Here is a 144179-nt window from a genome sequence, read left to right on the forward strand (position 1 = left end):
CCAAGCCATGGATGGAGCAAGCCCAAGAGCCATCTAAAGAAAAATGGATTCACCTTGCATGCCCAAAACACGGTGATGAGTCAAAGGCCAAAAATCCTAGGTATCCCAAGATCCATGCTCAACTTATGTATGTTAGGAAGGGTATGTCAAGCCAAGGAAATGTACCCATTTGTATCTATCTAAACAAAGGGATTACATCAAGAAGACTTGAGCACAAAAAAGTGACAAGCATCCACAAAGAGAATGAAGAACAAAAACATGAAGACAAAGAATACCAAGGACAACAAAAAGAACACCATGAAGGCCAACAAAGAATACCAAAAAATCAAAGATTGGAGCAAGAGACCAAGAAGAACACAACCATCAAAAAGAAGATGAAAAATTTGTTGCTATTATTGATGACAAAGAACTTCCCATTAGTGGATCTTTATTTCCCTCAGTGGATTTTAAATCTCCCTTAGTGGATCTCCTTTTTCCCATAAAGGATTGTGTTTCCCTTAGTGGATCTAGAAAAACTCTTACCAAGATGTAAAGTTTCAAGACTTAACTTGACTAGGCTGCCCATGAGCTAGTCTCTCGGGCCATGTCATCATGTAGGGGGGGCAAAAGCCAACAAGGGTAGGAACTCATCATTTGAGGGGGGTGTTGAAAGAGAGAACAAATGATGTGTTGAAGACATGAAAAATGTTATATGCTCCAAAGAGAAAGGGTTAGAATCCCATAAGCACAGTGAGAAGAGAGGAACCATCCAACAGCTATATAAGCATGTACTTGGCTCTATTTTCAATGTAAGGTGCCATCATTTTGTGCACTCAAGATTGTGTTTATGAGTCCAAGTTAATCTATCTTGGAACCTAATTCACTTGAGTTACAATCCTTTATCTCAGTCATGTTTTATGTGTATAACCTCCGCCCGCCATAGCTAGCATAGCTCTAGATCCGTGTTTGTCAACAAGCTCAACATGAGCTCGTGAACTCCAAGCATAGTCCTGAAATGTTGAAGCTTCTTAGCTCCCAAAGCCTTGGTGAAAATGTCAGCAGCTTGATCCTTTGTGCTAACATGAACCAAGTCAATATCACCTACTATCAGAACTCACTCTTGAATGAAATGATAATGGATCTCTATGTGTTTGGTCCATGCATGATACACTATGTTACTAGTCAATTGAATGTGACTAAAGTTATCACAATAAGTGATAACCTTGATGTCCACCTGCATCCCCAAATCACGAAGTAGCTTGTGTAACCAAGCTACCTCACATGCTGCAATTGTAGCACCTCTTTACTCTACCTCTATACTAGACAAGGCAACTGTTGGTTGTTCCTTGCTACTCCAAGTAACAGCAGCACTCCCAAGGGAAAACATAAAACCACTAGTATGCCTCCTATCTAAAATAATACCAACCCAATTTGCATTTGTGTGACCATGCAAGTCCAATGGTACACCTGCACCATAGAGTAAGACATAATTCAATGTGGACTTGGCATAGCGCAATATGTGACGCATTGCATCCAAATGTGGCTTCCATGGAAGTTGCATAATCTAACTCTCCAAACCAACTATATAGTTTAGGTCTGGCCTATTGATCGTTAAATAGATAAGACTACCCATAATCTTTTGATACATAGTAATATTTTGAATCAAGTCAATCTCATGTGCACTAAGCTTAGCATTAACATTCCAATGATATAGAAATAGGCTTGCAATCAGCCATACCATACTTCTTCAACATATCCAATGCATATTGCCTATGTGATAACCATATACCATCTGGAGTCCTAATTATCTCTATGCCAAGAAAATAGTGTAGCTCTCCCAAATCCTTCATCTTTTCAAATTCAATCTTGAGGAGACCCTTCACATGGTCAATCTCTCTCTCACTATCACCCACAATGATCAAAACATCCACACATATAGTAATGACCACAATACTTACATTACTCTCACATACATAGAGTGAGTGCTGATCCTGTGCTCTGCAAAATCCAATGCTGGCAAGGTATTTTGCAATCCTATTATGCCATGCCCTAGGTGCCGGCTTTAGCCTATACAAGTCCTTACGAAGCCTGCATAAATAATTTGGATGATGCTCACCCACATAACCAAGTGGTTGTTCCACATAAACTTCCTCTTGCAACTCCCCCTCCAAGAAGGCATTCTTAACATCCATTTGATACATGATCCAACCTTTTAATGCAACCACTACTATGACTACCCTTATAGTGACCATTTTAGCCACTAGAGCAAAAGTCTCCTCATAATCATTACCATGAGTTTGGACATACCCTTTGGCAACCAGTCATGTCTTATAGCATTCAATAGATCCATCTAACTTTGACCTTGTAAATCATTTTGTAGCCAATAGCTTTCATGCCTTCAAGTAAAGGCACCAACTCCCATGTGTCATTATCCATAAGTGTAGCTATTTCTTCATCTATAACATGATCCCAATACTCATTATCTAGTGCATCCTTAAAACAAGTGGGTTCCACATCCAGCACAACCTTAGCCATGTATGCATATAGTAATGAGCAACATAGCTATCATATGCCAATCGCTGCATTGGATTTCTTACTCTACTTCACCTGTGTGGACCTGGATCACTACGAAGTGCTTTAGCATCCTCTAGTGCTTTCCCTACACCAAGTGTTTTAACAGAAGGAATCCCAAACTCCTCATCTAAGCTCTACTCAAAGCCATATAAATCAGTATCAACATGAGAGAAACTTGGTGATACATTTGTCATAATAAGCGAGTCCCCAACTTTCTCTTTACCTTTTCTTGGCATCTATGATGTACTTAGTGGAGTAACCTGTGACCTCAATTTGCCACTCCAAGGTCTATCAACAGAACCATGACTAGGAGACTCTTGCGATCCACTCAATGTCTATGATTGTTAACCTATTTTCTACATAGATACACTCTCATGCTCATCAACTGCAACTGCATTCTGCACATTAATGTACTAGCTACTCATTTTATAAAAATCAACATCCTTTCTAACTTTCAGCTCACGTGTAATAGGGTTATACCATCTATATCCATTTTGCTCAAGAGAATATCCAATAAATCCACATTTTTCTATTGTGGAATTTAATTTATTACACAAATCATGAGGAATATGCACATAAGTAATATATCAAAATACTTTTAGATGGGATAGATTTGGCTTTCTGCCTATTAACTTCTCTTTGGGTGTATCATACCATGTACCTCATCAATGGGTGTCATATCCATAATGTACACAATAGTAGCAAATTGCTTCAGCCCAATAGTAATGAGATAAGTTTCTTTCTGACATCAATGCACGAGCCACCTCTACGATAAGCATGTTTTTTTGCTTAGCAACTCCATTTTGCTCTACAGAGTAATATGCAACCCTTTCTCCTTCTCAACCAAAGTCTTACAACTTTTAAAGTGAGTGAACACTTCACATTTCTCACATATAAAGTAAGCCCATACTTTGCAAGTATGATTATAAATGAAGGAAACATAATGCTTACAACCACTCAAAGTTGCAACATTTGTAGGATCCCACACATTAGAATGTATCAATTCTAGTGGCTCCGTGCATACACGCTTTTCATGTGGAAACACATGCCTTGCTGCTTGCTTTCTAAATTGACATGCTTCACATACTTTATACATCCCATCAACTCTAAATTTACGCAAGCCATCCACAATCTATTTTGAGTGCATGTCTTTTAGTCGCTACACATTTACATGACCAATTCTTTTATGCCAAATTTCAATATCAGCCACCACCACAACACCTAAACCTTGTGCAAACATGGCAGCATCTATTTCACGTAGACTTACATCAAGAGTAAACAATCTACCAATACATTTCCCTTTTATAATCAACTTGCAATCATTTTTTAGATCTTCTACATAACAACCATCATATGTGAACCGAACCTACAATCCTTGTTCTACCATCTAACCAATAAAAACCAAATTTTTTGTAATATTTGGTACATGCAGCACATTAGCCAAGTATTTAGTTTTGCCATCCTCCATACTCAAAGGAATATTTCCAATATGAGTAATAGGGTGAGTTGTGTCATCCCCTATCTCCACATAGCCTAGAGACTCTAGATTGTGCAACTCTCTAAACCACTCTCCATGAGAAGTCATGTGGTTAGAAGCACTTGAATATATATAACATACATAATTCTTTGACGAACCATCAGCAGCCATGGTATTCATAAAGTGCTACATAACAAACATCTATTCACTTCTATCATCATTGTTTGTGTTGCTAGATGCATAATTGTCTTGTTGCTTTTTTCCATTTCTAATCTCAGCCTTCTTTTTGAAGAAATTTTAGAAATGTGGCCTTTTTACTACAATTCTAGCACTCTCTGCTCTATCACCAATTTTTTTTTACTTATTAGAATTTGCAACTTACCCTCTTTGACTCCCCCTTCCTCGAGATTGTTGTCGTCTATTTTGCTGCATATCATAACCTTGATGACAATGATCACCTTGGTCTCTAACCCACAACATCTACCTTTACTAGTAGAATAAAACACCTATTTAGACTTGTTCTTGCTTTGAGAAGAAGAGGAATCCAAGTCAAGGTTCTTCTCCTTAAGCATCAGCATAGAAATTAAGTTTGCAAAATCAATGATATCATCACTTATATTCATAGATGACTTGAAGCTCTTGTATTCATCTCTAAGTCCATCTATGCATGCACACATAATATCATCATCATCAACTATCACACTGATAGATCCAAGATATTTTATAATACTCTTGGCCTTCAGGGCATAATCATTAATGGATAGGTTCCCTCTTTTCACTTGGTTCAACTTTGACTTAATATGTAGCTTTTTGGCCTTTATGTTTACTTCAAACAACCTTGTCAAATTCTTCCATGCAATAGCGGGGGTTTCAAATTCCTGTAAATAGTCCATCATGCTATCTGTGACATTGACAGATAGCCAATACATGACTTTACTATGTGTCATCTCCCAATATTTCTTAGCCTTTACCTATTCTGCACTAGCATTTCATGCAGGAACTTCAAGTGCTACTACCATGCCTCTTTCATTGTAATTCCAAACACATTTGCTCTTCAAGAAATTTGTCGTCCTAAACTTCCCTGAAGGATAATTTTTCTTATCAAGGTTCTTGTTGACAATCTAGTTAAAGTTGTCAAACATTTTAACACAATAGAAAACCTAGCAAAAAAGTTTAATCTACGAGCAAGCTAATACCAGGTGCACCACAACTAAACATGCAGCCTTTTTCACTGATTGCATAGTAATAACTGCAATCTACAATTTTTATGTAGATGCCTTTTGTGTCTGCAACCCAACAAACATTTAAAACTTTAGAGATTCAAAATTTGTAACCTCTAAATGGCAGACACAGTCGGAACAATAGTATACCCAAAAACTATTGTCAAGACCACCATCCAGAACAGAAGAAAAATGATTGTAGATGCAAAAAATCACAGCGAGTAAGCCCAAGAGGGCTTATCTGCAATATATACACGCTGCTCTTTGTGCTCACTAAGTTTCACTACAATTGAAGATTACACCCCTAGCAGCCTCAACAGCTTCCTACAGTTATAACCTAAGGCAATCGAGCAAGGTGGAAGAGCATCTTACCCGTTGCTTGCTTGCTTGCTTGCTTTTGTGCTCCAATGCTTTCACCTCAGCCTTCAATTGAGCTCCATGCAATAGTGGGATAGCTCTAATACCATGAAAACAAATAAGAGGGGAGAGATATGAAAAACCTAAGAGCACACACAAAAGAAATGGAGACTTGAGAACACATAGAGATAAGGATGAAATCTTCATCTTCTTCTTTCTTCTTCTTCCACACAAAAGAGCTAAGTCTACAGCATGATAAAAGACTAATATGAAATTACCACAACGTATGTACACATGGTCACTAGGTGTGAATCCGCTAATGAAAGAAGAGGTGGCACAATAAGTGTGCCATCACTAAGGGTGGACTATGTGGGTATATTCTAGTTGTAGAATCATTAGTGTATCCTCATGTCGATCACCTAATATGCTAGTGAATAATATCCTGCCACATCACCAAGGCACATAGTGGATGCCAGGTCATGTAGAGCTCGACATCTCAACACATGAAGGGGTAACCAACATGTTTAGTGAATACCACATCTCTACTTTTAACAAAATTATTTGTGGAGGGTTGGTATAAGAAATACCCCTTAGTTTCTACATTGTGACCAATGAAACTGCATCTAATAGCCTTCTCTTGCAACTTATGTCTTTGTGGTTGTGACACCAAGGCATATGCCAAACAACCAAATATATGAATGTGTGACACCACTAGTTTCTGGCCATTCTAAGCCTCATAAGGTGTAATTCAACCAATGCTTTAGTAGGCCTATGATTAAGCACATATATTGCACACATAATGTTCCATCTCCATCAAATTTTGATTCTTTCTTTAGCCACATTGTTTTGTTAAGGTGTGTCAAGTGTAGTACATTGATTTCTAATACCCCTTTCAACCAAAAAGGAGTTAAACTCACATGACATGTACCTCCCCCCTCAATTTATGCAAGGTGTAATCAACTTGCATCCACTGCCATTTTCAACTAAGGTCAACAAGAGATTAAAGCATACAAACACTTCTGATTTATGCCTCAAAGCATATTCCCTATAATGAGAAGTCATGTCATCAATGAAGATGACAAACTACAGGTATCCTTCAATGGATTAGACATGCATGGGTCCATAAAACATCACTATGTACAAGTTGTATTTTTTTATTAGTACACATATATTCACTTTTAGGACATGAAGCACAATGCATTTTGCCAAGTACACAACTCTCACATAGCATAGTATTTGTTTTCAATGGAGGGAGATCAAGCATCATGTTTTTGCTTCCCAAGGGAAGAAAGATACCATAATTAAGATGACCAAATCGAGCATACCATAACTAAGTACCATCCATAATAGTGGCGTCAACTTGTAATGCACCCTTTGAATCTCTCCTCTTGTATAAATCAAGTTGATATAGGCCATTGTACAAAGTGCTAATGAAGCAGGACATCCCCATTACTATAGCCATAGGCACTATCGATTCATGTGGAATTTCACCACAAAACCAAAGCATGCAATGGTTGAAATTGAAATAAAGTTTTTCTTTATGCTAGGGACATATAAAACCTTTTCAAGCATGATAGTTATCGCATCTAATGCAACAAAGGGAATCCATCCCAGTGCCTCAGATTGCATACAAAGCATTATTTGCACATACAACCTAACCCCCCTTTTGTACATTTTTAAAGGATACATAAACAATTCATGAACGAATATGATGTGTTGGAGGCACCACTATCATAGTAGCATGTATTGTTGTTTTCAACCATTGATAATCCATGTGCATAAAAAGAAGGATCTTATGAATAATGAACAAAAAAAGCATAAGACATACCAATGTTCTAACTTGCTAAATGTGTTATTGCATCATTTACGCTTGTTGGATTTTCAACAATAGTCATGCATTATTGCTTAGTTTTTTCACTTACAATTCTCTTTCTACATTCCTCAATAATATGCCTCTTTTTCTTACAATAATTTCATCTCTTTTTCTTAGCATCCTCATCCTTGGTAATTGAATAGTCTATGGAAGAAGTTGATTTGCCTTTGCCCTTTGAGTTTGATGGCTACCATGACTTCCCTTTGTTGATGTGGCTAGATACAAATGCCTAAATTTTCATATTTATGTTAAATCAATCCATATGCGATTGCTCTTCTTGCAATAACAATGCACCAATGCATTAAATGTGTATGCATCGGTATCTCCTTTTGCAAGCAAGCAAAGTGTAGTGGTGAAACTATGATAAGGCTTAGGTAGGCAAGCCAAGATTGTAGAAACAAGAGAAGCATAAAAAAATAATCCCATCAATATTTACAAGCTTCTCCATTGTGTTCTTGATGCATTATCATGCAAATGTTTTGTTTAGTGATGAAACCCTCTAACCATGACACATTCTAGGGTATTTAATGTATAATGCACTATTTAGTGCTTTAATAAATAATGTATTCCCAAGTGCTTGGGTTCATATGTGATTAGCTAGTTGTTCGATATGCAAAAACAAATGTAGTCATGAGTTGATGAAGATGATGCTTTTGATTATAATGTTGATGAGTATGTCATGTAATGTGACCCAAGGTTCTATGGGAGGACATTTAGGTGAGGAATGCTTGTATGGACAAAGAAGGGAGTGAAAACTAGGTTGACATGTGCAGCTCAATAAAGGAGTTTGAAGTTCTATATGTAGTTCTTGCATGTTTGTTATGTAGAAATTTTACTGATGGTGTTTAGACATGCATCGTGTTTCGAAGAGAAGTATGTTTGTAGATAAGTTTTTGCATTGTTTAAATACATGGAGGATGTCAAAAGTAGAATATGTATGCATATGTATTTTGAGTCATGGATCGTGATTTTGAATGTTCACATTTCTTTTGGTCGTAGGCACCATGGCCAAGTGGGGATAAGATATCTAGGTAGGGTGAGGTTGTTGCAAGCAAGTTGTCTGTCCTGAACATTGTTGTTCTTTCAACTAGACAGTCATTATTCTGCAATATGATGCATGCGAACTCGTGATCAACTCTTTGGAATGCCTACTTGGCTTGACTACAATTTTGAGCAACAAGTAACATATTTCATTCTTGTGATCTACTTGAAGCATTGGGTTGAATGGAGAGCTTTCATGATGAAGCTCTATAATCCTTTCAATGGATTACCTATTGAGGATGCAAAGCCCTGTCCTTGGATGTGGATGTTTTGCTATAGTCTTGTACTTCTGGATCAATGGATTATGTAGCATGTTGAAAGCAAACACATCCGCAATATCGGATGTAGTCAAGTCAATTCTAGTAGATGGCTACGAAAGTGATCCATCATTCCAAGAGACTAGAGGGTTATTGAGAATAGATCGACGGTCCAAGGTTCTGTTCGTAATCACTCTTGTCGTTTTGCAGACCGAGATGGATGTATCAATGATACTCAATAGTTGAAGTTGTAAATAGCTTTGCATTGAGAATTCATTTTGTGTAGTCTGGTAAGAGTGACACCATGTATTTGTTTCTCTATTTATTCACAAGACATGGTCAACATTTAGTTATCATCATGTTAACTCCATGTTGTTGGCATGCAAGGATGAGAATAGTACTTGACAAAGCCGTTGTAACTTGTATTTCTTATATAGATGGATCATTCTTTGGCGAGTTGACAGCATGATGTTGCATTGTGACTATACCACAGGATGCGCTCATTGTTAGTATTCTCTCGCCCAAGATGAGTCGAATTTCTCTATGTTGTACCTTGTACCAAATGGTTTTAGTGACGTTTTTCTAGAAACCATTATGCTCCTTTTTCTAGAAGTCCTGAAGGATGCCTCAAGACTTTGTTTCTTCGTAGCGTCCATTGATGCTGAGATGAGAACAATATGTTTTTATCATAAAACTACAATACACTTGTTTACGGAAAAACATGCTATACTTCATAATTTTTTTTAAAGATAGTTTATTTTTTCAACGTGCAAGGATGATGATTTTTTTTCCTTCTTAATAGTAATTCTAATAAAATAAATAAATAAAATCAGTAAACAATAACAATACTTCAAAAACTTAAACAAAACTAAATGAAATGAGAAAATGTGCTATATAGCATGTCGAAGAGTTGGCACAAATCTCTTCAAATTAAATAATTATGGGAGAAGGTGTCATTTCCTCATCCATTCAAAATATCTGGTTTGTCAAAGTGTTACGTTTTCATTTTTTTCAGTATGTTTGAAAGTTTATTATACTTTTGTTTTCACTATACATTCAAAAGATCGTTTTCTTTCATTTTCATTTCACTACTATTTACTAATCCTAAAAAGAACAAATGATGAATATTTGAATCTAACCTTAATAAACTAAAAAGACGAAGGATATGAAATGAGAAAACATGCTATATAGCCTGCCGAAGAGTTGGCACAAATCTCTTTGTAATTAAATAATTACAGGGAAATGTACCATTCCCTCGTTCATTCAAAATATTCGGTTTGTTGAAGTTTTACATTTTCATTTTTTTCAGTACATTTTTTGAAAGTTCATTACACTTTCATTTTTACCATACGTTCAAAAGATCATTTTCTTTCATTTTTGTTTCACTGCTATTTACTAATCCTAAAAAGAACGAATGATGAATATTTGAAACCTTAATAAGCTAAAAAGATGAAGGAAAAAATTGTTTAAACTAATCCTAAAATGAATGAATGACGAAGATTTGAATCTAATCTTTTAGCTTGCAAATGCGATGATCAAGGAACTCACGTGCGCGTCTCCACACACTTGTATATGACCTTCCTCTCTCCTCAAATAAGAGATGAATTTCGTAATGAAGAGAATGGCCCATACTACTTAACTCTCCCCCCTTTATATAGGCTTAAGGCTTCCCAACGTTCTAATCTTTCATTTAAGATTTTTAAAGCTTTTGTAGCTTACAAACTTGAAAAGGCTAAAAGCTTTCAAACGTTTAAGATTTTCTTAAAAAGCTTTTCTTCACTTTTGGGTGTCTGCTTATATTTTCCTTCTTTAACCCAAAAAAATAGCAAAAAAGATCATTACAAAACATCAGATAGCTACACTTGTAAAGAATGCCTCTTAGAGGTTGAAGGCATGGCATTTAGGAGGAGAAAAGCATGTTGAAAAAGAAGGCTACTAGTAGGCTGTTATAAGCCTTTGGAAAAACTAGGGAGGGAGCTTCGGAAAGAAAACCATGATGTTGCTATGTAAGTAAAGGAGAGATGCTTGGCTTGTTTAAATAGCAAAAGGCCCATGCGTTATACTAAGGATCTGAAGAGCTCTATAAGGAGGAGGTAATCCTGGATCAATTAGGCCTTTCGATTTCTCAATGAACCTTTAACAGAAGGAGCCAATTGACTAGCTATATCCAAAAAAGAAGCGAGAATGATATCTCATTTGGATAACTTGCCTTCTTTGATTTTTCTAATCTTTTTATTTGAGCACTGTGTATATGGAAACTATGCACATTCAATCCATAAGAAAAATCTAAACAAAGAAAGGAGCGAGTCGCTTGACTTACTGTATAACAATATATATGGGCCTATGTCTATACAGTCTATAGGGGGCATCCTATTTAATCACATCTATTGATGATGCAGCTAGGAAAGTGTAGACTTTTACTATATGGAGGGGGGAAGGAAATTGATACTCCATTGCCTCCATATATGAAACTTAGTACTATTTGTCCCAAATATAATGAGGAGAGGGCTAAAGCGGCCAAGGTTCCATACTCATCATATGTGGGAAGTCTCATATATGCTATGATTACCACTTACTCTTGGACATTACTTTTGCAATGGAGGCAGTGAAATCTTGGCAAAAGAAGCATTAGGAAGCAGTGAAAAGTATCTTAAAATACTTGACTGACACAAGAGATATGTGCATATGCCTTGGGAGGAGTACTGGTAGTGTACTTGGGTACATATATGCAGACTATATAGCGAATGTTGACAATAGAAAGTCAACCATAAGATATGTTTTTATCTTATATGGTGGTGCAATCTCATGGATGTCTCATTTGTAGAAATATGTGGCATTATCTACCAATGAAGCTGAGTATGCTGCATCCATCCACCACAGAGGCATGCAAAGAAGCCATATGGCTTACTCATCTAGTGAGAGATTCTATGTTTTATTAAAAAATCAAGTATATGGAAGTGAGATATCACTTCATTCATCAAGTTCTTGAGGAAAAGCGAGTTGGGCTTATCAAACTTTATATTGATGTTAACCATGTAGACTTTCTCACCAAGAGTTTGCCCTCTAAAAATCTTGCACATTGTAGAGATTTGATGGGCATTGGGTGGCATTAATTCTTATTTATTTACCTCGTACATTCTCTTATTATTTTTTCTATCTTAAAGGCACATGAAAACAAATAAGAGGAGGGAGAGGTGAAGTAACCAAGAGCACACACACACACAATGGAGATTGGAGCACACAAAGAAATATGGTTGAAATCTAATTCTTTGTCTTCCTTCTTATTTCTTTTTCTTTAACAAAAAAGAACGTAGCTTATAAGATGATAAAAGACTAATATGAAAGTACTAGAATATATGTACACATAATCACTAAGTCTAAACTAGGTGGCATAATGAATGTGTCATAACCAAGAATGGATTACGTAGGTGTAGTCTAGTTATAGAATCACTTACATATTCTCCATATGAGTCACCTAATATGCTAATAAGTAAAATCCTACCACATCACCAAGGCATATAGTGAATGCTAGCTCATGTGGAGCTCGATATCTCAACACTCCCTCTCAAGCTTAGCATGAGCTCATGTACTCCAAACATAGTCATGAAGTGGTGCACAAATTGGATGCTGGATGCGTATGTAGCGAGTGGCGGAAGGTCCCCAAGAACAAAGAACTCTACTTTAAGCTCAAAAAACAAGAAGAAGGTTTTGCACAACATGAAGAAAAGAGACAAATTGGGTACAATCTCCCTCCATGCCTTGTGTGAGCGCTTCAAAAGGCATGTATTTATAAATTTATTCATCTCAAAGCTAAAAAATAGCCAAGTTTACAATAAGCATGCTTTAGCTTTTGTGTTTGCTTTTGTCCAAATAAAGAATAAAGCGGTTAGGTAGCCCAAGAGTCGGGTTGTGTCCAAATACAATGTGCAATAATAAAATATTTAAAATTTGCATCCATGCGTATACAAAATAATAAATATTTATCAAGCGCTTCAATAAATAAGTGCGCCTAACTAAATATTAGAACCACATCTTTAATGATAAGGCACGCATCCATAAAAAATGATAATTCCTTCTAGGTAATTTGAATACATGCTATCACCCAGTGCTTCTTAACGCCACCACCGCCTGCTCTACACATCAAACTGAAGCATTCACAATTGTTAGAAAATAATAAAATTAACCCGACAAAAGTGAATACCTAGTAGTCTTCAGCTACAAAATAAATAAATAGGTTGAAACTATGTCTTAACCTTAATTTAATACGAGTGCACTCTAAACTCATAAACGTCCATTAATTTAAATATGTATTTTGCAGAATCACCCACTATGGAGTCACCCACATGCACATTAAATTAACATGATGCCCAAAAAGGATAGGCATCCCCATCAACTTCTCGCACAAGGAATCTATCTTGTGTACAAGCCCCGGCAAATTATGATGCCAGGAGGCATATTCTACGGTGGATTTCGTGAGACCATGATGGATTTCGTGAGGTTTTGTAGTGGATTCCATAAAACTATATTTATTTGCCGAGGCTCATACACAAGGTGGATTCCTTGTACGAGAAGTTGATGGGGCTGCCTGTCCTTTTTGGGTGTCATGCTAATTTAATGTGCATGTGGGTGACTCCATAGCAGGTGATTCTACAAAATACATATTTAAATTAATGGACGTTTATGAGTTTAGAGTGCACTTATATTAAATTAAGGTTAGGACATAGTTCCAACCTATTTATTTATTTTGTAGCTGAAGGCTGCTAGGTATTCACTTTTTTCGGGTTAATTTTATTATTTTATAACAATTGTGAATGCTTCAGTTTGATGTGTAGAGCAAGCGACAGTGGCGTTGGGAAGCACTGGGAGATAGCGTATATTCAAATTACCTAGAAGAAATTATCATTTTTTGATGGGCGTGCGCCTTATCATTAAAGGCGTGGCGCTAATATTTATTTAGGCACGCTTATTTATTGAAGTTCTTGATAAAAATTTATTATTTTGTATGTGCATGGGCACATGGTTTAAATATTTCATTATGAAACATTGTATTTGGGCACAACTCGACTTTTGGACCGCCCGACCGCTTTATTCTTTATTTGGACAAAAGCAAACACAAAAGCTAAAGCATGCTTATTGTAAAATTGGGCTATTTTTGAGCTTTGAGATGAATAAATTTATAAATACATGCCTTGTGAAGCGCTCACACAAGGCATGGGAGGAGATTGTATCCAATTTGTCTCATTTCTTCATGTCATGCAAAACCTTCTTCTTATTTTTTGAGCTAAAGTAGAGTTCTTTTGTTCTTGGGGACTTTTCAATGCTCGCTATGTACGCATCTAGCATTCGATTTGCACACCAAGTCGGGCATCATATTAATTTAGTGTGTATTGGGTGACTCCACAATAGGTAATTCTGCAAAATACATATTTAAATTAATGGACGTTTATGAGTTTAGAGTACACTCGTATTAAATTAAGGTTAGGATAGAGTTCTAACCTATTTATTTATTTTGTAACTAAAGACTGCTAGGTATTTACTTTTGTCAGGTTAATTTTATTATTTTCTAACAATTGTGAATGCTTCAGTTTGATGTATAGAGCAGGTGGCAGTGACATTGGGAAGCACTGGGCGATAACGTGTATTCAAATTACCTAGAAAAAATTATCATTTTTTGGGTGCGTGCCTTATCATTAAAGGTGTGGTGCTAATATTTATTTAGGTGCGCTTATTTATTGAAGCACTTGATAAATATTTATTATTTTATATGTACATAAGTACACGGTTTAAATATTTTATTATTGGACATTGTATTTGGGCACAATCTGACTCTTGGGCCGCCTAACCGCTTTATTCTTTATTTGGACAAAAGCAAACACAAAAGTTAAAGCATGCTTATTGTAAAATTGGGCTATTTTTGGGCTTTGAGATGAATAAATTTATAAATACATGCCTTGTGAAGCGCTCACGCAAGGCATGGGGGGAGATTGTACCCAATTTGTCTGTTTTCTTCATGTCCTGCAAAACCTTCTTCTTGTTTTTTGAGCTAAAGTAGAATTCTTTTGTTCTTGGGGACCTTTTGACGCTCGTTACGTATGTATCCAACATCCGATTTGCACACCAAGTTGGGCATCATGTTAATTTAATGTGCATGTGGGTGACTCCACAGCGGGTAATTACGCAAAATACATATTTAATTTAATGGACGTTTATGAGTTTACAGTGTACTCGTATTAAATTAAGGTTAGGATAGAGTTCCAACCTATTTATTTATTTTGTAGTTGAAGACTGCTAGGTATTCACTTTTGTCGGGTTAATTTTATTATTTTCTAACAATTGTAAATGCTTCAGTTTGATGTATAGAGCATGTGGCAGTGGCGTTGGGAAGTACTGGGCGATAGCATGTATTCAAATTATCTAGAAGGAATTATCATTTTTTGATGGACGCGCACCTTATCATTAAAGGCGTGGCACTAATATTTATTTAGGCACACTTATTTATTGAAGTGCTTAACAAAAATTATTATTTTGTATGTGCATGGGCACATGGTTTAAATATTTCATTATGAAACATTGTATTTGGGCACAACTCGACTTTTGGACCGCCCAACCGCTTTATTCTTTATTTGGACAAAAGCAAACACAAAAGCTAAAGCATGCTTATTGTAAAATTGGGCTATTTTTGAGTTTTGAGATGAATAATTTATAAATACATACCTTGTGAAGCGCTCACATAAGGCATGGGGGGAGATTGTATCCAATTCGTCTCTTTTCTTCATGTCATGCAAAACATTCTTCTTGTTTTTTGAGCTAAAGTAGAGTTCTTTTGTTCTTGGGGACCTTTCGGCGCTCGCTACATACGCATCCAGCATATGATTTGCGCATCAATGGTATCAAAGGAAAGCTGAGATCAAGGGCTTCCAATCGCTTAGCATCTCACATGAACATGAAGCTTCACTACAAGGATATGGAGTTATGTAGTCCAAAGGTGATGATGTGTTTAGGATTTGTCATATCTATATTTTATATGCGATAACTAATTGAGTGTTTCAATGTACAGTACAAAATATATAGTGCAGTGTGGTCGTGCGGACGGCGTTTTTGCTCCACAACAGACTGTGGTATCATAGCAAGGTTCGAGTAAGAGAGCCGATGACGAGGAATGGATCCAAACACGGTTATAGATGAGATGGAGTATTTTGGGAACTTGCAAAGTATTGTTACTGTGGATTACCATAGCTTCTTCATGATACGATTCGATGTGCAGTGGTTCAAAGTGGTACTTGAAGGAGCTGGAGCAACAGTTCGACGAGGTCTATCTAGATTTCTCGAAATAGATTTCGAAAAAAAATGGATGGATTTGTGCGACAACTTTGTGTTGTCGGCCCATTGTGAACAGGTGCATGAACTCATTTGTTTGTTAATTGTATTACGACATGGTACATGTCACAATAGTTAAATCTCTCTTGTACGTGTTTGTGAACATGGAATCTTCTATCCAAACCCCTGACAACATTGATGGTGGTATGTTATACCTTTAGCTCCCCGAATTGCGAGAGTATATGATCAAAGCGATGTTTTGAGCATAGATGAGGACAATATGCAAATAGAGGGGTTGATATTGCAAGGGGTTGAGGCCACCAAAAGCTTGGAGCATGTAGAGGAGCCAGCATTGGGTAACAATGATGGAAATATAGGAGTCCAAGAATTCTTTGAGAATGAGGTGGACTCATCCTTTTGTGGTGATATGTTTATCGACCTTCTAGTTTATACCGAGTTGTGTCAGGAGATTGACATGGGACCATATGATACTTCATACTTGGAGCATCCACTTACTCAATTTGTTGACTAATCGCTTATAAGGGTACATAAGATATGCATTTTAAGTAAGATCATTTTTTAAAGATTTATATTACCGTGCTTTGTATGATTTAAATTGATTATGCTAACATCATTTTTTGTCTATGCAGGTGACCTTTGTGGATACTTAGATCATCAGGATGAGTCGAGGAATGAGTGATGAGGAGTTGTAGTATATCTTCACGCACATGTCTCCAGATCAGATGGTGAGATTCAGAGACATGGCAGACCAGGAGCTGTCTCGGACATCGTCAGGTTGCTCGATTAGATCTACTTCAGCGCGATCAGATGGTTCAGCTTTGAGTAGACGAGGTCAACGCTCTAGACTTGGGCCAGATGGAGGGAGTGCTTCAAGGTCAAGGGGATGCTGTAGAGATATGGATGTAGTGAGCCCGTGGTCGGCTCGGGATGCATGTGCTACTCCTCGCTCTCGTGGCGATTCCAGAGAGCATGGCTCAGGTGGTTGCTATGGAGGCACAGACGCGGTGTCTCCGTCTCGTCATTTTGCTGGAGTTGCGTCACCTCCAGGATTTGTCACACCTGTGGGGATGTCTAATCCAATTACTCCAGCTTTTGCTTAGTCGTCCACAGGTGGCACCCCTATGGGTGCTACTCCGATAGATACTACCTCGATCGGTACACTAGATGTATAGGGGTCTCCTAGATATGCCCAAGAGCGTGGCCACAGGTGGGAGAGGACCCATCTTAGGCATACCCCAGAGGGGTATGCCTATCTTGTAGATGATAGGTTAGGAGCCATCATCATGAATGATGAGGGGAGGAGGGTGATGGCTCGCATGAGAGAGTTGTGCCAACAAGTTTTTTGGCACAACGTCTTGGATAATTGGAAAAACATATCGGAGGGGAGCAAGGACTACATAATAGCATCCTTGCATGAGGATTTTTTGGTACCAGCCACAACAGATAGGTTTTCTATGGGCTGGATGATGGAGTGCATGTGCGCATATATGTCACACAGACAATCGAATGCACGGAAGGCACTCAAGAGTAGGGCTGCAAAGCCCGAGTGGCTAGATGCGGACGATTGGCGCCAACTGAGGGAGGAGGCTATAGATTCTCTAGGATGTTGGAGTCAGCAGCGCAGCGAGGGCACGACTAGAGACCAGAGTGGTCCATCATCTTGGGAGTGGTGGCCAGAGGACATATCTAGAGGACTTTGTAAGTTTTTCTTTTGTTTTGCTTGCTTATTTTTTTACAATATCCTTTGTACTGATAATTGTATTGCTAACAGTTAGTATTTTGTTTACTTTGCATCACTCCATTACAAATCGCGATCCGACCGGCCTTGAAACTCGATATGCAGAGAGGCACGGTCTCACTGCATTGATCGACCGATTGTATAGACGCGGTGGCCCTGTAAGTCACTCATCTTTCTTGTCCGTAGTTACCATGTTTAATTAGAATGCATTATTGTATAGTGGATTGATGTGTAGTTGTTTCTTTTTTTGTAGAGTCCGTTCAATGCTCCTTTACGATGGGACGAGCTTTCGAATGGCGACGATCTATAGCTCGCCCTTGAATCCTTGGAGCTCACACACCCTTCTTTTTTGGTCACTTGATTTGTGTAGACATTTTCTATGTAGTAGTAATATCTTACCATGATTGTACCAGTCACTTTCATTATGCGATCATGTATTTATTTCATGTACCAGTGTTATGATTTAAGTACACTTTGTCTTTATTTACACGAGTATTGTACACAGTGCAGAAACTATTTTGTATAGCCTGAATAAAGCACATATACAATTTTTTTTCCTTGTTATCGTTGCTATTAGCGTCGCAAAATTACCTACATGCATTGTTATTAGCGCTGCAAAGCGTCATTATCAGCATCGTTATTTGTGTCGGTATCATGATCAACATTGTTATTTGCGTGATATCATGATACCGACGCAAATAACGACGCTATCAGCATTGTTATTTACGTTGGTATCATGATACCGATGCAAATAACGACGCTGATAATGACGCTAATATCGACTGTTCTATGACGTTGCCAATAACGAAGCTTTTTGCGATGACAGGGGCAAATTTCTTTATTTACATTTTTATCACTTTTAACGTTGGTATAAGGCCTATATCTTGTAGTGCTCTTGGAATGAATGGGCTCTACAGTCATACCCGTCAATACCAGCGTGTTCCTGGCGGTGAAGAACCCCTGCTGTGTTATCATAACATGAAGGACCACTCTTTACTAACGGAGGACCACCCGCGAAGTTCTTTTGCTAAGTCTTCTTCTTCTCAAAAAAAAATAGGCAAGAATTTTAATCAAACTTGACTTTATAAAGCTTAACAAAGCTTAAGATAAGCTTAAGCCCTCCAAAGCTTGATAATCGACGGCGGCAGTATGTAGTGAACATCGTTGTCGCCATGAAAAAGCTGCTGACATCCTCACGATGTCGACATGATTAGTAAACTTTCTTACTTAAAGCTTAAAGCTAAGCTTTGCTAAAGTTACAATTCAACCTTTAAATTTCCTTCCTAGCAGGCGTTCACACTGAGTTAATCCCGAACTCGTTTCCAACCTTCTTGCAAGCCCCTATTCATACCTGCATTCTGACAGAGATAGTTTCTAGCAAGCAAACTGACACACGCAGTATGGTGGCCCAAGAGTCGGGCTGTGCCCAAATACAATGTCCAATAATAAAATATTTAAATCGTGCACCCATGCACATATAAAATAATAGATATTTATCAAGCACTTTAATAAATAAGCATGCCTAAATAAATATTAGCGCCACGTCTTTAATGATAAGGCGCGCGCCCATCAAAAATGATAATTCCTTCTAGGTAAATTGAATATCACCCAGTGCTTCCCAATGCCATCACTGCCTGCTCTACACATCAACTGAAGCATTTACAATTGTTAGAAAATAATAAAATTAACCCGAAAAAAGTGAATGCTTAGCAGTCTTCAGCTACAAAATAAATAAATAGGTTGTAACTCTGTCCTAACCTTAATTTAATACAAGTGCACTCTAAACTCATAAACATCCATTAATTTAAATATGTATTTTGTGAAATCACCGCTGTGGAGTCACCCACATGCACATTAAATTAACATGACGCCCGAAAAGGACAGGCGTCCTCGTCAACTTCTCACACAAGGAATCCACCTTGTGTACGAGCCCCGACAAATAAATATAGTTTTATAGAATCCATCGCAAAACCTCACGGAATCCATCGTGGTCTTACGAAATTCACCATGGAATATGCCTACTGGCATCATGAAGTGGTAGAGCTTCTCAACTCCTAAGGCCTCGATGAATATATCTATAACTTGATCTTGTGTATTGATATAAACCATGTCAATATCACTTGCTAGAACCTGCTCTCTAATGAAATGGTAATGGACCTTTATGTGTTTGGTTTGCACATGATACATTGGGTTCTTGGCCGTTCTTGGCCAACTAAATGCTACTAAGGTTATCACAATACATGATAGCCTTTTTGTCTACTTGTGCCCCATATCATCAAGTAGCTTGCAAAGCCAAGCTACTTCACATGCTACAACCACAACACCCTTGTACTTTGCCTTAGTACTAGATAGTGCAAGTATAGGTTATCTCTTGCTACTTTAAGTAACAACACTATTCCCAAAGGAAAACATAAATCCATTGCTAGACCCCCTATTTGAAATACTTCTAGGAAAATATGCATATGTTTAACCATGCAAGTCCAAGGATACACATGTTGCATAAAGCAAGGCATAGTCAAGTGTAGACCTGACACAACCAGTGTGCACTACACTACATCCAAATGTGGCTTGTGTGAAAGCTACATGAATTGACTCTCCAAACCAACTACATAGTTTACATCTAGCCTAGTGATTGCTAAATAAAGCTATCCACAATCTTTTCATATGTAGTGACATCCTCAATCACACCACCCTTATGTATACTAGGTTAGCATTAACATCTAGATATATTGAGATTGGCTTACATTTAGCCATACCATACTTTTTGCACCAAATCTCATACATCATTTGCCTTAAGTGTAGCCATTTTTCATCCATAGCATTATCCCAATTCTCTTTAGCCACTATATTCTCAAACATAGTAGGCTCTACATCCTATACAATCTTAGCATGTGTGCATAGTGATCAGCTACATATCGATCATATGTCAATCGGCTTTCTTTCTTTGGTTGACTTGCACGGACTTGGATCACTTACTAGTGCCTTAGCATCCTCTTGTGTCTTCCTCACATCACATGTCTTAATAGATGGAATTGCAAACCCTTCATCCAAGTTTTCATTTTCCCACCAATTTTTTGTGGGCAAGTTATAAAAGGGTGGGTAATCTCTTTGTCTCTCATTTGGCTCTCTCTCTTTTCCAAGTTCCTCATTTCCTTGCATTCTCTTCTTTGTAAAAGAGGCGAGCCTTCTCTCAAGCTCTTCTTTTCTGTTTACTCCAAAGCCCAAGGGGAAGGTACGTTGCTTCCTCCATGAAGGATTCTCATATTTCTCAACTCCACGAAACCTACTCTTGCACTTTCTTTATTCATGGAGTTTGCAAGAAAGGTAAAGAAAGGAACAAAAAAACGAACATAGAAGGAAGCTTCTTGCCTCATTTTTCCCTCTATTCTTTTCTCACAATCTCACTCCTTCCCTACCTCTCATTTTTATTTCAGTATCTTCATCTCTCACTATTAGGGTTTAATTTCTTGTTGAGGATGGAGGGAAAGAAGAGGAAGAGAAGAGGGTTTTGTGGGTTGTGCAAGGAAGGAGGTGGGTTGTAGGAAACAAGAGAATGGAAAGAAAATAAGGTCTTGTTTGAGGATGGCCCCATGTTGTTGTGCCGCTACGCGCACACAGTGTGAAAAACTATAAAATGTGGCTTTCTTATTGATCTAGAGAGCGAATACCATATTAGTCATTAATGTCAGTGTTCGTCGTGTGGATGGTTCAAAAATACTAGATTTTTGGACAAGTTTAGCCAAAATTTGATATTTTAGATATTATCTCTTATAAAAATCCAAAAATTATAGACAACTTCTAGAATAGGATGACATGTAAAAGAAAGCATGTAGCTTTTAGCCATTTCGGGAGGATTTTATGTAAAAATAAGAATTGGTAAAATCGCACGATGCGCGATTGCAGTTTTCAGATAGTGAATAGCACTTCGAACTAGGAGATGAAGAAGGAGTGATCTAGCTAAATTCTAGCCAGGCGTGCTAGTATTTTACTCGCCCTTTCGAAGTCAATGGAAGCATCAGATTGGCGATCCGAGTAGCATAGAGGAAGGCATTATTTTATGCTCATTTTTGTCTATAAGAGATTTATCTTCTCATAATGCAAAAATAAATTGACAGGCTTCACCTCTCCGAGTATTCTTCTACATCTTCTATTTCTTTCTGTGAGTATTCTTCTACATCTTCTATTTCTTTGAACCCCTTCTCTTCCATCTACTCCTCTCCCTAAATCTCCCTTCACCCTGCTGTCTCTTACCCCCATGGTATACTTTTGACCCAAATGCTCCAACAGTGGTGAAATCAACGTTGTCGTGTTGCTGCGCATCTGAGCCGTGAACACCTCCATTTTTGTTGTGCATTTGTGTTAATTTCTGCGTGTGATTCATTGTTTGTGTGGTGCATTTTAATAAACTACATCCAATGTATGTATATATTCCCTTAAATGTATTGCACACTGATCATGTTCTGGAGTTACTATCTGAAGTTGAGAAGACTGACCTCAAACCACTCCAACCATGTTTTGACAGTGCCATGAAGATGTATTAGCAATTGAAGTGCTAAAAAGAAATGGAGTCTTTGTTTGACAAGGCAAAAGCTGCGAATGTGTGGCCTGTCTTAAAGAAGGGACAAGAAGTTCAAAAGACAAAGCTGAAACTTGTAATGGAGCACCGAGAGAAATTACCAGGCTTATTATTAGGTGGTTGACGCCACGCACTCTTGCCTATTGGTACATGTATGGGAGCCATAAATGTGATAGGACAGGTGGTATTGTTAGGAAGGACATCAAGTTCGCCTTTAAGGCAAATCAGCATCTAAGAATGGGGAGGTCACGAATGGAGAGGGAGAAACGCTAAAGGGAGAAAAGGAGGCTAATTGGGGAAAAGAGTATTCGAATGGAAAAAGGGAGGGAAAAAGACGGATTGTCATGCGCTTGAATGGGGGGAAAGGCCCTTCCTTTTCGCTTTCTGAGCAGAGAAGGGGGGGGGGAAGAGAGAACAGAACAGGGACGCTGGAGTTTTGGGGGGGGCTAGGTCATTCCATCTTTGAAGGGTGGCTTTTGCCTTCAAGAGGCTCTCTGAGTGCGGATCATTATGTAAAGGACGGAGAGGTGGAGAAATTGAATATGGAACTTGGCTGCGTCTTGGCTCATCAAGCAGAGTCCAGTGTTTAAGATCGCTTCTCTCCAGACGAAGAAGCTCCTCACCATTTCTATTTTCGTTGGCCAAAATTCGAGGCTTTCCACCAACCTGCACAGCTACCCTTCCAAGTTTGATGCAAAATCAGTTCCTTGTAGGCCTGTCTGTAGTGGCACTCGTGAATTGACAGGCAACAGAGGCTTCAATTGTAGGTTGAACACTGCTGTTTCGGGCTTCGTTTGGAATCGACCAGTAACAGGTCATTGTAGTTTGATGGGGGTTCCTGGACAGCGTCGCGAAAAATTTGTAAGCTCTGATATTGAATTGTGTCAAGAGGGTCGAGATGGAAGATTAATTACTGTTCGATGATGGAGATTGTGTCTGCCTCTCAAGTTCACACCTTTACGCTCTGGAACATGCTTGGGACGGGAAAACTGGAAATGAATAAGAGCCGCCTCTAAACAAGACTAACGAATTGTTGAATCGGCATGATTCAACTCATCATTTCCATCCCAAAGCCTGCACCTCCACGGACAAGGAATGTTTCTGATTCTGCACCACCGGTGGCGACTTGATGCAGAAAACAGAGCTAGCTGCCTTCTTTGCCAATGTTGCGCATGAAACCACCTGTGGTTGGTCGATGGCCCAGAAAGGCCCATTTGCATGGGGCTTGTGCTAGCAAAATGAAGTGCTCATGGGGCTTGCTTTTACTGCTCGGTGCTTCCCTTCTTGTCTACACATCTCTGCCGATGGCCACTGCCTTCAATGGGGTGTGCGAGGAGGGCAAGAAGTGCGTGTCGAACAAGACATGCGCACAGGTATTCAGCCCTGAGGATTTCGATACTCTCTTCCCTCGATGTGTTTAGAGAAGCAATATCATCAAGGCAACTGCTTGGACTTTACCAAGGCATTGTTGTGGCTTATGTGTAGTGGTTTAACCACTTTCAGAGACAGATCAGTTCTCTTGTGATCTCGTAGACAGTTTAGCAGTGCAGTGGAAGATTAGCTTTTGAGCTATTTTGAATTTGGCTCTTTGGGTTTTCAAGCCGTTTAACAGGGGAAACTCTGCCAGATTTTTCCGACAGTTCAGTAGTGCTATATGTACGCGGCTTGATTGCTTTACAAAGAAGCTTTTGGAATCTCCGTCTTAAGATGAAGCTGCAGCTATTCGTTTTTTCAGTTCTCTAATGTATTGCTGGGATCTATTCTGCAGCAAAGCACCATATCATCCATCATATATGCGACTTTTGTACAGGTGGTCACTCGATTTTACCTGTCTTTCTTTGGAGATATTCAGGCATCTGTTCTGGTTATGTGTCTGCAGATTCTTGCAATATATCATCAGGCTTTGTCCATTCTTTGGAACATCTGTTCTGCGTTTTGATGAGTAATGCATCTGTAGATTCATGCAATGTATCTTCAGGCCTGTCATAACAGGCTCAAGGACTTAAATGAAGCAAGAGATGTCCATGGGAAAATATCCATGTAACCCAAGATACTCCCTAGTGTAGCTACAAAGGTTGTATTATATGCAAACTCCAGTTGGAATCTTTTCTTAACATGTCGATTGGCACGGTCAAGCAGAAAGATCCTTAAGTTCATCTATATATTTATGTGCGGGCCAGTTAGACCTGCAGTTTTGGAACATTGTTGGGGCTGGGCAGACCCAGACCATCTCCCTCTTGTTTGTTCGATTGGGCAGTGGGCATAAGGCTGCTTCTTTTTGGGTCAAATTCTCATGCACTAAGCTGGCATGCCTTGCTAGAAGGGTTTGCTCCGTTTCCCACACTTGTATAGCCATGAAAGTTAAAACTATGACAGAGCAGATGCGTACTTTTTTTTATATATACATCAGCAGCCCAATAATTTACGCCCTGGTGTTAATGGTTTCAGCCTTTAGCATCTGATCGACATTAGCAGCCTGTTCTCTTTTGTATGGTTGGCCTAGAGCACTTCTGAATACCCCCTTTGATTCTTTCATTGGAAAAGGTTGCTGCTTATGAGAATTTTGAGTAATGGAGAAATTTTATTGAAATGGCCTTTGCCATTCCCTGAAATTCAAGGCCAATTTCTTCTAAGATGTGCTGCTATTCTGGCTTTCACTGTCAAGATAACCTTTGAAGAAAACCATCAGCATTCTCTGGATCAATCTATAAAATTCTCTCTTGTAATCACGAAATGCATGAACGGATCTATACACATTAGAGCAGTGGTTGAGGAGACTTTCAAACTATTAAGTTATCTGTTTGTGCAGAGCCTACTTCCAATCTACCCTGAGAATCAAGTTGTTTGAAGTCTTAAGCAGTAAGATTCCTGAAAATTTGTTCACAGACAGTATTTCTCAGCTGAATTTATGTATGCAAAACTGAATGTGTTCAGAATTTTCTGAACACGAGCTTCTTGTAACTCATTTTGACAAGCTATATATTGACCTTTGACTTCAAATATATTGTGATCTTCTTGTTAGCCTCGTTTCTTGCTGTACCTTGAACCCCGTGTTCTGCAGCCCTTGCGTGAACTCTACGACATTTCTGGTGAACCCGACGTGAAAGTGCTGCGTCATCAGCAAGATGGGAGACTCGCAAGAAGAGATGACAGATGATAATGTCATGAAGAACCTGTTTCAGTCATTTACCATGTATATGCAGCAGCAAGTTCATGCAAAACGAGACAGTGATGCTATGGATGCTTTGAAAGCTGTCCAACAGGAGATGAAGCAGTTTAATGGCCAGCAAGTGTCATCTTACCTGCATTTGTATGAAGAAAAGATGAAGTTTTTTGGTGTTTCTCAAGATGTTTGGAGCCGCTACTTCTTGCGGATCGTGGTGCGCGCTCTTGAAGGCCGAATTGCAGAAATTCAAGAGGCACATGCAGGTTGGGCTGAATTTAAAAAGGCATTAAAAGATGAATATTTCCTGGAGGATACAGGTCTTATGAATCGCAGGAATTTTTTAGCATGGGTTTCTATGCCTAATAAGGGACTTTCTGTTACTGCTCTTCTGCAAGAGTTTGAAAGCCGTTATGATCAGTTGGATGGGACTGAACAACAAGCTTTGGAGATGCAGAAAGTGGAGTTGTTTTTGCAAGCTGCAGATGCTGATTTACAGGAAAAGTTGGATGATCTTTTGGAAGATCAAGCTACTGATTCAGGTTTAAAGACTGAGTGGAGACATGTCATTGATGCTGTGAATGCTCTTGTTAAGAAACAGCGCAGGAGAGTCAGATTGCATCGTAATACAGGATTAGTTCCTGAAAAATCCTTGGAGACTTCTTCTTCTACCCCTGCTACTTCTTTGCCTAAGCCTACTCTTCCTGCTGTGAATCCACCAGTTCCTACTGCTCCAGTGCCCTTATCTGTAGATGATGTTATTAAAGGCTTGGCGGATTTGACGATTGAAGCAGTCAAAGCTGAAGTTGGTAAGTTAAAGGAGCAACTTATGACAGTTCCTGCTGTAGCACCTGCTCCAGTGACTGCTTTTCCAGCTGGTCAAAGAAAAGGGCGACGATGTATTTGGTGTGATAGTACAGAGCACCAACACTGCAGAGATTGTGATGCTTTTCAGGAAGCATGTAAGAAGAATGTAGTGTTTTGGGGACAAGATGGGAAGATATGGCTGACAGAGACTGGCGCTCCTCTTGACACGAACTTCGGTAAGGGAGGTATGAAGAAGCTTGTTGATGATATGGCTGCACGATCAGCTTATGTGAGTGTTAGAGGAGATGCTTCAGCTTTTGGAGTCCAGCTTGAGCAGAAATCTGATGGAGACTCTGCTTTATGGTCTTCTGCCTTGGAGATAGCGAGAAGAGGGAAAGTTCAAACTTCTACTATGACTTGTGTGGGCTCTAGCATCCGAGGAGAAACAGGATGGGATTCTCCTGTTGACAGGTATTCTATTTTTGCTTATATTGCTAAAACGCAGGGTTTAGATGCCATGGTTGAAGAAAAGAGAAGAAGAGATGAGGAGGGTCCTAGCACCTCCAAAAAGACTAGAGGGGGTGACTTTGTTTCACCACCAGTTACAACTCCACCTATGCCAAATTCTCCAGCTCAAACAGGTTCTGATCAACCAATGGAAGACAAGCAGAAGGAAAAGAAGCAATCAAGAAAAGAGCCAGGATTCAAGCTCTTATCAGACCTTGATATGCAAACGAATATGAGTAAGATTTTTCATGAAAGAATTTTGAATAGTGAAGTCACTTTTACTGTTGGAGAGGCTCTTGGGATTGCTAGAAGAGAAATACAGGATCAGATGCAGGATCTTTTGCGGAGGAAACGACATGCGATGGAAGGACCTGCTTTACAGGGATTGTGGCATGGAGCTCTTGAGAAAGAGCATGATGATGATGCAGTGATGGTTGAGAATGCTTCTGTTAATCCGCAATTGGAAAAAATAGTGCAGCCTATGCAGTATGAAGATGATGAGACCCCTATTCTCATTCCTCGCAGCCATTTTTCACGAAGTCATTGGGCTAGAGCAACCACTGAGACAGTGGTAAGGATTGGAGAGAAACAAATTCCCTTGATTGCTTTAGTTGATCATGGTTCTGAAATTAATCTTATTGCTCGAGGTGTTTATGAGAGTGGCAAGTGGCCTATGGATGCAGAGCATGGCTGGCGCATGAGAGCCGCCAATAATACTTCTGGTGATATGTATGCTGCTTGTCCGAGTATCAGAATTTCTATTGGTAATGTTGAAGAGGATTATCATTGCTTTGTTCAGGATTCATGTTCTTATCCGATTATTCTTGGACAGCCTTTCATTACAGAAGCAAGAATGGAAACAAAAGTGATGGATGACGGATCAGCTTATGCGCGGATACGCAGTAAAGATGGTATGCGAGCTGTTCAGTTTATGACTGTTGGGGTAAATCATCCGAGAAACAGGGAGTCCTTGCATGAGGCACCACTACCTGCGAAGGAGTTGGATTTTCATTAGGTACCGCTGTCTTGTGAGACGCCAGTGGTACGGAGCGGAGAAAAGAGGAGATCTCGCCTCCTGGCAGCCAGTCTTTCTCCAATAACTTTGTTGGGATTACTTCAGATAGTTCAGTAAGTTATCAGAAAATTTCAGATTTGCCTAGAGCTGCCAGGCAGTACATTGGTCGTAAGGAGAAAGAGATGAAGAATGCAGGTATTTTGCAAGCAGAAGAGCATGTAGATGGATTGTATGAAGGGATGTCTTATGCAGATACATTGTTTGAAATGAGTGCAATGCTGAAAACTGATGTATGCAAGGGTTCAAAGATCATACCTGTGCAAACCTTGGATATGTTTCAGGAAATTTCTGGTTTTATGCTGCAAACAGAGTTAGAGGCTGAGAAAACTCAGCAAACTGAATTTATGGCTGATCTTGATCAGCTAACAGAATTGCAGAGGGCTGAATCCATTCAGCCAACAGAGTTGAATGCAGAAAAATTTCTGCATACAGAGTTTCAGGCTGCACTCATGCAGTCCATAGATCTAAAGGCTGAAAATTTTCAGCCAACAGAGTTGAATGCAGAAAAATTTCTGCATACAGAGTTTCAGGATGCGTCTATGCAGTCCATTGAGCCGAGGGCTGAATTCATTTAGCCAACAGAGTTGAATGCAGAAAAATTTCTGCATACAGAGTTTCAGGCTGCACCCATGCAGTCCATAGAGCTAAAGGCTGAAATTTTTCAGCCAACAGAGTTGAAAGATGCTGAAAATTTGCAGAAATTGCAGCAAAGGAGAGAGTGCTTGAATGGTGCCAAGGTTGACACAAAATATAAAACAGTTGATAAGAAGGTTAAGCCGGTTGCAGGCCCGCTTCCTTCTGATAGTGATGAGCAGATTGAAAAAGCTATGAAACAGCCTATGTTGAGGGATCCTGCAAATATTGGACATAAGTTTTCAGGGCTGAAATCTGTTTTTGCTGTTAATGAAGTCATCATAGTTGGGCATATGGTTGGATACTATGGCAGAAAGCCTTCTCCTGCAAAGGTGGATGCCATAAACGGGATTGCAGAGTATTGCTCAACTACTTCAGAGGTGCGGAGATTTGTGGGAGCTTGTGTATTTTACATGAATTGGATTCCACATTTTGCTCATATTGCAGATGTTCTCTATCAGCTGTTTCGAAAGAGGCAGAAATTTTATAGGGATGATGAAGCTGATGGAGAAACAGATTTGCTAGAATCAGAAGATGGACTTGACCTGTTTGTGGAGTTGAATGATCCTGGATAGTTGGCACATCCGGAGGATGCGCAGGTTTAGAGGGGGTGGATGTCGTGTTGCTGCGCATCTGAGCCGTGAACACCTCCATTTTTGTTGTGCATTTGTATTAATTTCTGCGTGTGATTCATTGTTTGTGTGGTGCATTTTAATAAACTACATCCAATGTATGTATATATTCCCTTAAATGTATTGCACACTGATCATGTTCTGGAGTTACTATCTGAAGTTGAGAAGACTGACCTCAAACCACTCCAACCATGTTTTGACAGTGCCATGAAGATGTATTAGCAATTGAAGTGCTAAAAAGAAATGGAGTCTTTGTTTGACAAGGCAAAAGCTGCGAATGTGTGGCCTGTCTTAAAGAAGGGACAAGAAGTTCAAAAGACAAAGCTGAAACTTGTAATGGAGCACCGAGAGAAATTACCAGGCTTATTATTAGGTGGTTGACGCCACGCACTCTTGCCTATTGGTACATGTATGGGAGCCATAAATGTGATAGGACAGGTGGTATTGTTAGGAAGGACATCAAGTTCGCCTTTAAGGCAAATCAGCATCTAAGAATGGGGAGGTCACGAATGGAGAGGGAGAAATGCTAAAGGGAGAAAAGGAGGCTAATTGGGGAAAAGAGTATTCGAATGGAAAAAGGGAGGGAAAAAGACGGATTGTCATGCGCTTGAATGGGGGGAAAGGCCCTTCCTTTTCGCTTTCTGAGCAGAGAAGGGGGGGGAAGAGAGAACAGAACAGGGACGCTGGAGTTTTGGGGGGGGCTAGGTCATTCCATCTTTGAAGGGTGGCTTTTGCCTTCAAGAGGCTCTCTGAGTGCGGATCATTATGTAAAGGACGGAGAGGTGGAGAAATTGAATATGGAACTTGGCTGCGTCTTGGCTCATCAAGCAGAGTCCAGTGTTTAAGATCGCTTCTCTCCAGACGAAGAAGCTCCTCACCATTTCTATTTTCGTTGGCCAAAATTCGAGGCTTTCCACCAACCTGCACAGCTACCCTTCCAAGTTTGATGCAAAATCAGTTCCTTGTAGGCCTGTCTGTAGTGGCACTCGTGAATTGACAGGCAACAGAGGCTTCAATTGTAGGTTGAACACTGCTGTTTCGGGCTTCGTTTGGAATCGACCAGTAACAGGTCATTGTAGTTTGATGGGGGTTCCTGGACAGCGTCGCGAAAAATTTGTAAGCTCTGATATTGAATTGTGTCAAGAGGGTCGAGATGGAAGATTAATTACTGTTCGATGATGGAGATTGTGTCTGCCTCTCAAGTTCACACCTTTACGCTCTGGAACATGCTTGGGACGGGAAAACTGGAAATGAATAAGAGCCGCCTCTAAACAAGACTAACGAATTGTTGAATCGGCATGATTCAACTCATCGTTTCCATCCCAAAGCCTGCACCTCCACGGACAAGGAATGTTTCTGATTCTGCACCACCGGTGGCGACTTGATGCAGAAAACAGAGCTAGCTGCCTTCTTTGCCAATGTTGCGCATGAAACCACCTGTGGTTGGTCGATGGCCCAGAAAGGCCCATTTGCATGGGGCTTGTGCTAGCAAAATGAAGTGCTCATGGGGCTTGCTTTTACTGCTCGGTGCTTCCCTTCTTGTCTACACATCTCTGCCGATGGCCACTGCCTTCAATGGGGTGTGCGAGGAGGGCAAGAAGTGCGTGTCGAACAAGACATGCGCACAGGTATTCAGCCCTGAGGATTTCGATACTCTCTTCCCTCGATGTGTTTAGAGAAGCAATATCATCAAGGCAACTGCTTGGACTTTACCAAGGCATTGTTGTGGCTTATGTGTAGTGGTTTAACCACTTTCAGAGACAGATCAGTTCTCTTGTGATCTCGTAGACAGTTTAGCAGTGCAGTGGAAGATTAGCTTTTGAGCTATTTTGAATTTGGCTCTTTGGGTTTTCAAGCCGTTTAACAGGGGAAACTCTGCCAGATTTTTCTGACAGTTCAGTAGTGCTATATGTACGCGGCTTGATTGCTTTACAAAGAAGCTTTTGGAATCTCCGTCTTAAGATGAAGCTGCAGCTATTCGTTTTTTCAGTTCTCTAATGTATTGCTGGGATCTATTCTGCAGCAAAGCACCATATCATCCATCAGATATGCGACTTTTGTACAGGTGGTCACTCGATTTTACCTGTCTTTCTTTGGAGATATTCAGGCATCTGTTCTGGTTATGTGTCTGCAGATTCTTGCAATATATCATCAGGCTTTGTCCATTCTTTGGAACATCTGTTCTGCGTTTTGATGAGTAATGCATCTGTAGATTCATGCAATGTATCTTCAGGCCTGTCATAACAGGCTCAAGAACTTAAATGAAGCAAGAGATGTCCATGGGAAAATATCCATGTAACCCAAGATACTCCCTAGTTGTGTAGCTACAAAGGTTGTATTATATGCAAACTCCAGTTGGAATCTTTTCTTAACATGTCGATTGGCACGGTCAAGCAGAAAGATCCTTAAGTTCATCTATATATTTATGTGCGGGCCAGTTAGACCTGCAGTTTTGGAACATTGTTGGGGCTGGGCAGACCCAGACCATCTCCCTCTTGTTTGTTCGATTGGGCAGTGGGCATAAGGCTGCTTCTTTTTGGGTCAAATTCTCATGCACTAAGCTGGCATGCCTTGCTAGAAGGGTTTGCTCCGTTTCCCACACTTGTATAGCCATGAAAGTTAAAACTATGACAGAGCAGATGTGTACTTTTTTTTATATATACATCAGCAGCCCAATAATTTACGCCCTGGTGTTAATGGTTTCAGCCTTTAGCATCTGATCGACATTAGCAGCCTGTTCTCTTTTGTATGGTTGGCCTAGAGCACTTCTGAATACCCCCTTTGATTCTTTCATTGGAAAAGGTTGCTGCTTATGAGAATTTTGAGTAATGGAGAAATTTTATTGAAATGGCCTTTGCCATTCCCTGAAATTCAAGGCCAATTTCTTCTAAGATGTGCTGCTATTCTGGCTTTCACTGTCAAGATAACCTTTGAAGAAAACCATCAGCATTCTCTAGATCAATCTATAAAATTCTCTCTTGTAATCACGAAATGCATGAACGGATCTATACACATTAGAGCAGTGGTTGAGGAGACTTTCAAACTATTAAGTTATCTGTTTGTGCAGAGCCTACTTCCAATCTACCCTGAGAATCAAGTTGTTTGAAGTCTTAAGCAGTAAGATTCCTGAAAATTTGTTCACAGACAGTATTTCTCAGCTGAATTTATGTATGCAAAACTGAATGTGTTCAGAATTTTCTGAACACGAGCTTCTTGTAACTCATTTTGACAAGCTATATATTGACCTTTGACTTCAAATATATTGTGATCTTCTTGTTAGCCTCGTTTTTTGCTGTACCTTGAACCCCGTGTTCTGCAGCCCTTGCGTGAACTCTACGACAACGTGAAAGTCGGTAGCAAGTGTGTAAAGATGGTGGATTCTACAAGTTCAAGTGGTGGTGATGCTTTACAACAAATGATTGCTTTGTTGCAGCAACAACAACAACGACAACAGTTGTTGTTACAACAACAGATGCAAACTTGACAAGAAGCAGAAAGAATTGATTCCTTAGTTGTGAATGCATTGCAGACAGTGGGACAAGAATTGAAGCAATTTAAGGGTCAAAATGTTTCGGCCTTCATCTGGTTGTATGGAGAAAAGATGTTGTTTCATGGGGTACATAGAAGACATGCTGATTGGGTAGCTTTTAAGAAATCTTTGAGAGAAGAGTTTTTCTTGGAAGATGCATGAGATTGGTAACTAAAAAGACATTTATAGATTGGATTGAAAAGCTCAATAAAGGGTTGGTTGCTATAGCTTTGCTTTGTGAATTTGAAAGTCGGTATGCGCAGTTGGATTCCATGAGCAACAATCATTGGAGAGTCAACAAAATTGATTTTTTTCTGAAGACTGTAGATCCTATTTTGTAGGAGAAGCCGATTGATCATTTAGAAGATGCTTCTTCTGAAACAAGGCTAAAATTAGATTGGGCTAATGTAACTGAAGCAGTGCATATATTGGTAAAGAGAGAGGGGATGAAATTAAGATGGGGTACAGGCACCACACAAACTAGTGCTCGGAAGGAGTACATGCACCACACTTGCAAGTGCTCAGAAGGGGGCTGAAATTAAGATGGGGTACAGACACCACACCTGCCAGTGCTCAGAAAGGGTACAGGCACCACACTTGCCAGTGCTTAGAAGGGGCTGAAATTAAGATGGGGTACAGGCACCACACCTGCGAGTGCTCAAAAGGGGGCTGAAATTGCAGCCAAGGCACTTGTAGCTATGGCATAACAACCAGCTATACTTGCTGGTTTGGCTCTTAAAGGTGATGCTGTGGATGAATTAATCAAAGGCATGTGTGATTTGAGGCTAAATTTGACAGAATTCTATGCGAAGATCAAAAAATTGGATGTCAAGTTAGAAGAGAAGGGTCGAGCAATAGCCCAAAGGCTGTATAGAGAAGGATACAAGAGGAGATGCATTTGGTGTGACAGTTTACAGCATGAAAAGCGAGACTGTACAGCCTACCATGAAGTGGAAGCAAAAAGTTTAGTCTTTTGAAAAGATGGTAAAATATATGCAGCAGAAACTAGTCTTCCAATAGAGCCAAATTTTGGAAATGGTGGCATGCAAAAGAGGTTGGAAGATATGGCTGCAAGGACATCATTTGTTGACATAGATGCACAACCACATATGGGTTGAGAATTGAAAGGACTAATGAAGCTTGTAAAGGATGCATGATTGAAGCAAAATCTCGTGTTTGGATGCAAGCATTAGATTGCATGGAAAAGGGTAATACACCAAAGTCTGAATTGGCTAATACAAGTCAGAGTATACGAGGAAGAACACGATGGAGTGCACCAGTGGATTCATTTTCAGCCTATGCTTATTTGGTTGAGGTTCATAATCAAGAAGCTCTTTTGGAAGAAAAGAGAAGAAGAGATGAGGACACTGTTGATCCTTCCTCTTCAGGCCCATCTAAATGCATAACACGAAGTAAATGGAGCAGCAACAAAAAGAGGCTAAAAAAGCCATACATGAGCATCTTATGGAGGATGCATCTCAAGAGAAATAGGAAGGGAAGAAAAGGGGCAAGTAGCCTAGTTACAGGTTACAATCGGATCTTGAGACTACCACAAACCTTAAAAAAGTCTTGGAAGATCGCATACTTGGTAGTAGAGTGGAATTCACACTTGGCGAAGTTCTTGGAATTGCAAAGCATGAATTTCATGATGCAATCATTGATATGTTGAAACGAAAAAGACAATTTGATGGTGAAGTTTTGCAAGCATTGATGCAGGTTGACAAAGACATAGAGAAATAGCTTCAGAGGAAATATGATCATGCATGTAATACTGATTTGGAGCAGGTTGATGTTGAAAATGGGTTAAATGGGAGTATAGACAAAAAGCGTGTGGTTGAAAATGGTATTATGGGCAACATTAAGCATAGAGAGAAGGCTATGTATAATGGGGATATCCATCAACAAGCACATGAAGAAGAAGATGCTCATTTTATTCCAAGCAATCATTATTCACGAACTCATTGGGCTCATGCTACAATAGAGACAATTGTTAAAGTAGGAGAAATAGAGATGCCTTGCATAGCATTCTTGGATCATGGTTTTGAAATCAGTGTTATGGCACGCAGGTTGTATGAGAGTGGAGGTTGGCCGATTGATATAGATCCGAGATGGCGCATGCGGGCAATAAACAATTTATCAGGGGATATTTATGCGGCTTGTTCGAATGTACCTGTGACTATTGGAGATGTTAGGAATAAATATTATTTTTTTGTGCAGGATTCATGTAGTTATCTCGTGATTTTGGGGCAGCCCTATATTTCGGAATCAAGGTTGGAAACAAAAGCCTTGGATGATGGTTCTTTATATGCTTGAGTTTGGAGTAAAGATGATACAAAGATAGTATAATTTCTCAATGTTTGTGTTAATCATCCTCGCAATCAGGATAGGCTGCGGGATAATTTTATGCCACCTAATACATGAGAGTTTAAGGGTCTTTAGATAGCATTGTTGTAAGTGGAGGCTATGGCAGTGCCTCTAGGAAGATAATTATATCTCCAAGAAAGGGGAAAACTGTGTTTGTGTCTAGATTGCAGGAATGTATAGCATGTAGTCTTGGCAGTTTTAAGAATGTTTCAGCACGTGCAGGGCTGAAAAAAAATACGTAGGATGGACTAAAATAGAACTAAAGACATATGGTTTAATGGCTGCAAATGAAGGTATTTAAGGGATGGTTGATGTTGATATAGTGGCTGAAATTTTTGCAGCAATTAATGTTGAAAACCGGGCAGAAAAAGAGGTTATTTATGTTGACAGTTTAGAGATGTATGAAGTCATTCAAGAGTTTGCTGATCATGAATGTTATGGGCTGCAAAATAGGGTTGAAGCAAGGGTGGATACAAAGTACAAGACTGTTGCAAAGAAGGTTAAGCATGTGGCTTTGCCTTTACCACTTCAAAGTGATGGGTTGATTGAAAAAGTGACTCAACAGCCTAGTTTACGAGATCCACATGGAGTAGGACATAAATTTATAGCTGAAACTTTACAAAACCTGAAAATTGGTGATACAAGCTTTCTTTTGCCTGCAAAAAGAGCTTGTTTCTTGCAGATATTGGCAATGCATGGGAAAGCCTTTGCGTTTGAGCCAGATGAAATTGGGTGTGTTGATCCAACCATAGTTGCACCTATGGTGATCTTTACAGTACCTCATGTGCCATGGAATTTAAAGCCTATTCTAGTACCTTGGGCATATTTGCCTAAGTTGCTGGAGATTTTGAATGAGAAGATTAGGATGTGGATTTTGGAGCCCTCTTTAGCTCCATATTCAAATCAGTGGTTTACTATTCCAAAGAAGAATGGTTCTTTGAGGTTTATACATGATTTGAAACTAGCTAATAATGTCACCATAAGAAATGTTGGATCAGGCTTGATAGTGGATGAATTTGTAGAAGCATTTGCAGGCAAGGAAAGTTATACTATGGGTGATTTATATTCAGGATGTGATAAGTTCCAGCTTGCATTGGAAAGCCGAGATATCACTACCATGAAGACACCGCTTGGATTGGTTAGGATGTGTACGCTTCCACAGGGAGCAACCAATTCACTGGTGCATATGATGAATGCTATGCATAAAGTTTTGAGGGAGTATATTACTCACTTGACCCTACCCTTTCTTGATGACGTGTTGATAAAAGGGTGTGATATCCATGAGAAGAATAAAGAGCTGAATGAGTAGGGATGTAGAAGATTTGTGACTGATCATATTGTTGATTATGATAGGATTTTGAGCCATCTTGAAGAAGTGCATTTGACTCTGCCAGGAGAAAAGTCAGTTTTTGGAGTGGAGGAAGTATTAGTTGTTGGGCACATGTGTGGACCATATGGGAGAAAGCCCTCACCAATAAAGATTGATGCCATAAGCAAGATGCGAGAGACATGTTCAAATGTATCTGAGAGGCGCGAAGATTTTTGGGTGCATGTGTCTTTTACTTGATATGGAATCCGCATTTTCCTCATGTGGCTAAAAGTTTATATTAGCTTTTGAGAAAAGGGCAAACGTTTTGGTCATGTAAACAACATACGAAGGTGGTTTAGAAGTTAAAGAGCTTATTGATTTCAGCCCCAACACTAAAAAGAGAAAATTATGAGAATGGTCAGACTATTATTCTCACCATGGATACAAGCTCAATTGGCATTGGTTGGGCAGTGGGTCAGGATGATGCTGATGGGAATAGGTATGCCATTCAATTTGGAGCAAAGGTCCTCAATGAATGGCAACGACGGTATTCTCAAGTAAAAAGAGAGCTTTGGAGTGTAGTGACAGCCTTTAAGTGTGATAGGGAGTATTTTATGGGAGCTCATGTAGTGGTAGAGATTGATTGTCTACCTCTATTGGGCATGATAGTAAATTGCTTAACTCCTGATATTGCCATGTTACAGTGGATTGCATATATAAAGTCACTTAACCCTGATTTTCAGCATATTGTAGGTAGAGAAAACCCCCTGGTTGACATGCTTTCATGAGCAAGGTTTGAATATGAAGAGGACGATGTGATAGATGTTGAAAACGACTTTATGACAATAGGAAATAAGTATGTAGCTGCTGTTAGTGTAGGTACAACTGTTGTATAACAAGGATTTCAGTAGTAAAAAAAGAGCTTACAACCATGGATAAGAGATGGGAAGTAGAGAGAAAGAATAATCAATGTTATACTTTAGTGAGAACACAATTTTTGGAAGAGTTGTATGAGGATGATTGGTTGAAAATAGGTCAATATCTCAGCCTCATGACAAAGAAGGTTGAATGGTCTGAAGCTGAATTCAAAAGGTTTAAAAGAAAAGCTTATGGGTTTTTCTTAAAAGACAGATATTTATGGAAGCATGCAAAGAAAAAGAGAGGAGCTCCATTATGTGTATTGGGAGATAGGGCTTCTCAACAACAAGTGATGCAGGAGTTTCATGAAAGCTTATGGGCTGGACATAGAGGAGTTTGGGGCACATTTGCCAAGATCGAACAGAAGTATTGGTGGCAAAACATGTATAAAGATGTGGAGCATTATGTGGAATCATGTGGTGTTTGTCAGATGTATTCCATGGTAAAGCATAGAGATGGGTTGTAACCGACCTTTCCATTGTCTATGCATTACAAATGGGTAGTTGATTTGGTTACCATGCCTACAGGTTTATGGAATATGAGATATCTTGTGCTTGCATGAGAAGACTTGACAAATCAAGTGGAAGGTCAAGCTCGTAGTACAAAGACTACTCAAGCAGTTTGTAGGTTCTTATTGGAAGAAGTCTTCTGTAGGTATGGTTGTGTTGGAAAAGTGGTTGTACATAGAAGAGAATGGGATATGGATGAGGCTCGTGACTTCTTTTCACGATTGGGTATCAATTTGGCTTTAACTTCAGCTTACAATCCTGAAGCAAATGGCAAAAGTGAAAGAGGTCATCAGCCTATCATTAAGGCATTAGCAAAGTCATGCAAGGGCAGGATGAAAGAGTGGCCAAGAATGTTACCTTTTTTTTAATGGGCTGATAGTACCACTCATAGTGCAGTTACAAGGTATATGCTTGTTGAACAACAACCAATCATGCCTATTTAGGAGACTATTGCCACTTGGAGTGTTCTACCATGGGAAGAGGGTTTGAATAGAGAAGAGTTGTTGGTCCTACACATTAGACAGTTAGAAAGAAGGCCTGAAGACATTGAGATAGCCATGAAAAAGCTAAAGATGGCAAGGATCAAGAGCAAGAAGAGCTTTGACAAGCGACACAAACTTTGATCACAAGCTATATAAGAAGGGGACTGGGTGTTAGTTTATGACAACAGCTTGGAAAATCAGTATAGTGCCAGTCGAAAGACGGTAAAGCGATGGTTTGGTCCATATGTGGTAAGGTTTGTTTTTGACAATGCTACCTATGCATTAAATGAAATGGATGGGACAACTCTAAGGATTCCAGTGGCTAGAAAATGTATCAAGCTCTTTAAACGTAGGGAGTCTTCAGCATATGAGTTGAAGGAGTTGGATATTGAGCATGAACATGAGAATATGGAAGAAGAAGAGGTAGAAGATGAAGACATTGACATGGCAGAGGATACTTCTTCTAACATTGCACATCTATAAAACTTTGGCACATGCCGGAGGATGTGCAGGTTAGGAGGGGGTGGATGTCGTGCCGCTACGCACACATAATGTGAAAAACTCTAGAGTGTGGCTTTCTTATTGATCTAGAGAGCGAATGCCATATTAGTCACTAATGTTAGTGTTCGTAGTGTGGATGGTTCAAAAATACTAGATTTTTGGACAAGTTTAGCCAATTTTTGATACTTTAGATATTATCTCTTGTAAAAATCCAAAAACTATAGACAGCTTCTAGAATAGGATGACATGTAAAAGAAACCATGTAGCTTTCAGCCATTTTGGGAGGATTTTATGTAAAAAGAAGGATTGGTGAAATCGCGTGACGTGCGATCACAGTTTTTAGGCAATGAACAACACTTCGAACTAGGAGACGAAGAAGGAGTGATCTGGTGAATTCTGGCCAAGTATGCTAGTATTTTACCCCCCTTTTGGAGTCAATGGAAGCATCAGATTGGGGATCTGAGCAGCATAAAGGAAGGTATTATTTTATGCTCATTTTTGTCTTTAAGAGATTTATCTTCTCATAATGCAGAAATAAATTGATAGGCTTCACCTTTGTGAGTATTCTTCTACATCTTCTATTTCTTTGAACTCCTTCTCTTTCGTCTACTCCTCTCCCTGAATCTCCTTTCACTTGGCCGTCTCTTACCCCCGTGATAGACTTTTAACCCAAACTCTTCGACAACGTTCCAAGGGCAAAGCCAACCATGGCAGCCACAACACTTCTAGATCTATAGTGACCAACATGCACCCGTGGAGTCCCCACGGCACATGCCTACTAGGCAAAGAGGCCCCAACCCATCGTGGCAGCAATGGGGCATCATCACATAGCCACCACCCAAGGCCACCACTCGGCAGTAGCCACCATTGAATACAACGCCCCATTGGCACTACTATGTGTAAGGAGGGGAGAGATATATATATATATATATATATATATATATATATATATATATATATATATCACACACACACACACACACACACACACACACATATATATATATTGTATAGTTAATTTGATATTATATTATTTTTAATATAATATTTGTTATGTTAGTGTTTTTTCATGCTAATGTTATTTATATTTGTGTTTTTTATGACAAGTCAAATATTTTGTATACACTTGCCAAGCTTTATGTCAAGTTATCTATCCTTTTCATTCTTATTACCTTTTAACTCTCACAAATTCAAAAACTTAAAGGGGGTGCACTCCTCCCCCTTTTTAAAAATTTTAAAGTAAAGAAAAGGGGCTTCCAAAGGGCACTTTGGGCATTTGTATGCAAGGGGCACCCCTTTTTTCAATTAAATTTTTTGAAAAAAGGTGGGGAATACCCCCCCTTCGAGCATTTGCAGCACAAGCATAGATGCACAGGGGAAGCTTCATTCCCTCCCCCCCTATTAGAGCATAAATAATAAGCCTTTGTTAGCATCACCCCCAGTCCATATAGCTTTAAGCCATCGGGGGTGGGCCCCATTCCTTCCCCAAACAAAAAAAGAAAACTTAAAGGGAGATGCATCCCCACCTTTTTTCAAAAAAATTTAATTGAAAAAGGGGATGTCCTATAACATGCCTGCCTACCGGCTGTCCAAGCACGTTTTAGCAGTCCATTGAGAAATGATTCTAGGCGTTGCCACCTGGCGCTCCCATGGAGCGCTTTGGGGTTTGTCGCCTAGGGTTTCCCGAGTTCACCTCGCAACGGAACATCCACGGCCGAACCCACTAGGATCGACTTGAAATTTGGGTTCCTAGTAGACAAAGTCTCCTGACAGTACCCTAGCGTCGGGTTTTGGACATCGTACTTTACATAGAGGTACCCAATCCGAAGCAGATCCATACCGCACTTGGTTCAAAGAGAATGGGAAACGAGAGAGATGCACCACTCAACCTCTCTACCCATAAGGCCTAGCCCCATTCTGGCCCCTAAAACGGCATGAATTAGGTTCTATTCTAATATTACCTAAAGGTCGTTCATCTATAGAACCTTGTGAGAAGCCTCCCAACTCTCTGGGACCACCCTTCCGTAGGACGGACCCGTTAAGGGTTCCACCCACCCGCTTCCCTCATTGGGCGTTTCTTTAGTTACCTAATTAGGTCCTATCACATTTATGTGGGACATTTAAAAATAGCTCCCTTAATTAAGCCTTTTAAGAAACAGGGTTCGTTTGCATAACTTATGGCAATGACACAAAAACAATTTAGACAGCTCTTTGGAAGTAAACTTTATATTATCATCTTAATTGAAATACAAATTCTTGTCCAAAAGGGACGGATTATGCAATCCGTGAGGATGCATCTTATTTCCTCCAAGTATCCGCCCTTGTACTAGTAACAGGGCCTCGAGATTCTATCCCGAGTCACGTAGATTGTTTGATAGGACCCGGAGGCAAGGAATTTATAGCCAGAGCCCCCCCGGCATCCAAGCGTCCTCCTACATTCAAACTAATCCATGAAGAGACCTCTCATGGCGGGTTCGGTCCACGTTCCCGTCACAGTTATTTGGAACCCCCTTGGCTAGGGTTGGCGGCTAGCTGGGGGTAGCTTGGCTCGCCCTCCTTGAATTTAACCTGATTCATTATTCAATTTTTTCATTGTGAGCTTGGGTCATTCATTCCTTTCACAGACATTGAACCTAGATGTACAAGCACACACAAACAATGATGGCGAGTGCTCTCAAGACATTTGCTAAGGTGGAGTCCTCATCTTTGATGCTAATATCACCTTTCTTGTTCATTTCTGCCTTGGCATCATTTTTCATTATTTTTCGGGGGATGGAGAAAACCCTCTGCTCGACATCACTACTATGTAGCAATTACACTATAGTTTCAAATGATGGCTCCCCTGGGTTACTATCCTTTGGTCCTCCTATCTTAAGATTTTGGTCTAGGGTTTTTTTTGGGTCAATTGGTAGTTATTTCTTCCATCTTAGAACTTTATCGGGTTTTAAGTTCACCCTAGGGTCTCCTCGTTCTCAAGATAACGGAAACTCGTATTTACTCTTTTTTCCAGACAACGTAGACCAAGTCTACTTACCATTCTGAGATAGCTACGAGCATCGGATGTAGCTTGGAGAGTAGTCATTCTCCTTGTGGGTACTACATTTGAGCTTCCTTGAGTTAGTCTCGGGGTGTTTCATATTCCAGAAATGATATACTTAAGCATGTTTTGGGTTCATTGTGGTTGGATGTTGGGGTAGAGACCAACGAGCATGTTGGCTTCAAGTCAAAATATGGTCGTAAAGACAAGCCAATTCGTCTTGTGACTAGGGTCCTAGTTGGGTTCGAGCTAAACCCTGGCTTCACTTATCGGCTAGGACCTTATTTACCAAACTATTCTTTTCAAATGAGTTCAACAATTCACGTGCGCATCCTAATCTACCTGTTTAGACGCATACCCCATTATGTGGTGCAATTGAAGCTATTCATGATGCCATGCAAGACACAATGCAAGTCTCCCCCTACGTGTCAAGATTTTGGGAGAGAAGGAAGGAGTCTCACTTGTAGCTTTCTTGCTTGCACAATGGGGGAATACACACAAGGGTGGAGGCTGAAAACAGTTTTCCTCTTCTTAATTGTGTAAGCCAAAAGAACTCAAGTACAAAGAAATAGAAGAACCCTATATATGGGTCTCAAACCAAACTCAACTAACTAAGGTGGCATACTAACTGAGCCACGAACTAGAGTAGATAAGGATAGCTGTCATGTAGCTATTATTCATGGGCGGTGTACCAACCGCATCTACAACTGACAAGTCGGTGACATAAATGCACAACGATCACCCTGGCATATCACGAGTGGAGCTCGATATCTCAACACTCCCCCTCGAGCTCAATCCCAATTCCTGCATACCAAGCAGGTTTCTGAACTTGCGCAGCTTCTCTGCGCCCAATGCCTTCGTGAATATGTCAGCTACCTGATCCTCTGTGCTGACATAAACTAGATCAATAAGACCTAGTAAAACCCTCTCTCGCACATAGTGATAATGCACCTCAATGTGCTTTGTTCTAGCATGATAGACTGGGTTATTTGCCAAGTGTATACTACTCATGTTGTCACAATAAATGACAACTGGCCCATCTGTATGCTGATGCATATCATAAAGTAGCTTATGCAACCAAGCTACCTCACATGCAGCCATTGTTGCGCCCCTGTATTCAGCCTCTGTGCTCGACAAGGCAACTGTAGGCTGTTTCTTGCTACTCCAAGTGACTGCAGCACTCCCAAAAGAGAACACATATACACTGGTAGATCGTCTATCAGAAATACTACTAGCCCAATCAGCATCAGTGTATCCATGCAACTGTATCTGAACCCCAGTCTCATAAAATAGTCCATACTGCAATGTGGACTTCACATACCTGAGTATGTGTCTAGCCGCATCCAAATGTGATTTCCTTGGAGCCTGCATAAACTGACTTACCAATCCAATAGCATAGCTAAAATCTAGCCTGGTAATAGTCATATAAATCAAACTTCCTACTATGCGTCTGTACATAGTAGGGTCTTCTAGAAGCCCACCTACATCTGTGCTCAGCTTCACATTCTGCTCCAAAGGAACTGAAATAGGCTTACAGCCTGTCATCCCATATTTGGACAGCATGTCCAATCCATACTGCCTCTGCAAGAGCTGTATCCCACTTGGTGATCTAATCACCTCAATGCCCAAGAAATAACGCAGCTCTCCCAAATCCTTCATCTCAAACTTCTGCTTCAATAGCATTTTCACATGAAGGATATCTTCATCACTGTCACCTGTCATAATCAAATCATCAACATAAATGACAAGTAGCATAATACCTTTCTCTGTTTTTCTCACATAAAGTGAGAAATTTGCCTTGGAAATCTGAAAGCCAATAGTTACAAGATACTGTCCTATCTTGTCAGACCATGCTCTAGGTGCTTGCTTCAAGCCATACAAGGCTTTCTTCAACCTGCAAACAAACTCAGGATGAATAGCATGCACATAACCTGGTGGCTACTCCATATAGACCTCTTCTTGCAAATCACCATGCAAGAAGGCATTCTTTACATCCATCTGATGTAAAGACCATCCCTTTGATGCAACCATAGCAATGATTGCTCTTACGGTTGCCATCCTTGCAACCGGACTGAATGTTTCTTTATAGTCAATGCCATATGTTTGTGCATACCCCTTGACTACTAATCTTGCCTTGTATCTATTCACAGAACCATCTGCATTGTGCTTCACCTTATAAACCCACTTACAGCCAATTGCATTTTTACCTTTAGGCAAAGGTACCAATTCCCATGTAGCATTTGCTTCCAAGGCATCCATTTCTTCATCCATGGCTTTCTCCCATTTTTCTTTTCCCATGGCTTCCTCAAAATAAGTGGGTTCTGGTTCCTGTATCACTTTAACCATATATGCATAGTGAATGGCTCTAAATCCATCATATTTCAGCCTATCCACAGGATACCTAGCTCTCGTAGACCTGCGCAAAGTAGGTTCACTCCCAGGTGCTCTTAAAACATCCCTGGTCTTCCTTACTCCAGGTGTAACAATAGAAGGAATACCCAACTCATCATCAATGCTTTGTTCTGAGCCACTGGATTCACCATCCACATAAGAGTGACCTGCATTCACATCAAACATGGGCTGATCAACCTTCTCTTTTCCTTTTCGTGATACCTGCATACCACTATCTGCATTGCTTTGAGAAGATTCTCCTGATCTCAATCTGCCTGTCCATGGCGAAGAATGTGAACCACTGCTAGAGGACACTCCGGGTCCACTAATATTTTGTGACTACTGCTGTGAATTCTGTGCAGCATTACCATTTTGTGCATCTACATCATCAATCACATTTACTGGTTTATACCAGCTACTCATCTCATCAAAAACAACATCTCTGCTCACTGTAAACTCAAGTAGAAGGGTTATAGCATCTATACCCTTTTTGCTGCAGAGAGTAACCAATAAAGATGCACTTCTTAGCTTTTGGATCCAACTTGGATCTCAACTCATCTGGCACATGTACATAGGCAATGCAACCAAAAATTTTCAAATGAGAAATATCTGGTTTCCTACCAGTATACCTCTCCTCTGGAGTCATTCCATGTATTGCTGCAGTGGGAGTCCTGTTCATTATGTAGACTGCTGTAGCAACTGCTTCAGCCCAATAAAAATTTGGCAAGTCTTTTTCATTGAGCATGGCACGAGATACCTCTCCAATATGCTTGTTTTTCCTTTCTGCAATTCCATTTTGTTGTGGGGTATGACTGCATGAATATTGCTGCTTTATGCCATGCTCCTGCAGGAACCTTGCAAACTCATTTGAGAGGTACTCTCCCCCTCTATCTGACCTTAGGCATTTTATCTGCAGGCCTGTTTCTTTTTCAACCATAGCTTTAAGAATTTTGAAATGCCCAAAAACTTCACTTTTCTTTTTCATAAAATACACCCAAACTTTTCTGCTATAGTCATCAATAAAAGTGACAAAATAATGACAGCCTCCAAGAGATGCAGCTTTAGTAGTCCACACATCAGAGTGGATTAATTCCAATGGCTTCTCACTCTCTTGAACATGTCTAGGAGATGGCTTCCTTGCCTGTTTTCCAAACTGACAGGCTTCACATACCTTATGCATTTCTGCAACCTTGAATTTGGGCAATCTTGCAACAATATTTTGGGCCTGCATTGATTTAAGTCGCTGTACATTAACATGACCAATGCGTTTATGCCAGATATCAATATCTGCAACTACACCGGTCCCATGTGCAAACATTGCTGCACTCAATTCAGACATGTCTGCATCCAATGTAAACATTCTGCCCTTCTTCTTTCCTTTTGCTATCAAGCGACCTTTATTTTTCATATCCTCAACAAAGCATCCATGAGGATTAAATCTGACCTGCAAGCCCTGCTCAACCATTTGACCAACAGAAACCAGACTCTTGGTGATATTTGGGACATGAAATACATCGGACATGTATTTCTTTTTCCCATCCTGCATAGACAAAGGAATTTTTCCAATCTGCACAATAGGATGTGCAGTATCATCACCAGTCTCCACAAATCCTGGTTTTTCCATTTTCCTTGCATCCTCCATCCATTCTGCATGACCTGTCATGTGGTTTGATGCACCTGAGTCAACATACCATACATCATTGCTTTCTTCTGCACTTGTCACAGAATTGTTCATGTGCTGCACCATAAACAAATGCTCATTTCTGTCATCACCCTATCTACTAGAAGATGCATAATTCCCTTGTTGCAGTTTTCCATTCATGATGTCATTCTGCTTTTTATAGCAGTCTTTAGCCATATGACCCATTTTACCACAGTAGTAGCATTCAATATTACTGTTTGCATTTTGGCCTCTTTGCCATCCACCACGACCTCTTTGGCTCCCCCTGCCTCTAGAGTTACCACGTCCTCCTCCATAGGACTGGTTTTCTTGAGTTTGCTGCATATTCTGATTTCTACCACGGCCTCCGTATCGGCCTCCTCTACCTCTGCCTCTACCTCTTCCAGCATTTGAGTAGAAGACAGCTTCTTTTGAAGTTCCTCCTGAAGAAGATGCACCACCATTTCTTTGCTCCTCAAAAATTAGAAGAGCAATCAACTCCTCAAAATCAGGAAATCTTTCACGGATGGAAATGGATGTTCGGAACTGTGCATAATCCTTTCCTAGACCATTCAAGGTCAATGAGACTAAATCATCATCTTCCATTGGCGACCCAATGGAAGCAAGTGCATCTGCAATCTTCTTCACCTTCATGTGGTAGTCATTGATGCTCATACTTTCTCTTTGCACATTGTGCAACTCTTGCTTGAGCTGCATTTTCCTGGCTTGCGTATTTGTGCTATACATTTTTGACAAAGTATCCCATGCCTCCTTTGGCGTACTTGCATCTTGAATATGCACAATCATAGAGTCTGAAATGCTGATAGACAGCCAGTACATAACTTTCCTGGCTCTCTCATGCCATGCTTTAAATGCCTGCATTTGCTGTTGATTGGGAACATCAGGAAGAATTGGTTCTTTTTCATTTCCTGTAACAAATTTCCAATATCCTTTTCCCATAAGGAAATTCGTCATTCTAAACTTCCATGCTTGGAAGTTGTTCTTGTCAAGCTTTTCAGTGACAATCTGTGAGAGAGAATCAGACGCCATTACAGAACACTGCAAAAAATTCTGTCACTGCAAAGAACACAGCTTCAGCCTCACAAAGGCAAATCTGCAAAACTGATGAAAGTGGTATTTGACCACACAGTCATTTCCTAGTGACGATTTTGCATCAACAGGCAACAGGGATGATTCTGTAACTCCCAATGTCTCTGCGCACAAGCATACGATGCAATTTCTACAGTAACTTTTCACCGACCTGTAGAACAGTGGCTGCACAGCATAAAACTGGGCCTTTTCCTGAGTGCGTGCAGAAAACTTCCGCCTCCAAAACAGGCCCCGAAATGGCCTCAAATAAAAAAAACAAGGTCGCCAAGGGCTAAAGCCCTTACGTGCAGCATATACTGCCCTCTTGCTTCACCGCGAAGGGCGTCTCAACCTGAGACAATGCACTCCTGCACTTTCCGGCTATGCTACCTGCAGAGATCTGCCCCCAAAACAGAAAATGAAAGCAACACTGCTCCTCTTACCAGAACACTGCGAGCTTGGCTTGATTTCTTGAGCTCCTTACTACGAACAAGGCTCTGATACCATGTCAAGATTTTGGGAGAGAAGGAAGGAGTCTCACTTGTAGCTTTCTTGCTTGCACAATGGGGGAATACACACAAGGGTGGAGGCTGAAAACAGTTTTCCTCTTCTTAGTTGTGTAAGCCAAAAGAACTCAAGTACAAAGAAATAGAAGAACCCTATATATGGGTCTCAAACCAAACTCAACTAACTAAGGTGGCATACTAACTGAGCCACGAACTAGAGTAGATAAGGATAGCTGTCATGTAGCTATTATTCATGGGCGGTGTACCAACCGCATCTACAACTGACAAGTCGGTGACATAAATGCACAACGGTCACCCTGGCATATCACGAGTGGAGCTCGATATCTCAACACTACGTTGTCAATGCGATGTAAGGTTCCTATTCGTAGAAATCCCTTCCAGTACATTTATGCAACTCAAAAGGCACGACTTAACTACTCAGATGTGATTGTACATGCATTCATTGACAATGCAAGTTAATTCTCTACGATGGTCTATGGAGTATAATTGACCTAGACGGAATATTTATGTACTTTGACCATCTATGATGCATCTGCGGAAGTTGGGTCTTATTTCTTGACTTGTTTCGCTACACCCGTAGTTACACAATTTATTTTCGACATTCCATGATTATTAAACCCCTTTTTCGACTACCTTTCAAAATATGCAAACTACCCGATGTGAAGCATGACTTTATTTCTAATAATGCCTATGGTTAAAATATTCAATTCCAGTTTCTAACATGGTAGTAGTACCTGGTTTTGGGGAGCTGAGTTAGTGTTTCCACCTGACACACCGTTCGTGTTGATAGTGGCATCTTTGCCCGATTGTTCTCCCATAGTCGCGGCTTTTCCAGTTACTTGGGAGAACTTACGCTTGGGGGCCATTTCGGAGTTGGAAGTGACATTCACTTCCTTCGAAGGAATCCTTGGTGCCGGAGTTCCCTACACTCGCCTTGACTCTTGCAGTTTCTAGAGGCAATCGATGGAGTGGCTACGGGACATGTGGTGAGGAGAAGCAATACTCTGGCCTTTGCCCAATAGGGAGTTACTCTTGAACCACTTCTCTCCCTCCCTCGCCCTTCTTTACTCTAGATTTCCCTTCCCTCTCCTCTATCTCTCATTCTCTCCTTCACTATCTCCCCCCTCTCCTTCTCTTACCAAAGTATGGTGACAAAGAAAATGAAGAAAAAAAAGAAAAAGAAATAATGGTCTCCTGAAGGGAAAAGGGGAGGAAAAAGGGTTATAATGGAGGGGGTGTTGGTTAAGGGAGGAGAAAGAAGACGATTACTCCCCTTGTTAGGGGTAGGGGATTTTTTTATAGGGAGGGGGAGAAGGGTATTACGGGGAGGGTGTGTGACATGAGGCCCCCTTCCTCTTCCTCCGTTCAGATGGCCAGAACGATCATTCTGCCATGCAATTGCCAGTTGTGTCAAGCTCCCTCCCTCGTCTTGCAATTCGACTCCTTCTCCACTCAACTTTCTTGCCCTCGTCGGCGTGCAGATAAACTGCCTCTCCCTTTGCCAACTAGATAGCGTTAACAGGGAGAGGTGACAAAACATAAATTTCATTTTACTATTATTGTTATTGTTTTCTAATAAAAGAGAGGGGGGAAAATTGATGGCGATGGTGGCGGAAAAAGAAAGGGGAAAAAAATATTGACGGCGATGGAGGGATAATTACAGTGGGGGGTGGTTGTCATGGCGACATGTCACGACGGCATCTTACATGTCCTAAGGCCCCTTTGGGAATCTACATGCATGCAAATACCTGGGGGGTCTTTATGAACTCCTTTTTTTAATTAAAAGTTTTGAAAACATGTTGGTGCCACCCCCTCTCCAATATTTTTTTTTGTAGATGCCTGGAGGGTGGGAAGCATCCCCCTTCCCCACTCCCCGACCTCAGGTGTCCCCAACTTCGCAACAATAGGGCCTTTTAGGGAGACTTATCCCTCCCCCCTTTAGAGCTTAAACAATAAAAGCCTTGGGGGAAAGCGATGTTAGCATCACCCCCCTCCATATAACGTTAAGCCGCTGGAAAGGGGGGCGGGGAGGGCCTTCTCAAAATGAAAAAAAGAACTTAAAGGGAGGTGCACTCTCCCCCTCTTTGATTTTTTTCATTTGAAGAAAGTTGGTGCCACCCCAACAAGCACCCCTAGCTTAGAAATAGGGCCTTGGGGGAGGGAGGGGGGATGCTTTGCCCCCAAAGCATCTACATGTAGACACTCAGGGCTATCTTGGCTCCCCCCTTATAGCTTAAAAATAAAGCCTTGGGAGGGAGGGGGGGATTGCTTTCCCCCCATGGAGCATCTACACATGTATAGATGCTTGAGAAGGGCTTGTCCCCCTCCTCTTAGAGCTTAAATAATAAAGCCTTTGTGTTGGGCAACATTAGCATCAAAACCCCCCCCCCCCCCCCCCAATTGTGATAAATTGGTTGGGGGAGGTGCCCCCTCCACAGCAAGATAAGGCAGTGAGGGGTAGCACCCCCCTCCCACCAAATGTAATTTAATAAAAATCTAAAATGGGTGTATCCCATTCTTTTTTTTAAATTTTGATAAAAAATGGGGTACCAAAAGGCTCGCTTGTGCAAAATATAAGATTTAAAGAAACCTAAAGGGAGTGCACCCTTCCTCTTTTCTAATTTAAAAAAATATACATAAAGGGAGTGCCCACCTCATCGTTTCTAAATTTAAAAAAAGGGGGACTCTTAGGGAAGGAGGTGATGCCCTTTTGAGAGAAGGATTTAAACACCAAGAAGTAACGCATAAGTGCCAAATGATGCAAAATTAAAGCAAAATTTAAAGATTGAGGAAGCAGAAGATGCGGATCCGACAATTTTAAGTGGTTGTGGAAGACAATAATTCAAATTACTTCAAAAGACCAACCTTTGTAGTGGTTGTGGATTTTTCATAAATTTTTTTGGGTGCCGAATCAAAGCAAGACAAGCTTATGATAGTTTAGGACTTCAAGACGAATGCACATAAATTTTTATATCACAAATCGGGTGCCGAACATTGGAAAAGCGGGAGGTCAATGGGTCAAATTTGACCAATATATGAAAAGTCATGGTCTTTGGGGGGGCCATGGGCCAAAATTTTCACATGGGTTGGAGGGCGGGCATTTTTTTTTGTGAGAGCACAATGAGGGCGCCCTCTTGACAATTTTGGATGGATGGGCATTTGGAGGCAATAAGCAGCCCATACAACTGATCATACTAGCCTTCTTCTCCAAATTTTTACTTTCTATCGCTTGTCTTTGCATGAAGAATGGCTACCCAATTGTTGTGGAGATCAGAATATTCAATCTTTCTCTCTCCTCCCTCTCTCTCCTCTAAGAGGCTATTCATGCATGTGGAAGAAAGAGAAGAATGGGATGAAGGATACTTGTCCACCGGCATGATCGGATTGTTGCAAGATACTAAGAATTGATGTTTTGCATTGTGTAGAGATCAATAGCGGGTATTATGGCTGTCCACGCATTCAATTTTTGTAACTTGAAAAACACGCAATTTAGCGATATGTCTATTTTATGAAGAAAATTTGGCATGAACCTTGTTTGACATGTCTTTAAGAGCTGCAAGTGATAATATATAGAATTTTTAATTAAATTATTCAATATTAATAAGTAAAAGCTCGAAATGTGGCATTTAAGTGAAAAAAATAGGGATTTTTATTATTTTGACTGAAAAATTTATGTTCTTATGGAATGAAATGAAAGATAATGATAAATCTTAGTAATCCTAATTAGGATAAAAGTGAAAATTAGAAAATAAGAGTAAATTATTAATAAATAAATCAAGAAAAATTAAGAAAAATAAAAAAATAGTGAAAAAATAGTTTTTATGCACCAAAAAATTATAAGAAATCAAAAATTAGTTTGTGGATGTATGGTAGGTTTACAACATGAGTTTTAGGCTTAGCTTAGCCCCATTTGCATGTTATAGTGCATGATTTATTGCTTTTTAGACAAGAAAATGACATGGAAGCATCATCTATACCTACCACCACAAGCATAACATCAAATGGTCAGGAGGGGAGAGGTCATGAGCGTTGAGAATATAAGCTAAAATTTGATTTTTATGATATAATTTACGTATAGAACACGTTTATTTTGAAATTTAAAGGGTTCAGAAGCACGAGTATACTCACTGTTGTTCCCTATGCAACGAAGCAAATATGTTAGTATAGAAAGCATGAAGAGAACTGTTTGTGCATTGTCACAATGCTATTTTGAATGAATAAAATGGTTGAGCATGATAGATCATCCAACCTTGCATTGCATTAATTACATAATATTGAAAATATATATTCTGGATGCATAGCACTTGGTTTCCTAAATGTTGATCCACGTTGAGGATGAGGAGTTCCAAGCTGTAGGGTTAGTGATTTGTTTCCTTTGGGGGACTTATTTAGTGAGGATTGTACTTTATCTCTTGGAATGATCGACTAAAAGAGAGGACTATGTATATCGCATGTGTTATATAGTTGAACGGTGCATCTTGGGACCAATCCCCATGGTGTAGGAGAGCCGAAGGGGGCCAAATCAGTCTGTCGAGGGGCAGATGCTCCTTGTGTATGTGTTGCATGAGGTGCTAGACTGTTGAATGTTGAAATGAATTATGTTTTTTGGTTGATTTTTGTTGTTTTTGTGGGCTAAATGGAGGGTTTTATATGATAATTGATTGTTTTGGAAGTGGTTTGAGAGTGTTTTGGATAGGGTGGAATGGTTTTGATAAGCTCATGATGTTTTTCGATGGACGTATGAGGCTTTGTGATGTTTTGTTAGGTTTTATTGAGGTTCTATTTGGTTTTGATAGTTTCTGTTTAGCTTTTGTTTTGTTTTGTTTTTCTTCTATATGGAAGGATGTAGTAATGATTGATGAAGGCTGAGGCTTTTTGAAGGCTCATTGAATGGTTTTTGATGATTTTGATTGGTTTTAGTTGAGTTGGATACTTTTTGTTGACCCTATGTAGAGCCTCTGTTCCTATTCTGTTTTGTTCTATATGCTCTGTAAGTGTTATGTTGGATGAAGGGTGTAGTATGGGAAAGTTTTCTAGCCTTGGAAAGAGGTGAATGAAAGTTCAAAAGAGCTCAAGGAAGTGGAAGAAGTAGCTGTTGAAGACTCAAGAGAAGATTGGAGTGAAGTGACAGTAGTAAGCTATGAAGAGTCACTGTAGTGGCTCTGGTGACCTTTCATATCAGACATACCTCGGCAGGGGCATTCACAACCAAATAAGGGTTATTGTGAGTGATTATTGAGTATTGTAGTGAGGGTATGATGTACTATTGAGAGACAGAAAGAGAGAGAGCTAGAGATAGCCAATTCTATGTAAACAATGTATCTATCTATGAGAGATTGTGAGAGAAAGCTATGGAAACTTTGAAGATGAATCATATGTGATATATTTCCATTCAAAGTGGAGTATTGTTTTGTGTTTTCAATGACTATCAAATAATTCTATGAAGAATACAAAGATTATGATGGATTTTTTAAAAGTTAAAGCCTTGGGAGAATGGAATCTATGAAGCTGCATGAAGATTTCTTGTTCGTGGTGTTCTTTTCTTTATTGAGATCATATCAAATATGAAAAAGATGATTGTTGATAGTACAAGATAGATTTTCTTTCAGTATAATCCATGTTTCCTTGGTGTTCCTTTTGGGGCTTCATGTTTTTGGTGTGTAGCAGAGAAAACTGCCATCAACAAGCATCAGAAGAGGTTGAAAATGAAGGAAATGGCATTGCCAAGAAGCGAAGAGTTCAATGGATGCTTGCAAAGTTCCTTCTACCACTGAAGAATTGGAGATTCTCATTGCCAAAGCCACTTTCTACAAGAAGCTCATTCCACAATGGTAGAAACATATTTCCATCATGATGCAGGCTCTATGTGGGGGACTATTTCCTCTCCCTATTGAAGCAACAGAGACATGCATCTTGGTAGCAAATTATTTAGGAACAAACTAAAGTGCAGAAATAGAGAGAATGATTATCTATGGGAGATTTGACATTCATTGAGAAGTTTCCAAACATCATCAAGTGGGAGATCGTGAAGAAGCTTCAAGAGTCATGGTCAATGGAAGTTCACAAAAACAAGAAAGAAAAGAGTTGGAATTTATTTGTGGATGCTCAACAGCAGGATACATGGGATACATGGTGCACTAACAATCTCCTATTTGTCCAATTAGCAACCCATTGGAAACTAGTAGATAGAGTGTTCTTTACAACATACACTATTGAAACCATTAGAAGATGGCATTACTATGATGATGGCACCAGAACGATCCTCAGAAGAATGAGATTTGATACTTTTAGAAGGGAATACCTTCCCCTTTGTAGCGGTCTGAAAGATGATTTCAGAGACATTGAAAATCAGGAAGTGGAATAAATGTTGGCAAGAGAGTCCTCCAGAGATTGAAGCTCCCTTTGATTCTATTTTGTTGAGTATAGACCAACTGGGTGGAGCTAACTCCCTGATGAATGACACGATCAAGAGGCAAGCACTAGAACGAGTTGAAAGGTGTGTGAGGAGAGAAGGCAAAAATTAAAGCCGAGAATGAGCTAGCAGCAGAAGCCTCCTTTGATGTCTTAGTAGCACTCTTTACAAAAGTCCCCATGGTGACTCAAGGTCCCCTCCTAGTCAGATCCATCTTGGACATATTGATGATAGGTCAACGAAAGTAGCTGATGACTGGTTGTTGATTCCAGTTGGTAGGATTCCAGTGTTGTTGAGTTGCCATTGGAGGAACTGTTTGAGGCCACTTCTGAATCAGAACCAGAATAGAGGACCCTCTGAATCAATCCAATCAGTGTATGTGGTGATCACAAAAGCTTCCCAAAACACTACTACAAGTACTCCAAGAGGTGAAAATATAAAGAAATACTTATCCAATTAAGTTGTAAGCATAAAGAAGGAGCTTATGGATGTGATTATAGAACAACTACAGACGCTAAAGGTGAATACCACTAAAATATCCACTCCTGCAAAGAGATGGAAGAGATGTGATGCGTTCTAATACATGGTGTGGAAAGTGCCATCAAGGAGGACATTTAGCCATTGAATGTACCCAAAAACTAGCCGTTCCTGAGCCTACTATTCATACTGTTTGAGGAAGAACCATACAGAGGATATCTGCTCTTTGTAGGAGATGCACGATAGAAGAAAGAGAGATGAAGAAGCAAGATTCAACTTGCTGGAGTCCAAGATGAACACCCAGGATATTGGACCAAAGCCTAGGGAGTTCGGTCCTAATTTTGGTCCAAGGAGACTTCCCTCTCAGAGTTACAGAGGACGAGAGTTTGGCGGTGGCCAGATATAAGAGGTAATGTGTTATAGATGTGGAGAAAAGGGTCATATCTCACCGAGCTGTCCAAACCCTAGAAGGTCTATAGACTACAAGCCCTTATGCAGTCTTGATGCAAAGGAGAAGGCCACACTGCAAAAGATTGTCCAAGTCCAGCTCCTGTGAAAAATACTCCTAATACCCAACAAAAAACCCAAGAACTTGCTTTCGATTTGGTGGAATTGAAAGCTGGCACAATAACAGGTGCTAAGAAAGGAGAACCCAAAGTTCCAAAAGAGAACGTTCCCTATGCGAAGATAGTGAAGTTCAACCTTCCCAGGGAGAAATAGAACAGTTGGCACAGAAAAATGAAGTACAGAGCACTACAGAGCTATAGAGAGTCACAAAGATAGAAGAAAAAGGGAAGATAAAGTTGGGTGTGGCCCCATTCCCTAGCCGATTGGAGAAACCTATGAATTCTATCAAAGAATATGACTTGGTCAAAGACCTAGAAACTTTTAAACCAAACCTAACATTCCGATAGTTGCTGATCATGTTGTCACCTAACTGTCAGAAGAAATTCAAAAGAATACTAAGACAAGGAGAAGAGGTCTAAGGATTGCTCCCTCTATAGCAACCAAGTCTAACAAAGCCCTAGACCCTGTGAAGGAAGTGGATGTAGCTAACGCCTTCCTGGATCTTGGAACCCCAGAGATTGATGTATGGATTGAAGGATGCTTTATAACACATACTCTTTTGGCGGAGGCTCATCAGTGAACATAATGATAGATGCGACAATGAAGGATCTAGGCTTGCAAGGAATGCATCCAATGCAGTGGCTTATCAGATTGGTAGGCCAAAGTAGAATCAATCCTTTGGGCATTCTCCCATATGTAAAGACAACCCTCGCAAGAAGAGATTATTGGCTGACATATCTGGTGGTCAAACCAAATTTCTACGGGATCTCATACCCTTTGTTGCTAGGAAGACCTTGGCTTTTTGAAGCAAGAGCAAGGATGGATTGGTTCAAAGGAACCCTAACCCTAGGCAGAGGACCCAACAAAGTGGTGCTGAAGTTGTATGGATCACAAAAAGGTAATGGATCCACTTCCATCAAAGTCGTAACAGACTCTTCCAATAAAGTAACAAATGGTACATTAGGAGATGAAGAAGCTGTCAAATAAATCTTTCCTAAGAAAACAGATGCACAGTCCTTGACAGTGGGCATTATAAGCCAACTGTCGAAGGAAGCAAAGTCTTTGTTAATGGGGGAACACCTCCTACCTAAACCCAAATTGACTTCTGAAATCACCTCTAACAGTGAGATAGAAGCATGGATGTAGTGTTCTCCCTATTACATGGCTGTAGCAGAATCAAAGATAGAGATAGAGATAGAAGTAGAGGACATAATAGAGAGTCTATTCTTCTCTTATAGAGCCTCCACAGAGGGAAAAATAGAATCTAAAGAGGATGAAAATAACAATGCAGAAGAAGACTATGAAAGCAAGCAAGAAGAGTCTATCCTACTTGCAAAAGGTAGAGATGAGGAAGAAGTTCTGGAAGCCTTAGAAGCAAAAGATCCCTTGTTGTTTGAGGGAATGATTATGGTACCCTTTGGATTGATTAATGAGTCACATTATATGCAAAACCTCAATAAGAAATGGATTAAGAAGAATAAGCCTTCCTTCAGCAGTGGTTCTTGTTGCCATAACCCACCCCTCTTACGAGAAGATGATGAAGATGCACCTTGCCAACAACCCCTAGTTCGGTAGTTCAAACAGAATACATAAGGTTCTTGTTATGTGACGTTCTTGGATGCATCCTCAGAAGACGAGTCCTTGAACCAAGAAGTAACTCATCCCCAACCAAACCCGAAACCGCTCTAATACCCTTTCAGCTTCCCAAGGAGCACACCAAGTCTCTACCAAAAGAGTCATCGATTCCAGTGAATCATCAGAAGAGGAGACTACTCCCTTGAAGGAGTTACGGATCTTTGCCCAGAAGTAATTCGTGGGACATTCATCCATGAAGTGGAAGGGGAAAAGCAATTAACATTTGTTGATGTAGAAGGTAATGAATGCTACCTAAAGGTGGGTATAAAACTTCTAGAAGAAGAACTATTGGTCTTGCAAGACCTACTAAAGGAGAACTTGGATGTGTTTGCATGGTCGTACAAAGATCTAAAGGGAATCGATCCCAAGTGTGCCAACATTATATCGACCTAGAGCCTGATGCCAAGTTGGTGAGGCAAAGACAAAGGCGCATGAATCTGAATTACTCTGCCTTAGTAAAAGTTGAATTACTAAAGCTCCTTGAAGCCAAGTTTATCTATCTAGTGGCTAATAGTGAATAGTTTTTGCCCATTGTGGTAGTACCCAAGAAGAATGGAAAGCTCTGAATATGTGTGGACTTCCAAAAGCTGAATTCCAAGATGAAGAAGGATCATTTCCTCATCCCTTTCACACACCAACTGTTGGACACAATGGCATGCCATGAGCTCTATTCCCTCTTGGATAGATTCAACGGATAAAATCAAGTCCAAATCATTGAAGAAGATCAATCCAAAACAACCTTCACAACAGAATGGGGAACCTGTGCTTACATAGTGATGCCATTTGGACTCTGTAATGCCCTTGCTACCTTCCAACGAGTAATGATGTCTACATTCCAAAACCATATGCATGATTTCATTGAGATGTACCTCGATGACTTCTATGTCTATAGCCTCATTCGTGAGCATTGGGAATACCTAGAGCAGTGCTTTGACAGATGTCGAGAGTATGGGATTTCTCTTAACCCCGACAAATGCATCTTTGGTGTCTTGTCAGAAGTTCTTTTGGGCCACATTGTCTCTGCATAAGGGATAGCGACAGATCCTGCAAAGATTGAGAAGATTGTTGTCTTAACAATGCCAACCAACCTCAAACAATTGAGGGGATTCCTTGGCCATTTAGGCTATTATAGAAGGTTCATCGCGTACTTTGCAACAAAGGCAACCCTCCTGCATAAACTCCTATGAAAAGATATAGAGTTTACCTGGATCACTGATTGTGACGAGGCATTCAACATCCTGAAGTAGTGTTTGATTGAAGCACCCATCCTGCAACCTCGTGATTGGATGAAGAAGTTCCATGTGCACACTGATGCATTGGTCGAAGGCCTAGGTGTAGACTTATGCCAAAAGGGACCCTCAAAGCTAGATCAACCTATCTATTATGCAAGTTGAAAAGTAACCAACAGAGAACGAAACTACATAGTGACGAAGCTTGAGTGCCTAGCAATGGTATTTGCCTTGGAGAAGTTCTGACACTACTTGCTATCGATGCACTTCAAATTCTATGTGGACCATGAAGCCTTGTCCTTCTTGATGAACAAGGCCGATGTGAAGGAAAGAATGATGAGATGGCTCCTTCTCTTTCAAGAGTTCGACTTTGAAGTGGTCACCAAACCCAGTCGCTCTCATGTCTTGGCTGATAATCATAGTATTGAAAGCATACCATGATGAGCCCTGTGGTGGACACTTTGCAAGAGAAGCAATAGCAAAAGAAGCCTTGATTGCAGGATATTGGTGGCCAAAGATGCCTATGACTATTGCAAACGTTGTGATGCCTGTCAGAGAATGGGAAAGCCTATCAAATCCAGTGCCATGCCCCTGCAATCCATTCTTCCCCTAAAGCCATTCAAGAAGTGGGGAATTGACTTCATTGGCCCCATTGATCCACCAACCAGAAGGAAACAGAACGGATACATTTTGGTCGATACGGACTACATGACAAAGTGGTGTGAAGCCAACCCCCCCGTCTTCCTCGCATGTGCGGGGCAGGGGTAAAAAAAAATTTGCATTGCGAGGAATGAGAGGAAGTAATGAACATGGCTATAGGTGTCAAAAGACAAAAATGAGGGCGTTCACGCGCAAACCCATGTAACGTCGGGATGCAAAATCAGACGAACATTAATTCTAGAAAATCCGTCCGCTAGAATGAAGTGTGAAAAGAAGAAAAAGTGGACAAGATGACGTGTCAGACAAGCCTATTGCATCAAAACACCATTTTGACAGGGAAAGAATGCGTTTGCATGGAGATAACTGTAAAAATGTGCGCGAAACTAGAAAGAAAAATTAATACGACAAGATCTAGTGGTCAAAACCTGATGTGAACACAAAAAATGTTCATAGGAAGGGGCCGATAGGATGGGTAAGGTTGAATGTGGTTCAGAGGATGGTAAGGCACATTCACATGGAAAAAATGGCAAAAATATCAATAAAAACAAAGTAAAAAATTAATACAGAGAAATTCGTGCATTGGAATGGAGGGTAACAAAAATAAAAAATACCCCAGCAAAAATAAAAAACTGTACATGGGAATGATGGATAGTAAAAAGGAAAAATGACCAAGGGAAGGTGTAGGTCAAGGCTGTCACATCAAATCACTGTTTCAAAGTGAAAAAGTGGCATTCGCATGGAAACACATTAAAGGACATTAAATTCTTCAAAAATTAATATCACATAATTTGTGGCTCAAAACAGGTAAAAAGGAAAAGTAGCCAGTTCAAAGTGACAAACATGGCTGTAAGGTCATATTGTAATTTTGGTGAACAGAGGGTGCGCTCATATGGAAAAGCGAAAAACAAAGGAAAAAGGCAAACATACAAAGAACAATCCTAAAATGGGTTGAAAAGAGGATGGGTGGATTGGGAAGGGATCCCATTAGGGTAGGATTAGGAGAGGGTATACTCCAATCGTTCGATAGGGATGTTTCCATAAGGGTATACATAACGGACACGTAGGGATGCGTCCCCACACTTAAGACCTTGATAAATCATATTGACGACATGACAGGGGCCTAACATGGGATCATAACCCATATGCATATGTCACCACACTTAAAACATAATCGACTCTTGAAATTAAAAGGGGTAGGTTTAGAAACACTTGGCCTGAATTCATAGATAATTGAGGGAAACTATCGTCATCGCATGAAGGACTGTGGTCGTCGGCAGGAGGTACTAGGGCTTGCCATAGCACACTCGTCTTAGCATGGCAAGGACCACGCAGCAACACCTAGGGAGGTAGCTTTTTTATTAAAACATTGGTGAGGTTGTCAATGGCGAGGTATACAACTCTCAATCTCGATGGTCACTTATGTGGAAATAATAGATCAGTCACTTATCCCATGGCACACATCACTCAAAGAAGAATGAGTGAAACCCATAGCTCACATCCAGTTTAGAAATTGACAAAGGGAATGGTTCAGAGGGAGTATGCCAATGTGGATAGTTGATGGTGCATCAATGTGCCCCAACCCATTTGGCATAGGTGCAAGAGGGAAGGTTAGGGAGCCTTATCGTACAGTGCACCAAAGAGAATGAGGTGTAGAGTGATGGCAGAGAAACGAGAATGTACCTATCACCAAGTTTCGAAACGTCCCCCCCTTTGGGTCTCACGCTCGATTAATGAATACAAAAGGGCAATCGAGTTCCTCACATCCCGTTGATTGAATCCTCATGGCCACTTGTGCAAAGGTTGTATGCCTTGTGCACAATTGATGGTGCAACAGTGTATCCCACGCTATTATGGCATACATTGCGAGAAGGAATGCCATGGAGCCTTATAGTGACGTGCATAAGAACAATTTTGTGCTTTGTGCATTGAGAGGCCCATCCCATGTGTGCAATGCTCCATTCACATATCTCACCTATTTGTTGGATATAAAGGGCAAGGATTGGCCACTCACCCTACCCTCTATCTCACGCTCTATTAATGAATTTAAAGGGTAGCCCATACTCACATTCCCATCCGGTTAGGATGAAAGCTCACATCACTCAATGTTTGTCAATGAAGATTGCTTCATTTGTTAATAATGTCAATGTGGATTGGTTGATGAAGAGGCATACCCAGGGAGGTAGCCAACACGTCCGGCACTTGGATTGCATAGGAGAAACAATGTCTGTTGGAGGAATCAGAAGCGCTTGATGAGGTTACATGATTTAGTGCACCAAGGAAGGCGGCTTTAAAACTTCTGCAGCAAGAGTTCTGCTAGAGATTTGGTTGTCCTGAACTGCAAGGTGTTGCCACCTTTTCCATAGGCAGCTTCCTGTCCAAGGATGTGTGCCACCTTTTCTTAGAAAGAGGCCTATTATGACAGGGAATTTTTTCCTTTTCTCCCATAATAGTTTTATTTTTATTTTTTTCCTTTTCTTTTCTTTTGCCCTATTCCCAAGGGTGTTTCCACATTTTCTCGAGCGGCAGCATGACAGGGACCAAAGTCCTTTTCTTCCATGATCGATATATCTTTATTGTTGACTATTTATTATTTATATTTTGTTGGGAAAGGAGAATGGCAGGAATGCCATGTATCAGAACCATTCTCGCCACCTCTGCTGCATCAGACGAAAAGGAAGCCAAGGAGGAGGGGAAGGTGGCTGTGAGGAGCTAACAGAACAAAGCCACATCAGCAGGATCAGCAAGACGGTTATCAAGAGCATTAAGTAAAGCCAAATCGAACATCGTGAAAGGAATGAGGAAGGAGTGAGGAAGCTATCAACGACGATTGTCAGGATCCCTAAGGAGGGTAATACTTCTTGAGGCAATAGCCATTAATCAGAAAGGGATCATTAAAAGCATTGAGTGTCTGGACTTGGATAGAGCCATTAGGATTGACGGCAAGTACCTTATAGGGACTTATCCATCTTTCTTAAAGCTTGCTTAGAAACTTGCCAAATCATGAATCATAGGCTAGGACTATAGTTGCCTTCTTTGAACACCTTTTGCTTTGATGAAGTTGTCATGATAGGCCTTTCTACGAGCTTACGTGGCTTCCATGCACTGTAGGGCCATCTTGCGAGTCTCATGTAGACATTCCAAGTGTAAGAGATGGCGTTGCAAGGACTTGTCATCTCTTAAGTGTTCTTTGATGGCCATGCACAGAGAGGGTACTTGAGTTCAACAGGAAAAATGGCTTCTGTTCCATATACCAATTGGAAAGGGGTTTGTCCTGTAGCAGCCTTATGGGAGGTTCAGTATGCCCAGAGGGCCTCTGTAAGTTGATCACCCCAATCACGATGATGTGCAACAATTGTTCTTGTCAGGATTGAGCAAAGGATGCAATTAATAATTTCGACTTGGCCGTTGGCTTTGGGATAATAGGGTGTGGACTTATGATGGTGGATCTCGTACAGCTCTGTCAACTCTTCCATAATCTTGTTGAGAAAGTGAATACATTTGTCACCTACAAGCTCTAAGGGACTCCAATGCATATGTCTTCTTCCATTTTTAAGTTAATCCGTGCAAGTTGAGTTAGTAGAATTTCCATATAATTAAGGTGAGTTGCAAGGGATATACTAGGCTTCATATCCAACCTAAAAAACTCAATCAACAATCCATATTTTGATCATTTAGATTGGGCACCAAATAGTTTGTTCAACTATTCCCAAGTGGCATGAGATATATCACATGTGTCTACGTGGTGGATATAACTATCATCAAGCTCAAGCTTGATGAGATGACTTGGACTTTGTCATCATTCTTTTGCCATAGTGCTGTAAGAGCAGCATCTTTGGGTTTTTTCTCTTGGCCACTGGTTATTGACCAAAGGCCCTTCTTCATCAGGATCAACTTGATCCTTGTCTACCAAGTGTGGAAGCCTGTTCCTTTGAAGTGGCATGATAGTGAATCTTTTCCCATACTAGATAGCAAGAGCAGTAGCAAATCAACACCAAAAATCTTAGATCAAACTAGCAAATGAGTTGCTTGGATGTGTCAAGAGACACAAGTGCCAAGAAGCACTAATGAGTATCAAAATATACTATTCTTATTGAGCTTGATGTTGACATTTGATGGTTGAATCTTTCCCTCCTTGATGACACCCAAAGAAGCATAAAAACAGTGCACAAAAATGTCCATGCATATATCACAATTTCATCTTTTGTAAAGGGAATAATATTTACATTGTTGTAAAAGCACTAAAATACACCCTTATACATGGGGGGGCCACATCCATCATTAATAAATGGTATACACAAAATTGTACGTGCATGCATTTGTAAGGAGCTAGAAAGAATTGAAATGTAAAAGCTAAAGCCTTACGAATACAAATGTATCAAAACATCCAAGAAATAATAAAAATATGAAGGGTTGTGTGTCTTTTGGGGAAAAAGTGGGGTGGAGTGCACGGTTGATTATATGCCTTTTTCTCTCCTTTCTTCCAAGATTCTCACATTTCTCCCTTTATGGTGCTAATCTTTCTCTTTTCTCTCTCCTCTGTTTTTTGTGCAGAAATTCCTCTTTTCCCTTTGCTCTTTCTTTTGTATATAATGGTTGAAGCTATGGATGAACATGACGAATTTGTTCATTATTAAGAAAGAGATTTACGGTTTCTTTTCAATTTTGAGATTAATGGCAAAGCCATATACATAGATTTTTGTGTGCTTTGTCCCTAGTTTTTTGTTCAATTCGTGCTGTCGGAGGGCTTCCTTCATTTTGTTGTGCACCGGGGAAAAAGTTGATCTCAACAACTAGAGTTTGAAAGGAAGTAAAAGAAAGAAGAACAAGAAAATGCAGCTCCTACCTCGGATGCTTGTGTTGAAAGGGATTTTGCTTATATGTTTTAGCAAATATTTTGTTTACCTTCTCCTTTTAGGGATTTCTCAGTTTTGTTGGTTTGATCAAAGGAGGGAAAGGAGCTTTGAAGAACACTTCAAGCATGTTGAGAAAGATCTCCTCAAGGCATATAATCCCATTATAACATAGCAAAAGTGGCAAGAGAAGGGTATTGGCCAACATGTATGAGACAATGGCCATCAAAGAAGATTATTACATCATGTACAAGAACCATGACGAGATTCACCCACACTATCAGAGAAGAAGAGGCAGCGTCATTGTGGAGGGGCAACATAGCCAATGTGCTGTGCTACTTCCCCACTCAGACCTTGAATTTTTCCTTTAAGGATCACTTTAATAAGAAGAAGCATCACATAGATAGAGTGACATAGCAACACAGAGAGAGAGAGGGAGAGGGGAGAGGTAGGGATGCATAGGATAAGCTATTTTAGCCTTGCGTAGCATCTCATCCTGTTTTAATTTTGGCAATGGTTTTGACTCATTAATCCTCCAAACATGAGAAGTCATGGCCATGCTTTTGTACCTTCTCCTTTCAGGGATTTCTCAGTTTGTTGGTTTGATTAGAGGAGGGAAAGGAGCTTTGAAGAACACTTCAAGCATGTTGCAGAAGATCTCATCAAGGCATTTAATCCCATTACAACATAGCAAAAGTGGCAAGAGAAGGGTATTGGCCACCATGTATGAGACAATGGCCATCAAATAAGATTATTACATCATGTACGAGTACCATGATGAGATTCGCCTACACTATCAGAGAAGAAGGGGCAGCGTCATTGTGGAGGGGCAACGTAGCCAATGTGCTGTGCTACTTCCCCACTCAGACCTTGAATTTTTCCTTTAAGGATCACTTTAATAAGAAGAAGCATCACATTGATAGAGAGACATAGCAACATAGAGAGAGAGAGGGAGAGGGGAGAGGTAGGGATGCATAGGATAAGCTATTTTAGCCTTGCGCGCCACAAGCACATGCCATTACTGTTGCCCTGTGTTCGCCTAAAGAGTAGGAAGAAGAGGAAGAGGAGTATGAGTATGGAGAGGTGAAGGATGATGAAGGAGCAAGACCATGCAACAAATGAGAAGGCCTAGACCCACTCCTATAGAACCTTTCTCTTCTTCCATCCCTCTCCTCATCACATCCTCTACTCTCATGTTTGCTGCCATGGCACACCCGTCTTTTCCCTTCTCCATGTGTTTTATCCCTCTGCTTGACGACCTTTTCTCCTCCACCAATGCACTACTTTTTACATAACCCACCCTGGCACATGTGGCCATCTCATTCAATGATCTCCACCCCACCGTCAACACACAAAAGCGTCACCAGATTACTGTCTTCTCTGACAGCAGGATCTCATCCTTTTGGGAAAAGACATCATAGAATAATTTAGAAAAGACAACCACATAAGCATTTTGGCACCTTACTCTTGCATGCACACATGATTATTGCATCTACCCCATGCCTCTAGAAGAAGAAGTAGAGGAAGAAGGAAAGAGAAAGCATATGACCATCAACAATGAGAAAGTGAGAGAGGGTGCTATAGCCCCTCATCTACATTTGACCAAGCATTTGCAGTTTCAAACTGGTGCCTCATCAGAAGGCATTCGATGTGGCAAATTCAAAATCCTTTTGTACATTCAGATCTTTGACTTGTAGGTCCTTTATCCCTCATGCCATGCCATTATGTGTAGCAACCTTAGCCCCCCCACAAAGCGGGCCCTCATCCTCCATGCAGCAGCCATATCACCTTCCTTCCCTTATCCTTTCTTATCCCCCAACCCTTAACACTAACATTTAAAAAAAACAAACCAAACAATTGTTTGCATAAAAAAATTAGTTTAATAAGCCATCCTTTATTTTTAAAAAAACATAACACAACAAAATAATAGCATAGCATTTAGTAAGGGTTGCTTCCATACTCTATTGTTTTCACTTATAGAAGTAATGAGAAACACAACAAAATGAAGCCTTGTTAGTTGCACCTTCTCTTCAACTACCTCTCCCTTTGAGGTTGGGATCTCAACATCACTATTTATCCATGGGTTCTAGCCTCTTTTCTCCTCTTTAAATTTGTGTCTACATAGTGATCCTAGCTCAACAACACTTTACAAAGAACTTAAAAAAAAAAGCATAAATTTACATATAAGCCTTAGAATTTAAATATATAAGGAAAAATCCCCTTTCCAAGGGCATATTCCAATGCCCTCCTCTATCCCTTTATACAAGTGAGAGCTTCATATTGATGAAGTGCCCTTTGAGTTATGCGATACAAGGAGTCATCATTCTTTCTCCATTAGGATGGAAAAGTTGTTCTCATGATCTATGTTGAAGATTGAACCCTATCCCTCAACAAGTATGCAAGTTTTTCAGTGTGGGAGTGTGATAGAGTGTAACGGGCCATAGGAACCCTCCCCCTGGAATTTTAAAAGAAAAGGAATTTTTTTTTCTCCATAAGTTCAAAATTTTTTTACTCCGCCCTCTCTCCCTGCCAACAACAAGTCGAGGAGAGAGAGAGAGGGAGTGAAGGTGCTGGGGGGCATGCAACCCCCAGGTGGGAGGGGTGGCTATGCCACCTACCTCCTTCCCTCCCCTATATAAGGGGAGGCTTCTCCCCTCCCCAGGAAGAAAGAGGAGGCTACGTTGCCACCCTCCCCCCTAGGTCAATTGCTACGATTGCCACCTTTCCCCCCGTCAGCTTGCTGCAAGGCTGTGGGCCTTCGTCTGAAGGCTTTTCCCCTCCCCTCGCTAGGTGCTGCATACTCCTCGCTGGGCCTTCCGACTGGGCGTTTCCTCCCCCTCCCCCCCACCGTTCTGCTGAAATGGGCCCTTGACTATAGTCAACCCCCTATTTGCTGACACTGTGGGACCCTCCCTGGGCCCTCCAAACAAGCCGCCTCCCTCCCTGATTGCCACCCAGCTTGGCCCGTGAGAAGAGAGAGTAGGAGTGAGAGAGAGAAGAGGAGGAAGAGGGAGAGAAGGAGGAGTGGCAGAGAGAAGATGAGGAAGAGGGAGAGAGAAGGCGAAGGAGAGAAGAAGAAAGAGTGGGAGAGAGAAGGGAAGAAGAGGGAGAGAAGGAGAAGGAGACAAGAGAAAGAAGGAGGGAGAGAGAGAAGAGGAGGAAGAGGGAGAGAGAAGGAGAAGGAGAGAAGAAGGAGTGGGAGAGAAAAGGGAAGTAGTGGGAGAGAAGGAGTGAGGAGAGAGAAGAAGGAGCGGGGGAAGAGAAGAGGAGGAGAAGGTGAGAAGAGAAAGAAGGAGGAGAGAGAGAAGAGGAGGAAGAGAGAGAGAGAAGGAGAGAGGTAGTAGAAGAAGAAGAAGAAGAAGAGAGAGAGGGATAAAGAAAGAAAGAGAGGGAGTGGGAGTTGGTAACCGCAACAAGCCACACCCAAACCACTCTCTTGGCAAAGGACCCCATCTAGCGGTCTTTTCTTCTGAACCTATCAACCCGAAACCTGTCACGGACTGCCCAATCTCCGCGAGGTGAATGGCTCCCAAGAAGAAAGTCCCGGGAAGTGTAGGCGCCCAAGCCACCGGTAATGCTGGAGGGGTGAGCGGAACGACCAATGCATCACACACAAATCAAATACATGTTCTAAGATTTAAAATTAATTAGGAATTATTTTCTCGTAGAAGGGATGAAAGGATTGATGACATGCATGGAACAAGAACGAGTCTTAGGGTTTTGTTTACTCTAAGAACTAAGTTGCATGAGCAAAACGGTAGAGGTTGGAATTCGCATAAGATTTTATGCATAAAATGATAAGGTTATCGCCTCACTTCACATGAAATGATAGCTTTTACTCACATAAAATGATAAGGTTATCGCCTTACCTCACACGAAATGATAGCTTTTACTCACATAAAATGATAAGGTTATCGCCTTACCTCACATAAAATGATAGCTTTTTAACCAGCTTAGTGCATGAATAGCCATTTAGAATTCACGTTTCACAATCATGGTTAAAAGAAACACATGAAATGTTATTTTCTGTCCATGAGATATACTTGCATTGTTAGAAAAAACCCTAAACATATGCAAATCACATGTGATCCGGTGCATTAGAACTAAGTACTCGTTGCCAGAAATAAAGAGAGATAAAAGTCATTTAGGAGGTACAACTATACTAAACACGCAATGTGCATAATGGTTAAGGTTGATTGGGAAATCCTGGATAGAACCGCACTAAGAGAATTTAAAGGATCACATGAATCTAGACTGCATCTTGAAAGTCTAAATGAAGAATCATGTGTTGCCGTGTGTGTCATCTGAGCTTGGTTGGAATTAGAGATTAAAAGACCCTTGGTTGGGTTGCGAATAAGGCATGTCCGTTGCCTTGACTGACCATCTAATGCTTGAGCTAGGGATTAAGATACCCTAAGGTAAAACCCAAGGAAAAAGGGCAAGTCAAAATTAAGTTATCTTATCAAGACCATTTTCTTACGAAATCTTGTTTTGGAATTATTGGGATCTCACCAAGACGTGAAAAGACCCAAGATTGGATGCTGGGAGTATCCGGAAAAAAAGGAGTCACACCTTAGCAGACGGCCGTACAAACGACCTTGAAAATGTTCGTGCTTGTACTTAGGTACATTATTTGATCTCTTTGCTCAAGGAACTAATTCAAGGAAAACACTTAATGCTTCAGGTTGAAAGCCTGTCGGGAGAGGCAGGAACAGTTACCTTCGACTGTCTGCCTGGCCCTATCCAAGGGGGTTGTTAGCTGCACCGGGTATATGGACCTAACCCACCGCGAGAGGTCTCTCCGTGGGTGTTACTTGGAGCGGGAGGATGCTTGGGTGCCAGGGGAGGCTCTGGCTATAAATCCCTTGCCTCCGGATCCCGCACAAGACTCGAGGCCCGTGTACTAGTCAACGGGTGGAACTTGGAACAGCAATCCAGTAGATTGCTGGGATAGCCTTCGGGCATGATATTGGATGTATTCCAGGATTTTGATAAATAAGAGCAGTTATTGGAGAAAAAGGAACTTGCTTGGCATTGTTTTTGTGTCAGTGCCTAAGTTATATGAAGGAACCCGCGATTAATTTGTTTAATTAAAGAAGCTGATTTTGCATGTCAAAACGTAATGTGTTAGGTAATTAGATAACTAAAGCAAACTGAGGAAAGTGCGGTGGATGTGATTTAGATCCATCCTATGGAAGGGTGGTCCCGGTTAGCTGGGAACTTTTCTCAAATGATGAGATAATAAGACAATGAAGACCTAGTGTCAATAGATGTAGAATTTACAACTTTTTCTGCTTTAGGGGAAAGGAATGGGGCTATCCCGTATGGTAGAGAGGTTGAGCTTCGCATCCCTCTCATTTCCCATTCTCCATTAACCAAGTGCAGTTTGAAACCGCTCTGACTCTGTTGTTCCTATGAAAGGTGGTACAAATGGAGCTTGACGCTAGCTTCTTCCTAAAGACTTTGATGATAGGAAAGGAACCCTGACCACAGGTCGATCCCAAGTGGGAATGGCTGGACATTTCTGCTCGGGGCAGACTCGGGAAGACCTAGATCGCAAACCCTATGTCATTCCCTGCGAGTGCCAGGCGGAGCCTTCTAGACCCTCCTCCCGATGGGCTGCTAAGATGTGTCTCGCAAGCGGACAAGCGGGCACATTACATAGAGGTAGGGGTTCCCTCTAAGTCGAATTTCTTTTGCACACTTTGGAGAAATAAATGAATGATTACTTCCATAACCTATCAAAATTTTGAAGGGTTTACTTTATGTACTCTCTTTTTTTTAAGTTGTATCTAGTTGTATTTAGTTAAATTCTCTATGGAATCCTTTTGAGGGGAAATGTTAGGATAAAGCCTGGACAAGATAAGGATATGCAAACATGTGGACAAAAGGATCCCATAGCTATCCTCATTGTGAATATCCTAGATATTTAGAAGAAGAGCTTACCTACCTCATTTAATGTACAGTGTATATATACAACTACTAGCAATGAAATCATCAATTATAGTTCACTTTAGTTTCCATATTATCTCTATCTCTCTCTCTCTCTCATTGTGCACAATGTCTTCTCATCTACTTATCCTCTAGTTCTTACTTTTCACCACATCCCCTATAATGAAAGCCTATTTTTTCATTTCACTTGTGACAATGTTATTGAACCTATATTGCACAATCACATGAGAGGAACCATGGTTTATAACATCAAACAAAATAGATTTGTAAGATTGAATAGTGAGGCACACCTCAGATTTTAGACTAGTGGCATTAGTTCCTTATAAAAATCGTTCAACTCCTAATCTCCCATGATGACCTCATCATTTTTGGTGAGCGAATCCATTGTCAATTGCCTAGCTACAATCATTTGAATCCTCCTTGGTCCAATGTGGTGATTCGTGTCCTCGCTAGACTTCTAATTTCTCTATGTCACCAATTGAAGTATCAAGTTGCACATTGTAACTGCAAATATCTACATGTAACATCAAATGCTATATACAAATATCATTGGGCAGTATGTAGTTTTAATGTAATACACCAAGACCCTTGCATATAGCCCTATTCAAATGACTATAAAAAACATATAATTATACTTCTTATTTGTAGCATACTATGATCAATTAACTCTATGACATTGAAAGAACTTTAAACAATGACTTATATGAGAAATGCATTTAGGAAAGATGCTAGTCATATATGGTTTGGTGACCATCATAGCATGATGGCCTCCATCCATTCTAGACCCATTGCCAACAAATGTTGGAGGCAAAAAAAAAAAAGGTCTCCATTGTACTCACATGTGACTTAATAATGTCCTTGACTTCTACTCAGTAAGGCCTTCAGCTTCCTACCTCCAGGTGCTTGAGAAACCCATGGAAGTATGTCCTTTCATCAAAAAGCATTTTTCATTGCATTGCTTACTATAGTTACATCTCTAGGTTAATTGCTGGAGTTTTATTGAAGGGCTCCTTAGATGATGAGTCTAAAAGGGAGATGGAGCTCACATTGCCTAATACTGAAGGAGCCAAACTTTCTTCAGCTATAGCACCTTTTCCTTATACAAAATTTTTATCACGTCAATAGGAACATTTCTCTGTGAAGAGAGCATGTGATATTTCAAAGAAAGGGAGGCATCAAAAAAAGTATTCACCCCTATCCAAGTCATGAATCTTGATTTTCTCATAAGATGTGGAGTTGAGCACAGCATACAACCCCAAGAGCTCAAGATTTGGAGGGAGAAGAGATTGTAAGAGGGAGAAGCTAAGTAGAATTTTTACATCCCTTCTAAGAGACACAACTCGCTCAAGTGAGACCCAAAAAACAAGTCGATTGTAGCCTCAACCATGAATGAAGAAATAAATAAAAATAGAAAGATAATGCTTTGTAAGTTCTCACACACAACAGGTCATCTATATTTAAAACAACAAAAGTATTGAAATAATTACTTACTTAAATGTATATATATATATATATAATATTGAAATATTCAATGAGAAGATGGTGACAATCCTAGAGAATGTCATCCTTTTTAACAGAAAATCATGGTAGCACAACCCATGAAGCTGCATTATTTCTTGAATGTTGTAATAACTATTAATATTCTTCTTGTATATCTAATAAAAAAATCACAAGGAAATCTTAGTAGTAGCAGAGATACATGCAACATTTGGAGAAGATGCTTTAGTTTTGATTATGAAGAAAGGAAATAACAACTACGTGCTTATGTTATGGTGGCCAGGATACAGGAGTTATGGGATACACTGACTCTAATTATACAAGACATGCAGACAATAGGAAGTCCACCTCTGGCTATGCCTTCACCTTTGCTAAAGGTGTTGTTTCTTAGATGTCCGTGCAGAAATGCACGGCCCTATCTACTAGAGAGGCAGAGTATGTTGCATCCACCAAGGGTTGCAAGGAGGCTCTCTGGTTAGGCCATCTGGTGGTAGACCTTAACATTACTAATGTGGTCCCTACACTACATTTGGATTCTTTGAGTGCTATTCAGTTGGGTAAGAATCTAGTTTTCCATGTGAAGACGAAGCACACTGAGGTGCATTACCACTTTATTCGAGAGATTGTTGAGGACAAGTCCATTGAGCTTGCAAAGATCTCAATTGACCAAAATCCTATAGATCTGCTACTAAAAGTCTCTCAGCAAAGCATTTTGCATTGCTTAGGAAGTTGATGGGCATTGGATGAGATGTTATCTTTCCTCATCCTATTGTACTTATGTATATTTGTACTTTTTCACTTTTTTCTTATTCTCTCCTCACTAGGGACACATTCCCTTTAAGTGGGAGGCTGTTGGGGGTAAAAGCACATGTGCTTAGACACCAGTGTATTAGTTAGACTAATAGTATAGCATCCTCATTTTGAGGAAGAAAACTTATTTCTATACTGTCACTCCCAACTTGAATACTATTTTCATTGTTTACGAAAAATGGCATGATCTTCATCTTCATCACTAAAACCATCTAGGTTCTCAAAGACATCAATATTTTCTTCCATCCTTCTTAAATGCTATGAATAGTAGAACATGATTTCATGTTTCTCAAGGGTTCATAATTCTCAAAAGTGATTTGACTAATAGGAAATCTAACTATTGAAACTTTACACATCCATTTCACTTGGTTTTGATGAATCCAAAAATCCTTCAATAATGACTCACAAGTTACTCTCCCCTAGTTTGCTACAAATTATGGCCACATATGGGTCGACAAAAAAAATCACACCTTCACTAAGTTTTATGGATCTATTGGCATCCCATAGGATGACTCTTTTCTCTTTCCAAATCTCACTATCTATGAAGCCATCCTCTTACTCAGCATTTGTTTCCTAAAAAATGTTGTCTCTTGTACCAACTTTGTCTTTGTCGATGACAATGCCATTCAATGGCCATTTGATAATGCTTCCAGCTACTTGAGACATATTTCTTACATCCATTGTCATAAATGGAATCAAGAATGTATCATCAAATCTCTCAAGAACCAAGAGAATGAACAATCAATTCAAATCTACACCTCAGAAATGGATCAAGAGAATGAACAACCCCATGTGCCTTTCTTGAACAACCATTGACAAGAAACAATGAATCACCTTGTTTTAGACCCTCCAATCCTTGCAAAAACCAAAGAGAAATTAATGAAGCTCATTAATAGAATCGCGTGTCTTGAATTTTCCATTGTAGCATATTGATTCTAGCATGGCACCTTAACACGAGGTTTCATAATCAAATTGTATTGATTGCTGACATGAATTCACACCAGTTTCTACAACAGAATGGTTATCAAGTTTGCCCATGGTATGCTCACACTTCTCTTTGAGGCTCTTAAGCCTATTGGTTCGTTTAAATATTTCTCTTTGAGGCTCAAAATCTATTCTTAGGTAGGATACCAATATGCTTCATTGAGAGGCTTGAATTCAAGTTTGAGCCTGAAATGTTATCTAAGGATTGAGAATCTATAGCCTGCAAGAGTTGCATGGTATTTTTTTGAGAAAACTAATAGAACCAACCAACAGCACAGCTCATAAGAACTGCTCAAACTTTAGATGGAGGCTTAGAGAATGGTGACACTACTTTACAGAGAATGGTTGTGGACTTTGAGCAATATAAGGTCATGCAATTCACTTTGAGGCTCCAACTTAAGTCTAGGCTTGGTTAGTAAAATATCTCTCTTTGAGACTCAAACTCTAGTTCCAACCAAGTTTGCCATGGGCTTTGGTCATGGCTCAAACTTGATTTCAAGCCGAAACATCTTATCTAAAGGATAAAAGTTTATAGAAAGCTAGATTTGCATGGCATTTTTAATAATGGACTACTAACATTGGACATGTATCACCATACCTGCTTATGATAGACCAATTTCTCATAATTTAAAAAATTAAATTGTGCATGGAGACAGTTTTCAAAATTTGTTTTAGGTGGCATAAAAAATACTACCTCACTCTCTTTTTTTAAAAAGTGAGTTGTGAAAAATTGAGATTATAATGTTAGATCATGAAGAAACATGGGGATTAATGATGTGTTAAGGACCTATTAGCCGCCACATGCCATAATTTTCTCTCTCTTTAATTTTTCTAGCATGTGGGAGTTTTAATACTATTATTTTACATGCATAAGTTTTGAACACCATTTTCTTTTCCCTTTCAGAGCAACAATCTAGTATTTTCCTTTTTTTCTCTCAAAATGGTAGCAGCTCCCATGTGGGTCGACAACACCTTTGCCTCCTCCAACCTTCTCTCTCTCTCTCTCTCTCTCTCTCTCTCTCTCTCTCTCTCTCTCTCTCTCTCCTCTTCTTCAAATCTTAATCGATGTGATTGGATTCGCTCCTCCAACCTTGTCTGCCTACGTCCTTCTCTCTCCTTCCTCCAACCTTGTCACTAATTTGTGTGTCCATCTCTCTTCTTCCTCCACTATCTCTCCCCCTTCGTCTCTCTCCTCCTACCTTGTCACTAATCTTTGTGTCCATCTCTCTCCTTCCTTCAACGTATGTCTATCTCTCTCCTCCACCCTTATCACTAATTTGTGTGTGTGTGTATGTGCGTTTTTTCTCATCACTAATCGATCATTTTTTTCTTTCTAATATGTCACTAATCTATCACTAATCTACCACTAATCTATCATTGATCATTCATGGTCACTTTTTCCTCCTCTCTCATCTCTCCCTAATCTCTATTTATTACTCTCTAGCCTTCTTTTCCAAGTTCATAATAACTTGTTCTTGTTGCTCATTAGCACGCTACAACATGACAAGTAAATTGCTCATCTCTAATATAAGTTTTCATTTAACAGTATTAATAAAAATGAGTTTTCCGAACTAGGTAACTTAACAAATAACTGTTCAAAAGTAACAAGCTAAAATCATTTACTTGGTTGGATAGAGTGTGTGCCACTTTTGCTTGACAATGATTGCTCACTTCTAGTGTTTTATCTCCTCAACCCCCTTACTCTTTAAGACAACATAGAATTGGGATAATATTGTGAAGCTTCCACACTATATGACTAGCTTTTAGGCAATCACAACTAGTACCCTTACACTTTTAAGTGAGGCCTGGGAGTTTGAGCCTCTCTATACCAGCCCAAATTCACAAGTTTTATCCTCTATTAAGGTAACATAGGCTAGAAAGTGAGGCTCAATATCAAGTGAGGATCGAGCCTAAGCTTGAGCCTCAACAACAAATTGTAGCTATTAAGGGATCAAACTAGCCCAAATATAAAACCTAACTTTGAATCTAAGAATCCTAACTACTTTAAATTTGCAAGTTATGCTCGAACTTTAAGTTCGAGCCTCACTCCATGTGGTAGTGGAACCCTAGTATGTGAGACACTTAAGTTTAAGCCTCACTGTCAATTGTTAGTGTAAAAATAGCAAGTGAGGCTTGTCCAACCTCAACTTCATGTAGAAGTGTAGAATTAACAAGTGAGGCTCACTTAAGGTTGAAGAGCCTTACCTCCATATGCTAGTGTAGTACCAAGTGAGGCTTGAACTTAAGTTTCAACCTCACATTGATGGTCAAGGGTAGAGCAAAAAAGTGAGCTACGACATAGCATTCCCTTCATGTGCTAGTGTAGCTCTAGCTACTGAGGCATGAACTTGAGTTTGGGCCTCAGCTCCCTCTGGTAGTGTAAATGAAGCAAGTCAAGCTAGTTCGAGCCTCATGTCTTTGTTCTAGTGTAGAGCTACCAAGTGAGGCTCGAGAGCTTTAGCTAGAGCCTCACCTACATGCTTTAACATAGAGCTATCAAGTGAGCTCAAACTTAAAATCGAGACTTATCTCCATATGCTAGTGTAGCAATAGCAAGTGAGGCTTGAGAGCCTCACATTCATGGCCAAGGGTAGAGCCAGAAAGTGAGCTTACATTGATCATTTTGTTTATGTGCTAGTGTTGCTCTAGTAACTAAGGCATGAACTTGAGTTTGGGCTTCAAATCCCTCTGCAAAAGTGAGGCTCGATTGAGCCTCAGCTCCATATGCTACACTAGAACTTGCAAGTGAGTCTTAAATGCGAGTTTGAACCTTGCCTCTCCATGCTAGTGTAGAAGTAGCAAGTGAAACCTCATCTTCATGTACAATGGTAGAACTAGAAAGAAAGGACAAATCTTAAAGCTTATACTAGCTAAACCTACCACATACAAAACATGCCTAAACTTAAGCTCAATCCTCATGAGATGTAGCCTCCATTGAATTTGCCTATTTTGTGATTTTCGATTTAATTAGGAATTTGTCATAGCCAATATTTTTTATAAAGCTTGAAATAATTCTTTCTTTTCATAGGAATGGATTGTACCAGTAGGACAACAACTACCTTGCAATCACATGGAGAAGTCTTTACATTGGATGCTCTTGAACTAGTAAGTCAAATCAAAAGCATCCCTCCTAGAATCAAGGTGGATAAAACTTTTACAAATTGCCAGAAGATGCAGTGAATTGGTTTTTGGATAGCTATGACATTGATGGAAAGTTCAAAGGTGACCTTCGTCTCTAGCTTTTTCAACGTGATATGATATATGGAGATATGGAGTTTGTTGTTTTTGCTAAAGATGATTTGGATGGGATAGCAACCCATGCTTTACATGCAATATACTACTAATAGGAGAGACCACAAACGCAAACAAGTTTTGCTCATCATTGGACACTTTCAGTCCAACAAACATAAGTGATAGTAAATAAGGGAAGAAATATTCTATAGTAAAGTTACGATTAGAAATCATTAACTTCTTTGATCAAGAATATTTAGGGATCAATAGTTTAAAAGACCTTGTGAAAGTGGTGAGGCAAGCAAAACAGGCCTTAGATTTACAAAAGAAGGCTCTTCGTAGCAATAAGACCACAAAGACTCAAGCTAAGAAGGCTATGTAGAAGAAACATAGAGAATCTCAATTAGTGCAAGCTCTTCAAAGCATGGTGAGAAGCAAAGGTGAAGAAAACAAGGTGCCTAAAGTCCCTCATACAAGTGAACCCCATTCAAAGAAAGTACCAAGATCACATCAATTGAGAGGAGAAGCCAACCACTAAGCCCATAATTTCACCACTTACACTTAGTGCAAGATCACAAGACCAATTGACCAATGACATATAAATTTGAAGGATAGGAACTCCAAGAAACAAAGTTGCGTAATCTAAGAAGGACTAACCACCCTAGAGAGTTAAACAAGAACGCCCACACCAAGAACCACACAAGATCATTGCAAGCATAGTTGAAGAGTTTGTCATCTGGCTATTAAGAGCCTTACACTCTATTGATGTGCATCATAGTGGACTTGACCTTAGGTCTCAAAGTCTTAGAACCTGATGAGTCAACACAAATGAGTGAACATTCCCATCCATCTATCCATTCACATATTGCCAGAGCTAGCAATACAAGAGCCTAGGCCATAGCTAGTAGACCGGATGGAGATAGATAAATTTCCAAAGACTAACCTTAGATGTGTTCAGTGTAGCATCACTCACATATATCATGACTATCCAACACGCAAGGTTTCATGTAGTATCCCAACAAGTCTACCATGCTTAATATCTGAAAGGTCAAAGCCACAAACACTGACCCAAAAGATGAAAAGCTAATCTCTCTTGCATATCTTAGGGTCAAACTAACTGCCAAGTGAAAGCTCATCATTAACGCTCTCATAGATGAAGGTTCAAATTACAACAGCTTGACCTATGAGGCATGACTGAGATCGGACAACTTGAACTTGTCCTAACCAATGCAACTATCAACACGTACGGAGGATCAGCTTATTACCTCTTAGGACAATGAAAAATTCTCTTGGCTATTGTCATGACCTAAAATAGGCCCAACATTGGCTCCATGGCACTAGCGGGGTCTCTACTACACACCCAAACCACCCCTCACGGCCTCGCAGCTAGGAGCATCTAAGGGGTGTGCTACCTTAACCTCTAATGTAGAACTTCGCATTTGTATGGCTCATAGTCCAACGGATAACCCTTCCCACACTCCTTAGAGGGAGTCCCTACACATATTGTGTAATACACCATGTAAGCAGACAAAGGGAGCGCCCCTTGGCTTATTTCTGTGGCCCCACTATGGCTCTCCTACACCTTAGGGATTAGCCCCAAGATGCATCGTGAATACATAAAGCACATATGATACATACTCCACTCTTTTAATCGATCGATCCAGGAGACAATAGATAATCCTCATTGAATATTCCCCAAGGAAACGAACCACTAACCCCACAACTTAGGGTACCTCACCTTCTTAATGTAGGTCATTATTCATGAAAACAATTGCTATGCATTAAGGATGATACCATGTGTTGCATGCAATGCAATTTTGTGTGATTTATAGTGATCAAACATTTTTTCCTTATTGACAAACAACATTGTGAAGGTGTAAAAACATGTCTTTTCATGCCTTCACTCTAAACCATGATTGCTGCATTGCCTAAGGCAGCAACACCGAGCATGCTCGTGCTACTAAACCCTCTTAATTTTAAACCATATGTGTCCTATATATGCTATGCATCATAAAAACATCAGAATTCAATGTATTATCAACACTTAACACCTCCTTTTCCCTATCGCTTAAGATTGTGCATTCAGTGGTAGGTTTAGAGAGCGGTTTTTAATGTATTTTTCCTTCATAAAAACAATAAACATCCACTTTAACATAGAGATAGGGCTGAATTGATGCTAAACCTCATGCCTTAGCCTTATCATACATTCACAAATAGAAATATTATTTTTTTCTATTTTTAGACATAAAAAACCTATTTTCTCTATTTTCTCTATTTATTTATTGATAAATATCCATATATTATGATTTACTAATTTAGACTTATTAATCTTACCGTGAATTATTTTTCTATCACATTCCATCCCATAGGAACACCATATGCACAACAAACCCCCAAAAAAACATGATTTTTCTTAAAACCACAATGTTGCGGGCTTATAAAGAAATTATTAGATAACTAATTTTTCTTAATTTATTTAATATTTTTGATAGATCACATAATTGATAACCAAATGCAACCATTTCCAACCAAAATTTATCATAAAATAATAAAATCTAATGCTTACTTATAAAACTACATCTTATGACATATGTATCTCATGATTGAAGGCCTATCTCATGATTGAAGGCCCGTTGATGCTTCTCGACAGCTGCTGTGATGACCCTTCTACCTCGATCTTTGCTCCTTTATACTCTAGCATCATCCCATGATCAAAATCTCTCATCTTAGCCCATCCCCTTCTCTCATAAAATCAACCATGGAAACACACAGTAAGAGGAGAGAGGAGAGAGAAAGATTGAAAATTAGAATTTTGATTCCCTTCATGAAAATTTGCATGGCCATAGTCAAATTGAAGCCCTTGAGGAGTAGATCAGAGATGCACAATTGCTCCTTGATGATCCCCATCCTTGAAGAGTCACAAATCTCCACAAATTTGGGGTGCAAAAAATTTGTGTCCCCTCCTTCCTCATGGCTACAAATTTGCATGTTTCTTAATGTTTCATTTCATTTGATTTCATTTATAAAATATTTAGTTCACACTTTGGGTGTTCACACTGTGCGACAAGTGGATTTTTACATTTTGGAGGTGCAAACAGACTCGGATTATTTGAGATTCAACTGGACGGTTGGCTCCTAGCATCAAAATCTATATAAACTTAGCCTTCATTGCACACTTTTCGGCTCCCAGATCATATAGATGCTTTATAATGTGGATGAAAGGGAAGTGAAACCTAGGAGGAAGAAGCTTGGCAGTGAGAGCCATGGCGGATGGAGAGCAAGAGCCAAGAGAGAGAGAGACTCAAAAGTGGGAACTCCAACAACCACAATGTGTGGTTGGCGGGCCTTCCTTTATTCAGATTGTCACTAAAAGAATAAAGAATAAGTGACTGTGACGGGCGCTCGCCACCTGCAATGTGCACTGGTAGTAGGTAATGTCAATGTAGTAATACACGGGCGACTAGGCGGATGCGTCTTTACTCCCAACAACCTCCCACTTAAAGGTGAATCCGTCCCAGTGAGAGAGAAAAAAGAAAAGATAGTACAATATGTACACATGTATAATAGGATGAGGAAAAAGACATCATCTCATCCAATGCCCATCAATCTCCTGAGGAAGGCAAAGCGCTCGGTAGTGAGGCTCTTTGTTAGCAAGTTTGTAGGATTCTGCTCAGTCAGAATCTTGACAAGGTCAACAAACCTGTCCTCAACGACCTCGCAAATGAAGTGATACCTCACCTCAATATGTTTCGTCTTCGCATGGAAGATCGGATTCTTGGCCAACTGAATGGCACTCATGGAATCCAAATGCAGTGTAGGCATAACATCTGTCATACTAAGGTCTGCAATCAAACGGCCTAACCAGATAGCCTCCTTGCAAGCCTCTGTGGCTGCAATGTACTCGGCCTCTATAGTAGAAAGAGCCATGCACTTCTGCGCCCTGGACATCCAAGAGATAGCCCCTTGAGCATAAGTGAACACATAGCCAGAAGTGGACTTCCTACTATCTGCATGTCCTGCATAATCAGAGTCAGTGTACCCCACGACTCTTGTATCCTGGCTGCCATAGCAAAGGCACATATGTACTGTGCCCTTCAGGTACCTCATGATACTCTTCATGGCATCCCAATGTTTCTTGCTAGATGTAGCCATGTAACGTGCCACAACCCTGACTGCAAAAGCTATATTTGGACGGGTGGCAATCATGGCATACATAAGACTGCCCATGGCTGATGCATAGGGAATTTTGGCCATCTCGGCCCTTTGCTCATCTTTCTGCGGACAATCTGCTTATGAAACCTTGACATGAGAAGGTAATGGACAGCCATTAGGCTTAACATCCTGCATGCGGAAGCGCTCAAGGACTTTACGAATGTACTCCCTTTGTGACAAATAGAGGAGTCCCTGAGATCTATCGTGCGTAATGCACATACCAAGAATATGAGAGGCCTATCCCATACCTTTCATCTCAAAGCTCTTCTTGAGTTGATTCTTAAGAGCATGTAGCTCCTCATGACTTGTCCCTGCTAAAAGCATGTCATCTAGATAGAGTACCAAAATCAGTAAAGAACCGTCACGAGCTTTCTTCATGTACAAGCATAGATCCATAGCACTGCGACTGTAGCCTTGTGACTGCATGAATGCATCAAACTTATGGTACCATTCCCTAGGTACCTGCTTCAAGCCATATAGACTCTTCTTTAGCTCGCACAGTAGGTGTTCCCTGCCAGGGTTTGCAAAGCCCTTTGGCTACTCCATGTAAATCTCATCATGCAAGTCCCCATGTAGAAAAGCTATATTGACATCCATCTGGTACAAGTTCAGGTCAAGCTGTGTAACCAAGGCCAAGACTAAGTGTAGGGTGGTCATCTTAACCACAGGAGAAAAGACTTCATCAAAGTCAACACCATGCTCTTGCTTAAAATCCTTAGCAACCAATCGAGCCTTGTATGCTGGCTTGGGGTGTCCAGGGGTACTTTTCAGCTTGTACACCCACTTGCATGGCAAAGCCTTCTTACCCTGAGACAAGCAAACCAAATCCCAAGTCAGATTCTTATGCAATGAGTCAAGCTCAGACTGCATAGCCCTCTCCCAAGAGAGACAATCACCCATGTGCATAGTCTCATCATAAGTAAGAGGCTCTCCTGCATCTGTAACCAATACATAATCCATAGAGGGCGCAAAACGGTTAGGAGGTCGTCTGTCTCTAGTAGAGCGCCTCAACCCAGGCTCTGCTGCCTAACCGACATCCTGTCTAACATCAGCATGTCTAGCATCTGGGCCATGAGCATCAGGTGATGCTGCACATTATCTAGCTGGCCGTGGAGCAGGCTGAACGGGAGCAGGTGGCTCCTCCTAAAAGATAACTTTGCGTACCTCAACCACTTTCTCAGGAAGCATATGCATTTTGTCCTCATGAAAGATGACATCATGGCTATGGGTGAGTTTTTGCGCCTGCGGATCCCATAGATGGTAACCCATCTCTCCTGCATCTCCATAGCCAATGAAAATGCATTTGACACTTTAAGGATCTAGCTTATTGCGTTTATCTTTGGGCACATGGAAGAATGCCTCACATCCAAAGACATGAAAATGATCATAAGAGAGGGGGGCTTGCCTGCCCATACCTCCTCTGCAACTTGAAAGTCAATGCCACTGCTAGGCGACCTGTTAATGAGATGCAATGGAGTAGTAACTGCCTCAGCCCAAAAGTGATGCAGTAAGCCAGCCTGGCTAAGCATGCTATGGACCCTTTCCTGAATGGTCCTATTCATGCGTTCAGCCATACCATTTTGGGGAGGGCTGTAAGGGGCGGTCAACTGACGCTTAATACACCGCTCATCACAAAACTGCTCAAAAATATGTGATACATACTCATCTCCATTATCTGACCTTAGGCATTTTAGCCTTTTCTCAGACTGGTTCTTTGCCAATGCAAGCCAATGCTGAAAAGTGTCTAAGACATCAATTTTTCTCTTTATGGGATAAGCCCAAACCTTACGTGAGTAATCATCTATGAAAGTAACAAAGTATTTGCCCCACCAAGTAATGGGGGCATTACATCCTTCTTGCCTTTTTTTGTCTTTCGATGTGAATGCATCCTTGCTTCACCAAAATGGAAATTTGGTATCATCACCCTGCTCTTCCCTTTGAATTGGATACTTTTCTCTTTTATAGCCCCCCTATTCCAAGTTACGATTTATCCATTATTAATTTTTAATGAATTTTATGTGATTTGGATGTGTTTTCATGTGAATGCGCCCTTTTTGCATTGGCACTACAATTTTCCTTTACCGTCTTGATTGTTCCATTAGACTGCACTTTTGCTTGATAGCCTTATGCAACTTGTCAAACTTGGCATTTTTTCTTTTTCTCGCGTGATTGTATTCTAGTGCATAGATTTCCTATTTTAATTTTTGCTTGCATTTAGTACATGTTTTTTCCCCTTTTTCCATACAAACACACGTTTTTGGCTCTAGATGCATCACTTGAGTTATCCCTCCTATTCCCTTTTGCCTTGCCCACTTTTTCCTTTTTCCATGCTTTAATCCAATAGACATATTTTTTGGAATTCATTTTTCTTTGTTTTTCTGCGTGTCAGACACCCAAGTTCCGATGTGAATGCCTATGTTTCACTCTATGATACACACCTTTGTGTCTAATGCATCGTATACACCTTGTATGTGTCCCCTACATTGTGTCTTGATCTCGTCAGTGTAAATATTTTTACCCCACCTTGCATATGTGCCTACAGAGGGAGGGGCACTAATCACCATAATAAACATTCACAAAAAAAAACCAAACCAAACCAAAAAAAGAAAAACAAAACAAAAAACCGAAAATCTCATTAAACAATAATAATAATGATTTCCCCCTACTTTTCCACCCTAACCACCCACTCCCCCACTTCCCAATCTCTCCTCTCTTCTTTTGTTTTTCTCTCTCTTTCTTTCTTTCTTTTTAAATCCTTTTTTACTTTTTATTTTTTTTCTTTTCCTCACCTCATCCTCCCTCTTTCTCCTTGTAACCTCTCCCTCTTCCTATTTCCTCTTTCTCTCTCCTGCCCCCTTGCAATTACCCATCTCCCCCCTCTCCCTCTCCCCCACATCTTCTTCTCTCTCTTCTTCTTCTTTCTCCTTCTCCTTCTCTCTCTTCTTCTTCTTCTCCTCCTTCTTTCACCTCCCTTCCCTCCTCCTCCTCCTCCTCCTCCTCCTCCCCCTCCCACCTTTCCTCCTCCACCTTTCCTCCTCCACTACTGTTGTTGCCCATGGAGTCGCCGCCCAGAGCACAAATGGAGCAATGTAATTGAAATTGGATCATATGTTGTGCAAGGACTATATTACAAGCAATTGGATGCATACACCTTCAAGCTAGACCAATAGCCCATCGTCCACCTACTTTCACATCTAGTATGATGTATCACAATACCTATGGAGCACATACCAAGGAGAAGGCATGTGTACACAATCACCCTAGAATGCTATATGAAGCAATCTATAATGTCATGCACTTTAGTTTTTTTAGTTGTAACATGAGGATTTTCAATTACTTATCATTGCAAATAATGCAACTTTCTTACAAAGTTGATTCTGTGTCTTGTGTGTATACATGGCTATGGTGTTTATCGTTGCCAATAGCACATAACTGCAGTGTATGTTGGTTACAACTTTTTTTACAATCAACATGCAAGGTATGCCAGCTAGCATACTATTTATCCTCTTAAATAGCTTAATTACTAGCACTCAATATGCTACCATTGCATTCTTAAAATGTTTATATGACTAAAGAGTATATCAACAATAGACAAGGTATGGCCCCCAAAAGAATCAAATAGTACAAATTGTGATTCTTACGATCTCAAATGAAAATCGAAATAGGTTTAAACATTGAAAAAGGAAATCTCATCATGCTATTACAACATTCCATGAGTGTACATAGATTTACACATCTACAAAGAGTCTTCTACTCCTGAGCCCATTTGTGGCCTAGGGCACTTGTAATTATAAGCCCATTTGTAATGCCTAGTGTGCCTATGTTCTTTCTCTGCTAAGCCTCTGGTTCATGCATTTGGATTTCTTCTTCTTCACGTATCTGTTTCTTTCATCTTCCTGTCTCATGCCTTTCAGCTTCTTTGCCCATAGTCTCCAATAGATGGCTACTCTCAACTTGGTTTCATCCCTTTCTCAAATATATGATTCTAGCTTTCTAATGACTACATCAAAAAACAAGTCTTGGTTGGTATCAAATGTGTTGTCAGCTATATATGCTACACAATCCTCCAATTGCATCCATAGAAATAGCCAGTCAGTCAAAGTGTCTACCAAGAACCATTATCGTTGCTCAATAGTTTGGTGCTCTAACTTGGGAGTAATAAGCCAAGTTTGTTCATAGTTTTGACATACTTTGTATGTACTATCATCAATGATCATACTATTTTTGGGCCTGAATTGCAGAAATCTCCTCCAAAAGAGCCTCAAGATCTTGAAGAACACATGCTTATTACCTACCAAGATTGGCTACTACAATGTCCCTATGCAAGAACACCTACTATCATTGCCCTCTATGATTTAAATACACTATCTAGAATTGCATTCACTTTACATTGCATGTTGGAGCTCCATATATACACCTGGAAAAATTAGAGGCACCAATCCAAATATCTATGGCTGTCTTTGCAAAAAAAAAAAATCACCTATCATTGATACAATACTTTACCATTTCCCCTACATATGAAGGGGGTTGTTCATGATATCAAAGCTCTACAACACAATTATAAAATTAAAATCATGTAGGGCAAACAATTGTTATTTCTCTTTCCTTGCAACACATAGAGGTATAAAATGAAGATATCATTAAGGACAAGCAAAATATACTAAACAGTTGCATAGAAATATATTTATGCCAACAAGAATTTCTCCATTATAAATATTCAGAGAGCTACATGCCAACCATAAAGATGTGCACACTAGCTTGCTAGCACTATAGAATTTTTAACAAAGAACATGTACAACATAGTTTCTTGCAAGCTCATGAGTGGGTGGCTTTTTTTCATCTTTGGCATGTTTAGTTATGTCCTCCAACATTCTCTTCAAGGCAACATAATGTCATTTCTATCCTCTTCTAGAATCTATTCTAGGCCACCTTTCCTCTTTAACTTTACCTTGTTTACAAAACCCAAGAGAGGGTTGATATTGCCAACATCCTACATATTCTAGGCTATTAGTCCTCATAGTTTCCTCTTGTGCACTCCTAATTATTTCCTCCGAAAAGCACTCATTACTTCAATTATAGCTGGTTTGAGTTTCCAATGAGTAATCATGATGAAGTTATCATCACCCTTCATTTCTTTATTGTTTATAGTACCTCTAGGGGACTCCGCACATTGTGTTACTAGATCCACCCCTTCATCCATTCTATCCAGATCCTCATTAGAGGGCTTGTCTTGTTCTATCCTTTCCTTGCCAAGCTTCTTGTCATGCATATTGCCCACATCATAGTTTACTGTGGATTCATTTTGGATGTTAGTTATCATATCCAAAATGCTAGTTAAAATGCAAAGTTGGATTGTTAACACTACAATTAACATACCCAAGATGCAAGTAAGGATGCTATGTGTGCTAGTTGACTTATTGAGTATGTTATCTAGCATACCATGTATGCTAATTAGCATACATGGCTTGCTAGTAAGCATTCCAAGTGTACTAGTTAACATAAGCAATATGCTAGCATATACAATATGCTATTTAGCATACCCAATATGATTTCTTGTATGCTTAGTATGCTAATTAGCATTCCATGTATATGGTAGGTATGATGAGTATGCTAGCATTCATACTCTCTATGCTAGCTAGCATACCCAATATGCTAGTTACCATACAAAGTGAGCTAACTAGCATATTTAGTATGCCTACTAGTATGCTCACTATGCTTATTAGCATTCCATGTACGCTAAGTACGTTGAGTGTGCTCTCTATGTTAGATGTCATAACCAATATGCTATTTAGCATACACAATATGCTAACTAGCATACCCAGTATACTTGCCAGTATGCTTAGTATGCTAACTATCATGCCATGTTTGCTAGCTATCACATTATCTATGCTAGCTAGCATAAGTGGGCATGCTAGTTAGCATATTGGGTATGCTAGTTAGAAAATTGGGTTAGTTATGTTGGTATGGTTATTAGCATGCCATATATGTTAGCTATCATATTGGGTATGCTAGATAAAATACCCAATATGTTAGTTAGCATACCAAGTATGCTACCTAGTATACTAGTTATGCTGGTAAACCCAATCTACTAGTTAGCTTCTCTAGTATGCTCACAATGCTTATTAGCATTTCATGTATGCTAAGTATGTTGAGTATGCTAGTTATCATGCTATCTATGTTAGCTAGCATATCCAATATTCTAGTTAGCATATACATTGTGCTAAGTAGCATACCCAGTATGCATAGCCATCCCACTCTATTATAGCTAGCATACCCAATATGCTAGCTAGTGTATCTAGTATGCTAACTAGCATACGTGACATGCTAGTTATGCTCGTATGCTAATTAGCATGCCATGTATGTTAGCTATCACATGGGGTATGTTATATAGCATACCCGATGTGCTAGTTAGCATACCAAATATGCTAGCTACAATATTAGTTATGCTAGTAAACCTACACATGCTACATGCTAGCATGTAGTGTATTCTATTTAGATGTTAGTTATCATATCCAAAATGCTAGTTAAAATGCAAAGTTTTTTTATTAGCATACATGGCATGCTATTTACCATTCCAAGTGTGCTAGAAAACATAGTCAATACACTAGTTAGCATACAGAGTATGCTAGTTACCATACCTAGTATGCCTACTTGTATGTATAGTATGCCAATTATCATGCCATGTATGCTAGGTAGCATGCTAAGTATGCTAGCTATAATGTTGTATGTGCTAACTAGCATACCAGTTATGTTGGTAAATCTACATGGAAGGCAGGTTAAATTGCCAAATATGTAGGATTCAAGGCTAGATACTTGCCATTTATGATTATCTTACCAACGATTGGTGTGCTTGAATGCGCTTTCCCTATGAGCTTGCAATACCATTCTATTGGTATCCTCTATTGGTAGGTGAAATCCCTATATTCAATCCCAAGGGAGCATGCAACAACAAAGCAAAGAAGGTGATAGTTATGTTCACATGGCAGCTTGACCATTGCAAGGATTTCTAGTACTTCAAGTAGTAGAACATTAGTTGATCATTGTATCATTGTGTACCCCTCCTATAATTTTCGTAAAAGTGTCCACAGCTAATTTAGTGAGGGTAGTGGGGAAAGAAGAGTTTTGTAGGATCTTTCATATATGCATGAGCAATTGCAATTGACTTTCATAGGCTTTGCACTTTGGATTCTTGCATCCCCACACCAAGCTACAAGAAAAATACAAAAAGAGCATGGTAAGTACTTAGATTAGCTATGCACATGTACTAGACGTAAGGTGCAAGTATAAAAATAATGGGCACTTACATGATGACATGTTATGTCAATGTCAATATCAATGGGGTGTCATCACTGTGAGGAAACACAAACCATCAAGGGTCTCTTTAAGTGTGTCTATTTTCACCTCGAGCTCCATTTTCTACTTTGCATCCACACCACTAACTTTTTTGTTGTCATATTTTTGGTCGAATTCTGTAATGTCTGATTCTGCAGCATCCAATCCTCAGAATCAGACATCCAAGAGAGGATGGTCTGATTTTACCTCATCAAGTTTTTGCATCAGATTGTAGGTGGTCTAAGTGGCCAATGGCCAATCATCTGAATCTGATTTTGTTTGTCTGATTTCTCCATCGGATCGTAGGTTGTCTAAATTTTAGAATCGGTCAGGTTGAGTGCTGGTCCAATTTTGTGGTGTCTTTGCATTATAAAATGCGCCTTTTCCTCGACTTGACCTTTGCGATCGCCCTTGCACTTTTGGCATTTCCTCTTTTATTCCTTGCTTGGCTGCCTTTTTCCGCATCATTTCATATTTTTAAATTTTCTTTTTCTCGTCTTGCATTGGAGTTAACACAAAAACCAAAATATTACATGATCTGTTGAGATATATACAATCACACTCCTATGATAGCCTCTTTGTATGGAGCAGTAAGGCAAGAAACATGCAATAGCCTTCGCCTTATATCCCATAGGCATAGTGAGAAAAAGTGGTACCATCCTACAACTATAAAACATTGTACTTGAAAATCATTTGAATGAAATGCTATTGTACTTTGTACTTTCAGTCTTGTCCATGTCTACTCAAGATTGTGTTTATGAGTCCAAGATAATTAATCTTGGAACCTAATTCACTTGAGTAAAATTGGGAACAATTGGACACACTAGTGTTTGGTGCCCAATCTAAATCTTTAAAATATGGATTTTTTATTGAGTTTTTTAGGTTGGATATGAAGACTAATACATCCCTTGCAACTCACCTTAATTACATGGAAATTCTACTAACTCAACTTGTAGGGATTGACTTAAAAATGGAAGAAGACATATGCATTGGAGTCTTGCTTAAGAGTCTTCCTCCAAAAGTTGGTAATGTCTCCACCACACTAATTAATATGAAAAATCCAAAGTTGGTAGACATCAAAGCATCACTCCTTGAAGAAGAGAAGAAGCTCAAAGGTAAAGAAGAAGCAAACATTTCAAAAAAAGAATAGGTGCTCTATGTTAACAACAAGTACAAAGGAAAGAAAGGCAATGCTTGTGAGTTTTGTAAAAGAACTAAGCACATTGGAAAATTTTGTTATATTAGGAAAATATTATAGAAGGCCTACCTTGCAACTCTCAAAGAAGAAGAAGACCATAAAGAAGAAGAAGAAGAAGAAGAATAAGAATAAGAAGAAGAAGAAGACACTAATGAGCAAAAGGACAAGCCTTATCAATCCTTCTATTCTCACTACTCAAACAGGCTTTTCTAAGCCTTATATGTAATTGCATTAATGCTCCAATAATAAGCCTTGTAATCCTCATGTAGCCTATTATTCACCATAGCCTCTACACACTTAGTGAGGCATTGTAACAATCCTTGGATTCTTATCATGTTTTCGGTGTACATCCCACACTTAGCAAGATTTCTTGTTTCCCTACAACAAGCTATGGATGTTTCACCTCATTTGTGGTACGCCCACACTTAGCAAGATTTACTCACAACAGCCTATGTATATTCAGTATTTTCATAGTTGTTGTGATTGAGGAAGGGTATTGAGATGTATGCAATCGCATTCCTATGATAGCCTCTTTGTATGGAGCACTAAGGCAAGGAACATGCATGTAACGTGCTTGCCTATCGGCTGTCCAAGCACATTTTAGCGGCCCATCGAGAAATGAATCTAAGTGTCACTGCACAGCACTCCCAGGGAATGTTCCAGGGTTTGCCACCTAGGGTTTCCCAAGTCCGCCTTGCAATGGAATGTTCATGGTCAAACCCATTAGGATCGACCTAAAATTTGGGTTCCTAGGGCGGCCAAGGTCTTCTAATAGCATTCTAACATCGGGTTTTGGACATCCTACTTTACGCAGAGATATTCGAAGCAGATCCATACCGCACTTGGTTCAAAGAGAATGGGAAACGAGAGGGATACGCCACTCAACCTCTCTGCCTGTAGGACATGGTCCCATTCCAGTCCCCTAAAACGACATGAATCAGGTTCTAACTTAATAATACCTAAAGTCTAATGGTGATAAATCCTTGTGAGAAGCTTCCCAGTTCTCTAGGACCACCCTGTCGTAGGACGGACTCGTCGGGGATTCCGTCCACCTGCTTTCCTTGATAGCTTTAGTTTTCTAATTAGGTCGTACCACATTTATGTGCGACATTTAAAATCAACTTCATTAATTAAGCCTTTTAGGGCACAGGGTTCGTTTGCCTAATTTACAGCAGAGACATAAAAACAAAATAAGCAGTTTTTTTTACAAACAAGCTCCTTAACTTATCTTGGAGCCCCAAGAGGAACACCAAGGAAAAGGGAATTCTCTTGCAAGAAAATCTATCTTGTAACATCAACAAGCTTTTTTATTAGGTTTTATATGATCACAATGAAGAAAAGAACACCAGGCACAACAAATCTTCATGCAGCATCATGTAGATCTCCCACGGATTTGATAGAATCAACCATATTCTTCAACATCTTCACAAAATCCATCAATAGAACAAAGAAAGCAAAGGAATACACCATCTTTGAATGGAAATACATCACATAATATTCATCTTCAATGTCTTCATAGTCTTCTCTCTCAATCTCTCACATACAATCACACTGTTTTGATAGATTTGACTATCTTTGACTCTCTCTCTCTCTCTCCATCAATAATACATCATATCCTCACTACAATCACTCAATAATAACCCTCAATAATCCTTCTTAGGTCGTGGATGCACCTCCCAAGAGGTATGTCTGATATGAAGAGGCACCAGAGCCACTACAGTGTCTTTTCATAGCTCACAACTGTCACTTCACTCCAGCCTTTACTCGAGTCTTCAGCAGCTACTTCTTTCACTTATTTTAGCTCTTTTGTACTTGTATTCACCTCTTTCCAAGGCTAGAAAAATTTCCCAAGCTACACTCTCATCCAACAGAACACATACAGAAGCATACAGAGGCTCACAGAAGCTCAACAGAGAGTTACAGAAGGTCAACAGAAAGCATCAGAACTACATAACTCATACCAAAACCATTCCAAACCATCAAAAATCACTCAATAAGCTTTCAAACAATCTCAAACCCTATCAATCAATACTCCATCCCTCCTTATAGAGAGAAAACAGAACAAAACAGAAGCTCAACAGAAACTATAAGGACCAAACAGAACATATCAGAACATCATCAGAACTTCACATCTCTACTAATAAACATCATGAGCTTAATAAAACCATTCCAACCTATCCAAAACACTCTCAAACCACTTCCAAACCAATCAATCATCTCATAAAATCAACCATTCAGCTCTCAAAAACAACAAAAATCCGCCAAAAAACTGGTCATTTCAACACTCAACATATCCCCACACTTAATAAGAAAGCGTCCTCGCGACCCAGGAAAAAGGGAATACAAGTTCATTCAAAAGCTCAACTTTAATCTTCAATAAATCTTTAAAAATAGTCCATCCATCCACGACCCCAACTTATAATCTGTATCTGATATAAAGAATACAACGAAAGGAAAACCCTTTATACATTAACACATCTTATCAAACTGGAAATCACAACAAACTTATAAAGGATATAAGAGGTTTCTTCTTCTGCATCAGCATCTTCAACTATCCAACCAGCAACATCATCACCACAATTCTCCAAAAATGTAGCTCGCACGAAAGCAAATCGAATAGGCAACCACCACGATCTTATTACATAAATTAACCCACAACACAAACACTACACACAACACAACCATCTGAATGACTCCTCCAAAAAGAGAGATTTATCATTAAAAATCATCCACCATACATGGCAAAGGTATCAATGAAGATGATCCCTCTTGAAAGATTGGTGATTTCGAAAACGATCCATGGACAAGGATTCATCTACAAATGTCTTGGGAGGATTCTGAAAAAACTGAAGGCAGCACATCCTTTCCAACAAGACAAGGTATCTGCTAGGCAAACAGAGGGCATGGAAGTACAAGACATCCAGTTGCTGGGAATCAATGCTCACATTGACATTCATGCACAACTTTGGAATAGGCTTTGAATCATTATGAGAATGCCTATGCATATACACCAGGTACCAAGTAAAATGAGCAGTTAAGCGCACAGAAGGATCTGCAGACTGAGAATATTGCTGAGCAAAATGCAGATAATTCTGATAAGCCTGACTAGCACTTATCCATTCTCCTGGGATCAATGGCCAATTGATTTGAGGTCCAGTAAGGGAATCATTTGAACTCCAGCCTCGTCTTCGAAGAATCTTCTGATCAAAACCTAGATACTCACTAACCAACTGAGGAGGATTAGGAATAGAAGTGTTAGGAGACGGAAGAGGGACTAATGAAAGAGGATGAAGCAATGGATAGGCAAAATCATAAAATAAAGAATGGATTAAAGATGGATTTGCTGAAAATTGAGGAGATTCTATTAAGAAAGACGTTAAAAGATAAGCAGGAAAAGTGGATAGAATGTTAGGGGATGGGGAAGGACAAGGATCAGGAGGTAGAAAAACTCAATCTTCAATAAAAGAACAATGGGTAAAGATAGGAATTTGAGGAGATCCTTGAGGTTGGAAAAGAAGGGGTAAAATGACCTTTGGGTTAGATTGAAAAAGGGAAATATAAGCATCATACCTATGAGCCATTTGTTGATAATGAGTTAGGCATGGTAAGGATGGCTGATCTACGATGATAGGCTTCAAAGAAAGAAGTATCAAATGGGGGTTGGTTGGAGAGATAGGCTAAAAGATCCACCCTCAGTTGGTTAGTGTTCTGGGCATGAGCTGAAGCTTTGACCTGTCAGTGATTCAAAATGATAGCATCAACCATAGTGTGCCATGAAAACTCAGGACACTTAGCCACCTTTGAAGAATATCCCTGGAACATCTCATCAATCCTCAACTCCGAATGTCGGACATACAAAGAAGCTTGCAATACCACATCGCCAATATACCAAGCCAGATCTTCATCATCTGGAATCAGTAAATCACCCCTCAAATACATATAGGACAGAAGCATCGTATCTGGAGTGACAGAGTCTTCAAAAACCATCCTCATGACTTCTATTAGCAAATCTGATGACCAGGCCCCACTCCATCCATCCTCTGGAAGAATAGGTAAATCCATTGTGCAAAGTTTTATATAGAAGGCCAACTTCTGTTGTTGATAATGGACAAAAAAGGAATGATCTGGTGGAACATATTCTTGATACTGCTCAAAAGAAGACCATAACAAATCCATGCAAGATTGCAATCTTTCCACCTTGGCCTAGAATAAGGGACATAAGGTAGCCTGTCTCTGAAGAGCTGCCAAGTCTGCAGGGGATAAAAGAGAAACTGGTTGCACAGGACTCTATGCATTAGACCGAGACTGAGCCAACTGAGCTTTGAGTTGCTAGATTTGAGCATTGCTCCGGTCTAAAATAGCTGTGGTGGATTTAAACTTCTCTGCTTGGGCAGCTATCACCTCCTTCATCTCTTGAATCTCCTTCTGTAACTTATCCCTCTCCTCTATTACAGCAACCACTTGAGACCTAGCTTCTGCCAACTCAGCTTTCAACTTAGAGATTTCAGTTTTCTGAGTATCCACGAGCTTAGTCTGCTGCTCCATTTGCGTACAAAGGTCAGAGAATTTCTCCTGAGCAGAGGCTAACTCAATATTGGTCTTATTCAATTCCTCCTTAGACTGCTGAACTTCATCATAAAATGAAGAATATAATTGCTGGATACAGGCAGTCATCGAAAGTTCAATAGAACTTTGGATATCCTTGCATAGGAACGGAATAGCATCTCCTGTTACCAGGCGGTGAACAGAAGGAATAGTAAGGTCTAGCATCCCGTCTCTATGGGCTCTGAAAAGATTTGGCATCTGAAGGAATGCATGCAAGCTACTACAAGACTGGGCAGGAATTGTCACTGGAACTGGAGGAATAGGCATTGACTTAGCCACCCACTTGAGGCGTTTTCTCTGAATGACAAGGGGAGGAGGAGAACCATCATCCTCAATTATCACATCATCATCTTCATTATGAGGCGGAGGAGGAACTTCTGGAGGATCAATTGGAGGTAAAGAAACTTCCTTTGCAGGGGCAGCATGTAGCAAGAAGACATAGAGGAAGGACCCAAATGTAAAATTAGTCACATTTCCTCGAGTAGCTCGGATAAAATGGTGATCCATCTTGGAGAGGAGGTAGGTACTCCAATCAATAGTTATGCCTTTCAAAATCATTCATGAAGCTGTAAACAACTCCTTGGAAAGATAATGAGATGGGGATTTTGCAGGCATGAACCTGTCATGAAGGAATTAGCATAGTTGTTTCCATAGGGGATTGGAAATCATGGAAACACCGACTCCTGACGTGGTAATGACCTTCTTCGGATCAAGAACATCTTGAGTCTGCTTCTGCAACAGCTTCAAAATATCGTCATTGGTGAACAACTATCTGGCAGCAGGGACAGACTCCCCACAATATGGCAGACCAAGAGCCTTGCTTAGACTCTTCGGTGTCAGAAGAACAGTAGTGCCATGGACTGGATGAGACCTCTTACTGTAAGAGGTTAAAAACTCGTCACAAAGGGAAGGATCATCTGGAACCAGTGGGAAAGAAAGGCTCACGAACTTGGATAAGCCCGCTTTAGCAACAACATCCGAATACAGTAACAAAGAATAATCATGGATAGCCAAAGGAACGTACTGAATCGGGGGAGGAGTACGAGAGGGTGCCATTCAGATGGTTACACACACACACCACAAACACAGACAAGCAAAGAGAATGCATGCAAAGCAACAGACGAAAACCAAGGATAAGATATCAACCAAGGTAGTAAAACGTGACTCGACCAACTATCCCCAAGCAAACCACAGCCTAGAAAAAATTCGACATGACCTCTACACATATGCGACCGAAAACTTCATGCTATGCAACATACAAACACCCAAATCCCCGTATCAGGCAATAAAGAAAAAAAACTACACACCGTACCCTTAACTGTATCAAAGAAACTGAACCAAAACATAACAACAACCCACACATATCATGACCACAACTTTGATAATCAGGTTTGACCATGGAGACAACTCCGAAGACTTCGCATACCCATCCCACGAAACGAGTTCATTAAAAAGGGGAAATAAGTGCAGTGAGGGGGAATTAATTTAATGAAAGGTTCATTTTAATAAATTATTAAGAAATGGGTGATATTTTTAATTAAGTGATAAACCTTATCAAGAAAACGACGGTTCCTTCTTAAAATTTTAAGTACAAATTATTAGGTTGAAGCGGTGCATTAATTCGAATCTCGGACTTCGATACCCAGATTGGGTCTCTAAATGCAAATTCATTTATTAAAAATTAAGGTGATGTGGAGCGCTTTTTTGCCAGCGCGTGCTCTTGTGACGGCTGGTTCATTTTAATTAAAAATATTAAAGTGCCTCTTAAGCGCACTTAGCGTGTGCTAAGTGAACGGCGGGTTGATTTTAATTAGAAAAAGGTGTGTTTGGCACGAGCGCACGTGCCATGGTGGTGTTTAGGATTCAAGTTAAAAATTAAGCGTGAATTTTGGGGAAGTGAAAAAATAAAAAATATAAAAGAAAAAATACCTAGAAGTGGGTGTATGTGTATGCAATGAATGTGCACTTCTCAATCCCAAAATGTAGGTCAGCAATCCAAAAAAAACCAAGGTATTTGGATTTTTCTAGAATTTTCAGCTTGTGTTTTGAATTAAAGAGGATTTTTCATGAATTTAGGTATTTAATGAAGTATTTTGGCCATAAAATAATAATAGAATAAAATGGCATGGCATTTTCATCTTAGAAAATATTCCAAAAATAAGCAAAAAAGTTAATGAAATTTTCAAGAATTTTTCTGCAATTAAATTTGAATTTTTACCAATTTTAATGAATTTTTTGTCACTTTGTGTGTATTTTTAAAAGAATTTTTAATTTTAAAATATTTTTGATTTTTTTTTTGAAATTTTCAGTTTAGAAAAATATTGCAATTTAGTGCAGAAAGATAGGGAATTTTTCAAGATTTTTTTGTAATTTTTTTGAATTTTAAGTGAATTTTAATGATTTTTGTTTAATTTTTCAATGTATTTTTAGGGTTTTCACGTTTTGGAATTAAAAATCCAGGAATATACCCAGGAATGGACTGCGTGTCAGCTGCGTGTGAACAGCCGGCTGGTGCACACCACCGCACGGACAAGGGAACGCGCGTCCCCGCGCGTGAACAGTCGCTAACGGACTCCCGCACACGAACACGAACAATCACGAACAGCCACACACGCACACACACCCGTTCGTGTGTCAGGGGACTAGGGGCTGAAAAAGGGATCGGCAGGGTGCTACGTGGTGCGACGGTGTTCGGTTGGTTGCTGCTTGTGTCGTCGGGTGGTCGTTGTGGAGGTCGCGACAGGGGGTACGGGAAAGAGGGTGAGAAAGGGGGCTTAAGAGGGGGTTTCTGTGGGTGGGACTCTGGCTTGGGGGGGACAGGGGCTTGGAGGGGGTGGGGTGGGGGGGGGGTTGTGCCTGGGGGGGGGGAGGAAGGGGGGCTTAGAGGGGGGTGGTGGGTAGGATTGTGCCTGGGGGAAAGGGGGGCTTGGAGGGGGGTGTGGGTAGGATTGTGCCTGGGGGGAAGGGGGGCTTGGAGGGGGGTGGTGGGTAGGATTGTGCCTGGGGGGGAAGGGAGGCTTGGAGGGGGGTGGTGGGTAGGATTGTGCCTGGGGGGAAGGGGGGCTTGGAGGGGGGGTGGTGAGTAGGATTGTGCCTGGGGGGAAGGGGGGCTTAGAGGGGGGTGGTGGGTAGGATTGTGCCTGGGGGGGAAGGGGGGCATGGAGAGGGGTGGGGTGGGGCACGTGGTGGGGAGGAGGCGACGGACAGGGCGCCGAAGGTGGGCGGATGGCGGGACAGGGCGCAACTGCTGAAGGGCGGCGGGCAGGGTATCAGGCGACAGGCTCAGGCGGGGCGGCCAGCAGCATGGCACCAGACGACAGGGCGGGTGCGGCGTCCAGGACGGGGCAAGGGCGGCAGGACGTGACGTCGGCGGCGGGGCGCGAGCACAACGGCAGGGCGTGGAGGAGGCCCACGATAGGCGCGAGTGAGGAGGGAGGGAGGAGAAGAGCAGGAGGAGGGAGAGGGAGGTGGAGGAGGGAGAGGAAGAAACGCAGGGAGGAGAGGGAGATGGAGGGAGGTGGTTGGGGGGGGGAAGGGGTCGGGGAGAGAGAAAGGTGGGGGTAAGGGGATAAGGGAGGGTGCCCGGGGGGTGGGGGGGGGGGGTGAAAGGGTGCCCGGGGGTTAATGGGTGGGGTGCCCATGGAAGTTGGGAGGGTGGCCAGGGGTTGGGGGTGGGGAGGGATAGGGTGCCCATGGGAGGGGGTGGGGTTGAAAGGGTGCCCGGGGGGTGCCCAGGGGTTAAGGTACCCGCCATAAAAGAAAGGCGTGCCCCCGTCCCGCGCGCGTGCGCGGGGCGGGGTAAAAAAATTTATCGTGACGGGATCGAAATAGCGCCGGGATATCGGTACGAGGCACGCGGACGCAACCGGGGCACGTGGAGACGTGTGAAATCGAAAATGGGCGCGTTCACGCGTGGGACGAGTCGTGCGAACCACGTAAACATAAAGAAAAATTAATATCTCCCAATCCGGGCATTGAAACGAAATATCGTAAAAACAAAAATTGGGCAGGACGGTAGGAGGAAGACAGGGAAAACGTAATGGGGGTTCCGGGGGGCTAAAGGGCGTTCACATGCAAAAAACGTAAAAAACGGGTCAAAAAACACAAACGAAAATTAATATCGGAAGATCCGTGCCTCAGAATGAGGTGCAGGAAGAAGGAAAAATGTGCAAAAAAACGTGCCCGACAATCCTATCATGTCAAAACATGGTTCTGACTGAGATAAGACGCGTTCACATGGGAAAAACCCAAAAAACAGACCCGAAAATGAAATCGAAAATTAATATTGGACGAACCGCTTGCCGGAATGACATGCAGGAAAAATGAAAAATGGCCGTAGGAAGGGGGGGGCACAGGGTTGTCATGTTAGAACGCAGTTCTGGTTGAAGTAGGAGGGGTTCACATGCGAAAAACACAAAAAATAAGCCCGAAAACACATTTAAAAAGTAATAATTAAAAATCCAAAAGTCGAAAGAGGGTGGAGGAAAAAGAAAAAAGGTGGCGGAAGGCGCATTGGACACGGCTGTCAAATCAAATTGGAATTCCGATGCAAACAGGGCCGGTTCACATGGAAAAATGTCAAAAAGACGCATGAAAAAGTCTCGAGAAATCGTGAAAATTAATATTGGACAAACCGTGCATCGGAAGGACATGGAGTAAAAAGGAAAAATGTCAGGGAGAAAGTGGGTGTCAGGGCTATGATGTCAGATCACGGTTCCGAAGCAAGAAAAACGTGTTCACATGGAAAACCGGATAATGTGCACAAAATACTTCAAAAATTAATAACTCAAAACCCGTGCACCGGAACAGGGGTGGGTAAAAAGGAAAAATGGTCAGTTCAAAGGGATGAACATGGTTATAAGGTTGGATGTGGATTTCAGTGAACGTAGGGTACGTGCACATGGCAGGACAGCAAAATCAGGGAATGAAGGAAAACTGCAAGGGAACAGCCCCGAGGGTGGGTGAAAAATAAACGGGTGGGTGGGGAAGGACCCCATCAGGGTAAAAGCAAGTTATGGCATACATGCATGAGCATGTTGAGGCATATGCAGAGGGGTATGTAATGTAGACGCGCAGGGACGCGTCCCCACACTTAAGATCTTAATGGATAGGGTTAACCGAGCAACAGGGACCTAGGACCACACAACAGACCATCCACTAACGTCCCCACACTTAAAACATAAACGTCACTGAGAACCAAAAGGTGTAGGGTTAGAAAAACTTGGCCCAAGTTGTAGAGAATCAAGGTTGACTGTCGATGGCACGTCCTGTGTCGTTGTCGGCTACTGCAGGAGGTACCAAGGTTCGCTTCAACACACGGCCTTCATGGCAGGGACCACGTGGCAGCACCCAGGGAGGTAGCTGGTTGAAGGAATCGCAGGAAAGTCACCGATGATGAGGAATGTTGCACTCAACTCACAATCACTCATATGGAATGAAAGAGCAATCACTCACCCCATGACTAATATCACTCGAGGAATAATGATTGAAACCCATATCTCACACCCGGTTTAGGATTTGATAAGGGAATGGTGCAGAGGGAGTATGCCAGGGTGCACAGTTAATGGTGCATTAGTGCATCCAACCCGTCTAGCATAGGTGCAAAAGGAGGAAGGCAAGGGAGCCTTACAGTGCAGTGTACAGAACAGGGTGATGTGTCCTGTGATGATGGTAGAGACCCACCCTGTGGGTGCATAGGGAAACGGGAACATACTTGACTCCAAGTGTCGTAACGTTCCTCAATCCTCACCTCTCGAGAATTGATTGAAGAAGCTCCAGCCCACCCTTTGTCTCACGCTCGGTTGATAGATACAGAAGGGCAGCCCTTTCCTGAAACCCATTGATGTTATCCTCACGGTCACTTGTGCAAAGGTTGTATACCTTGTGTGCATTTGATGGTGCAACTGTGCATCCTGCCCTGTGCCGGCATACAGTGCAAGAAGGAAGGCCAGGGAGCCTTATAGTGCAGTGCACAGAAACAGATCGTGCTTTGTGTATTGAGAGGCCCATCCCATGCGTGCAACACTTCATTCACACTTCTCACCTCGCATTTGATTTGAAGGGAAAGACTGGTCACTCACCCCACCCTCTGTCTCGCTCTCTGTTGATAGTTACAGAGGGCAACCATACTCACTTCCCCATCCGGTTAGGATGAAAGCTCGCGTCACTCAATTGTTTGTCGATGAAGATCGCGTCGTCAGTTGTTGAAGAGGCGTACCCAGGGAGGTAGCCATCAGATTTGCTACTTCAATTGGTTGTAGAAAAGATCGTCTGCGAAAGGGGGCAGACTGACTGATGAAGTTGCAGAGACAACGCACCAAGGGAGGTGGCTTCAAATTTCTCTGGACAATTTTCTGTTGGTGAGTCAGTTATCCTGAACTGCGGGGTGTTACCATCTTTTCCATAGCTAGCTTCCCGCCCAAGGGTGTTAAACACATTTTCTTGGAACGAAGCCTGCTACGACAGGGAATTGCTTCCTTTTCTCCCATAAAAGTTTTTTTTTCTTTTCTTTTTTCTCCTTTTTTTTTCTCCTACTCCCGAGGGTGTTTCCACCTTTTCTCGAAGAATAGGTCGGCATGACAGGAACCGAAGTCCTTTTCTCCCATGATCGATATGTATATATTTTTTCTTCTTCTTTTGTTTTTCGATTTAAGTAAGGGAATGGTAGAAATACCATTTGTCAGAACCAACCTCGCCACTGCCGCTGGTGGAAAATAGAGGATAAGAGATCAGGGCTGGAAGGTGGGGCTGAGGGGACAGAGGGTTGCGTCCACCTCATCAGGAGTGGCTAAAGAACGGCTATCAAAAGTAGCTTCATAAGAGGTACAGTGCCACGCCAACGGGGGAAAGGATTAGGTGACCGTGATTGTCAAGATCCCCAAGGAGGGAAGTACTTCTTCAGGCGATATCCATTGATCAAGAAGGGATCATCAGAGCCATCAACGGTCTGCACTTGGACAGAGCCATTAGGGTTGACAGCAAGTACCTTATATGGGCCCATCCACCGCTGTTGAAGCTTGCCAGGAAACTTGCCAAATCGTGAATCATAGGCTAGGACCAAATCACCTTCTTTGAACTCCTTGTGCTTGATGAAGCTGTCATGGTAAGCCTTATGTTGAGCTTGCATGGCTTCCATGCACTGTAGAGCTATCCTGCGAGTTTCATCCAAACATTCCAAGTGTAGGAGATGGCGTTGCAGTGAATCATCATCCCCCAAACGCTCTTTAATAGCCACTCGCAAAGAGGGCAATTCCAGTTCAACAGGGAAAATAGCTTCTGTACCATACACCAGCTGGAAGGATGTCTATCCTGTTGCTGCTTTATGGGAGGTTATGTACGCCCAAAGGGCCTCTGTAAGTCGATCATCCTAATCACGACAATGTGCGACAATTGTTCTTGTCAGAATCGAGCAGAGGATGCGATTCATGACTTCGACTTGGCCGTTGGCTCTGGGGTAATAAGGAGTGGACTTGCGATGGCGGATCTTATACAGCTCTGTCAACTCTTCCATAACTTTATTAATGAAATGAGTGCCTCTGTCACTTACCAGCTCTAGGGGACTGCCAAAACGGGTAATGATATTCTCGTACAGGAACAGGGCCACCCTGTTACCATCGTCCTGCTTTAGGGCTTTAGCTTCACACCACTTTGTGACATAATCCGTACATACGAGGATGTATCTATTCTGCTTCCTCCTGGTGGGAGGATCGATGGGGCCTACGAAGTCGATGCCCCACTTCTCAAACGGCTTCAAAGGAAGGATAGAGTGCAGTGGCATGGCACTTGTCTTGGTAGGTTTCCCCATTCTCTGACAAGCATCACATCTTTTACAGTAATCATAGGCATCCTTGTGGAGGGTCGGCCACCAGTACCCTGCTAGCAGAGCCTTCCTGGCTGTGGCTTCTCTTGCAAAGTGGCCTCCACATGGCTCGTCATGGCAAGCCTTCAAAACAATCCCAATCTCATCTCCTGCAACACATCTTCTGAGCACTTCATCTTTGCCTGTCTTGTATAGTGCACCGCCTAGCAAGGTGTAGGGGGCTGATTCTAAGAGAAGCTTCTTCCTCTCACGACTTGAGATGTTAGGAGGGTACTATTGGGTTGCCAACAGATTGGCAATGTCTGCATACCAGGGAGTTACAGTTTCTACCAGGAATAGGGAAGCATCAGGGAGGTCTGGATCATCCTGCTCCTCGTCTGCAATTTGTGGGATACGCGACAGATGATCAGCCAGAACATGGGACCGACCAGGCTTGGTGATTACCTCAAAGTCGAACTCCTGGAATAAAAGGAGCCATCTCATCATTCGTCCTTTTACGTCTGCTTTGTTCATCAGGAAGGACAGGGCCTCATGATCCACATAAAATTTAAAGTGGGTAGACAACAGATAGTGGTGAAACTTCTCTAGGGCAAACACCATTGCCAAGCACTCTAGCTCTGTCACTGTATAGTTCCGTTCCCTATCAGTGACTTTTCGGCTTGTGTAATAGATGGGTCGATCCAGCTTCGAGGAGCCCTTCTGGCATAGGACAACACCTAAGCCTTCAATAGATGCATCAGTGTGGACATGGAACTCCTTCGTCCAGTCAGGAGGCTGTAGAATGGGTGCCTCAATCAGACACTGCTTTAGAGTGTTGAAGGCTTTGTCACATTCTTTCGTCTAAATAAACTTTGGATCTTTCCTCAGAAGCTTGTGCAAGGAGGTTGCCTTTGTTGCAAAATGGGCTATGAACCTTCTGTAGTAACCCACATGGCCTAGGAATCCCCTCAACTGTTTGAGGTTGGTGGGTGCTGTCAAAGCTGCAATCTTTTCGATCTTTGCAGGGTCTGTTGATATCCCTTGTGCAGAGACAATGTGGCCTAACAGAACTCCAGAAGAGACCCCAAAGATGCATTTGTCAGGGTTGAGGGAAATCCCATACTCTCGGCATCGGTCAAAACATTGTTCCAGGTGTCCCTAGTGTTCACGGATCAAACTATAGACACAGAAGTCATCCAAATATACCTCAATAAAGTCGTGCAGATGATTTTGGAATGCAGCCATCATGACTCGCTGGAAGGTAGCAGGGGCATTGCAGAGCCTAAACGGTATCACTCGGTAAGCGTAGGTCCCCCATTCTATGGTGAAGGTTGTTTTGGATTGGTCTCCTTCTGATATCTGCACTTGGTTATATCCGCTGAACCCATCCAGAAGGGAATAAAGATCATGTCCTGCCACTGTGTCCAACAGTTGGTCTGTGAAAGGGATAGGAAAGTGATCCTTCTTCGTCTTGGAATTCAACTTGTGGAAATCCACACATATACGCAATTTTCCATTCTTCTTGGGTACTACTACGATGGATGAAACCCATTCACTATTTGCCACTAGATAGATAAACTCGGCTTCCAGAAGCTTCAGCAGCTCTGCTTTCACCAATGTGGAATAATTCGGGTTCATTCACCTCTGTCGTTGCCGTACTGGCTTGGCATCACGCTCCAAATCAATATGATGCTGACATATTGTGGGATCAATCCCCTTTAGGTCTTTGTAGGATCATGCAAACACGTCCAAATTCTCTTTTAACGAGTTGTACAAAGTTGACAACTCCTCTTCTGGTAGGCTGCTACCCACCTTGAAATGGTGTTCAGTGCCATCTGCATCCACAAAACTTAACTGCCTTTCACCTTCTACTTCACGGATGAAGGTCCTGCAGATTGCTTCTGGATACAGATCCAACTCCTTCAAGGGGGTGGTGTCCTCTTCTGATGTTCCACTAGAACCAACTTCTTTTTTTGGTGGAGACTTAGGTTGCTCCTTGAGATGTTGAAATGGGATTAGAGCCGTTTCGGGTTTGGTTTCATAATTAGTTACCTCTTGGCTTGAAGACTCATCTTCTGATGATACGTCCAGGAACATCACATAACAGGGACCCTCTGATGCCTGTTGGAATCGTGAGACTGGTGCTTGTTGGCAAGGTGCATCATCATCATCATCTTTTCTTGGCAAAGGTGGGTGAGGGCGGCATGAGCCATTGCTGAAAGACGGCTTGGTCTTCTTAACCCATTTCTTATAAAGTACCAGACCAAATGGTACCATCGCCATTCTATTCCACAGCATGAGCTCGTCTGCTTCTGATGCTTCTGGAACTTCTTCTTCATATGTATCCTCTTCAGGTGGGATAGACTCTTCCATCTTGCTTTCATAACCTTCTTCTTCCATATCCTCTCCATCCTCTTCTGTCTCTGTCTCTGTCTCTGTCTCTGTAGGAGCTCTGTAAGAGAAGAACAGGTTCTTTGCTTCATCTTCTGCCTCTGTCTCTGGCTTTGCTATGGCCATGTAACAGGGAGAGCAGTACATCCATGCTTCTATCTCATTGTCAGAAGTGATTTCGAAAATCGTTCCTGGTTCAGGTAGGAAGTATTCACCCATTGACAAGGACTTTGCATCTTTTGGGAGTTGGCTTACAGTATCCACTGTTAAGGAACGTGCCACTGTTTTCTTGGGAAGGATCTGTTTGACAGCATCTTCATCTGCTGATGTTCCATCTGTAGCCTCATTGGGGGAGTCAGAAGATAATTCCAAGGAGGTGGATCCATGTCCTTTTTGAGCACTATATAGCTTCAGCACCACTTTATTGGGTCCTCTACCCAAGGTCAAGGTTCCTTTGAACCAATCCGTCCTTGCTCTGGCTTCAAAAAGCCATGGTCTGCCCAGTAACAGAGGGTAGGATGTACCATAAGAGTTTGGCTTCACCACCAGATAGGTTAGCCAATAATCTTTTCCAGCCACTGTAGTCTTCACATATGGGAGAATGCCCAAAGGCTTGATTCTACTCTGATCCGCCAATCTGATGAGCCATTGGGTTGGTTGCACACCTTGTAGGCCTAGATCCTTCATTGTCACATCCGTCACAATGTTCACTGATGAACCACCATCAATCAGTGCATTTGCAATGAAGCAGCCTTCAATCCACACGCCAGTCTCTGGGGTACCCGGATCTAGGAAGCTGTTAGCCACGTCCACTTCTTTTACAGGCTCTGGAGCTTTGTTGGACTTTGTTGCTGTTGAGGGAGCAATCCTTAAGCCACGTCCTCTTGTCAGTATACTTTTGAACCTTTTTCGACAACTGGGAGACAATATCAATAATTGTCGGAATGTGAGGTTTGGTTTAAAGGTATATAGATCTCTGACCAGATCGTATTCCTTAATAGGATCCATTGGCTTCTCTAACGGTTAGGGAATGGGGCAACACCCATTTTCATTTTCCTTCTTTCTTCCAACCAGGGGCATCATGGGGACTTCTTCTGCCACTTGTGGCACTTCCTCCTCTTCTATCTCCTGGACCTCTAAACCTGTCTCTGGAACTGTCCGTGTGACTCTCTGTGGCACTGTGGTGCTCTGTATGGCACTGTCAGGCTCTGTTCTATTCTGTTCTTCTGGTGGAAGATTGAACTTCACTGTTCTAGCAGGAGGATTATTTTCTTTCTGGATAGGTGGTTCCTTCTATTGAGATATCGAGCTCCACTCGTGATATGCCAGGGTGACCGTTGTGCATTTATGTCACCGACTTGTTAGCTGCAGATTTGGTTGGTACACCGCCCATGAATAATAGCTAGATGACAACTATCCTTATCTACTCTAGTTCATGGCTCAGTTAGTATGCCACCTTGGTTAGTTGAGTTTGGTTTGAGACCCATATATAGGGTTCTTCTATTTCTTTATACTAGAGTTCTTTTTGGCTTACACAACTAAGAAGAGAAAAACTGTTTTCAGCCTCCACCTTTGTGTGTATTCCCCCATTGTGCAAGCAAGAAAGCTACAAGTGAGACTCCTTCCTTCTCTCCCACAATCTTGACATGGTATCAGAGCCTTGTTCGTGGTAAGGAGCTCAAAAAAGCAAACCAAGTTTGCGGTGTTCTGGTAAGAGGACCAGTTTTGCTTTCATTTTTCTATTTTGGGAGCAATTCTCTGCAGGTAGCACAGCCGGAAAGTGCAAGAGTGCATTGTCTCAGATTGAGACACCCTTCGCGGTGTAGCAAGAGGGCAGTATATGTTGCGGGAAAAGGCATTTAGCCCTTAGTTCTCTGTTTTTTTGATTTGAGGCCATTTCGGAGCCTGTTTTGGAGGCGGAAGTTTTCTGCATGCACTCAGGAAAAGGCCCTATTTTATGTTGTGCGACCACTGTTCTACAGGTCGGTGAAAAGTTACTGTAGAAATTGCATCGTATGCTTGTGCGCAGAGACATTGGGAGTTACAGAATCATCCTTGTTGCATGTTGATACAAAATCGTCACTAGGAAGTGACTGTGTGGTCAAATACCACTTTCGTCAGTTTTGCAGATTTGCCCTTGTGAGGCTGAAGCTGTGTTCTTTGCAGTGACAGAATTTTTTGCAGTGTTTTGTAATGGCGTCTGATTCTCTTTCACAGATTGTCATTGAAAAGTTTGACAAGAACAATTTCCAAGCATGGAAGTTCAGAATGACGAATTTCCTTATGGGAAAAGGATATTGGGAATTCGTGCAGGAAATGAAGAAGAACCAGTTCTTCCTGATGTTCCCAATCAACAGCAAATGCAGGCATTTAAAGCATGGCATGAGAGAGCCAGGAAAGTTATGTACTGGCTGTCTATCAGCATTTCAGACTCTATGATTGTGCATATTCAAGATGCAAGTACGCCAAAGGAGGCATGGGATACTTTGTCAAAAATGTATAGCACAAATACGCAAGCCAGGAAAATGCAGCTCAAGCAAGAGTTGCACAATGTGCAAAGAGAAAGTATGAGCATCAATGACTACCACATGAAGGTAAAGAAGATTGCAGATGGACTTGCTTCCATTGGGTCGCCAGTGGAAGATGATGATTTAGTTTCTGTGACCTTGAATGGTCTAAGAAAGGATTATGCACAGTTCCGAACATCGATTTCCGTCCGTGAAAGATTTCCTGATTTTGAGGAGTTGATTGCTCTTCTAATTTCTGAGGAGCAGAGAAATGGTGGTGCATCTTCTTTAGGAGGAACTTCAAAAGAAGCTGTCTTCTACTCAAATGGTAGAAGAGGTAGAGGCAGAGGTAGAGGAGGCCGATTTGGAGGCCGTGGTAGAAATCAGAATATGCAGCAAACTCAAGAAAACCAATCCTATGGAGGAGGACGTGGTAACTCTAGAGGCAGGGGGAGCCAAAGAGGTCGTGGTGGATAGCAAAGAGGCCAAAATGCAAACAACAATGTTGAATGCTACTACTGTGGTAAAATGGGTCATATGACTAAAGACTGCTATAAAAAGCAAAATGACATCATGAATGGAAAATTGCAACAAGGGAGTTATGCATCTTCTAGTAGACAGGGTGATGACAGAAATGAGCATTTGTTTATGGTGCATCATATGACCAATTCTGTGACAAGTGCAGAAGAAAGTAACGATGTGTGGTATGTTGACTCAGGTGCATCAAACCACATGACAGGTCATGCAGAATGGATACAGGATGCAAGGAAAATGGAAAAACCAGGATTTGTGGAGAAAGGTGATGATACTGCACATCCTATTGTGCAGATTGGAAAAATTCCTTTGTCTATGCAAGATGGGAAAAAGAAATACCTGTCAGATGTATTTCATATCCCGAATATCACCAAGAATCTGGTTTCTGTTGGTCAAATGGTTGAGCAGGGCTTATAGGTCAGATTTAATTCTCATGGATGCTTTGTTGAGGATATGAAAAATAAAGGTCGCTTGATAGCAAAAGGAAAGAAGAAAGGCAGAATGTTTACGTTGGAAGCAGACATGCCTGAATTGAGTGCAGCAATGTTTGTACATGGGACTGGTGTAGTTGCATATGTTGATATCTGGCATAAACGAATTGGTCATGTTAATGTACAACGACTTAGATCAATGCAAGCCCAAAATATTGTTGCAGGATTGTCTAAATTCAAGGTTGCAGAAACGCATAAGATATGTGAAGCCTATCAGTTTGGAAAACAGGCAAGGAAACCATTTCCTAGAAATGTTCAAGAGAGTAAAAAGCCATTGGAATTAATCCACTCTGATGTGTGGATTACTAAAGCTGCATCTCTTGGAGGTTGTCATTATTTTGTCACTTTTATTGATGACTATAGTAGAAAAGTTTGGGTGTATTTTATGAAAAAGAAAAGTGAAGTTTTTGGGCATTTCAAAACTCTTAAAGCTATGGTTGAAAAAGAAACAGACCTGCAAATAAAATGCCTAAGGTCAAATGGAGGGGAAGAGTACCTCTCAAATGAGTTTGCAAGGTTCCTACAGGAGCATGGCATAAAGCAGCAATATTCATACAGTCATACCCCACAACAAAATGGAATTGCAGAAAGGAAAAACAGGCATATTGGAGAGGTATCTCGTGCCATGCTCAACGAAAAAGACTTGCCAGATTTTTATTGGGCTGAAGCAGTTGCTACAGTAGTCTACATAATGAACAGGACTCCCACTGCAACAATACATGGGATGACTCCAAAGGAGAGGTATACTGGTAGGAAACCAGATATTTCTCATTTGAAGATTTTTGGATGCATTGCCTATGTTCATGTGCCAGATGAGTTGAGATCCAAGTTGGATCCAAAAGCTGAGAAGTGCATCTTTATTGGTTATTCTCTGCAACAAAAGGGTATAGATGCTATAACCCTTCTACTCGTAAGTTTACAGTGAGCAGAGATGTTGTTTTTGATGAGATGAGTAGCTGGTATAAACCAGTAAATGTGATTCATGATGTAGATGTACAAAATGGTAATGCTGCACAGAATTCACAGCAGCAGTCACAAAATATTAGTGAACATGGAGTGTCCTCTAGCAGTGGTTCACATTCTTTGCCATGGATAGGCAGATTGAGATCAGGAGAATCTTCTCAAAGCAATGCAGATAGTGGTATGCATGTATCACGAAAAGGAAAAGAGAAGGTAGATCAGCCCATGTTTGATGTGAATGCAGGTCACTCTTATGTGGATGGTTAATCTAGTGGCTCAGAACAGAGCATTGATGATGAGTTGGGTATTCCTTCTATTGTTATACCTGGAGTAAGGAAGACCAAGGATGTTTTGAGAGCACCTGGGAGTGAACCTACTTTGCGCAAGTCTACCAGAGCTAGGTATCCTGTGAATAGGCTGAAATATGATGGATTTACAGCCATCCACTATGCATATATGGTCAAAGTGATACAAGAACCAGAACCCACTTCTTTTGAGCAAGCCATGGGAAAACAAAAATGGAAAAAAGCCATGGATGAAGAAATGGATGTCTTGGAAGCAAATGCTACATGGGAATTGGTACCTTTGCCTAAAGATAAGAATGCAATTGGTTGTAAGTGGGTTTATAAGGTGAAACACAATGCAGATGGTTCTGTGAATAAATACAAGGCAAGTTTAGTAGTCAAGGGGTATGCACAAACATATGGCATTGATTCGTAAGAGCAGTCATTGCTATGGCTGCATCAAAGGGATGGTCTTTACATCAGATGGATGTAAAGAATGCCTTCTTGCATGGTGATTTGCAAGAAGAGGTCTATATGGAGCAGCCACCAGGTTATGTGCATGCTGTTCATCTTGAGTTTGTTTGCAGGTTGAAGAAAGCCTTGTATGGCTTGAAGCAAGCACCTAGAGCATGGTCTGACAAGATAGGACAGTAACTTGTCACTATTGGCTTTCAGATTTCCAAGGCAGATTTCTCACTTTATGTAAGAAAAATAGAGAAAGATATTATGCTACTTGTCATTTATGTTGATGATTTGATTATCATAGGTGATACTGATGAAGATATCCTTCATGTGAAAATGCTATTGAAGTAGAAGTTTGAGATGAAGGATTTGGGAGAGCTGCGTTATTTCTTGGGCATTGAAGTGATTAGATCACCAAGTGGGATATGGCTCTTGCAGAGGCAGTATGGATTGGACATGCTGTCCAAATATGGAATGACAGGCTGTAAGCCTATTTCAGTTCCTTTGGAGCAGAATGTGAAGTTGAGCGCAGATGTAGGTGAGCTTCTCGAAGACCCTACTATGTACAGATGCATAGTAGGAAGTTTGATTTATATGACTATTACAGGCCAGATTTGAGCTATGCTGTTGGATTGGTAAGTCAGTTTATGCAGGCTCCAAGGAAACCACATTTGGATGCGGCTAGACGCATACTCAGGTATGTGAAGTATTGCAGTATGGACTATTTTATGAGACTAGGGTTCAGATACAGTTGCATGGATACACTGATGCTGATTGGGCTGGTAGTATTTCTGATAGACGATCTACAAGTGGATATGTGTTCTCTTTTGGGAGTGCTGCAGTCACTTGGAGCAGCAAGAAACAACCTATAGTTGCCTTGTCGAGCATAGAGGCTGAGTATAAGGGTGCAGCAATGGCTGCATGTGAGGTAGCTTGGTTGCATAAGCTACTTTATGATATGCATCAGTCTACAGATGGGCCAGTTGTCATTTATTGTGATAACATGAGTAGTATACACTTGGCAAATAACCCAGTCTATCATGCTAGAACAAAGCACATTGAGGTGCATTATCACTATGTGCGGGAGAGGGTTTTACTAGGTCTTATTGATCTAGTTTATGTCAGCACAGAGGATCAGGTAGCTGACATATTCACAAAGGCATTGGGCGTAGAGAAGCTGCGCAAGTTCAGAGACGTGCTTCGTGTGCAAGAATTGGGATTGAGCTCGAGGGGGAGTATTGAGATATCGAGCTCCACTCGTGATATGCCAGGGTGGCCGTTGTGCATTTATGTCACCGACTTGTTAGCTGTAGATGCGGTTGGTACACCGCCCATGAATAATAGCTAGATGACAACTATCCTTATCTACTCTAGTTCGTGGCTCAGTTAGTATGCCACCTTAGTTAGTTGAGTTTGGTTTGAGACCCATATAACTAGAGTTCTTTTTGGCTTACACAACTAAGAAGAGGAAAACTGTTTTCAGCCTCCACCTTTGTGTGTATTCCCCCATTGTGCAAGCAAGAAAGCTACAAGTGAGACTCCTTTCTTCTCTCCCACAATATTGACACCTTCTTCTTTGCACGCGTGATGGCAGCAACTTCCAATTCCACTAAATTGGAGGTAGGTTCTTGGGCCTTGGCCGGATTATCAGTGGCCTTCTCCTTTGCATCGACTGCATAAGGGCTTATAATCCACTGACCTTCTGGGATTTGGACAATTTGGTGAAATATGTCCCTTTTCTCCACATCTGTAACAGTCCACTTCTGATCTCTGACTGTCTTCCTCTGTAACTTTGGGAGGGAAATATCCTTGGACCAAAGTTAGGACCAAACTCTCTAGGCTTGGGTCCAATATCCTGTGTTGTCATTTTGGATTCCAGCAAGTTGAATCTTGCGTCTTCTTCCTTCTTTCTCCTATCATGCATCTCCTTTCGAGAGCAAATATCCTCTGTATGGTTTTTCCGCAAACAGTAGGAACAGAAGGCTCTAGGAATGGTTGGTTTTCGTGTACATTCAGTAGCTAAATGGCCTACTTGATGACACTTTTCACACCAAGTATTTGACCGCATCACATCTTTTCCTGCTCCTGCCACATTGGATATGCTAGCGGTATTCACTTTCAGCGTCTGTAGTTGCTCTGTAATCACATCCATCAACTCCTTTTTGATATTTGCAACTGAGTTGGATAAATAATCATTCAAGCTTTCTCCTCCTGAGGCACTAGCAGTAGGGTTTTGAGGAGTCTCTATAATCACTGCATAAACAGGTTGGGCTGGTGCAGAGGGGTCTCTGTTCTGATTCTGATTTAGAGCTCTTGTTTGAACTGTTGGCTGTTGGCTCCAGTTGGTAGGGTTCCACTGTTGCTGCTGATTTGGCATTGGGGAAATTGGTTGGGACCATTGTTGTTGTGGTTGAACTATCATTTGAGGCATTGATTATGGCCACTGTGGATTTGGTGCACTGTACTGTGATACTGGGGGCATCTGTTGGTAGGGGTAGGGGACTGTCCCTGGGACTGCATTTGGTGGGTATATCATTCCTGGCATCAGAGGAGATAGGACTCCTCTTCCTGGATTCATCACTAATCTAGCTTCCACTTCATCGTACAGTCTTGCACCTTTTATTGCAGCTTGCAGTGTGGCTGGTCTTTGCAGCTCCACACACTTACGGACTGCTAGTTGTAATCCTCTGAGAAACACTCCCTTCTGAATGCCATCATCTAGATTATGGTTAGTCCATCTCTTCACGATGGATTCCATTCGTGAGACATAAGCTTCTACTCTTTCTCCAGAGGACTGACTTAAATTCATAAATTCCTCTCGCATCCGCTCTTCAAAACCTTCACGCCTGAATTTAGTGAGGAAGGCCAACTTCAAGTCGTCCCATGTGCCAAAAGTTCCTGCTGCTTGTCTCTCATACCACTGAAATGCTGCGCCCTTGAAAGTGGTGGGGAATATTGCTAACCAATGCTCAGGGGTTCTGGCATTGTTAGCCACACATGCTACCATAAACTCTGCTACATGAAGATTGGGGTCTTCATTGTACTCTCCCTTAAAAACTGGCAATGGGACTACATTCGCTGGCATGTCATCAATATTTCCAAGACGGATCTGGCTTGGAAGTGGACCTCCAGCACAGGAGGAGGAAGGGCCTGATGTGCCATTGGGACTCTTGTAAAGAGTTCCGCAAGGGCGTCAAAGGCGGCTTCTCTTGCGAGCTCGTTCTCGGCTTTGATTCTTGCCTTTTCTCTTCTCACATACCTCTGGACTCGTTCTAATGCTTGCCTCTTTATTGTGTCATTCATCAGGGGGTTGGCTCCAATATGTTGTTAGTGCTCCACAGAGGGATAACAGAAGGCTTCAGTCTTTGGAGAACTCTCTTGCCAACATTTCTTCTACTTCTTCCTTTTCAACGTCTCTGAATTCTGCTTTCATGTCACTGCTGCACAGAGGAAGGTATTCGGTTCTGAAGGTGTCAAAATGCATACGTCTAAGCATTGTGATGGTGCCATCATCATAGTAATGCCAGCTTTTGATGGTTTCAACGGTATATGTTGTAAAGAACACTCTGTCTACCAACTTCCAGTGGGTTGCTAATTGAACAAACAGAAGATTGTCAGAACACCAAGCATCCCATGTATCTTGCTGTTGAGCATCCACGAACAAATTCCAACTCTTTTCCTTCTTGTCTTCGTGAACCTCTACAGACCAAGACAAGGGAATTCTCTTGCAAGAAAATCTATCTTGTAACATCAACAAGTTTTTTTATTAGGGTTTATATGATCACAATGAAGAAAAGAACACCATGCACAACAAATCTTCATGCAACATCATGTAGATCTCCCACTTAATGATGTCTGAAAACTTCTCAATGAATGCCAAATCTTCCATGTATGGTCATTCTCTCTATTTCTGCTCTTCAGTTTGTTCCCAAACAGTTTGCCACCAAGATGCAAGTTTCTGCTGCTTTAATAGGAAGAGGAAACTGTCCACCACATAGAGCATGCATCATGATGGTGATGTGTTTCCGCCATTGTGGGATGGACTTCTTGTGGAAAGTGGCTTTGATTATGAGAAATTCCAACTCTTCAGTGGAAGAAGGAACTTTACAAACATCCATTGAATTCTCCTCTTCTTGGCAATGCCATTTCCTTCATTTTCAGCCTCTTTTGGTGCTTGTTGATGGCAAGGTTCCCCGGCTGCGCATCAAAAACATGGAGCCCCAAGAGGAACACCAAGGAAAAGGGAATTATCTTGCAAGAAAATCTATCTTGTAACATCAACAAGCTTTTTTATTAGGTTTTATATGATCACAATGAAGAAAAGAACACCAGGCACAACAAATCTTCATGCAGCATCATGTAGATCTCCCACGGATTTGATAGAATCAACCATATTCTTCAACATCTTCACAAAATCCATCAATAGAACAAAGAAAGCAAAGGAATACACCATCTTTGAATGGAAATACATCACATAATATTCATCTTCAATGTCTTCATAGTCTTCTCTCTCAATCTCTCACATACAATCAACAATGGGATCTTCTACAACAAAGGGATCATGAACCTATTTCACAATATACTGAGCGTTTCTGGAATGCTCTATTGCAACTACGAATGCTTGAAGATGTACGTGAAGCAACTCATAAACGCAAGTTTATGTTTGGCCTACTTGGACATTTTTATGTGGAGGTCAATATGTTCAAGCCAACAACCCTTGAAGATGCAATTTCCTTGGCCCATGACACTGAAGACAAAATTCGCGGATAAGATAAGCGACCACAACAATTTTCAACTAATGGCATTTTTAGTTCCAAACAATTCAATTCAAATTTTTGAAGATTCAATCAAAGTCATTTTCTTCCATCTTCATTCCGTAAATCTTGGACACGACCACCTGCCTTGCCATCAAACACAAATCCAAACCCTAAGCCATATCTTCAATCAAATCCCAACATTCCTAAACTTCCTGCCATTACCAATAATGTATCCAAAGAAAAACCCATAGTTTGTTACAAATGTCATCAACCTGGACATCTAGCAGCCAATTGTCAATTCAAAAAGCCATCTGTTCATATCAATTATCTGGGAGCAATAGAAGATGAAGAACGTGAAGAGATGCCGGATTTTACAGAAGATGATGATGACATTAGTACTACTTCTGATACTTTGCCAGGTATGCCAACTCCCCATTCCTTATTAACAATGAAATGTTTTGTGCATGGTAAAGAAAAGACTATTTTACATGATGATGGGAGCACACACGACTTTATTTATGTAAAATCGGTCAAAGAATTGAATTTACATACTATTTCTACACATTATCGCATCAAGGCTGCATTCCTAGGTACGAGATATAATGGAACATAAGAGGTGCATAATTTAGAAATTAAAATTGGTGATTATAGTGAACAAAGAAATTTCTTAGTTGTACCTTTGCAGTCTAGTGACATTATCTTAGGAATGCCTTGGCGTCATCAATACAATCCTGATATAGATTATTCTACGCATTCAATAAAAAATTATTTTCAAGGAAAACAAATCACACTGCATGGTATCCACACTTTTAATAATTTTCCATTGCTTACTCATACTCAAGCTAAACGTGCATTACGTAAAAGTAGAAAATCCTATTTAATATGGGTGAATGAAATTCAAGCTAAAGAAAACCAGATGCATCCTAGGCATGGCCAATTTCTTTCCCAATTCCAAGATTGTTTTGCTGCTGATTTACCACCTGTATGTCTTGAAGATCATAAGATAGATTTAATTCCTGGATCACAACCACCATGTAAAGCACCATATAGACATAACTAAATTGCACAGAAAGAAATTCAAAACCAAATAGATGAATTGCTTAACAGAGGATTAATTAGACCTAGTAGTTCTCCATTTGGTGCACCTGTCTTATTAGTGAAGAAGAAAAATAATACCTATCACATGTGTATTGATTATCGTGCCCTAAATAAAATTACTGTTAAGAATAGATACCCGATTCCTAGGGTAGATAATCTTATGGATAAGCTACAAGGATCTGCCATATTTAGTAAGATAGATCTTAAATCTGGATATCATCAAGTAATATTGGACAAATCTGATATATTCAAAACTGCATTTAGAACACAATTTGGACACTATGAATTCCTGGTTATGCCTCTCGGTTTAACTAATGCACCAGCCACATTTAGTCGTATGATGAATCGCATATTTTTGAAATATCAGCATTGTGTCATTGTTTTCTTTGATGACATATTAGTTTTCAGTAAAAATGAGAATGAGCATTATGAACATTTATCTTTAGTGTTTAAATTATTAAAAGATAATCAATTATATGCTAATCTAGAAAAGAGTGAATTTTTCCAAACAGAAATTGAATATTTAGGACATATTATTTCATCAGAAGGTATTAAAGTCGACCCTAAAAAAATAGAAGCAATTTTAAATTGGCCGATACCCAAAAATGTGCATGAATTACGTTCTTTCCTAGGTCTTGCTAGCTTTTACAGAAAATTTGTGAGGAATTTCTCATTACTTGCATTACCTTTGACAAAACTCTTAAAGAAGGGTATTGCATATAATTGGTCTGACAATCAACAAAAGTCCTTTGATTTGCTGAAACATGCTTTAATTCATGCTCCTGTATTACAATTACCTGACTTCAATAGACCATTTTTCTTAGTAGTTACTAACGCTAGTGGATCTGGAATAGGAGCAGTCCTTATGCAAGATTCTCATCCCATAGCCTACTATAGCTGCAAACTCAAACCAACTGAACTTAAATATTCTACCTATGACAAGGAATTGCTAGCCGTAGTACAAGCCTTACGTCAATGGAAACATTCTTTAATGGGAACTGAATTCATGATCAAAACTGACCAACAAAGCATTAGCATCTCCTTAGTCAACCATAAATATCTGACCGGTACATTAAATGGGCTGCTTTTATTCAAAGTTTTCATCCCCTTATACAATATCAACCTGGAAAAGAGAATGTTATTACTGATGCTTTGAGTAGAAGACCGACAATTCAAAATATGTCTGTCATATCATTTGATTCCCTTATCCCTATAAAAGATACTTATCACCAAGATCCTACTTTTCAAGCTGATTGGAATAAACTAGTTGCAAATAATTGGATTCCTATTGATTCATTGTCTTACACTAATGGATTTATGTTTTATGAAAAAAGATTATGTGTGACTGTTCCATTTCGATCATTTGTTTTGCATGAAATTCATTGTTCCCCATATCAAGGTCATAGAGGAATTATATCTACTTTGCGTACATTAATTCAAGATTTTTATTGGCCACACATGGACACTGATGTATCTAATTTTGTATCTGAATGCCTAATTTATCAATGAGTAAAAAGACATCATGGTAAACAATATGCCATTATCCATTCCATCACGACCATGGGAACAGATTTCAATGGATTTTATCACTGGTCTACCTAACACTAAAACTAATCATAATATGATTTGGACTATTGTAGATAGGTTTAGCAAACAAGCATATTTTATTCCATGCAAGAAAACCTTAACTGCATCTCAAGCTGCTCAATTGTTTTTGAAAACTGTTTTTACTAACCATGGTTTACCAAAAGTCATTATTTCTGATCGTGATTCTAGATTCTGCAATAATTTTTGGATTACTTTGTTTGCTAACTTAGGAACAAAGATTGATTTTTCATCTGCATTTCATCCTGAAACAAATGGTCAAATAGAAGCTACTAACAGTACCATTTTAGATCTTTTGTGTGCCTACACAATTTCAAAACCACACACATGGGATACATATCTACATTTACTTCAGTTTGCATATAATAACATACCACATAGAGCTACAAAGAAAGCACCATTTGAAATTATTTATGGATATCGATTGTCTACACCTGTTACATCATTATCAAACAAAATTCAAACTGCTGATGATATTGCTAACATGCATGCTACTATTTTTGATGAAGTTAAAGATATGATTACCAAAGCCCAGCAATCATATACAAAACAAGCAACCAAGAAAAGAAAAGCTATGAGTTTTAAAGTTGATGATTATGTTTGGTTACGAATTGAAATACGAAGATTACAAAGTGTAGATAAACACCCCGTTGTCAAATTAGCACCTAGATTTTATGGACCATTCAAGATCATACACAAAATCAATGACAATGCATTTAAACTAGAATTACTACAACATTGGAAAATCCACAACACCTTCCATATCAGTTTATTGCGACCTTTTAGAGGACAACTACCTGTACACCCTGTCTCACTACAAGGATTCGAGCTAGTAGCGACGTGGATTAGCGACGGCGGATAGCGGCGTCGCTATTGGCGTCGCTATTTGCGTCGCGCAAATAGCGACGCCGCAGGGAAAAAAAGCGCGGCCGAAACCAGAGCGCCGTTTTCATTTTCTTTTCTTCACCTTTTGAGAGCGAGAGCGAGGGAGAGAGCAAAGGCTTTGTGAGAGAAGAAGAGGAAGAGACTTGCTGCCGCCGCCGCCGCCACCGCCGTTGTTCGCGAAGGAGAGGAGGAGCCCTCGTTGCAAAGAGAAGCCGCCCACGCTCGCCATATCTCATTGGTGAGTCTCCCTCTCTCTTTCTTTTGTTTGTTGAAGGTTTAAATCGTTCTCTTTTGCTTGTTTAGGAGAGGAAATGAAAGAGAAGGAGAGGGAGAGGGAGAGAGAGGGAGAGAAAGAGAGGGAGAAAGAGAGGGAGAGGGAGAGGGAGAGAAAGAGAGGGAGAGTGCATTCTCTCTCTCTCTCCCTTTTACTTGTTTAATGTTTAAATTACTTTCTTTTTTGCTTGTTGAAGAGAGGAAACGAGAGAGTAAGAGAGAAAGAGAGGGAGAGGGAGAGGGAGAGGGAAAGAAAGAGAAAGAGAAATAGAGGGAGAGGGAGAGGGAGGGGAAGGAAATAAGAGAGGGAGAGAAAGAGAAAGAGAGGGAGAAGGAGGGGGAGAGTGCATTCTCTCTCTCCCTCTCCCTTTTGCTTGTTTAATGTTTGAATCACTTTATTTTTTACTTGTTTAGGAGAGGAAATGAGAGAGAAAGAGAGTGAGAGGGAGAGGAAGGGGAAGGAAATGAGAGAGGGATAGAAAGAGAAAGAGAGGGAGAGTGCATTGTATCTCTCCCTCTCCCTTTTGCTTGGAGGATGTTTAAATCACTTTATTTTTTGCTTGTTTAGGAAATGAGAGAGAAAGAGAGATAGAGAGGGAGAGGGAGAAAAAGAGAAAGAGAGGGAGAGGGAGAGGGAGAGGGAGGGGAAGGAAATGAGAGAGGGAGAGAAAGAGAACGAGAGGGAGAGGGAGGGGAAGGAAAAGAGAGATAGAGAGGGAGAGGGAGAAAAAGAGAAAGAGAGGGAGAGGGAGAGGGAGAGGGAGGGGAAGGAAATGAGAGAGGGAGAGAAAGAGAACGAGAGGGAGAGAAAGAGAACGAGAGGGAGAGGGAGAGGGTGAGAGAAAGAGAGGGAGAGGGAGAGGGAGGGGAAGAGGGAGGGGAAGGAAAAGAGAGATAGAGAGGGAGAGGGAGAAAAAGAGAAAGAGAGGGAGAGGGAGAGGGAGAGGGAGGGGAAGGAAATGAGAGAGGGAGAGAAAGAGAACGAGAGGGAGAGGGAGAGGGTGAGAGAAAGAGAGAAAGAGAGGGAGAGGGAGAGGGAGAGGGAGGGGAAGGAAATGAGAGAGGGAGAGAAAGAGAACGAGAGGAAGAGAAGAAGAACGAGAGGGAGAGGGAGAGGGTGAGAGAAAGAGAGAAAGAGAGGGAGAGGGAGAGAAAGAGAGGGAGAGGGAGGGGAAGGAAATTTAAGATAATAGACTTATTGATAATGGTATGCAATGTGCTTTGCCATGGGCCACGTACTTCATCAAAATGAACCCAAAATTATTGTTATAGAAGAAGAAACCCTTAAATTAAGTATAGGATAATTTCTCTCAGGTCTTATGACTATGAGTAGAATTGATTGAAATAAATTTTATTACTATAGTTATAAAATTTCATAGATGGTGCGCATTAATTTTAAAATGGATTACTTATACTCAAAGCCGAGATATAACAAATAATTATCTACTGGGACAAACAAATCGTTGAGCATGATACAAGGCCGAGATATAACATCGGAAAATCTCTCGACTACTATATACAATGCAAGGTTTATGGTCAACTTTCAACTTGACGTACATCTCCTACATCTCCATAAAGCTATCCATTTAAGCCTCGTTTGTTGTAATGTAGATAAGATGGCAAACGAAGAAGGTCTTATTGTTCAAGACCGTGAGACGTATCTTAATCAGCATGTCCCATGTCCTTGCTCTCAATGCAAGTTGGCAATTAGACGAAAACGCCGATTGTCTATAGAACATGTACGACGATTTGGCGAGTTTCAATCTGAGATCATTGATCAGGCGATTGCGGATTTTCAGCAAACGGTAATTTGAAGTTAGCATTTATCATGCATTGTACTCTCAAGCTAATTGAAAACCATACACAAAAAGATTGGGTCTTGTTGGCAAATTTTGTATCCAGGGGGTGATGTCTCGACCCAAGGGGGAGTGCACCCTTTGCGGCCAATTAGAAGAGTTCCTGGACGTGCGATGGATGGATTGCAGGAGCCAATCGACCACTTGCAAGGCCCTCTATACCGTCAATGCCAGAGGAGACAGACAACCTTCCCGACTTGCCTACAATCTTGGAGCCTGAGATGGAGGCAATGATCGATGCATTGATTCCCATGGACGTTGAGACATCTGACCCGCTTAGAGAGAAAGCATCCATACCATTATATGATGGGTGCCGAGTATCTCGGTTGAAGACATTGCTTGCACTCTTAAGTGTGCAAGAAAAATACGGTTGGAGCGATACGAGTGTGACTGAGTTATTCAGGTACCTTGCACATAGACTTCATTGTTTTTTTAAAAAACAGTATTATTGCAAACATTTGTGTTTTTTCAAGGTGTTTTATGCTTTTTTTCAGGTTATTGAAATATCATATATTGCCACCTGCAAACACCATGCCTGAGTCTCGTGATGATGCACGACATGTTTTACGGAAGCTTGGCATGGACTACAATAACATCCATGCATGTATCAACGACTGCATATTGTTTCGAGATGAATACGAGACTATGGAGACATGTCCAAAGTGTGGTGCTCACAGGTATCGACAGGACTTGCAAGGGCAGACCATCCCTCAAAAAGTTCTCAGACACTTTCTGCTCATCCCCCGCATAAACCACATGTTTCGCACGTCTGCCATGGCAAGCTTGACAATGTGGCATGTGCATAATAGGTCCACGGATGGAGTTCAACGAATATCAGCAGATTCGCGCGCATGGAGCCACATTGACTCTACCTTCCTAGGCTTTGCGCGAGAGCCAAGGAATCTTCGGCTCGGTCTCGCCATGGATGGTGTGAACCCATTCGGTCTGCACTCGACTTCTTACAGTGTGTGGCCTATAGTGCTTGTCAACTACAATATTCCTCCATGGCTTTCTACAAAGAAAGGACATCTCATCCTTAGCTTGCTCGTCCCGGGCCGCTACAAAGTAAAAAATATGGACGTGTATCTTCGTCCATTAGTCGATGAGCTTAAGATTTTGTGGGAGGAGGGGGTCACGGTGCAAGATATGAGCAGGCGAGATGGTCGGCGGTCAGCCAACATTCGAGCCATTCTCATGTGGACGATGCATGACTTTCCGGGATTGGGAGAGTGCTCAGGTGAGCAGACCTTTGTTCTCGCTGGTAATATCTATATTTTATTTCATTCAATCAAGTATTCACTAGGTCGTGGATCGCCTTGCAGGTCTTGTTACCTCAGGTTATCATGCATGTCCATTGTGTGGGCCACAGTTAGACTCCTGAAGGTCACGAACCATGAAGAAGATGGTATATCAAGGACACGCCGCTTTCTTGCCGGAGGATCATGAACTCAGGGAAGGTTTTCTTGGACGACCTCCAGCACGTATGAACACTGCAAGCTGGTACAAGCTGAAAATGGTAAACCCGGAATCACATCCAAATGGAATGCGACGGTTCTCAGTTTTCTACGAGTTGCCATATTGGACCCACCTACAGGTCAACCACTTGTTGGATCCCATGCATATTTTCAAAAATGTGGGCAGCTTGCTATGGGACCACATCACAGGAAAGAGAGACACTATAGGGTCACGAATGGATTTAAAGGAGGTAGGTAAGATGGAGGAGCTTTGGCCGCAGTCGAGTGCTGAAGGGGGAGTGCAGCTTCCTCGCGCTCCCTGGGTTTTGTCTACCAAAGAAGAGCGCATTGTGAAGCAAGTAATCAAGTCTATCCGCACTTCGACGGGTATGATGCATTCTCTCAGGTCCGCATTTTCTAAAGATGACCAAATGTCTGGGCTAAAATCCCATGATTGGCATAAGATATGTCAGGTTTGTGAACAGAATGGATTTTAATTAGCGTGGACATTTTGAAATTTGAAAAGTGATCATTATTCTCAATGCTTTCTCATTTGTGGCAGTTTGTCCTACCGATCGCGATCGCAGGATGTCTAACTCCAGAAATTCGCGGGGTCATTTACAAGTTGTCAACTTTGGTGCAATGAATCTCACAGAAAGAGATTAAGACGTCCTCTATTGAATCCGCAAGGCGGGGAGCAGTTGAGACGGTCTGTCTCTTTGAGAAATACCTGCCCACTAGCATGCTCACGATACAAGTTCACCTTCTTGTGCATCTTGTGGACGAAGTGGAGATTGCTGGACCTGTCCATACACGATGGATGTTCTTCTTGGAGCGCTTCATGAAAACCCTGAAAGGCTTTGTGCGACAACGAGCTCGTCCGAAAGGTAGCATGGCAGAAGGTTGGTTGGTGTCAGAGGCGTTAGTGCATATCTCACAATGGCTACCAACGGTGGAACCAGACAATGAAATGCTATGGACGCTGAAGGACGATGATAGGCTGATTGGAGATGTGGTGGTTGGAAATGGGGTAGAAAAAAGAATGGATGCCTCAATGGAAGAGAAGGTGAATCGCTTTTGTATGTTGCACCATGCATCCATGGAGACGTGGCTCGCCAAGTACCAGATTGTAAGGCAAGATCGAGAGGAAGCGCGAGCTGAATTTCGACGCAGTACGCGTCACCGACCGATTCGATATCCCGAAGGCATGGAGAAGATGCCGCGGTTTATGTCAACACGATGGTTGTATGGAGCCTTGACCGCAGCATCCAACGAACATTAGGGCCAAAAACGTTTCAAAAATGGCACTTGTAAGAAAATGATTAAGTTACTAATTAGTTGAGGTTTTAAAATAATGAACCCTCCAAATTTGGCCATTCAGACGTGATTAATGAGAGAATTTATTATTCATTTAAGAGGTTAGCCATTAAATGCCTAAGGACGTTAACTCATGTCAGAGGTCACTTTTCGGCCATTATTCTTTCATTTTGAATATTTTACTATCACGTTTCCCACCAAAATCACGCTTCTTTTTTCGCCTGCATTTATTTGAATCATCGTTCTCTCCTCTTCACTTTGTTTCTTAGTTCTTAAAGTAGATTTTACTCTGTCGTAAAATTTCTCACCAAAATCACGTCCGGTTCTTACCAGCAGCGTGCATTGGTCTCCCTTCGTCTCCCTTCGTCTCCTTTCACAAAATCTTGAGAAGGTGATCAACAATCAAAAGAGTCTCTACACAGAGGATCAATACCACTTACTTGCCGATTGAGCTATAGAGATATGGTCCTCCATGGACCTGAGACGAGATCATCTTGTTAGTTTTCAGCAAACCCAACTAGGTTGGGACATCCAAGCCGCATCTTTACTTCAACCCCTAAGATATCCATTCTGTAAGATTTTGTTTCAACTAAATCCAAGCTTTTTCTTCAATCTCTTCAATTTGATTCATAAGAAAATGGGTAAAAGAGTCCCATGGTATTGATGCAAATTGGTAGGGATAGATATACTAAGGATAATCCTTAACCTAATAGAATAGAAAGTGAAAATTTTCACTTTGATCTTGACACTTGAAAATAGAATATCTTCATTATACAGTGTTGTAATATCAACTTTTTAGCAAGGACTAATTGATAAGACAAGGATAATATATTATAATTAGAAGAAAGGACGTACTTTGATTTCTGGGAGATAAAAATATTTACCTAGTAATAGATTAAAAATATTTATTATTCAATTTTTTCTCTTAAAATATAAAAAAATTAAACAAGTAATAGATAGAAGTATTAGTGATATTGTGTATCATATCAACTTTAGGACTAAGATGATTTTATGTGTGCAGGATGCTTCGAAGAATATGAAGGATACAACTTCTTACTTAATATTAGCTCTTGGGAGTATTTTTCTCATCATACCCTCAACTATGATTAGCACTATGGGGTTTCAAGTTTCAATATCTTCAATTGTGATTCTTATTAGCACTATCAGATTTCAATACCTAAATGGTGGCTTGATGTCATGGGATGATACTACTCATGATATCATATCCTAGCAAATCTCTTAAGATCTATTCCCTTGATTTGTAAGAAGAAATAGAAAGGACTTGAATCTATTTCTTTCTCTCAGAACTCTGATTCTAAAGCAGATTGATTTTATAATTGAAAGCATCACTACATTATTGATGCTTTATCATTGTATATCTTTTTTCAAATGTAATATATCTCAATTTCACAAAAAAAAAGACCATCAAAATAATTAGTCTCCATTTCACAAAAAAAATTTACATAACTTTATTAGGCTTTGAAAAAATTTTAGAAATTTTTTAAGCTTATTTTGAGCTCGTTTGCTATTTTAAAAATATTTTAAAGCAAAAAACGGCCTAAAAGAGACCCAAAAAATCACAAAAAACCACCCAAAAATAGCATGGCCGATACAATGCGAAAATGGGTAACCGAGACGCTCGGTTACCCATATTCGCGTCGTACCGGCCATGCTATTGGGTATAGCATGGCCGATACGACGCGAATATGGGTAACCGAGCGTCTCGGTTACCCATATTCGCGTCGTACCGGCCATGCTATTTTTGGGTGGTTTTTTTGTGATTTTTTGGGTCTTTTTAGGCTATTCTTTGCTTAAAAATATTTTTAAAAATAGCAAAAGAGCTCAAAAAAATCCAAAAAAATTTCCATGAGTTCAATAGGTTTTAAAATTTTTTTATAAAATTTTTAGGATTTTGTTGAGCTCATTTGCTATTTTTAAAAATATTTTTAAGCAAAAAATAGCCTTAAAAAAACCCAAAAAACCACAAAAAAACCACCCAAAAATAGCATGGCCGATACGACGCGAATATGGGTACAAAACCTAATGAACTCATGGAAATTTTTTTGGATTTTTTTGATAGGTTTAAGATATCACAAAAAATAAGTCATTACAAGGGGGTGTACTTTGCACGCGCATGTTTACTCCTTCACGATACTCAGGGAGGAGGACCCCTACGGAGATTTTGTTGTGCCACTCTTGCACCATATCAAGTCATCCATGATATGCAGCGAAAAGTATAGTACCAAACATTATGCTTTTTGCCACGCTCGCGCCATATGAACTGCTCCACGATACGGTGCGAATATGACCCTGCGAAAATTTGGCTTTGCTGCTCTCGCGTCATATCAACTTATCCTCACATGGTTGACTTTATGAATTTATGAATTATCCTTACATTGTTGCTGCTCATGCTCATAAGATCACCCTAATGAATAAAGATTTTAATATGATTAGCAGAATAAGGTACCGAGGATGATGTTTGCAAGAGAAAAATCGATGTACTTGGACTTGTTAATTATAAGAGAATGGGTGAGGTGTATGGGCAAATGGTTATTAATGTTTCTTGCACTTCTGAGGAAGAGGACTATCTTAGCATATCTCATGAGGACAAGTCCATGCTAGTTGTAAAAAGGATATTTAATTGTTAGATTCTGTAGTTTATTATTGCATAAGGTAAGGCATTTTGACTCTAAAAAATTTTAGTATATAGAATAATTGTGCTATTGATTGCAAATAACACTCCTTTATTTTTGCTATTAGCTTTAGGACATTGATTGCATCTCTTAGCCAATAAATCTCTAAAATTATGTGTATTGTTGATCCACTGTTATCAATGGATTTTTTTTTGAGATTTGGTTCAAATATAACAATGTCTTTCAAAGCTTTTGATTCCATCACAACTACCATAAATTTTTTTATTACATCGGATACACTCACCAGAGAAATTATCCTCATGAACTCTCTAAGTGGTATCCATGGCCAAGGAAGAATGTGGGTTGAATGGAATACTGCTTGCTTTTTGGTTAATTATTTATTTTATTTGATTATCTATTTTAGTTACATGTTTCCATTTGCAGTGCTGGCAGGCTCCTGACTACCTTCTTGGACACCACATATGAGGATATTGTTGATCCTAGAAAACCATATAACTCTCTCTAACAAGAAGTACCATTGCAAAGTCACAAAGTCATACATATACTTATGGAAAAAGAGTGCTTTTCAAATGTTTGCAGGACAATAGATTCAAAGATACTCAAGATAGATGGAGTGAATGTAAGTCTCTTTCATATTGTTGGTTTTTTTAGGGACCCCTTTTTACCAACTTGTTACATTTTTTCTTGCAGTGCTGGCAGGCTCCTCTTCCGAAAAGTTTCTACTTAGCCAGGATACCTTCGTTCTTTGTAAATTTGCTGTTTTGAAGCAAGCCACGAAGATATGGAGGGGTACAAACCATGATAAACGTATTCTTCTTGAGATCCTTCCAGCTGTCATGGACTTTTTAATATCCTGAGATATTTTGAATTTGAAACTCTGCACCGTTACCTTGTCAGGAATCTCCCAGTTTAGAGATGAAAGACTTGGCAATGGCAAATCTTCGATATTCCCATACCTATCCGCTTTAGAGGGAACCACATACTGTGCATAATATATAAAAACCTTGCATTCACTAAAAAAAGACATAGTTTGATCGGCATAAATAATGTCTGCCAATACCTTATGAATGGCATGGAAAGTCCCACTTAGGCTTTCCACAGGTTGCCATTCAATACTTGTTGATGGAAAGATATCTACAATGACGAACCGTTTGTTAGAACTTGCATAAATGGAAAAGAATTATATACGTTATTCAAATAATAACTTACAATGTGTTTGTTGGGGAACACATTCGTTTGGAGGCAAGTGCATATCCTTGGCCATGTAAACATGTTGCACCTTGACAAACCAGCCTTCGGGCATATTTGAAGGCAATGATACGCCCCTTCCAATGATGTTTTATATCATCTCGTTTTCTTCTTTTCACCTTATGAGAGCCCTTGCAAGATGGCAGCATGGTAACCCAATCGTTTACAACAAAGGTTTTGGGCTCAAAATTTCCATCTGCTCCCGGGCTATAGACTGTGCAAGAGTGTATTAAACGAGAAGGGTGCCTGGAGGAAGCCATGAAAAGAATGAAAGCGTAGAGAAAGAAGCTCAAAGAGGGGTGAATGAACTAAAAAGTAGCGCCAAGAATACAAACGAGTATGTATTGGGCGGCAAAAACAATATTGAAAGATCTCCCGACTTTCAAAAAACTCATTATTAATTTCATCACATCTCTGTCACGTATTTTGTCAGATTTGTAAGTAAATAACGTCTTTGGGACTCCAAAACATGTCAGACTTTAGGGGTTTTGGCTAAAAAAGAAGAGAGAATCACGAAATGGACTCCACTATCTCTAAAAAAGAGGAGACAAGAATACCATATTCTTGCACACGTGGCGAACTCTCTTTGGCCCTTTCCTTAATCCCGTGATTAACAAAAGTGCATTTTTTGAAGCGTTTTTCGCCCTAATGAGGGACAGAGGTCTCAATGGAGGAGTGGGAGTTCTCGAGGGGATGTAGTCCAAAGGTAATGAGGGGTTTAGAATGTGTCGTATCTAAATTTGCTTGCTACATCTAATTTGAGTGTTTCAATGTGCAGTACAAAATATATAGTGCAGCGTGGTCGCGCGGACGGCATTTTCGGGTGGAGCGTATTGACCAAATGCGCTCCACAATGGACTGTGGTGTCATGGCAAGGTTTGAGCAAGAGAGCCGGCGACGAGCAACGGATCCGAACACGGTTGTGGATGAGATGGAGTATTTTGGAAACTTGCAAAGTATTATTACGGTGGATTACCGTAGCTTCTCCATGATACTATTCGATGTGCAGTGGTTCAAAGTGCTACTTGGAGGAGCTGGAGCAACAGTTCGACGAGGTCCATCTGGATTTCTCGAAATAGATTCCGAAAAAAAATGGATGGATTTGCGCGACACCTTTGTGTTGCCGGCCCATTGTGAATAGGTACGCATAGTCATTTGCTTGCTAATTGTAATACGACATGGTTTATGTCACAATGGTTTGAAGTCACTTTGTAAGTGTTTGTGAACAGGTAATCTTCTATCCAAACCCCCGACAACCTCGATGGTGGTATGTTATACCTTCAACTCCTCGAGGTGCGAGAGTATATGATCAAAGCGATGTTCCAGGCATAGATGAAGAAAATATGCAAATAGAGGGATCGATATTACAAGGGGTGGAGGCCACCGCAAGCTTGGAGCCCGCATCGGCTAACAATGATGGAAATACAGAAGTCGTAGAATTTTTTGAGAACGAGGCAGACTCGTTCTTTTGTGGTGACATGTCTATCGACCTTCCAGTGTATGGAGAGTTGTGTCAGGAGATTAACATGGGACCATAGAATACTTCATTCTTGGAGAATTGTATTACTCAATTCGTTGTTTAGATCTTCCATAAAGGTAGATAAGATATGCATTTTAAGAGGGATTTTTCAAAAATGATTTATATTAATGTGCTTTGTATAGTTTAAATTGATTATTCTAACATCATTTTTTATCTGTGCAGGTATCGACATTTTCAGGATGAGTCGAGGGATGAGCGATGAGGAGTTTTAGGACATGATGGCATGCATGTCTCCAGATCAGCTCGCGAGATTCAGAGAGATGGCAGATCAGGAGCTGTCTCGTTCTTCTTCAGGGCGCTCTGCTAGATCAGCTTCAGCTAGATCAGCTTCAGCGCGATCAGATGCTTCAGCTTCGAGCAGACGATCTCGACGCTCGGGACTTGGGCCAGAGGGAGGGACTGTGACTGCAGGAGGATCAGGGGGGGTGCTGCTGTAGAGACACGGACGTGGTGTCTCTGTCTCGTCGTTCAGCTGGAGCTGCGTCACCTCCAGGATTTGTCACATTTGTGGGGACGTCCACTCCAGTTACTCCGGCTTTTGCGTAGCCGTCAGCAGATGGCACACCTTTTGGTGGCACCCCCTTTGGTGGCACCCCTTTGAGTGGCACTCCGGGAGAGGGTACCCCCGTCGGTACACCGGATGTGCAGGGGTCTCCTGGATATGCCCAGGAGCGTGGACGGAGATGGGAGAGGGCCCATCTTAGGCATACTCCTAGGGGTTATGGATACCTAGTGGATGGCAGGTCAGGAGCCATCATCATGAATGATGAGGGGAGGAGGGTGATGGCTCGCATGAGGGAGTTGTGCCAACAAGTTTTTCGGCACAACGTCCTGGATCATTGGAGGAATATACCGGAGGGGAGCAAGGACTACATAGTAGCATCCTTGCACGAGGAGTTCCTGGTGCCAGCCGCAGTGGATAGATTCTCTACGGGCTGGATGATGGATTGCATGTGTGCATACATGTCACATAGACGATCCGACGCACGCAAGGCAATCAAGAGTGGGGCTCCAAAGCCCGAGTGGTTAGATGCAGACGACTGGCGCCGACTGAGGGAGGAGGCTACAAATTCGCCAGGACATTGGAGTCAGCAGCGGGAGGCGGCGAGGGCACGAATCGAGGCCGGATCGGTACATCATCTTGGGAGGTGGCGGCCACAGGACATATTTGGAGGACTTTGTAAGTTTCTCTTTTGTTTTGCTTATTTGTTTTTTTGAGATATTCTTTGTACTGACAATCATGTTTCTAACAATTAGCATTTTGTTTTCTTTGCAGCACTCCGTTACAAATCGCGATCCGCAAGGCCTTGAGACTCGATATGCAGAGAGGCACGGTTTCAGGGCATTGATCGACCGATTGTATAGACGTGGTGGCCCTGTAAGTCACTCATCTTTCTTGTCCGTAGTTACCATGAGATATTTGAATGCATTATTGTATGGTGGATTGATATGTTGTTTCTTTTTCTGCAGAATCCGTTTGATGCTCCTTTGCAGCGGGACGAGCTTTCAGGGGACGAGGATTTGTACCTCGCCCTTGGATCCTTAGAGCTCACACACCTTTAGTTTTTAGTCGCCTGATCTATGTAGACATTTTCTATGTATTAGTGATATCGTTTCATGATTGTACCAATCGCATTTTATGCGATATCATGTATTTATTTCATGTATCAGTTTTATGATTTCAGTATACATTCTTTTTGTTTGCAAACGCTTTGTATGCAGTAGTGCAGAAACTATTTTGTATGGCTCTCATACAGCACACAGTGCTATATGTGGCAGGGCAGCTTGCTGCCCCGCCACAATTTTTTTTTTCTCTGTTACCGTCGCTATTTGCGTCGCAAATTTACTGCACGGGTCGCTATTGGCGTTGCTATGAGCGTCGCAAATACTCTGCAACCGTCGCTATATGCATCGCAAATGCGACGCATATAGCGACGCATATAGCGACGGATATAGCGACGATTCTATGGCGTCGTCAATAACGACGCTTTTTGCGACGACGGGGGCAAATTTTGTTGTTTGTATTTTCGTCGCTTTTAACGTCGCTATAAGGTCTATATCTTGTAGTGTCTATGAAAACCCTCCTTTGCTAGACGAAGAAACTGAAATTCTTGAGCCTGAAACTATTATAGATACTGACTTTATGATCACTAAAATTGGCCGTAGATATTCTAGATATTTGGCTAAGTTTAAAAATCATCATGTTGAAGAGGCCCAATGGATACACGCTAGAGACCTAAGTGCTTTTCCCACGCTATTAGCTCCACATTCAGCTAATAGCAATTGGGGACAATTGCTATCCCACCCCGGGGGTATGATGCTAGGAGGCATATTCCACGGTGGATTCCGTGAGGTTTTGCGGTGGATTCCGTAAAATTTTACTACCGGGGCTCATACACAAGGTGGATTCTTTATGCGAAAAGTCGATGGGGACACCTATCCTTTTTGGGCGTTTTGTTAATTTAATGTGTAAGTGGGTGATTCCATAGCGGGTGATTCCGGAAAATACATATTTAAATTAATAAACATTTATGAGTTTAAAGTGCGCACTCGTAATAAATTAAGGTTAGGATTGAGTTCTAACCAATTTATTTATTTGTGTAGCTGAAGACTGCTAGGTATTCACTTTTGTCGGTTTAATTGTATTATTTTTCTAACAATTGTGAATGCTTCAGTTTATGTGTAGAGCAAGCAGCGGTAGCATTGGGAAGCATTGGAGGATAGCGTGTATTCAAATTATCATCAATTTTTTATGGGAGCGTATCTTAGGCATGGCGCCCATATTTTGACGTGCTTATTTATTAAAGCGCTTGATATTTATTTATTACTTTTGTATGCGCATAGGCGCACGATTTAAATATTTGTATTGGACATTGTATTTGGGTACTGCTTGACTCCTTGGGCGCCCAATAGCTTTAATTCTTTAATGGCACAAAAGCAAACACAAAAGCTAAAGCATGCTAATTGTAATTTGGGCTATTTTTTGAGCTTGAAGATCAATAATATGTAAAATACATGCTTTGTGGAGCGCTCACACAAGGCATGGGGGGAGATTGTACCCAATTAGTCTCTTGCTTCACGTCGTGCAATCTTTCTTCCATTGTTTTTTGTGCAAAAGTAGAGTTCTTTTGTTCTTGGGGACCTTCTGACGCTCACTACGCATGCATACGGCGTCCGATCTGTGCACCAAATACATACCACATCAAGTTCAAGCTATGGTTGCCAATGTTGCAGAGAAAACTTCTTCATAGGCTGCATGTCATAATCACTCTCCAGCTTCTAGCTCCTTCAAGACTAAGCTCATGTGTACCACAAATCTAATCTCTCTAGCTCTCATACCATGTCAAAAGAAAGAAGAAGAGATAGGCAAAGAGATGGAGCTATCATTGTAGAGCAGAGTGCTCTGCTCTCTTGCTCCATCTGCCATATCTCACACCTCCCTTGCTTCCACTTGCTCCTGCTCTCACTTGGATTTCTCCCTTCAACTGAGGGCAAGATCATTCCATTCCTATTTGGAGATCTCTTTAAGGGCAAACATAGCCATGCGCTCATGTCTAGCATTGAGAGCAAGATAGTTATGAGTATATCTTGGAGATCTATTTGTTGGGAGGAATTCTTGGCCATGTGCTCAAGACTAGCCTTGAGCAAGATAATTTTATCTTGTATCACTTAAGGAAAATTTAGTTTAAATCCTATTTGGAGATCTCTTTGGGGGTACACCTTGTCCATTCTCTCATTGCTAGCATTGAGGGCAAGATGGTTCCCACTCTATCATGGATATATATTTGAGAGGAATGCTTGGCCACATGCTCAAGCCTAGCCTTATGCAACATATTTTTATCTCTTGGCACTAAGGAAAAAATAGTTCCAAACCTATTTGGAGATCTCTTTAGGGCCAAACATTTGCCATGCACTCAAGCCTACCACCTCGTCAGTCTTTACACAATGATAAATGATGATTTGACCCCAAAGTGCTTGGAGCTTATAGTAACCGTCACTCTTGAATATCTCTCCAAAGCTTGAGCACATGGCCAAGCTCTATCTAAGAGAGATCCAAGCATGAATTTTCCCATACTAATGTAGCATGCTAAACCTTCCATGCACACAAACTCCACTCATGTCTAGCTTGAATCCCTAGAGAACACAAGTCTAATTGAAAGTTTAGTTTATCTTTTCACCATTTTGCTATACTATTTATAATTAAAATATATAATTGCAAGCTCACCAAACCCTCTTTGAGATTGAGCTTGACCACATGGCCAAGCTTGATCTCAAAGAAAGCTTGAGATTATGTCGGGCTACAAGTGCTTACTCAGTCTGTAAGCATTTTAAAATTTTGATTTTCTAGCTTAAAAAATTTGAGTTCACGGTAATTATACTTCATATTTTTCACATTTTCATTTGCTTATATTTTAGAATGCCCTAAGATTTTGAAAGTCGAATTTCCCTCATGGGTATGCAATATGATTGTATTTGACATGTTTCTTATTTTTCTAAGATTAGATTTTTGGTTTTCCCTCTTTCATAGATTCTTGCCAAGGTTTGAATTTCAAGCCAAAGACCAAGAAATCATGCATATTATATATCGAACCCTTTAATCTTAACCATGGATGTTTTTATTGTACATAACTAGAGATTTATTGAGTTGATTTGCATACTTGAAGAGAAATATTCTAGTTGTGCTACTTGAAGTTCGAAGGCTTGGTTGTTTAAAAACCTATGTAATATCACACAAAGTGATAATTAGTGTTAATCCATTTTATTTATTGTTAATGACATGAGAGAGAGAGAGAGAGAGAGAGAGAGAGAGAGAGAGAGAGAGAGAGAGAGAGAGAGAGAGAGAGAGAGAGAGAGAGAGAGAGAGAGAGAGAGAGAGAGAGAGAGAGATGGGAGAGGGTGTGTGTGTGTGTGTGTGTGTCCATGGGATAGGAAAGACCCACAAAGAGAGAGAGAGAGAGAGAGAGAGAGAGAGAGAGAGAGAGAGAGAGAGAGAGAGAGAGAGAGAGAGAGAGAGAGAGAGAGAGAGAGAGAGAGAGAGAGAGAGAGACATACCCTACTCTAGAGAGAGAGAAGAGAGATGTACCTGACTCTTTCAAGGTTATGCTTCTGAGCTTGAGATGACAATTGAGCCAATGAAAACATTGGCAATTGATGCTGCGATAGGGTTCTTGAGAGAAAGTGAGGAAAACATTGATGAAAACGAGTAGGAAAATGAATCAAGTTTTAAGTAACCTTTTAGTCATTACAAAGGACTTTCTTTCCTTTTACTCACAAAGGATAGAAATTCTTGGGGCAAAACAAAAGCAAGCACATCCATTTGGTTGCACTTGTGTGATTAAAAAACGAAAGAAGGATGGGACCACCAACCTGTTCCCTAAAAGGCTTAATTACTGAAGCCGATTTTAAATGTGGTACATAAACGTGGTAGGACCTAATTAGAAAACTAAAGCTATCAAGGGAAGCGGGTGGACGGAATCCCCGATGGGTCCGTCCTACGGCATGGTGGTCCAAAGAACTAGGAGGCTTCTCACCAGGATTTATCGCCGGTTGACTTTAGGTATTGTTAGGTTAGAACCCGATTCATGCCATTCTAGGGGACTGGAATGGGATTATGCCCTATGGGCAGAGAGGTTGAGCGCACATCCCTCTGGTTTCCCATTCTCTTTGAACCAAGTGTGGTATGGATTTGCTTCGAATTGTGTATCCCTACGTAAAATAGGATGTCCAAAACCCGACGCTAGAATGTTGTTAGGAGACCTTGGCCCTAGGAACCTAGATTTTAGGTCGATCCTAGTCGGTTTAGCTGTGAACGCTCCGTTGCAAGGTGGACTCGGGAAACCCTAGGTGACAAACCCCAGAAAATTTCCTAGGAGTGTTGGGGTGTGTAATATTTCCACAATGAAATATTAACGACTCTTGATCCCGCACAAAAGCAATTTCGAGTGATCTTCCACAACAACGAAACTCTAGCCTAAGAACTCCAGCCTCGTGCATTAACAATACCATACCCGCATGGTGCATATGAATCCGTGGCTCAAAACCGCAAGCCACCGTAGGAACACCCCTTCACGGAAAAAACAAGGGGGATAATTTTTGCAAATTTTTTAATGTATTAACTCCCTCCCCTTCAACCGTTGCATGGCGGGGAGAGGGAGTATGTGTAGAGCTTGAGTGGTGGAAGGGCATAGGGAGGGGAAGCATGCTACCTGCCACTTGTGTGGCTAGCCCCCCCCCGCCCGCCCTTCAACCTATATGAACCCCCCTCCCAAGCTTGAGGAGAGAGAAGGAAGGCATCATGTATTGCCCGTCACTACTGCTATCATCCTGCTGCTGCCGCCGCCATTCAGGCCACGCCGCTAGGCTGTTGCGCCTCATCATCATCATCATCATCATCATCATCATCATCATCATCTCCATCCAATCATCCTCTCAACGTCATCTCCCTGTTCTTCTAGAACCTTGGAAGCTTCTATTGAAGCTTCCCTAGGACTAGTTCACCCCGTGCCTCCGGTTTTTTTTAAAATCGTGTCTTGTAAGGCCTGTGTCATGTGTGGAAGAGAAGATTCACAGATAGAGTGACTTCAAAATGTGTAAGTGAACCAAGGGAGAGTTGCTGAGATGAAATTTACTACATCAATGGCTCCTAAGCAAAAAGCAAGAGGAGCACACGTGGGAGCTTCCACCCAAAGTACGAGAGTAGACAACGCCCCGAATTCGAATGCCTAGGTTCTTAGAAATATTTCCACATGGAAAGGATGCATAAAGCATGTTTAATTCTCGTAGGGAAGCTTTAAATGCATTTACTCATTCGATTTACAAAGTTTAGTGCATGTTGAGTATTTGCAATTGCTTGCACTTCCGTGGTCAAGGGTAGTTGCAATTCTGAATGTATGATGCATAAGTAAAAAGACAGAATTGTGCAAAGGCATCCTTGTTACATCATGCAAAGGACATGGCATATAACACATAATGCACTTATGTAATAATTTCCTAGTTGTGACTCATGTATAAGATAATCGTGTACGCCCATTAAATGATGTCCAAATAGTCGCAATGCATGGAAAGGATTTATGAACTTTGCAAATCGCATGTGATGATAGTTACATTCTAGGTTAGTTTAAGTGCTAAAGGAAGGATTAAATCAATGATGGACTCATGGCATTCGCTCATGCATGGAGTTCTTTTATTGAAGTTTGAATGCATCTTCATTAAAAATATTAAAGCTTTGATTTTGTTGCATCAACGTAGGGTTTTATAAGAGTTAGCTCTGAATGTCAATCATTATAGTATAGGGCAAGGAAATGAAAGATCTCTATAGATCCTTTAAGTTGCATAAAGGCAAAAAGGTCTATGGTCTCGAAATTGCATGGAATGATGCATCTCACCTATCTTGCAGTTACTTACATCTTTTAGGGGAAAGTACTTGCAAATTTGGAAGAAAGTATTTGCATCTTTAAAAGGGATGATCATCTTAAATCGTGGGTTGGTTAGATCAACTAAGTAATTCTCGTATAATTGAGTAGCTTACATGAGCATCATAAAGGTATGATTAGTTAGCATATGACAATCACCTCAATGTGCTAGGTAGGGTTAAGCTATGATACAATTCTGCCTAGTATCGCTCTTGGGATGCCGATTTAATACTTCCAATCTTAAAGGTCCTACCCACACCCACGAAATGTTAGGATTATTTAATCTCCATGCAAGAATGATCTAAGGTTTCCACCCTCAGGATCAGTTAACCAAATATTAGACCTCCGCAAGGAATTTAGGAACCCTAGGGCCAAAATCAGCCTAGTAGGGTCAAGGTTTTGGATTGCGTCAATATGACTCCCAAGCCCTACATCAGTAGTCATCCTGCTACATCACCCTTCCTTGGGACTGATTTGCCAAGCTAGGGGAGTTAGGAAATGCCAAGAAAGCAGTTGAACAACCAAGTTAGAGCGACGAGGTTGTCCAGGATTTATTGACACAATATAAGGAAACCTAAAGTAGTGACAATTTGGGTCAACAGGGTATAAACCCTAACCCAAGGAGAAAAGGATAAACAAGCAACTCAGCTTACGAAACCCTTGGGATATTGCCAAGTCACGATGGATCCAGGGTCGAATGCTGGAAGTGTTCGAGAAGAAGGAATCACACTTGAGTAGTTGGCCATACAAAAGACCACCGGAATGCTCGTGATTGTATAATTAGATGCACTGTTTGTACTTCTTTGCTCAAGGAACTAATTTAGGAAAAACATATAATGCTTCAGTTTAAAAGCTTGGAGGGAGAGGCAGTACCAGTTACCTCCGATTGTTTGCCTAACCTAAGGGGGTTTTTAGCTACACCGGGTACGTGGACTGAACCCATCGTGAGATGTCTCTCCATGGGTGCTACTTGGAGTAGGAGGACACTTGGGTGCTAGGGGAGGCTCTGGCCGTAAATCCCTTGTCTCCGGATCTTGCACAAGAGGCCGATGTGACTCGAGATGGGATCCCGAGGTGGACATACTAGTCAATGGGCGGAACTTGGAATAGTGATTCCTGAGGATTGCTAGAATAGCCCTTGGGCTGGATATTTGATGTATTCCAAAGACTTTGATAAATAAAGATCAAATGTTGAAAAATGAACTTGTTTGACATTGTTTTTCTGTGTCAATGCCTAAGTTACGTGAAGGAACCGGTGATTAATTGGTTAATTAAGGAAGCTATTTTTGCTTGTCAAACTAAATAAGGTAGGTAATTAGATAACTAAAGCAACCAAGGAAAGTGTGGTGGATGTGACTCTGGGTCCATCCTACGGAAGGGTGGTCCCAGTTGGCCGGAAACTTTTCTCAAAGGAATTGACAGTGAGGTAACAATGACCTAGAATCTATAGAGCTAGAGTCCCGATTTATGCTATTTTAGGGAAACCAAATGGGACTATGCCTTACGACCCTACAAGATTCTCAGGTGCCTAGGGCCTAATGCTTACAGACTCCAACTCCCTGAAAACCTAAAAGTTCATAATGTATTCCATATCAGTCTATTGAAAAAGTATGTACCTAACCCTAGTCACGTGCTTGATGATCAACAAGTTGTAATGCCAAGCCAAGGAGTCCTTGAGCTACCGCCTGACAGGATCTTAGATGTTAGGGAGAGACATTTGAGATCCAACACTCTAAGAGAATACCTCATCCAGTGGAAAGATTACCCCGAAGAGGATGCCACTTGGATGGATGAAAGTACTCTCAACAAACAATACCCCCAGATCTTCTTGAGATGAGGACATCTCGATTCCTCTAAGGGGGAGAGAATGTAATATTTCCACAATGAAATATTAACGACTCTTGATCCCCCGAAAAAACAATTTCGAGTGATCTTCTGCAACAACAAAACTCTGGCCTAAGAACTCTAGCCTCGTGCATTAACAATACCATACCCGCATGGCGCATATGAATCCGTGGCTCGAAACCGCAAGCCACCGTAGGAACACCCCTTCATGGGAAAAAAAAGGGGGAATAATTTTTGCAAATTTTTTTATGTATTAAATCCCTCCCCTTTAGTTGTTGCATGGCGGAAAGAGGGAGTATGTGTAGAGCTTGAGTGATGGAAGGGCATGGGGAGGGGAAGCATGCTACCTGCCACTTGTGTGGCTACCCCCCTCCCAAGGTTGAGGGGAGAGGAGGAAGGCATCGTGTGCTGCCCGTTGCTGCCGCCATCATCATGCTATTGCCGCTGTCGTTCAAGCCACACCGCTAGGATGCTGCGCCTCATTATCATCATCATCATCTCCCTCATGGTCATCTTCACCATCATCATCATCATCTCCACCCAATCATCCTCTCCACGTCATCTCCTTGTTCTTCCAGAACCTTGGAAGCTTCTATTGAAGCTTCCCTAGGCCTAGTTCACCCCGTGCCTCCGATTTTTTTTAAAACCGTGTCTTGCAAGGCCTGTGTCCTGTGCGGAAGAGAAGATTCTCAGATAGAGTGACTTCGAAACGCGTAAGTGAACCAAGGGAGAGTTGTTGAGATGAAATTTACTGCATCAATGGCTCCTAAGCAAAAAGCGAGAGGAGCACACGCGGGAGCTTCCACCCAAAGTAGGAGAGTAGACAACACCTCGAATTCGAATGCCCATGTTCCGAGAAATATTTCCGCATGGAAAGGATGCATAAAGCATGTTTTATTCTCGTAGGGAATCTTTAAATGCATTTACTCATTCAATTTACAAAGTTTAGTGCATGTCGAGTATTTCCAATTACTTGCACTTTCATGGTCAAGGGTAGTTGCAATTCTAAACGTATGATGCATAAGTAAAAAGACGGAATTGTGCAAAGGTATCATTGTTGCATTTCGCAAAGGATAGGGCATATAACACATAATGCACTTATGTAATAATTTCCTAGTTGTGACTCGTGTATAAGATAATCATAGACGCCCATTAAATGATGTCCAAATAGTCGCAATGCATGGAAATGATTTATGAACTTTGCAAATCGCATGTGATGATAGGTTACATTCTAGGAAGGGTTAAATCAATGATGGACTCATGGCATTCACTCATGCATGGAGTTCTTTTATCAAAGTTTGAATGCATCTTCATTAAAAATGTTAAAGCTTTGACTTCATTGCATCAACGTAGGGTTTTATAAGAGTTAGCTCTGAATGTCAATCATTATAGTATAGGGCAAGGAAATGAAAGATCTCTGTAGATCCTTTAAGTTGCATAAAGGGAAAAAGGTCTATGGTCTTGAAATTGCATGAAATGATGCATCTTACCTATCTTGCAGTTACTTACATCTTTTAGGGAAAAGTACTTGCAAATTTGGACGAAAGTATTTGCATCTTTAAAAGGGAAGATCGCCTTAAATCGTGGGTTGGTTAGATCAACTAAGTAATTCACGTATAATTGAGTAGCTTACATGAGCATCATAGGTATAATTAGTTAGCATATGACAATCACCTTTGTGCTAGGTAGGGTTAAGCTATGATAAAATTTTTCCTAGTATCGCTCTTGGGATGCCGATTTAATACTTCCAATCTTAAAGGTCCTACCCACACCCACAAAATGTTAGGATTATTTAATCGCCGTGCAAGAATGATCTAGGGTTTCCACCCTCAAGATTAGTTGACCAAATATTAGACCTCCGCAAGGAATTTAGGAACCCTAGGGCCAAAATCAGCCTAGTAGGGTCAAGGTTTTGGATTGGGTCAATAGGACTCCCAAACCCTACATCTTGATCAAAGGTATTCTTGACCAAGGAATACCGTGTGATGAGAAAAATAATCCCACAAGTTAGGTGCTGACACCTATCTCGTGCAACAAACTGCAATGTCGTATGGTCTTGTGTCTAAATCACATAATAGTATTGCCACTCCTTAGACCAAGTTTGGCGAGTTCTAAGTACAAGTCTAATTATCTAGAGGATGAGTAGTCATCCTACTACATCACCCTTCCTTGGGACTGATTTGCCAAGCTAGGGGAGTTAGGAATTGCCAAGAAAGCAGTTGAATAACCAAGTTAGAGCGACGAGGTTGTCCAAGATTTATTGACCACAATATAAGGAAACCTAAAGTAGTAACAATTTGGGTCAACAGGGTATAAACCCTAACCCAAGGAGAAAAGGGTAAACAAGCAACTCAGCTTACGAAACCCTTGGGATCTTGCCAAGTCGCGATAGATCCAGGGTCGAAGGCTGGAAGCGTTCAGGAAGAAGGAATCACACCTTAGCAGTTGGCCGTACAAACGACCACTGGAATGCTCGTGATTGTACAATTAGATGCATTGTTTGTACTTCTTTGCTCAAGGAACTAATTCAGGAAAAATATCTAATGCTTCAGGTTAAAATCCTGGAGGGAGAGGCAGTACCAGTTACCTCCGACTCTTTGCCTGACCCTATCCAAGGGGGTTGCTAGCCGTGCCGAGTACGTGGACCGAACCCCCCGTGAGAGGTCTCTCTGTGGATGCTACTTGGAGTAGGAGGACGCTTGGGTGCCAGGGGAGGCTCTGGCTCTCTGTAAATCCCTTGCCTCTGGATCCTGCACAAGAAGCCGATGTGACTTGAGATGGGATCTCGAGGCTCGCATACTAGTCAACGGGCGGAACTTGGAATAGCGATTCCTGAGGATTGCTGGAATAGCCCTTGGGCTAGATATTTGATGTATTCCAAAGACTTTGATAAATAAAGATCAAATGTTGAAAAAGGAACTTGACATTGTTTTTCTGTGTCAGTGCCTAAGTTACGTGAAGGAACTAGTGATTAATTGGTTAATTAATGAAGCTGTTTTTGCTTTGCAAACTAAATGTGGTAGGTAATTAGATAACTAAAGCAACCGAGGAAAGTGCAATGGACGTGACTCTGGGTCCGTCCTACAGAAGGGTGGTCTCGGTTGGCCGGGAACTTTTCTGAAAGGAATTGACAGCGAGGTAACAATGGCCTAGAATCTATAGATCTAGAGTCCCGATTTATGCTGTTGTAGGGGAACGGAATGGGACTATGCCTTACGGGCAGATAGGTCGTCCTAAGTGGGACCATTAGGAAAACCGTGATTCAGGTCGGTCCTAAGTGGGAACGGCCGGAATGCTTCCACTTCATGGCAGTCTCAGGAAGACCTAGATCGCAAACCTCGTGACATTCCTTATGAGTGCCGGGAAGCGCTTTCTAGACTCTCTTCTCGATGGGCTGCTAAGAGTGTCCTACAAGTGGATAGGGGGACACGTTACAGGGTGCGATGCTTAGATTCGTTTCTCGATGGACCGCTAAAACGTGCTTGGATAGCCAATAGACGGGCATGTTACAAAGAGCAAGAGAAAGAGAGAGACAAAAGATGTGGAAACTCCAATTATTACAATGTGTGACTGGCCTTCCCTTTATTCAAATATCATTGGAAGAATAAAGAATAAAGTGACAGTGATGGGTGCCCGCCTCTTGTGGTGTACAAGTGTGCAAGTAACTAATATGCAATGCGGGTAGTATTGTTAGTGTAACTAATATAGGAGTAGCTAGGCATTGGTGCCTTTACCCCAAACACCAAAATCTTTCAAGCAATTAGGAATGTTTGCCCAAACTAGCTTGTTGTGCTTCTCAATTGGATCATGAAAACTAGATTGCTCCCTATATGGGAAGTAACATTGGCCTTATCAAGCTAGTACCCAAGCCTTTGGAGTATTGTTAGTGTAACTAATATAGGAGTAGCCAGGCATTGGTGCCTTTACCCTGAACACCAAAATCTTTCAAGCGGGTAGTATTGTTAGTGTAACTAATATAGGAGTAGCTAGGCATTGGTGCCTTTACCCCGAACACCAAAATCTTTCAAGCAATTAGGAATGTTTGCCCAAATTAGCTTGTTGTGCTTCTCAATTGGATCATGAAAACTAGATTGCTCCCTATATGGGAAGTAACATTGGCCTTATCAAGCTAGTACCCAAGCCTTTGGATAGATCTAAACCCTCCAATTAGAGGCCATTAACTATGGTTCCTTTCACATACAAGATCTTCTCCAAGGCTTTTGCAGGTAAAATCAAATTTCTCCTTGCTAAAGTTGTGTATGCATGACAAAATGTCTTCATATTTGGTAGGAAAATTTAAGACAAGACGTTGTCAAGCGTTTTTGCAAAAATTAAAAACCTCTAGAAAAACTATAAATAGGTTGGATTTTTTAAAGCTTGGTTGATTGCATGACTATTTGTTTCATTGTTTTGTAGCTAGATTTTCTGTGTTTGTCTAGCTTAGAACTTGTTTTTTTCATTTTTGTTTGGAAATTTGAGTGCGTGATAGCCTTGGTCGAGATTGGAGTTTTTATGGACAAGTTGGAGCTAGAGTCTACTAGTAGCATTCGAATATCTTGGAACAAGTATATTTTCTTTCCTAGACTCTTGCACATCATAGGGATTATAGGTTCACAAGTAATTCACCTTGCACTTGTCGGTTGCACTACACTCAGGGGTCATCTCTTGATCTTATAAATTACTTCCATGCCATGGATTGCATTTGTGCATGATTTGCACCTTCGTTAAGCACTAGCACATCATGATGTCCACTGCAGCTATATGCAGTAAATCTTACATGCACGTGTACTTGAGAGAGCACCTTTCATTGTGCACACACAATTCTTTGCACACATGAAAGTTGGGATTTTCATCACTAAACTAGCAAATTTTGGTTGAGTGGAAAAGGTGGTTGGGTGAGTTTGAGGGTCCTAAAGGACATCATTAGTTGTATGAGATGGGTTGTTTTCTTGGTCAACATCTCAAGGACCATTATTTGCTTGAGTGATTGTGAGATTTTGGGAGGTGGAGCGGAGTACAATATTTTGTCTTGGTGAGTGATGAGAGGTGAGATTAAGGATTTAATCTAATCAAGGAATTGTATTTGCATCTTGCATGATGCACGGGCACATGTAGATAGGCTAGGCACTCTATTTTCCAATGTATCCATTCTTTTTCATGGAACATCACTTGTTTAATTGTACAACATGAATTTGACATTGCATCCTTTTCTCAAATCATGTCTAATTGAGCATGGAGTATATTTTTGAAGCATATTTCTACTAGGTCACATTGCATGAAAACTGAAATCAAAAGGAGATTATTATCAAGAGAGCAATTGCAAGTGTTATGAAGGAAACAAAAATTGGAGGATATATCAATGGCAAGATTATGGAGGAGATTTTGAAGTGTGCCTCTATGCATTGGGTATGCATGTTATTTGTAATAAACCAGTTCTCATAGCAAATCAATTAATTGGAAATTAATAAGATATACCATTTTTCAAAGAAACACAAGAAATGCACCATGTTTGTAAAGTAGCCATAGCCAAGATAGCTAAGCTTGAAGTAATATTGCAATGGAAGGCTAAGAATCAAAGATGTAAGTTGCAACATGAATATTCACCTCATGTCAAGGTGGGACATGGTATGCACCCATATCTTGATGCCTAAGAGCATGCACCCTCTTAGTTGGTGGGAGGAAAGGAGCCTCAAAACATGTATTGTTGAAAATGGCAAAAAAGATCCCTCACAAGTTACATCTCCCCCCTTTTATACTTAACCCTAGCCTACTCTAGACTAAGGTGACTTATACTTTATTACAAGCCATCCCGGCCTAAAAGAGCTTTGTCCTCAAAGCTGAATTGGGAAAAAATTACAAGGATGATTACAAAGATAGCTTGAAGCATTTGGAATTTATACTGAAATAAATCTCCATGTTGATGAAGATCATAGAAGTTGATGAAGATGGTCCACATAAATGGAACAAGTTGCTGTAAACTGTCCAAAACAGGTTGTAGTACAAAAATGGGCCATATCTTGAGCTAGAAGTGGCCAATTTCCATGTTTGAGATATAGAAATGTAGAGGACAACATGTAGTATCTAGTTATGCCTTTAAAATTGAAGTTTGAAGCCAATAAGAGAATTTACTTTGTCACAGAAATGTAATACAACAAGCTATTTACTGCTCTAATTATGAACTGTTCTCTTGCTGAAGCCATGGAAATTGTTCCAAATATGATGTTTGTTGCCATGAAGACTCTTCGATAGGCAAACCCTTCTATTTGATAAGGTATTCAACAAGAATACGGTTCCTTAGAACCTTCTCTCGCTTGCCAGTAATCTTCTCCGGCTCATAAATGATTAGACTATCATCATCCAAGGGAGGCAATTCTTCAAGAATTTGAATTTGATGCCCCACATACTTTTTAAGTTGAGACACATGAAAGACATTATGGATTCCTATGAAGATTCAAAAGGAGACATTCCAATGCTCATATGGTAAGTATTGTTGTAACAAAACTTCGCAAGATGGAGCTATTGGTCCTATGCATTTTGTGTCTCATGGCAAAAGTGCCTCAAATCAACATTTAGCCATTTATTAACTCTTTCAATTTTCCCATCCGTTTGCGGGTGATATGCGGTACTAGGAGTCAAAAGAGTCCCCAATGAAGAGAACAAAATTTTCCAAAAGCTTCCCATAAACTTAATGTCGCGATCAGACACTATCTTAATTGGCAAACCATGAAGCTTGAAAATACATTCCATGAATTGTTGAGCCATTTGCTTTGCTATAAATTGGGCCTTTGTAGGGATGAAATGGGCTAATTTAGTCAACCGATCAACTACTACATAAATGCTATTCCACCCATGCTTAGTTGTAGGCAATCCCATAATGAAATCCATAGAGATATCAGTCCACTTGCCTTGAGGAATAGGAAGTGGCTGAAGTAAGCCACAAAGTAGAAGAGATGAGTCTTTATTTTGTTGAAACGGAAGACATTGCATTACATAAACCTTTACATCCCACCAAATGCCCTTCCAATAGAAGTTCTTATGGATGTTGTCAAATGTATTGAACAGCCCATGATGACTCTAAATGTGAAGAATGCATCTCATGAAAAATACGGTCTTTGAAAGAGGATTGTGGTGTCAAGTAGACTCTATCATGATACCATAAAAGACCATTGTGCCAATTAAAATTGGGATACTCTTCTCCTTTCCCTTTGCTGAAATTCCTTCATCATCTTTGATGCTTGCTCATCAAGAAAATATTCTTCTTGGATGTCATGAATCCAATCCTTATGTATGATTGAAATTGAGGATAAAGAACATGCCCACATACGTGATAAAGCATTTGCCACAACATTATCTTTTCTACCCATGTAAGATATTTCAAAATCATAGCTTTGAAGAGTAGCTAATCACCTCCTTTGTTTAGGGGATAAAGTTGGTTGGGAAAGTAAGTATTTCAGCACACGATTGCTTTTCACCTTGAAATGGATGCCATATATATAGTGATGTCACTTTTTGATAGCATGCAAAATTGCCAACATTTCTTGTTCATAGACATGTAGCTGACATTCCTTGTCATCAAGCTTGCAACTTTCATAGG

Source organism: Lygodium microphyllum, chromosome 27 (assembly GCF_053477565.2).
Source record: "Lygodium microphyllum isolate KBCC chromosome 27, Lygodium_microphyllum_v1.1.10, whole genome shotgun sequence".
Classification (NCBI taxonomy): Eukaryota; Viridiplantae; Streptophyta; class Polypodiopsida; order Schizaeales; family Lygodiaceae; genus Lygodium; species Lygodium microphyllum.